The sequence below is a fragment of the Cnephaeus nilssonii genome (assembly GCF_951640355.1).
Source record: "Cnephaeus nilssonii genome assembly, chromosome: 19".
NCBI classification, from domain to species: domain Eukaryota; kingdom Metazoa; phylum Chordata; class Mammalia; order Chiroptera; family Vespertilionidae; genus Cnephaeus; species Cnephaeus nilssonii.
The window spans coordinates 18588279-18696023 of record NC_137090.1 but is presented as its reverse complement, the minus strand read 5'-3'; the positions used below and the strand labels follow the sequence as shown (position 1 = coordinate 18696023).

At 46.4% G+C, this 107745-nt stretch overlaps 1 protein-coding gene across 10 annotated transcripts; it reads right to left on the bottom strand.

Moving 5' to 3' along the window:
- Positions 1–33325: 33325 nt before the first annotated feature.
- PECAM1 (platelet and endothelial cell adhesion molecule 1) lies at positions 33326–102175 on the bottom strand. Of its 10 annotated transcripts, none has more exons than XM_079796870.1 (19): positions 102051–102175; positions 93578–93787; positions 83791–83944; positions 83679–83705; positions 76967–77260; positions 72642–72947; positions 68953–69228; positions 64141–64389; positions 62023–62298; positions 60284–60571; positions 59546–59653; positions 58122–58149; positions 57310–57383; positions 54543–54596; positions 53522–53584; positions 48788–48844; positions 47895–48009; positions 39038–39060; positions 33326–34386 (listed from the first exon to the last, which is right to left on the bottom strand). In XM_079796870.1, exons 3-17 carry the CDS (start codon positions 83852–83854, stop codon positions 47903–47905), a joined length of 2271 nt encoding a protein of 756 aa, XP_079652996.1. In that variant the 5' UTR covers positions 83855–83944; positions 93578–93787; positions 102051–102175; the 3' UTR covers positions 33326–34386; positions 39038–39060; positions 47895–47902. The 10 variants fall into 10 exon arrangements, with proteins under 10 accessions (XP_079652996.1, XP_079652997.1, XP_079652998.1 ...); XM_079796871.1 differs by having other exon boundaries at positions 93578–93784; positions 102051–102157; XM_079796872.1 differs by lacking the exon at positions 102051–102175 and adding an exon at positions 93904–94035 and having other exon boundaries at positions 93578–93784.
- Positions 102176–107745: the final 5570 nt, after the last annotated feature.

The window sequence follows — 107745 nt, the reverse complement described above, 5'->3', positions numbered from 1 at the left end:
TCAAGCTCTGCCCACCCTGCCAGCCACACTCCTCTCACCATCCTGGCGTTCCAAACACACATCTGGCCCCGAAGTCACTGACCTCAACTTCAAAGTCAACCCCTTCTACGAGGAATGAATGGCTCCACACAACAGCCCGTATTTTGCTGTGATATCTGATGGGTGCTGTGTTTGCCAGGGACAGTTCCGCACACATTGATCAGCCTTGTCAGGACATTGTGTGGGATCACCCTTTGCCAACTCTTGGCCTTCCAAAAGGAAGAGGAACTCTTGTCCCAGCAGGAGAGGGCTCCAGTTGTGGCTATCTGGAAATGTGCATCAAGCGCAGTTATCATTGGAGAAAGAGCCCAAAACTCTGCTCAGCTGCAAATTAAAATCTTACCTCAGGAGGAGCGGTGGGCATGGGCCCTGAGGCTGCACCACTGCAAGAGTCCTTGGAAGCTGGCAGTGTGCATCTCAGAGTGCCCACCCACCTGCTTGCCCCTGCCAAGCCCTACATGATTATGAATTCATAGACTATGAACCTCACCTCAAACTAGAGGCCAGTAGGATCCAACAGTGAACACTTAGAAAGAGCCCTTCTTTTTGAAGAGTGAGAAATTTGAATGCTTTGAACAATAAATGAACATAGAACATAATGATATGAATACTGCCTGCCTATTAAGAGGTTGCTATGCACCAGATGCTATGTCAAGGCCTTTGTACACATTAATTCATTGAAGCCTTAGAATAACCCTGTGTGGCAGATGTGAGTGTTATTTTCTCCACTTTACAGATGCAGAAACCGAAGCTTGGATAGTGATGTGTCCAAGATCACAGATTAGCTAACGAGCCAGCATGCATGACCCCAAGGACCAGGCTTCTCCTAACTGCTCTTCTCCAGGGCCATCCACAATGCCCTTTCTTGCTGTCAGAAAGAGGACGAAAACGTCAAAGGGCAAAAGAAGCAAATATCATTAATTTCCATCAAGAGACAGTGTAATATAGGAGCACTGCCTTGAAGTGTTAAGTTCCATTGCTATAACTTACTGTTTCACCTTGACCAAGTTATATAATTAAATCTCTTTGAGCCCAGATTGCTCATCTATAAAATGGGATGATAACAATTTTGCCTCCTTGGGCTGGCATGAAAACCAAATCAAATAAAGAAAATACATATGAATATATATGTGCTTTGAACTTACAAATGAAAAGAGTGACTTTAGAGCTTGGCCTCTGTGACTCATTATAGTGACCCATGGCAAAGGTTAGGGATTGTGATGCTGGATTCAGATATTGAGCAAGATTTCTTACTTTGTCCTCCAAATAGCTGCTCTATATTTACAGTATGTATAAAGCGAACTAAATTTTCCCACCTACAGTCGAGATAGATGTCATAGAAATTCAAGCCCAAATTATTACTCTGGCATTTGCCCCACCCTTTCCCCCAGCCATCACCCCAATCTCTCTCACAACCCAGGCTTCAGCTTAAGCCTACATAGGTTCTGGTATACTTGAATTATTCCCAATAATAATATTTCAAAATAATCCCTATTTTCTCATGAAACTCTAAACCAAAAATTGCTCTAAGATTTTTAATTCAATTTTAAAAATATATATTTTTATTGATTTCACAGAGAGATAGAAACATCAATGATGAGAGAGAATCATTGATCAGCTCCTTCCTGCATGCCCCACACTGGGGATTGAGCCCGCAACCCAGGCATATGCCCTGACCAGGGATCGAACCATGACCTGGTTCATAGGTCAATGCTCAGCCACTAAGACATGCCAGCCAGGCCTTAATTCAATTTTTTGACACTGCTTTGCACTTTTGGAGGGAGAAGTGGTTATAAAATGTGCAAAAACCAAAAAAAAAGTGGATCCGCCTATACATCTAAAAAAAATGTTAGGAATCCATTGTGCCACAAGGTGCACAATTAATGAACAGTCACTGAGAGATCAGTAAGCACCAGGCGCTGTGGTAAGCACTGGGGATAGAGATGAAGGTACATGTAAAAAAAAAAAAAAGTGTAAACATGGTGAACTTTTGGCATTAGATCTAGTAGAGAAAGACCAACAAGTTGATAGACCAGTATTAACTATACAGGCTTCCACAAAAGTAAGCCCAGGAGCTATGGGGCACAGAACAGGCACATATAGCCCCTGAAGAACCCCAATAATATTTTAGAAGTGGCCGGATGAAGGCTATTAAGAAGAAGAAACCAGAAAGGTGGTAAAAACCCAAGTAAGAGTGTTGTCACCAAAGGAGAAGAGATTGGAGAAGGAAGGACTGGTCAACAGCAACATATGCCTCAGAAGGGTCAAATTAAAAGAGGCCTGAACATTACACCTTGGGACTGGGAAATGAGAGGTTATTGGGGTCATGGACCAACGCAGTGTAGATAGGGCTGGAAATGCAGAGGCTCCCTAGAGCTGGGCTGAGGAGAGGAGCCATGATAAGAAAATAAAGAGCCTGGGTGGGAGAAAATAGGAGACAGGGTCCCCGGAGGCCCAGGGGGACAGGGGAGTTGCCAGGGGCAGGAAGAGGGTCTGCTCTTACTCCATGAAGAGGTGGATGCAGATAAGAATGGGTGTGGGTGCAGATTCATTCATAGGTCAAGGCCAGGAAGTTGAGGTAACTCTAGGAAGTTGAGGAAATAGAAGTTGGCTTCTATTTTTTAGCTCTAAAGTGAGAAGCAAAGTCATCTCTTGAGAGTGGGTGAGAGGTGATAACAGCAGCTTTGAGGGAAACTGAAGAACTGGAAAAGCCACTGAGAGAAAAGAAAGGGAGCTGCCAGATTGAGAGGGAGAATTCTGGGCAGCCCTGAGGGCCCCAGGACCACAGAGTTGGATAGATGGTTATCCAGGGCTCAGCCGCTGGGCCCAGGTGGGGAGAATCCAGACTCAGGATTCTTTAATCTTGCAAAAGTGATTTATGTACCCTGATATGCAACGGCTAGAAGTCAGTGGGAAGTGTCAACTCTGGACCAGGTTGTTAAACAGAATTGTAAATGGAGACGGTGGAATTGCTAGCCTTTGCCATTTCAGGTGGCTTCTGTACACAGCACCTGTGTGGTTCAGAAGACAACGATGCTCTATATTTGGGTGGAACTTTAGACAAAGAAAATGTTTGAATTTGTTTTGGCCAGAATTCCCCAGAAAGCAGACCTTTAGACAAAAGCTCACCTTCCGATATATTATGGGGGAGCGTGAGCCCAGGGAGCATATCTGAGGCTCGGGGCCAAAGCAAGGATGGGATGGGGGCCAAGGTGTGTGATAATGTGTTATTGGGGTGGTCATATTCAGGGCCACTTGATTCAGAGGGACTGAGCAGCCCTGTGCAAAACATCTCAGGACCCACATCTGTGATGGGGGAGAAGGGGGGAGACACCAATGGTTTCTGCCTCCATTGGTAAAAGGCTCGGCACAGGGGCCTGAGCCCTGCTTCTAGGATTCATTGGCCTGACACCCACTGTGTGTCGATGAGGTGCTCTGGGCGGGGGCTGAGAGGTGCCAGCTTCCAGCCCGAGGCAGACACTGTCAGAGTGTACCCGGAAGCTGGAAGGAGCAGTCACAGAGCTGGCCGCTACAGCAGTGGCTGGGAGGTCTCAAGTGCTACATAAGGGGTGTCTGATACAAAGTCCATTTTCAAAAAGAGGAACCTTACACTATCCTCCCAAAACTGCTATCTTAAATTAGGATGGAGGAATATAAGATTTTAAATATCTTTTTAAAATTATTATTGATTGATTTTTAGAGAGAGAGAGGAAGGGAGAGGGGAAGAGAGTGAGCAAGAGAGAGAGTAATATAAATTTGTTGTTCCCCTTACTTATGCATTCATTGGTTGATTCTTATATGTGCCCTGACCAGGGATCAAACCCACAAACTTGGCATATCAAGACTATGCTCTAACCCACTGAATTACCCGGCCAGGGCTCAAATGTGCCTTAATGTTATTACAATGTTCTTTTTAAGGAAGCAGCACTAGGTTAGGGGTCATTTGGACCTGGGTCATTGCTGAGCCATGTGATCTTGGAAATGATACTGAACCTCCTTGAGCCCCTGTTTCCTCATCAGTGTATTAGAGATCTTTACACCATATGTTATCGTAGAGTTTAAGTGTATGTATAAATGCTTCATACAGCATCTTTAATAATAGGTGCCCAATGAATGGAAGCTGTTGTTTTTCACTTCAGGGAAAAAACTATTGCCCACAGAGTAATAACAGTGGAGTGACATGCTTACACTTCAAACCAGAAGTGAAAGAAGTTATCACATGGCTGCAGAAAACCAAAAAAAGACTTCTAATACTTCAAATAACCTAACAGCTTTTATCTACACATCCTGGAGTTTCTGGGACAGCGTCCATTTCAAATATTCTCTCTTGTCCCAGTCCATACACCCATTTGAGAGGCAGTCACCTTGATCAGGGACCAGAAATCAGCATTATAAGCATATCCCATCAAGAAGGGGAAACTTCAGCCCTCTAGTTTCCTTTGCTCTGCCCACTCCTGGAGTGTGGGAAACACAGGTCTTCTTTCCCAGGAGGTTCTTCTTCCCAACCTCAGCTGGGGCGGGGCGGGGGGGGGGGGGGATGGCGGTGAAGGGGGACAGCTTCGCGTGCACAGGTGAGTGACTTTCAGAAGAACCAGAAACTTGAAGCACAGCAGAGGAGGAACCAAAATCTGCAGGTGGAGGGCTCCTCCCCCTCTACCCCTCTGCACCCCCAGCACCCCTCTCTCCTGCTTGGCCTGTATGATCCACCACAGAACCAAATGGTTTGGGTTGTTCTATTATGAAAGTGATAGAAGCTCAATTTAGAGTATTAAACACACACACAGAGAAACCTAGAGGAAGATAAGAACTCACTCATTTTCTTGCCACCTATTAACAACTGTCAACATTTTGTTTATATTTCCTTCTGTCTTTTAAAAAGGCATTAGTTTTACATGGCTATTGTACACGCTCTACAATTTTGTACTCCCTATTGAAAATTTAACATTGTGACATAATAAGCAGCAGTACTGTATAGGTTAAGGAAAAGAAGGACTTAGTTTAGGGTCAGGAGGGTCTGAGTATTCATCTGAGCTCTGCCACTTACTCACTATATGATTTGGGGCATATTATTTATCTTTTCTGAGTCTCAGGGTTTTCATCTGTGTGATGAAGACAACAGACACATCCATCCTCCGTCACTACTTCTCTCTGTGGCCCTCTATCCACAGTCTAGATACTGTACCTCTAGACCAGTGGTCGGCAAACAGGGGCTCGCGAGCCACATGCTGCTCTTTGGCCCCTTGAGTGTGGCTCCTCCACAAAATACCACGGCCTGGGCGAGTCTATTTTGAAGAAGTGGCGTTAGAAGAAGTTTAAGTTTAAAAAATTTGGCTCTCAAAAGAAATTTCAATCGTTGTACTGCTGATATTTGGCTCTGTTGACTAATGAGTTTGCCGACCACTGCTCTAGACTATAAGCTCTGTGATTCTAGACTATAGATTCTAGACTATAAGCTCTGTGAGCACAAAGTCCCTTCTGATTAGTCCTCTGCTAAATCCCTGGAAGCCCTGGTGGTTTAAAGATGGCCACAAAGTCCTGGCCATTCCTCTCATCCAGAGATAGAGTTTATTTCTCCACCCTTGGAATTTGGGGCTGGCCTTGCATGGTAGCCAGCCTCCAAGATGGCCCCAGTGTCCTCACTTCCTATTCCTTCATGCCCTGTCATAGTCTCCTTCACTGTGAATCAAGGCTAGTCTGTGTGAGAAAAGAGTGTGGTGGAAGTGACAAAGTCTGGCTTCTGGGGTCAGTGCACAAAGGGCGCTGAGGCTTCTGCATGGCTCTCTTGGATCATTCACTCTGGGGGAAGGCAGCCACCCTGTCATAAGGACATTTAAGCAGCCTGTGGAGAGGCCCACAGACAGAAAAACATGAGTCTTCTCGCCAAAGCAAGCACCAATCTGCCAACTATATGAGTAAGCCATCTGGGAAATGGATCCACCAGTCCCAATCAGGCCTCAGATGAGCACAGCTCTGGCTGACATTCTGACTGATTCTCATGAGATATCCCAGGACAGAAGCACCCAGCAAAACTGCTCCATAATTCCTGACTAATCCATAGAAATTGAGAGATAAATATTTATCATCGTTTTAAACCACTAAGTTTGGGGATTATTTGTTATGCAGCAGTAGGTAACTAATACACTCTATGACTGGCTTTGACCAATAAAATGCAACAGAAGTGGCATTCTGGGACTTCTGAGCCCAGACCTTTGGGGGACTGATTGTTTCTACTTCCTGGCTCTTGGAAATCAGTCACCAGGCTTTGAGAAGCCATTAGGTGAGAACCGAGGCATGCCAGGTGAAATGGCCAGCTAACAGTCAACACCAACTGCCAGCTCATGAGTGAGCATCTTGGAGGTTCCATATGACCACAGTCCCCAGCCCCAGTCATCACCCTATAGAGCAAAAGAACCACACAGCTGAGCTCAGTCAACCCACAGACGTGTAAACAATAGTAAAATAACTATTGCCTGGCTAGTGTGGCTCAGTGGTTGAGCATTGACCTATGAACTAGGAGTTCACAGTTTGATTCCCAGTCAGGGCATTTGCCCAGGTTGTGGGCTCAATCTACAGTGTGGGGTGTGCAGCAGGCAGCCAATCAATGATTCTCTCTCATCATTGATGTTTTCATCTCTCTCTCCTTCACTCTTCCTCTCTGAAGTCAATAAAAATGTATTTTAAAAAATAAAATAAAATAACTATTGTTCTAAGTCTCTGAGTTTGGGGCCGATGTGTTGTGCAGCAATATTTAACTAAAACACTGGCCAAACACCTGGCACATAGTTGGCTTTTTTAAAAAGTCAGGTGAATTAGTGGATGACCTCTGTTGGACTTCAGTTTCCTCTTCTATAAAACCACAGAGGTTGGGCCATTCCATACTTACATCCTGCGAGCCTCCATCTCTATTGTTTTATGGCTGCTTACCTGGATGCCTGCTACAGGGCCTCACTTGACTCTTGTAGGAAGACCATGCCTGCGGTAATCTCTGTTCCTCACCCCGTGCCAGTTCCTTCTTCTTTCTTTCTGTGGCATGCACACACTCCAGGCACCTGGTCCCCACGAAGCTCTGGTGATTTTGAACATGGGGCTGTGTAACTTGGTAAGAGGAGAGCAGCAGGGGCCCTCGGTCTCCTAGGCAGCACCTGCTCAGTTTAGCCAGAGGAAACTGGAAACAGTCCCACGGGTCCTTGGGACACACAGGCAAAGAGCAGAACAAACGCAGACTACATATTCCATCTACCTTCCTCGAGGCCAAGTCCCATAGTTGTCTTTTGGCTAGAAAATGGCTGGCCTCTTTCACAGTATCCAGGGCCCCGGCCAAGGTTCCTCAAGTAGAGACAGTCTCTGCCTCTGAGGGCTGATGCTCAGCCTCTGGTTTATAGGTTCCCTTGTCTGCCACAGAGGCGCCATGATTTTATTAGCGTGGCCATTGGGGTGGTAGATCTCTATCACTCCCATAAAAATGTTTTTTCAAAGGGCTGGAGAAGTCAAGTAGCTAGCCTGAGGTCACAAAGCAAACTCCCCTTCCTGGTGGGATTAGAATTGCTTCCCTCCTATTTTCCAATCACCCACCCACACCCTCCTACATCCACCCGTCACTCATGTTACTCTGAGAAACCACGGCGTGACCCATTAAGTAATTATTCAGAAGAGCTATTGGCCCTTCCTGACTATTAGTCATCCCCAAATCATTGTCATCGTTGCTGTAATTAGTGAGGTCTCTCATTAAGCTATGAAGATCTATCTGTCCCAGTCTTTAGAAAGTCGCCGAGTTTCTAGAAGCTGGAGGGGTGGGGGAACCATGATGTTCTTTATTTATGCAGCCAGAACATACGGATTGAAAACCTACTGTCTTCTAGGTGCTCTGCAAGGTGCTAGAGACAGAGCAGTGAGCAAAACCCAGGTCCCTCCTTGCGGTCTAGTGCGGCAGCCTTTCCTCCTCTGTGCAAGTTAGGGTGGTGAACATCGCATACCTGGGCTCAGCTCACGGTGTGGTTTTCATACATTTCAGAGCAGAGGAGAAAACACAGTGCCTCCCTTTATGCCCCTTTACCCAACTGCCTGTGGTCTCCCATGGATGCCTGACAATCATCTCACGTTCAAATTCTTCTAATAGAGCTCATGGTCTCTGCCCGCCCCCATCCTAGTCAGTGGCACCACTGCCCACCCATTTAGCAATGAGTTATTCTTGATTTCATCCTCTCCTGGTCACGTCTGATCCACGAGCAAGTCCTGGTTTGGGCGCATCCAAACTCTATCTCTGATCTGTCTGCTTCTCTCCATCTCCACAGCCACCCTTGGCTTTCATCTGAATGCTCTGCTTTTAATCTCACTCAGTGCTTCCACTTTAAATTGATCATCACAGACCTCAAATGAGCATTCAATCCTGGCCAACAAGCTTGTATTTCCTGAGCAAATTCACTTTCCCACTCTCTGAGACAGCTGATTGCCCTCTCTTCAGATACCCAACACCTCCCTGCCCCCTCAGCTGCTGACCTCATCTCATCCTTCCCTGGAAATACAGGCCCAGCCAGACAGAACTCCCCCATCTTCTGAGCACCAAGTCTTGCTGTGGCATTTGCATGCATGCCCTCTGTTTTCTGCCCTTGGGCCTATTAAAGGCCTAAATTCTCTGCCTTTCTAGGAATCGACAGCTGTAACTATCTCCTTTCTTTCTCCCACATAATTGATTTCTTCCCATCAACACACAAACATGCTCTAGTATCTCTCTTCTGCAAACCCCCTACCTCTGATCCAAGACTCCCCACTGCTGAACACTCTCTGCTATCTTTTCTCAAAATAACTTCTTCCCTTTCAGATTATCCTCTTTAATGTGCTCCAAAGTGGCTCCTGCCACCTTGTTTTTCTGCACGTGGGCCTCTCCACTGCTCCCCTGACCCAGCTCTTATCATGTCATTGATGACTTCCACTCTGCTGAATCCAGAGCTCACTTCTCTGTCTTACTTGACCCTGACTCAGTCTTTTTCAGAACATCTGTTGGCTGCCTCTCAATGCATCCAAACCTTGTTCCCTTCATCTTGTCTCTCAGATTCCCTCCAAGTCATAGCAAGCTCTGCCACCCGAATCACACGTTGCTGGTGGCCTGTTTCTTGTCCAGATGATTGGCCTTCAGTAGAGACCTCAATCTATTCATTGGTGCCAGGAAGTGTAAGAGTGGGGTGTCAGCGAGGGCAGGCACTGGGGTGTCTGCTATGACCACCAAACAATGTCCCCACGAGCCTTTTCCCTTCACCTTTAACACAGGGCTGGAAAAGGAAAACTTCACACGCTGATATGGGAGAATGATAGGATTGCTGGTGTTTCTTTTTCCCTCTCTCAGTTTCTACTAATGCCTTTCTAATGGTGTTTGGGCAACAGAGGAAATTTGGGTGCCAAAAAATAAAACGCCTGATAAGAAGAATTGGCCCTGGCCTGCAAGGATCTCGGCTGAGGGTGGGGTGCCAGGGAGGAGGTGCTCACAGTGGGCAGCAATCCATGGATGTGAAAGCTGGGGCCTGGTTGGCATCACTCAAGACTCCCATGCAGCTATGATTGTATTGTATCTTGGTGACCTTTCCAAGAGCTTGGCTATAGAACTCACGCATCTGCTGCAATTCTGGTTAATGTTTATGCTGACAGAGTGCCCAGGGAACGACTTGAAACCTCCTTGCTTATTCTTCCCTTTTATAGGTCAATCGCTATCCAATCCCAATCTTTTCCATCAATATCCACCCCGTTCTCAGACCTCTCCACCTTTACCAAACTCTCCAGTGAAGATGAAATGGAGCTTGTCACCCTGGTAAGTCATTCCCTTTGGCCCTGGGTTGTGATGCAGAGTGGCCTGGGTCCCTCTGGTCTTGTATATCTTTTTGTCACACTCCTCCAAAGAGTGATGCAAGTAATTACTAGCATCTCTGTCCTTGAGCTCCAGGAGAGCAGGGATTGGATCTCATCTCTTCCGTCTTCTGCAAGACCAGCCCATCCAAAGCCCACAGCTCTCCTCTTCCCCTTGGCCCTTATGGACACATGTTCTATCCAGCTAGAGTTTGGAGAAAAGCCCTGTCTGCCTCTAGTCTTGTCTATCATAAAGAAAGACAGAAAAAAAAAATCCCCACAGCTGAGTTGAGATACTTTCAGGCTAGGAGCTCCTGGAATGAGCCAGAGTGCTTGCTCTCACTCCACCGTGGTGGGACAGACATCATGTCTTTCTATGCCTCAGAAGCTTCAAACTGACAAGATTCACCAAAGGAACCGAGCAGCGCCATGAGAAAAAAAGAGTCTGAATCCTCAGGATGGAGTCTCCAAGGCCTGGGACAAAGCACAAAATCTGTTCCAGATGTGGTCGGAGGAGGACGGTGGCTCCAGTGACTTTATATCCAACATCCACTGAACGCAGTGTAAGCCCACAGTAGCAGTATTTGTGTAAGAGAGTGAACCCTGCCATAAGAGATCTTATTTCCTAAATCACGTGGAATATATAAGTAGAAACTCCTGTTTCTGTGGCCAAGCCAGGGATAAAAGAGAGGCAGGGTGTGCTAAGTTTTGCTTTCCCTTGACTCTTGAACACTGAAGAACCAAGACCTACGGGGCGGGGGGGTACCATGGGGTCTGCAGTCTTTTATCAGCCTCCTCTTCTGGGTTTGTCCCACTGGGGACCGGCTGCACAGATGCAGTGTGACAGGCTCAAGTCTGGCTGCTGACGCGGCAGCGTTGGCCAGGTGAGGCCTGTGTGTTCTGGGAAAAGAACGCAGGAGGGTGGCCAGAAGGTACCAGCCCACGGAGGACATATGGAGGGTGGGAAGAGGGAGGACGGAGGAGGGAAGAGGGAGGGGGGAAGGGGGAGTAAAACCACAGAGCGGTGTGCATAAAGTGACAAGAGGCGCTGTGACCTCTCCCAGGCGACAGCCGCCAATGCTCAATGCTCACCCGTCTCCATAAAACACAAAACATTTTGCTTTTAAACTTTACAGCGATAGGTAAGTTTCCTCACTCCCCAGTTCTGGACAGTTCCAGAAATTTAACCACGCCTGTACCAAACAATGACTGGGCAGTGTATGCATGAAATTGTCATCAGAGCATTGATTATAATTCAGAAGAGGATTCTAAGAAGTTTAAAGGAATGAGGATCACCTCTTTAAGACTCTTTCCAGTTCTGTAATCCTACTTAAAAAAAATTAAAGTTTTAGTAAAACAAAATCAACTCATATGTTATGGTTTTAGGGAGATCTTAATTCTTGTTTGATGGCAAGAGGGAGTTGAGCAAAAGTGTTCTAAAAATGACTGTTTTTTTCCTGCCTTTTTGTACTAATTAGGCAGAATAGGAATTATGGGGCTGGCCTCTCTTGTAGATTATATTTTCTATTTCTATATTTTATATTAGCTATTTTTTAAACATATACAAAAACAGAGAGAATAATCAACATATGTATACCCATAACCCAGCTTTATCAATGATCAATTCATGCCTAATTTTTTTTTTTTTACCAATCCCCTATTTCTCCTTCGACTGGATTATTTTAAATAATAATAATAAATACTATTTCACATGTAAATACTTCACTCTGAATCTCTAGGAAGGGCTCTTTAAAAAGATATAACCACAATACCATTAGCACACCTAGAAAATGAACAATAACTCCTTAATACCATAAAATATCCAGCCAGAGTTCATTTTCCTGAAAATTTTCTTTCATATCTGGTGCTGTGTATTTATCAAGAGCCTTAAAAATGCTTAGACTTGATATACTTTGCTTCTAGAAATATTTCCTGAATCCAGAAAAAGCTTTCCGCATAAAGACATTTTCTGCAGCTTATTTATAACCATGAAATTAGGCAACAAATTAAATGACACACGAGGTGAATGGTTAAGTACCTTATGGTAAAACCCAACAAAATAGCACTGTGATTAGGGAAAGGCAGTGACATTAGAGGACTCACTCCATCATTTCCTATTAAGACTTTTTGAAGCACTATTTTACTCACAGATAAAATATGAGTAATAATTGTATCCACCTAATGAGGTAGGCACTACCATTATGAGGACTGAGTAAAGATGCACTTAAAACACTCAGCAAAGTGCTTGTCTGGCTCCAAATGAGCCTCACTATATGGTCACCGTACAATGTGCAGCAATAAATACATTTATGAAGAACTTGTAGTAAAATAAAAAAATTATTATAATATCAAGTTTAAACATTATTAAACATTATACTGCCCTTGCTGGTTTGGCTCAGTGGATAGAGTGTCGGCCTGCGGACTGAAGGGTCCTGGGTTTGATTCCAGTCAAGGGCACAAGCCCAGGTTGCAAGCTCGATCCTCAGTGGGGGGCGTGCAGGAGGCAGCTGATCAATGATTCTCTCTCATCATTGATGTTTCTATCTCTCTCTCCTTTTCCCTTCCTCTCTGAAATCAATAAAAAAATATATTTAAAAAAAATTATACTGCCATATAACCACAATCATGTCAAAAAAAAAAGTGTCCAGATTTAATATATCAAAATAATAAATTATCATTGAGTGGTGGTCCTCCCCAAAAGCCTGCTTTTGTAAAAGCAAAGCTAGCTCATTGAAGAAAATTTGGAGAGTGTAGAAGAAGAAAAAAAAGTAAGATTTGATCAATTAAGAGGGCAATCTTACGATTTTCTTTTTCAAGTCAACAATGCCTATCCGCAGCAATTACTGGCCACCAAGCCCGTTATCGCCACCTTGTGGTCAAACTAAGTAACTACTCTTAGACAAAAATCCAGGGAAGAATGAAACTGCAAATATTCTATATATATATATAAAAGGCTAACATGCAAAGTGTCCCCTCGGGAATTCGACCATGAGACTGGGAGTTCGATCACTCACTGTGACATGTGCTGACCACCAGGGGGCGGTGCGGAACATGGCGGGTGATCAGAGGTGGTGGGCACTGAGGGAGCGAGGGAAGCAGGAGGTGGGAAGGCAGGGAGGCAGGGAACCTGATTGGCCCTGATTGCTGGCCAGGCCTAGGGACCCTACCTGTGCACGAATTTCATACACTGGGCCTCTAGTAGCTCCATAAATAACATAAATGTTATCCTGGGTCTTCTACCATGGGACCTCCAACTCAAGGTTCATCTCAGTCCATGGATGCTAGGGGGTATCCAGGGGACCTCATGTAATTGTCCATAGGAGAGAAACATGGTTCAAGGATTTCATATGAGTAGCCCATTATACATATACTAGAGGCCCGTTGCACAAAGATTCGTGCAATAGGCCTTCCTTCCCCTGGCTGCCGGCACCGGTTTTCCTCTGGCACCTGGGACACGGGCTGCAGCGGAGCCAAGCCTTCAGCCTTCAGTGGAGTCAAGCCTTCAGCCTTCAGCAGAGCCAAGCCTTCAGCTTTCAGGCTTGGCTTCGGCCACAGTGGAGCCTTCAGTCTTCAGTCTTCAGTCTTCGCTCGGGCGGAGCCTTCAGTCTTCGCTCTGTGCCTGTGTATGCAAATTAACCCACCATCTTTGTAGGGTTAATTTGCATACCCACTCCTGATTGGCTGGTGGGTGTCATTGAGGTATGGTCAATTTGCATCTTTCTCTTTTATTAGTGTAGATCCTGCATGAATCTAGCTCACCCATCTCAGAGCTAGTCTATGTTCAGCCTGAGGCTTTCTGGAAAGTTGTCTCCACTGTGTCCAACTTTCATAAAGGAGCCCAGCTGCCTCACTGTTTGCCACCAGTGCAGAGAAAACCCAACTGACATGCCCAACAGAAAACCACCTGATAGAGGGGTGCCCTGGGAGGAGCCTGCACTTGGGTTCCCCGTAACTCCACCCGCATCAGATCCTCCCAGGTCACCCCTGTTCTGCAAGGACTAAACCAGCTCCGCGAAGCTGCAGCTTCCTTTCCAGCAAAGTGGAGGGAGCAGACCCCAGGGTCCCAGAGACTGGCGCCTGGATCAGCTGCAGCAGAATCATTTGGGGATCTTCGACATGAAGAGTTTTGTTGCTTCTGCCCAAAGATGCTAATCAAGTTGTCAGGGTCCCTTCCGACCTGCCAGTCTCTGTCTTCTAACTGCAGTCTGGAAGACGTCCTCCTGAGTGTGGCTTTGTTTCAAGGACATCCAAAAGTGACTCAGATGACATCAAGTGGAAGAGCAGGGCTCTGGAGACAGGGTTCGTCTGGACTCTGCCCCTTAACCTGGCTCAGCTGACTTTCTTTATCTGTGATCTGAAGATGATAATGTTCATACCTACCCCCCAGAATTACTGTGCAGTGAAGGTGAAGTTATTTATCTTAATTATTTAATTATACTTATATTTACATATAATTATAGTCATTTGATAAATGCAAAGCCCAAAGGCCTTAAAATAGTGTCTAACACATAAAAGTTATTAGTAGTAGTGATTATTTTAACTGTTACTATTACTATTATATACAGATGGGTATCTTTAAATAACAATAATTTTTAAAAGATTCAATTCTTTTATATTTTAATCCTCACTTGAGGATATTTTCCCATTGATTTTTAGAGAGAGTGGAAGAGAGAGAGACAGAGAGAAATATCGATGTGAGAGAAACACATTGATTGCTGCATGAACCCCAACCAGGGCCTGGGCCGGGGAGGAGCCTGCCACCAAGGTACGTGCCATTGACTGGAATCGAACCCGGGACCCTTAGGTCTTTAGGCCGACGCTCTATCCACTGAGCCAAACCGGCTAGGACTAAAAGATATAATTCTTAAAGAAATCTTTAAAAAGTACCTATGGGGATAGTTAAAATATAGGGTTCAAACCATCTCCCTACTTACCCTTCCAAGGTGAATCCAGGTGGAACACCCAGGACAAGGATGAGGTGTACCATCTACAGAAGTGATGCTCCCTGCGAAGGATGCTCAAGGAGATGTAGGAACAGGCAAGGACAATTGTGGTTGATAAGGGTCCTGTCTCAAAGCCCTCTGGCCAGTACATGATGATCCTGAACAGGGTTTCCTGAAATGGGCGCTGATGCAGGGACCAATATTGGTCATTAAGGTCCGTGGACCACACCATTACTTTGACCCTATCCATGATGAGTCAGCTGACATGGGTGCCCAGTGCTGTGGCTCTTCTGTTTCTTCTTCTTCTTTTTTAATAGTTAAAAAAAAATTTTTTTTATTGATTTCAGAGAGGAAGGGAGAGGGAGAGAGATAGAAACATCAATGATGAGAATCATTGATCAGCTGCCTCCTGCACGCCCCCTACTGGGGATCGAATTCATAATCCAAGTACGTGTACTGACTGGGAATCGAACCGTGACCTTCTGGTTCATAGGTTGATGCTCAACCATTGAGCCACACCAGCTGGGCTGTTTCTTGACTGAAATCAATAAACTGTAAGTGAATTTCCTGGACTGAAGTCCTGTGAGGGTGGGGACTTAATCTCTTTCACCACTGTACTAATTATTAATCAACCCCCAAATTAATGACTGGCAAACAAAAGGTGCTAATAAGCATGTGTTGAATGAATGAAGAAAATTGGCCTTCTGAATTATTATGTATCCATCTCTTGACGGTTTGGTTAGTGAGCCTGAAAGAAGTCAGCTGATAAAGAAGCTTCCAGAAAGTTAAGGCCTGAACTAAAGCACGGCCTGGAAGATGCCCTGCTGATGAGTAAGGAAGACCCCTTCCCACCCTACACCTCGCTGCCTGGAGCACTGGAACTCCTGGGGGGACAGACAGTGCTGTGCTGGGGTGCTCAGAGGCAGCCAGCTGCCCCTGCCCCCGGCCCCTCCATCTCTGCTGGTGAGTGTAAGCACTTCTCTGGCACATCCAAGAGGGCGCACAGGTGGCCATGTGGACTCAAGGCCAGCAAGGCTCAGGCTGAAGAGTGGCTTCCACCAGAAGCTCCATCAGAGACATGGATGAATGGCGGCTAGGAACCGGGGTTCGACTCTCAAAAGGTCGCTTCCTCGCCCACATCGGGAGCACACGGCTGTTCTCAAAGGACAGGGCTCAGAACAGAGACTAAAGCTCGAGGGTCAACCCAATGACCTGAACCAGGCAGAACCACTGGCGGCGCCACAGAAGATGGAACGTGTAGGGATGTGCAGGTTGAGGTGCCATGGCCCCTGGCCATCTCGGAGTCAAGAGGGTTGGACCACAGGACCCTGGGGAAGCGGGAGAGCCATCTGGGCTGTCACTCAGGCAGGACCCACCACCAAAGGACGGTCTCCCGCCTCGGGAGGAAGCGTGCCGCAGTGGAAAGAGCACTGCCCTGGGAGTCCAAGTCAGGGCCCCGCCTGGTAGAGAGAACAAGGTGGGCCAGGACGCAATCAGTCACCTGGGGGAAATTTCCAGAGCGACGGGTCCATGGACGGACCTCTCCCCTGGCGGAAGGAAGGTTTTAAGAAGTCAACAAAAAGAGCCCAAATCTGCCCGGCTGGTGTGGCTCAGAGGCTGAGAGTCGACCTATGAACCAGGAGGTCACGATTTGATTTCGGTCAGGGCACATGCTCGGGTTGCAGGTTCAATCCCCAGTGTGGGTGTGCAGGAGGCAGCCGATCAATAATTCTCTCTCATCATTGATGTTTCTGTCTCTCTCCCCCTTCCTCTCTGAGATCAATATATATATATAAAAGAACCCGAATCTCTGGAATTTTTAGAAAGATTTTACTTCGGCCTTGCTGGGAACGATGGCCTGACGCCCTGAATGAGCTCCAACTCCGGAAAAGGGAGGGACGCTCATCTATAGGCAGAGGAGTGAGCGGAGAGTCCATCTGCTGCGTCAGGAGTTGCAGGGACGGTACATGCGTCTCAGTGATGAGCAGTTACACTGAACGGAAGGGACGTGCAGGGATGTGCAGGTTGAGGTGCCGGGGCCCCTGGCCTCAGGGAGTCTGGGGATAGGGTCTGGAAGGAATTAAATGGCTGTGACACTCCTTGAGGTGAATGTTCATCAGGATGCAGAAGGCACGGGCAGTGTTTTCTATCGTCGCTGATCGCCAGTATTGAACCTGTAGAAGACGGACCGGGTCACCCCCGTGGGGTGCACCTTAGGAGGGAATTTCGAGGAAGCTCTTGGTGACTGATGAAGTCAGAGAAGCGGGAGCATCTGTTCTTCCCCCCAAGGCCTTCCAGCAGGTCCTTTCTTCACAGCCCCAGGCCCTGGGCATGGCAGACCTGTGCCCAGGAGGGGGCCCCGGCCAGAGCTGTCCCCACTGGGCCTCCAGATCAGGCCCCGTCTTCCTCAAACCGTCTCCTCCAAACCCCAGGCACACATCTGCCGGGCCTGGCTGTCCCCAGTCGGATGCCCACCTGGGCCTTTGCCCGGAGCTGCCTCTGCCCAGAGAGACCCCTCACCCCCTCTCCATGTCACAGATGAAAGGGAGGTGATAAAAAGGTTCTAAAATTGGTTGGGTGTGATCCCATGCACTGAAGGGTTGCCGGTTCAATTCCTGTTCTGGTCACATGCCCGGGTTGCAGGCTCGGTCCCTGGTGGGGGCGTGCCGGAGGCAACTGATGGAGGATGTTTTGCTCTCACATTGATGTTTGTATCGCTCTCTCCCTCTCCTTTCCTCTCTCTCTAGAAATCAATCTTAAGAAATCTTAAAATTGACGGTGGTGGTGGTTGCAGAACTCCGAATATACTAAAAATCACTGAGTCGTATGCTTTAAAAGGATGAACTTTATGGTATGTGAATTATCTCTCAATCAAGTTGTTATTAAATATACATTATACCCATACATATATTTATGGCCATTACTCAGCCTGTGCCACCGAGGAGACGAAGATGGATGTTGCGCTGGCTAGCTTCCAAATTTAACATAGAATAATCCAAGATGAACTTGGCAGGGAAGAGGGGTGAGTATGTAAGCGGGCTATAAATAAGACCTTGGCTTTGAGCCGTCAGATGCAAGGTGCTGATTAGGCCCGGTTATCTGTGACCCTGCGAGGGGCCAGGCTTGATCTCCATCTACTTACTGAAGAACAAGTGTGCTGCTATCGAGCTAGGAAGGAAGAAAACTCCTCCCATGATGCTAGGAATCTATAATTAAAAGCAGAAATGACGCGTTCCAGGCGTTGGAGGCATTCATCATGTCTCTCTCCACAGGCATGCACAGAGGAGGCGGTTTGAAGAATTCTATGAATTATTTTAGAAAAGAAAAGGAGGGGCCCTCTCTGGTGTTGTGGGCACTGCGAGTGGAGAAGGGGGGCGGGGAGGGGATTCCTAGCCTGCTGGTGCACCGCTGGACACAGTTTGTGGGCTCACGCAGCATTAGGAATTTTCTCCATCAGCTGCCACAAGATACAAGTTCTAGGCAGGCAGAGCTCTTTTGTTTGTCTGTCCTGTTCATTGCTGCATACCTAAGGCCGGTGTGCAATAATTTTTTTTTCGGCATGCGTGGAATAAATGAACATTTGAATATTAGATTTGACTTCTGTGTCTGACCAAGACAGAGTAACAGGGACCAGCCTGAAACAACTTAAAACCCAGACAAAATACATGAAACGGCCCCATCGGCGTGGTTCATTGGTTGAGCATCAACCTATGAACCAGGAGGTCACAGTTCGATTCCCGGTCAGGGCACATGCCTGGGTTGCAGGCTCGATCCCCAGTGGGGGGCATGCAGGAGGTGGACAATCGATGATTCTCTCTCATCATTGATGTTTCCATCTCTCTCTCTCCCCCTCTCTGAAATCAATTTTTAAAATATTAAAAAATAAACACAAAATATATGAAACGGCTGTTGTCGAGACATTGGACATCAGGCAGAAAAGGACAGCGATCCCTGAGAGCTGAGAAACAAATGAGGTGAACCCTATACTTGCCCCAACTAACTGGAGAGTTTCCAGGCCGTGGTGTGGGCAGGAGGAATCCCGACGGAACCTGGAGAGGCTCCTTGAGTTGAGGAGAAAGAGCTGGGCAGCCAGAGGGCTCTGCTCGCGTCACCAGCTGAGTACGGAGGAGCACGAGCATGTGAGGAAGCCGCCGGGACCAGGAGCAGAGAGAACCAGCTTTGGAGCTCAGGCAGGACCAGAACTGGGTCGTGTCCTACTAGCCAGCGGGGGAAACGTTGTCATTCAGGGGGCCCTGGGGTTCTCCCGCCGTAGTGGGGGAAAACTAGCCCTAGACTAAACACTGCTCTGATCCTGCCTAACAACGTCTAATAGCAAGCCTTAAAAGGACAAAACTGTTCCCAACCAGCTTGACCCCATCGCAGAACAAAGTTCAAAAATATTTATCAGAATACAAAAATATCCAGCACCCAACAGGTGAAATTCACAGTGTCTAGGTAACATTCCGGAGAGAAACCACACAGTAACTGGAACTGGAAAAGTTTAATACGAAGAATTGTTAACGGAGAGGAAAAACCCAAAGATGAATTCAAACTTCATTGAACATTCTCCTCTCAATTACCATTTCCCCCGGGCCTTGAAGGAGAGCTAGCCGACAAGGAAGTGCATTGAGCGTCAACCTATGAACCTGGAGGTCACTGTTTGATTCCTGGTCAGGGCACATGCTCGGGTGTGGGCTCTATCCCCAGCATTCCTTAGTTTGTGGCCCCATCACTCCAGGGCCAGAATCTTCAAATCTCTCTGCTCTGTCATCACACCATCTTCTCCTCTGTGTGTCAAATCTCCCCCTGCCTCTGTCTTATAAAGAGACTTGTGATTGCATGTAGGGCCCACCCAGATGAGCCGGGATCATCTCCGAATCTCAAGATCCCTAATTTAATTACATCTTCAAAGAGACTTTTTCTATATAAGGTCACATTCACAGGTTCCAGAGATTAGGGTATGGATATCTTTTGGGGGCCATTTTCAGCACACCACTGGCAGCCATCCTGCTCCAAGTTTAATAACAGGAGCAACTAACCTTCACTGCATGCCTGCTGTGTGCCAGGCATGCCTGGGTTGCAGGCATTTGACTTGTAGCCTTCTCCAGAGACGCCTGGAAATGGGATAGTGACGTGTGTGCTTTGGAACCAGAAAGACCTGAACTGGAATCTCAGATCGACCACAATTAGCCGTGTGACCTCCAGGCAAATGACTTAGCCTCCCCACCGGTCTCCCTCACCTACAGAAGGATGCTGCCTTGAGCTATTTTCCTGGGAGGTCGGTCACGAGGATCAGATTTAAGCAAAACCTCTGGCCCGGTCCTCTGAGTGGCGGACTCATGCGCGCACACACATTCATGAGGGCGTGTGCTGCAGTCTCTCAGTGTGAAAACAGCTACGTGCCACTGGCGTCCATTCAAAAGGCAGCGTGGCCACTCCCGCACCCCCCACCCCCAGGGCTGCGGGACTGCAGACACTTCCTTTAAAGACAGCACACATGCAGGCACCGGCGTATACACACACACACACACACACACACACACACACAGCAATTTTCAGGCGAGAGCTGAGCAACTAATTTTCCCACATAAAATGTATTCTTCCTTCTCTTGTTATTATAGGCTGGGGCAAAGACATAATAAAAACACTCTGAGTCTGGCAAAGAAAAACAAGAACAACAACATGAAATTCGATTTGAAACTGGAAGTAATCATTGTGTCTATAATCCTAAAAAAAATTAATCAATCAAGGAGTAGCTTTTAGAGCTGGTCTTAAGTTAGGCAGAAGGATCTGAGTCATAGTTTTCCTCCCTCAAATGCCGCTCTACCTGTACTTCCGTAAGGGTTAAAAGTCCCACCGATCCCCAGAGCCACTGGTTCTAGACCCACGGGCGCCCTCTATATCCCCTCCTTACTTACCCCATCAAGTTACCCAGGCCTGCAACTTCTTTAAATCAACAACAGAAATAAACTGTGGGTGGGGGTTGCTGATGGTCGGTGTGTGATTAAAGAAATTTGGGGCATGCTCCCTCTGCTGCCCTGTCTTGGAGAATCCCTGGCATATTAGTATATTGAAGGGTTTGCTGCAACTTAAAAAAATAAAAGAACACTTTAACCTAGAGTTTTCTAAAGGCATTTTGCCATGGAACCCCTTTGCGCTGAACATCCATCACAGTCTGAAGGAGGGCTGGTGTTCCTCGGTACACAGTCTGGGAACCACTGGCCTTCCGGCTCCAGTTCAGGTCCTCAGCCTAGCGCACAGACCTCCAAGCGGGGCCTGCCTGCCTGCCTCTCCGGTTTCACCTCCTCTTGTGCCTTAGGTCAACCTCCTTGCTCCAGCCACACCGCCCTGCTCACATCTCCTCATGCATGGGAGGGTGTTCATGCCTCCAAGCCTTTGCCTAAGCCGTCTCCTCAGCCTGGAATGCTGTTCCCTGCTTCCCTCCTACAGATGCCTCAGGACTGGCTGAAATGTCTCCTGCTCCGGAAGGGGCTTCCCAAGGCTTCGAACTGGAGCTAATTGCTCCCTCAATTGCACCAGCCCTGCGCTTGGCACTTACCTGTAGAACAGCATGTCTCCCTATGCATACTGACAAATATTCATTTCACATGCTGTCTCCGGTTGTAGGCTGTGAATTTCTCAAAGGTAGGACTATGCTTCCTTTATTTCATAATAGGTATTTGCCAGCTGAACTTCCTCTTGTCTTCTAGTCTATTTTCTTAATATATTTTTCTCATTGTACAAGTAATTCATGCCCATTTTGTTATATATACATATATCTTCATATATATAAAGAAGAAATACCCATAATCCTAGAGGGATCAGGTGGATGAATCTCAAACTAATGTTAGCATAAGAATAACCTGAGTTTGCCAAAACCGGTTTGGCTCAGTGGATAGAGCGTCAGCCTGTGGACTGAAAGGTCCCAGGTTCGATTCCGGTCAAGGGCATGTACCTTGGTTGCGGGCACATCCCCAGTAGGGGGTGTGCAGGAGGCAGCTGAATTGTGTTAAAAAAAAAAAAAAAAGAATAACCTGCGTGAGCTTGTTAAAAAGAGAGGTGCTGCCCAGCCGGAATGGCTCAGTGGTTGAGCATCAACCTATGAACCAGGAGGTCCCTGTTCGATTCCCAGTCAGGACACATGCCTGGGTTGCAGGCTCGATCCCCAGTGAGCAGCCAATCAATGATTCTCTCTAATGATTGATGTTTCCATCTCTCTCTTCCTCTCCCTTCCTCTCTGAAATCAATAAAAATAGATTTTTTTTTAAAAAAAAAGAGAGGTGCTCACCTAAGTGTCTATTGGATAAAGAAGATGTGATATATACAATGGAATATTACCCAGCCATGAAAAGAATGAAATCTTACCATTTGTGACAGACCTAAGTGTATTATGCTAAGTGAAATAAATCAGACAAGAAAGACAAATACCTTCTGATTTCACTTATACTAATATGTGGAATCTAAAGAACAATATAAATGAACAAACAAAACAGAAACAGAGAACAGAATGATGGTTGCCAGAAGGAAGGGGGGGTTGGGGGAAGGGGCAAAAAAAGTGAAGTGATTTAAGAACTACAAATTCTTGTCCAAAGTGGCTGTAATTGTGGGGTGTGATGAGACAAGCACCCCGCTAAGCTGCTGGTGGGAGAGGGGAGAGGCAGACTCTTTCTGGAGAAGAAGGTCCCAAGGCCTTAAATAGCGGGCGGCCCTTTGGCTCAGTAGCTTCATCTCTAGGAAGCTGTCCTGGGCAGGCAATGGGCCCGTAGACAGAGCTGTATGCGCAGTGATGTTACAAAATAGTCATGGGGATGCAAAGTGCAGCATAGGAAATATAGTCAACACTATTGTAATAACTAAGTATGGTGCCAGGTGGGTCCCGTCTAACCACTGTGCTGTACACCTGAAACTAATATATGTCAATATTGTAATTGAAACATTAACAATATTTTTAATAGAAATGCTCAACCCGCAGCTTTGCCATCCAGCTTCTGCCCCAGTGCGTGTGTGCACGTGTTTAATAAACTTCCAGATCATTCTAAAACACATATGTCATTAACGGTCACTGTTCGGGTGATTTCCGACATTTCTTTTTTTTTTTTTTTTAATATATTTTATTGATTTTTACAGAGAGGAAGGGAGAGGGATAGAGAGTTAGAAACAGCGATGAGAGAGAAACATTGGTCAGCCGCCTCTTGCACACCCCCTACTGGGGATGTGCCCGCAACCAAGGTACATGCCCTTGACCGGAATCGAACCTGGGACCCTTCAGTCCACAGGCCAATGCTCTATCCACTGAGCAAAACCGGTCAGGGCGATTTCCGACATTTCTGTGCCATAAACAAGCCTATGGTAAACATCACTGCACATACAGCTCTGTCTACGGGCCCATTGCCTGCCCAGGACAGCTTCCTAGAGATGAAGCTACTGAGCCAAAGGGCCGCCCACTATTTAAGGCCTTGGGACCTTCTTCTTCAGAAAGAGTCTGCCTCTCCCCTCTCCCACCAGCAGCTTAGGGGGGTGCTTGTCTCATCACACCCCACAATTACAGCCACTTTCGACAAGAAAGAATACAAGAATAGTGGCTATTAAATGTGAAAGAAAAATTGCCTAGCTGGGTGATTTTTTAAGAGGAACATTTAGCGAGCTTTTGAAGCATAATTACTGTTTCAGCCCGCCGAACCACAGGCTCATTATTTTCTTTCGGCTCGTGGTTGGCAATTTTGTCAAAGCCCTGAGCACCCATCACTTCATCTGTTCCCTTGGGCTTATGCTACTTGTGTGTTTCCCTAGAAGAGTCTTTCTCCCTTCCTCCCTCCCTTCCTCCTTTGAGTTTCCTGCTTCCCAGAGGCTCAGCTAACTGGCAGGTCCCCTCTCCTGAGATGCACCAGCCCTGCAGGCAGGGGGTCGACAGCCTACCACCTAGCACAGTGGTCAGCAAACTCATTAGTCAACAGAGCCAAGTATCAACAGTACAACGATGGAAATTTCTTTTGAGAGCCAAATTTTTTAAACTTAAACTTCTTCTAACGCCACTTCTTAGAAGTGGTATTTTGTGGAAGAGCCACACTCAAGGGGCCAAAGAGCCGCATGTGGCTCGTGAGCCACAGTTTGCCGACCACGGACCTAGAATGTTGCCCAAAGCTCAATATTTCTTAGTTGTCATATTTCACGTTTTCTCCTTTTCTGCCTCCATCCAACTCTGGCAAGCAAGGGTGCCCCTGGCAGAATTTCTCAAAGTCTGGATCCTCCTGCACCTAAGGAAGAAGCCCCGTGGGCCAGCGGATTCGGGCCTTAGAATGGGAGAGGCCACAACTCCCTCCCCTGTGCCCACGGAGCGGAGGATCTGCCCGAGCTCCCATGTTGTACCAGGAGGAGAGAACAGTGCTGACCAAGTCCATGGACAACAGTCTTTACATGTTCAATGTTCATCCTCTGACTGGCTGTTCCCAAGCTAGAAATCTCTCCCAGAGAATGCTCACCCGCATGTATAGTGCTGTCTGCAAGGACTTTCCCTGCTGTTTGCAACTGGGGGGGAAAAGCCCATCAGTGGGCAGCTGGTTAAAGAAGCAATGGTCCTTCCATTTGAAAGAATACCAGGCAGTTGCACCAGGTAGTTTAAAATACTGAGTCAAAAGAGAAAAAGGAAAAAGACAGTGAGGCAGACTTGCATGGATGGCAGAAAAAATATCTACTATTACATGAAAACAGCCAACATTTAATGAGGATCTACTGCATGCCAGGCACCATGGAGAAAAAGGCAAAAGCATGTGAATCCCCCGCCCCAGTGAGATGGGCATGGCCAGGGTTTGTAACTAAACAGAAATAAAGCTGAAAGGAACTGTGTAGGTGTACTCAGCAGGGACTTGGTTTTGATGAGGGTTTTCTGATTTTACTCTCTAGGCTTCTATATTGTTTGAGTTTTCCCCACAATAAATATGCATTGTGTTTGTAATTAAAATAATACAAAATGAGCCCAGCCGGTGTAGTACAGTGGTTGAGCATCGACCTATGAGCCAGGAGGTTCGATTCCTGGTCAGGGCACATGCCAGGGTTGCGGGCTCAGTCCCCAATAAGGGGTGTGCAGGAGACAGCCAATCAATGATTCCCTCTCATCATTGATGTTTCTCTCTCTCTCTCTCTCTCTCTCTCTCTCTCTCTCTTTCTTAATTCCTCTCTGAAATCAACAAAAATATATTAAGAAAAGAAAAATAATACAAAATGAGGAAATGAAGTACAGGGGACATGCAGAAATGGAGTCCAGGATACAGCCAGGGCCAGAGAGCTGGGACACTATTGCTCTGGCTTCCCATCGGATCATAGGTGTGATCTTTAATTTCTCAAGGAAAATAAGGCAGAGAAACAAAACCTCTGTGGGGGAGGTTTGAAGGTTACCCCAGCTGTTACTGCCTGACGCACAGGCTTCAGGTCTCAAGTCTGGAATCCAATTCAGGATCAAGTGTGGCATTTACTTGTCCATCCTCTTTAGTTTCCTTTCATCTAGAGCAGTTCCCTCAGCCCATTTGTGTCTTTGCAGACATGTAGATACTTGAAAAGTCCAAGCCAATTGTGTTAAAACTGCAATTACTTGAAACATCATACTTGAATTCTACGTGGTATCCTCATCCTGTGTAAAATTTCTTATTCCACGAGGTGGCGCTCTCGGTAGGCCTTGGGCCTCAAAAGCCCTTGTGAAAGGGCAATGAAGGGCAAGCAAGCAAGGCTATTTGGTAAAGCTCAGCATATTGGAAATGCCTTCATATTTATAAAGGTGCTATTCTCTTGAGCGCGACTTCTCACATATGATTCATAATCACTTCGCTCTGTTTATGGGTTCTGGAGCATAGCGTCCTAAGATTCTGCCTTCTAACAAGAGGCCAGGTGACTGGGATGCTACTGGTCTGCAGACCACGCTTTGAGGAGCAGGTATAGAACAAGCACGAGAAAAAAGATATCTACGGGGTGCCCCCCAAAATGTAAATACACACTTGAGCTGATAGCTCATGTTTCTCTTCAGATTTAACCCATTGGAATTAATAATTATTCAAAGTGTGTATACATCTTTGGGGACACCCTGTATTTATAATTAGGCAACTTTTATTTTTATACCATAATGAGCAATGGTGCTTCTCCTATTGCTGTCTCCCACCACTCCCACCCTCACTGTCTCCCATCCCTCTCTCCCTCGATATCCCCCACCTCTCCCTCCCTCCGTCCCTTCACCCCAGCCCTTTGGCCTCCTTGCTCTCCATACTTTAGGGCTTTTGCTGTACTTGTTCCCTCTGCCTGGAAAGCTCTTTCCGCAGTAGCCTTCTGCTTGGCTGATGTCCTGGGCTCCCTCAAGCTGTTGCTCAAATCTCATTCTTTTTCTTCTTTTTCAATTGATTTCAGAGAGGAAAGGAGAGGGAGAGAGAGGTAGAAACATCAATGATGAGAGAGAATCATTGATTGGCTGCCTCCTGCACGTCCCCCACTGGGGATCGAGTCCGAAACCCAGGAATGTGCCCTTGACCAGAATTGAACCTGGGAGGTTTAGTCTGCAGGCCAACACTCTATCCACTGAGCCAAATCAGCTAGGGCTCAAATCTCACTTCTTAATGAGGCTCTCCCAGACCATCCCACTAAACACTGACACCTGCCCCCAGCCCTGCTTCCTGTTCCCTTTCAATCTCTTGATTTTTTTCCCCATAGCCTCACCACCTTCTCACATACCAAATAATCTACTTAATATGCTTTTCTCTGCTAGAATCCAAACTCCATAAGGGTAGAGATTTTTGTCTGGTGTTTTCCCGCCACCAATATATCCTAAACACCTATAACAATGTTTGGCACACAGTAGGTACACAAGAAAATATTCATGCATCTTAATGGAAACTTCAAGATAACGGAGGCCAATCCCCTCATTTGGTTGATGAAGAAATGAGCTCCAGGTCTTTCTTTGGGCAACACAAAGACTGGCTCAAGGTCATTTAGACTGTAGGGATATTCTTCTAAATGAACATGATCAAAAGTAAGACTTGTTTGTATGGGTTAATTTTTAAGCTACAATTTTAATTTTTACTATGTGCACTAGGCCTTTTCCGAAAAGGATCTGAAGTAGCCAACAAGATCAAAGGTCATGTGAAATGGAACAGTCAGGAATCAAAATGGAAGCGATACCATCTAAAGGAAGAGGGAGCCCACGTAACAGGCACTTGAGGGTAGTAAATTACTCCACTGGGGTGCAGAATTTGGCTCGGAATTCTTTGGCAGCTGAGTTAAACAGGAAGCACGTGGGATTGCAAAGTGTCTGCCGTCTGAGCACCCAGAGGCATTGGTGCAGGAGAACTCTGAGCAACACCCATTGGATCCCAAATTAGCCAATGTTTACAAAAAACCCAAAGACACGATTTGAAGAATGCAATGCTTTTAACGGCAAAGACTAAGCATATAGCATTAAAGCACACAGCTCTTGTGCCTCAGGTGAATTCTATTCTGATGTTCTACCTGGAAATAAAGATGAAAACGAGAGAATCTAGAATACCTAGTTCAACGTGTCCAGAAATATCTTTCACAAATATCTGAGGTCTCATATCTTTGATAAACATTGAACCACGGGCAGTTAATTCATGGATTAGATTGTCATGTTTAAGAAATATTTAATGAGCTTTTACTATAAATGTTTGTTTTCCTTCCCCCACAGGGCTCTCCTCAGCCCAGCTATCTCCCAGCTACATGAAGGGAAGCCACTTCTGTTTCTCCAAGTTGCATAAAGTAATTGCCAGGGTTTATCATGTGTCCAAAAGAGAGACACTGCGCATTGGTAACGCATTCTGGTCACCAGGGAATTGTCCTCCACCACTGAGCAGGCACAATTGCCGTTTTCTAGGAATGCTTTTTCAAAACCCAGGTGTTGTTTTTACAAAGCCTCTCACTATCCTCCGAGTGAATACTAGTCAATATATTTAAAAATGACAATAAATTTTTTCTTATACACCCCTTATCTTTTTTTTTTTAATTTAAAGAATTGCTCTTTTTTTTTTGGCGGGGGAGGCTGGTGTGCTTAAACTTTTTTTTCTTTTGTGGTAAAATACACATAAAATTTACCCTCTTAACCATTTCTTCATACTGTACAACCATTACCACCATCCATCTTGCAAAACTGAAACATTAAACAACAACCATTAAACGATAACCCAATTCTCCCCTTTCAGCCCCTGGCAACCACTCTTCTACTTTCTCTCTCCATGCTTGTTTGTTTTTAGTATGTTTATTGATTTTAGAGAGAGAGGGAGAGATAAAAATAAAATCGCTGAGAGACATCAATCTACTACCTCATGCATGCCCCCTACTGGGGATTGAGCCTTAACTGGGAATCGAACTGGTGACCTCCTGGTTCCTGGGTCATCGCTCAACTACTGAGCCAACCGGTCAGGCCCCTTCCTTGCTCATTTTTTAATCAAGTTGTTTGTTGTTGAGTTTTAGGGGTTCTCTCTATATTCTGGATATGAATCCCTTATCAGATATATGATTTGTAAATATATTTTATATACACTGAGTGGCCAGATGATTATGATCTCTGAACGCATATATATTGTATATATATTAGAGGCCCAGTGCATGAATTCGTGCATGGGTGGGGTCCGGCCAGCCTGGCCAGGGGGAGGGGACATGGGTGGTTGGCGGCCTGCCTGCTGGTTGAACTCCTGGTCAAGGGGACAATTTGCATATTAGCCTTTTATTATATAGGATATACACTGAGTGGCCACATTATTATGCGTTCAGAGATCATAATAATCTGGCCACTCAGTGTATTTCTCAAGGCATTTTTTTTTTTTGTCTGACCGTGTCTTCAACTGAGCCCCTCTGTGCTCTGCCCATCATGGATGCGTCACACCCACGGAATGTTCTTTCTCCAGAAGGAGCCCCGAGAACCCCAGAGCACTAATAACAAACTGTACCTCAGTGAATGGCCCTGCCCCAGGGGCCCGTGGCAGGGCCCTTCCTAAACAATCAAGACCTCAGATGGTAAATTTGCATACCAAGGGGTCTCCCGAAATGGTCATGGCCCAAAGCTTCATGGAAGAAAGAAAGGCCTCCCCATTCGCCCTCTTGTTCTTACTAGCCCTACCAGAGCAGCAGCCGGACCCTGAGCTTGGCTCGGCTCTGGGACACACACTTTTAACTAGTGGCTGGTGGCGTGACAGAGCTTCTACAGAGGGTTTTGGATGCCGGTTCAGGGTTGGTCCTCACTCTGAAGGCACTGAAATCCACTCCTTCCTTTCCCCAGGACCAGTTCCAGGTTCCTTCTAAGTCCCAACCATGGCGCTGCCCAAGGCACTGCTCCTGTCTCTACGTTCTCTTAACAAACTATCCTCCTGCTGCCAATTCTGGCCCCAACAACCCAAGCCCTGAGGAGGGCAGAGGTGGCTGCACCAGAAACTCATGGAATGGTTTCTGGCACTCGCCAGACCCCCCTGTGCCAAGAGGTTCCAGGAAAACGGGCACATCCCAGGATTGGAGGAAGTGGGGCAGCAACAGGGGACTTTTTCCTAATGAATTCAATCAACTCAGAACAATAATCCACCGATGGTCAACTATAGATAGAAAACAACGCTGCAGGCTTTTGGAGGCATTTTTTTTTTTTTCCTAAAGAGAGAGAAAAATAGAAAATATTCCATGCACTGGCTCTCCAAATAAACCACTGGGGATATAAAACTCATCCATAAACATAGGAAGTATAAGCTTCAGTTTTGTATTATGGCCCATTAACTGGGGGTGAGAGGCGAAAGGGAAAACGGAGGAGAAGAAAGAAGGGAAAAGAGGAAGCAGAGAAAGGATGAGAGATGAGAGGGAGGGAGAACTTTGAAGGACGATAGAGAACCGCAATATTTCCAGAAGAAGAGACACAAAACCCAAGAGAGCCAAGTACAGTGAGAGATTGAGGATTCTCGAAAGGTTGTCATTTAAAGGTAAATCGCTGTTGTCACACCTTCCCACTTACATGAGCATCTTAGGAACATGGCGAGTCAGAGCTGCAAGGGCCTGAGCTCACCTTGACCAGTTCACCCTGCACTGGGCTGAAGAGTGCTCCTCCCCAGCCCCCACCTAATGCATGACTACCTGAAACGGCGGCGGGCAATGTGAGCAGAGCAAGGACAATGGGCCAGGGATAGAAGGTCACCAGAGTGAAAAGCCCCAGGTGCCTAGCAAAGGACAACTTGTCGGTTGGGACCTCACCCCCTGGGTGACCTTTCCTCCCCTAGCCTATCACTGGGCGTGCAGTTTGGACCCCTGACCTTTCCTCCCTAGAGATAACATCTAGGCCTCAGTTGTATTTCCACTCGAGGCCCAGGAAAGCAGCTAAACCAGACAGGTGACACCCAGGCTGACCTCAGGACCAGCAGCATTGGTTAATGACCACCTGCCCTGGCACTGACCAATCCATCAGTGGAGACCCCGACCCTGAGAGTCCACCCCTGGAAAGTTGCTAAATATTATATTGAGATCTTCCCCCTGGGACCTCCCCGAAAATCTCCACCCCGATCGCCTATTTCTTTGGTATTCCAAAACAGTTGAATAGCTTATTTTGAGAGAGGACGGCTATTTTTTAACAATGAAATCACCATTTATTTCTTTATTCTGAGCAGTTTTTTTTCAAGGCATGCCAAGTCCTGCTGGGGATTTTGGACTTAAAACTGTTCGTGAAGCAGACCCCTTGACATGAAATGAGTTAGCCACTCTTCGGGGGTTTCAACTGACATAAAATCCTATGCCACATACATTAAGCTTTTCGTTATTTTGTCGTTCTTAACCCTTTGTTGGATCATGTCTCTGAAAAACTGATAACAGCTATGGACCGTTTTGCAGAAAATGGTGTGCTCTCACAACTTTTGGCACCTACTCTCAGGGGTTCACCATGCACTGCCCCTGCCCCACTCTGTGGGCCCAGCTGTGGAGACTTGTCCTCAAATAGCCAGGCAGGCAGAGTTCTTGCTGAGCAACTTGAGGGACCCTCTCCCGACTCTTAAAGACTGAGCCAAGCCAATGGGAGTCCGGCAGAAATCCCCAGGGGACGGTGGAGGCTTTATGGAAGGGACTGGTGGAATACGAGAGCTGGAAGGGACCCGGGGCTGATAGGCTGTCTCTCCGCTGTGCCTGGAGGCCACCATCCCCTCCCTTGCCCGAGGGCCTTAGCACTGTCCCCTTTTGTCAGCCTTGCTCCTCACCTCACCTTTTCCACCTGGTGCTCTACCTATCCCCAGGTCTTGGGTTGGACTCAACTTCCTCTTAGACACTTAGGAGCCCTGTGACCCCCTTTCCTTTGAATTTCTCCGTCACAGCATTTGTCCACTGTTGCAATTGGCTCTTGGCTAATCTGTATCTACTGTGTGGTTTGTCCCAGGAGAGAAGGCGCCCCCTGATTTTTATAATCTTCTTCCCAACAATGTGGAGAAAACCGAGCATGATGGATTGGGCAAAATGATTCCCCGGTACTTACTGTGACCAACGCCATCTCATGAAGCAAGCTGACCACCAGTTCACCCCTATCACCTGAAGGGAATCTTCCTGCATAAACAAGTGGGCCCATTAAGTTGTTTACTGCTTTGGATTTTAGTGTTTAACGAGCACGAGCTGAGCCACGGGGCTACAAGCCACCTGTGTTAGCTCGGACCACTTGGCTGTAGACAACAAGCCCCATCCCTTGTTGGGGGTGGAGATGAACTGTCTAGCTGCTGCCCAAGGCTTCTGTCTCTAAGTTCTCTTAATAAACTCGATGTACTCCCAGGGTTGTCAGCCTCTTTCTTCCGTCTCCAGGCCCCGGGAGATTTTCCCAACAAAGTTTCTTGAGTAAATAAATGAATAACTAACTGGCCGGTTTAATGCAGGGTTTCTCAACCTTGGCACTACTGGCGTGTTGCACTTGGTAATTTTTGCCGCCGGGGACTGTCCTGTGCAGTGCAGCATCCCTGGCTTTCCTGCCCACCAGATGCCAATAGCACCCCATTCAGGTGTGACAACTAAAAATCTCTCTGGACAAAGGGAGGCAAAATCACCGAGGTAGAAAAATCAGTTCCAATGAATGCATGTTGTTGACCTCGGAGCCCAATTGCCCATCTCGAGTCTCTGCCCGGGAGTGAGAGTTCAGTTAATCAGTTAACACCAATGGGGCGCTCAGTATAGGCTCATGAAATGGGTGGCTGAGCTCTTACCGCTCCTGGGAGGGGGGAGAAAATTCCACTATGCTTTTGCTATGGAGCGTTTCAAGCCTTTTAATGACTTGTTACAATGTGAGTACACAAGGGGGCGCTCCAAGTAACATGTTCAACCCCGGAGAAAGAAGGCCTTTCAAGGAGCTGGTGACTGGACACTCTTGTTCAGTGATGAGCTTGGACTAAGATGCTTTGTTATGCCGTCCGGGTGGGACAGCGAACCAGGGTCCTGGATTTAGAGAAATCCTTAGTCATTAAACCTACGATGAAAGATCCCTGCCTGTGTGGTTTCCTTGGAGACACAGTGAGGGTAAATAATTAAAAACCCACTTATGCTCCATAAATAAGTCATAAGCAGCAAGAAGAGAGTCTTCCCAGCTTCCACAGCAATGGCCCTGCTCTGGTAGCAGCAACGGACTGATGAATGGTCCGGGGGCTCTGGCCAGGTTGTTAGAAATCATCTAATCCGGGGGCTCTGGCCAGGTTGTTAGAAATCATCTAATCCTTTGCTTCTGACCGGAGTCCATGGCCCTGAAAACTGGGAAGTTGTATAACATTTTTGGGACATAACTTGGTGTGTGGTACAACTTTGTGCCTCTATAGCTCCCATCGTATTTTCAAAGGAGTCTAAACCCTGTCAATGTTACGAGCCATTCGTTTAATCTCATTTTAGAGATAAAGAATCTGAAGCTCTGAAGTTCAAGTTTCTGCAGCTGGAATCTAGCAGAGCCAGGACGCACTCAGATCTCCCTCTGCCTTCAGGCCCAGTGGGGTGGTGCTCTGACGGGAACCCGGCCTATGGGGTGGCAAGGTCTGAGGCCACCGAGGAACATGGATCCCAAGGCTTAGAGGGGTGGGAGGGTACTTTACCGGTAGAGTTGCCAGATAAAATATTGGATCCTAGTTAAATGCAAATTTCAGGTCAATGAATACTTTTATAGTATAAATATGTAGCAAACATTACATGGGACATATTTATACTCAAATATTCATTTATTTGAAATTCAAATTTAACCGGGCATCCTGGGTTTGGGGAGGTTTTGCTGGTTTTTGTTCAATCTGTCAACGCTGTCTGCCAGGACAGCCTCAGAGCCTTCAGTTGGGCAGCAAACACCGGAGCCCCAGCCAATGGATATCAATGACTCGGTGTTTGAGACTGGCTACCCCCAGCCCTGACTTCACTGGAGGCACAAGGCCCTTGGCCTCTGCTGATGGGACCTGCTTGGTTCTCTCTGTGACATCAGCAGGCCTGCGGAGTCTGTGAGCACCACAGATATCCTTTATGCATACGGCCTCTCAGAAGATGACATTTCACAGGTCTTTGAAGAATAAAGATCAAATTTATTGAATACAACACCCGCCAGAGTGCCTGCAGCTGTGTCACCGAGGCAGCTGGAGGGAGCGGTCTCGGTTTGGTGTGCTCGCTAGTGAAATTCCACTGGAGAGGGCTGCAGCCTCTCACTCGCCCACTCAAGACACCATCGGAAACATCGTAAGACCTTAGGAGACCATTTCTTTAGCAAGGAATAAATAAAAAAAATTAGTAAGAAAAATATGCATTTCATTCTTCTATTAAAAATAATATTTGCTGTAGGCAACCATCTTCCTGTTGCTCCGCCTTCAGCGTGGGAGAGGAAAAGAAATATAGAAAAACAGCTGAAGAACACCTGTGCTGTCCAGCTTCGTTTTCTGTCTTGTGCATTGCCTGGGATGAACCTTGTCTTCAAGTTGACATATCAATGGGGCTGCTTCCAAGCAGCGTTGTTTTCCCATTTGTGTCAGGCAAGGTTGCAGAGGGGACAGGGTGCAGCTGTCCGGTCAGTGCTATGCACTTCCAAGGAGCAAGGACTACCCAGAACTACAGGCCTTCGAAGGACCAAAGACAAAGAGAAAAAAAACTAGCCCCTAAGCCAGGCCATTTGCTAGAAGTGATCCACTACAAAAATAAAAATAAAAAATAAATCAAACCCAAAAACAAACCAGGTTCCTGTGTATGAAGGTACTTGGAAAAGTTCTTTATCTCTGTACAAGACAAAATATTCAAGTTTCAAAATATTCCAATGGCCTGCTGACTCTGAACCTCCTGCTGCTGCTCGCCACGCCCCAGGATGCTCCGACTTGGGGGGAGGTGGGCCGTGTGGGAAATTAGCCAGCCCCTCTGTATCTCTTCACGCCCAACATCAATGCAGCAAGATGGCTTAAGGACTGGCGGCTTGGCCTGAGGAATGGCTATGTTCAGTGGGAGCAGGGCAGGTTCAGAAATAAGTGCACAGAGCTCTTGGAATCGGGAATCGTCTGCTCTTCTTCGAATGTGGATGTCCTCCTGGGGATGAGTGTTGGCTCTTGCAGTCCTAAGTGCCATCAAGGGAGCCTTCCGTTCTCTGTAGTGACAAGACACAAGACGAGGTATGGTCACACCCTTCAGGACTGAAGACGGGCATGCCGAAATGCAGACAGCACTTCTCAAAAGAACTCCAAAGCAAGGCTGTCATCCACTGGCACCGCCCACACACATTTCCCCCTCGCTCCATGCCTGCCCTGCAGGGCCTACAGCCTCGACTGCCCATGTACATGTTGCACAGCAGACTACCAACCAACTCCCTCAAGCACCCACTGTGCACCCAGCACTACGTCCCATGGGTGCTACACTTACCCACAGAGGAAGACTAGTGAAGTCAAGAGAGACCTGTCTTCTTGCCCCGGCCGGCCCTGCCTCTAATATAATATGGGCCTTCTAGGTCTGTATTTTAATTTAAACAATGAAGGACTGAACTCTGATGATCAAACTTAAATCTTTTCAAATTATATGATTCTGCCTTAAAAAGGAGTGAAATTCTGATAGATTTCAAAATGGATCCACCTTGAAAATGCTACGCTAAGTGAACTAAGCCAGACACAAAATGAACAAATGTATGATTCCACCTATATGAGGTCTCCAGAATATTCAAATTTAGAAAGACAGAGTAGAACAGTGGTTGCCAGGGGCTGGGGGACAAGGGGGTGAGTGTTGTTAAAAGGGGTACAGAGTTTTGGTTTGGGATGATGAAAAAGTTCTGTGGGTGGATGGTGGTGATGATTGCACAGCAACGTGAATGTACTTAACGTCACTAAACTGTACACTTAATGGTGAACAAAAACAGATCCAGAGACAGAGAAGCATCGATCAGATGCTCAAACCTCAGAGGGAATGTAGGGAGGGTGGGGGTAAGGGGTAGAGGTCAACCAAAGGACTTGTATGCATGCATATAAGCATAACCAATGGACATAGACACCAGGGGGGTGAGGGCATGAACGGCAATGGGGGGATAAGGACACATATGTAATACCTTAATCAATAATAATAATAATAATAATAACAACAACAACAACAATAATAATTAATCTACTCTAAAAAAAATGGTTAAGATAGGCCAGGAAGCTCAGTTGGTTAGTGTGTTGTCCCAATACGCGAAGGTTGCAGGCTCGATCCCTGGTCAGGGCACATACTACAAGAATCAACTAATGAATGCATAAGTAAGTGGAACAACAAATCAATGTTTCTCTCTCTCTCTCCATTTTCTCTCTCTCGTTCTAAAATCAATCAATCAATAAAAATATTTAATGGTTAAAATGGTAAACTTTATGTTGTGTATAACAACAAAAAAAGGGATTCTATATGCCTTCTTGTAGTGTTCTCTAACTGCTTCATATGGTGTTTAGTCACCTGCCCACCCATCAGTGACTAGACCCACATCTTACCCAGGCAGTTCTCTATGCTGAGGATGCAATAACCTGATAGGCTCCCCCCCACCCCCACCCCCAGTTTTATATCCTGGAATTCTTGACAAACAACACAGCTGTGAACTAGAAGGTGGAAGAGGTCCTAACAAACGGTAGGAGTTCAGAGGTGGAGCAGGATGAAGGTCTGAGGGTCTTCAGCTGGAAGCCCAAGGCTCCGCCTTCTCCTCTGCCAGGAGAGACCCTGCGGGCAGGCCAAGCGAGCTGTGCCTTCGCCTCTGCCAGGAGAGACCCTGCGGGCAGGCCAAGAGAGCTGTGGCTTCTCCTCTGCCAGGAGAGACCCTGCGGGCAGGCCAAGAGAGCTGTGCTGGCCCCAGGGGGCTGGAGGCCCGCCAGCCTTGGCAGCTACCCCCGCCCCATTTCCTCCACCACCGGAGGGTGACCCTGGTGTCCAGCCTTTTTGCAGGGCCCAGACCAAGTCCCTCCCCAGTCACCTCTGCTCTCCTTCTCCGAGGGAAGCCAGCACGTAGGGAGCTGCTGTCGGACCAGCCCCACAGACAGGAAGGGCTGGGCCACAGTCAGCTGTGCCTGGGGATTTTGAAGTAAAGGTGAACACGCTCACATCTAAGGCCTGTGCTTAAATCAGAGGCCAGCCGCCAGCCACGCACAGACAGAGACGAAATCGCCCTGCTTTCTGGCCAAAGGTCATGTTGCTTCTAACACCCCGAGGGGACCTCTACTTCCTGCTTCTAGACTGTGCCCCTTATGAGCATTTCCAATAAACTAGGTCTGTGCTAGGTGCTCATTTAATTCTTGCAACAACCGGGGGAAGGAGCTTTAAAACTTACAACTTACAGATGAGGAAACCGAGGCCCTGAGAAATCTGCCCAAGTGACATGGCTGATAAGTGGCTAACAAGGAAAAAGTCCAGTTTTCATGGGGGGTCTCTGATCCTAAGTCTAAGCCTGGCTTTGGTTGAATCCTGTGACTTGGGTAAGCAAGTGCCTTGTCCTCTCTGTGACGGGGGCATCTCAAGGCCAGGTGAAGTGCCCACATCCACACCCAAACCGCCACAGCGTTTGATGAAAAGAACTTCAAAATAGATCATAAACTAGCCTTTAAATGATAGTTGGCATAGTACTTTGCACATGTTTCTCATTTAACCCTGAAGAAACTCCTAATAGGTAATTATTGTTTTTGTTGTTGTCATCTCCATTTTACAGATCAGGAAGCTTGAGGAAGACAGGATCACCCAAAAGATGTCTGGAGAACTGGATCTCACACTCCAGTCTCCTGATCCCAACTCCTGGGCAATGCCCACTGCAGCCTCGCTGCCCGCTGGCTCCCAGCAGGGAGGAAGTGAGTTGTAAATAGGAGTTGCCTTTCTTCAGTAAGAAGGCAAGGTTCTTTCCAAGATTCCGAGACCCACGCAGGCCCAGATTCCCCCTTTCGCTTAAGGACTGGGTGTTCTCTTCCACGTTATCTGTCTGCCTCCCTCCGCCACAAATACAATTTATAAACAAGGCAAAAATGGCAGAGGAAAATGAAGTCAGAGTGTGCCATTGAAGCAAGTCAAACAATACTAAATTGGTATTTGGCTGAGTGGCTATCTCATTGTTAAGATATTTCCTCCAATATGTTTTCAGAAGCACTGGCCATTAAACAACTGGGAATGATTGCCAGGTTTGATTTCAGGAAGGAAATCCCCTCCCATTTCCCTGCTGGGCAATTCAATTAATTTTCTCCTACCCCTCACCCACCAGCTGATTATTAGAGCAACTATACCTGCTTCTTTTATAAACAAAATGCTTTCACTTAAAGATTCAAAATTCCTTCCAATGGCTGGGAACCCCTGCTCTCCCACCAAAAGACTTGAGTATTTTGAAGAGCAGGACCAGCCCTGGGTGGGCTCTCGGGAGCATCCTAGGAGCAGATTTCTGGGCTCACAGGCCAGCTTCTGGGGAAAGGGAACGTTCTGTCTGTCCTGGACCTCCGAGCCTCTGTCCAGAGAGACCATTTGGATTGAAGATAAAGTAAATAAGTCGGTCCTGCAGGTCCAGCAGACCTGCCTTGGGTGGACACAGCCACGTTTACTGCAGCGTCTCCTTATCTGGCTCCCACGCTGCCCGTGGAACAACGGTCTCACCTTCCACTCTTCCGAGGCCATGATGGCTGGGACAGTGACATCACTTCTTGGAGGGAGTCTTGTGTCATGGGCTGGCTTGGGGAGGAGGGAGCCTGGACACTTACATTCCAGTCCTGGATCTGTATGAACTAGCTGGGTAACCCTGGGCAAGCTGTTTTGCCAATTTAGGTCTTGGTTTTCTCACCTATCAATTGGGCTCCCTGCCCTTCCGATGTAACAGTCTCTGATTTCAGCCTGGCTGGCTGGCTCACTAGTTGAGTGTCGACCTATGAACCAGGAGGTCACGGTCAGAGCACATGCCCGGGTTGTGGGTTCAATCCCCGGTGGGGGTCGTGCAGGAGGCAGCCGATCAACGATTTCCTCTCATCATTGATGTTTCTATCTCTCTCTGTCCCTCTCCCTTCCTCTCTGAATTCAATAAAATATATATTTAAAGTCTCTGATTTCAGAAGTCTGGGTGGGTTTAGGTTAGAAAAGGACTTTCATCCATTCCTTTTGTCTTTAAATTGATAGCTTTCCTCCACAATAAGGATGTCAGCGCTTCCTGTCTGTCAAAGGCACAATGACTTGTCTGTTTTATAAGAAGGAAGACTCAGGCAAAGAAAGGAAGCCAGGGGGCCCATTGGAAGGGCTATCAGCAGTCTTGCTGCAAGTTCTTCCCAGACCTTAAAGAAACAGTTTAGTGGGGCAAATTCTTCATCTCTGAAGATGCAAGCTGCCCTTTACTGCTGCACTGCAGCGTGGCTCATAAAAAGGCTGGGAGTAGGAAGACAGGGGAAGATGGGTCTTTGCAACATTTGAACTTGGACTTCTGCAAGCCTTCTTCCCAAGCCTGGACCCTGGACGAGCAGGAAATATGAACTTGGCTTGTTTGGAGCTAAGTGCCCTAGATTCCCAGTTCTCTGGGAGGGGATTTCCAAGGTCTCCCTTCATATGTGGGCTGAGATGTAATGATGGAAACAGTGAGAGAGAATATTTGACATCACAACTGGCGCAGCAAAGCTGGCTGGTCTAATGACCCAATCTCCATGGGCCCAGGGCTCCTGGTCTGAAACAGACGAGGCCAGTACATGGGTATAATCAGTGGGAATGCAGAATCTGGGTGAGTCTGGAAATATTTCACTGTTCAATGGACTATTTTAAAAAATGTATATAAAATGTGTACTTACAGAATATCTGTTTTCCATGAAATCTGTAAAACAAAGGGTAACAGGGAAGTGAGCAATGCAAAGAGAGCGTGTTTGGGTCCTCCCACCCCAGCATCTCAGGGGCTGATCCCAGAAGGGAAAGGGGGGGATGATGCAGAAGATGCCAAACCCACAAGCTTACTGGGTTCCCAGGTTTATGGCTCTTTTGCGCAGGCAGCTTCCCCTGGGCCCTGTGGCTCCATGTGACAAACATATAACGCCCCTGCCAGCTTATTTGACATTTAAATGACATATATATGTTTGTACTGATTTCAGAGAGAGGGAGAGAGAAAAACATCAACTGGCTGCCTCCTGCATGTCCCTCACTGGGGACTGAGCCTGCAACTCACGCATGTGCCCTGATTGGGAATCAAACCAGCAACCCCTCGGTGCATGGGACAACACTCAACCTCAACAACTGAGCCACACTGGCCAGAGCTCACTTGACATTTTAAACAGTTTTTAAAAACATTAGTACCACCAATTATTTTAGGAACAAAACTGAAAACCATAGAAAAGTAACAGATAAAAAGTATCCCCAGTTCGACTCTTCAAACCCTGTTGACACCTTTCATCTTTCCTGCTACCAGTAGGCTTCTTTCGGAGTTATAATAATACAGTACCTGCCATTTTATAGCCTATCTTTTTCACATAACATGATTTTGTAAACATTTTCTGGTACCTTCTTAAGCATTCTTGTTAGCAGCTGCATAATAATCATTTGATGGATGTTTATTTACTTATCCAGTCCCTTACTTTAATAATTTAGGTTCTTTCCAAGTTTTTGCTATTTTAAATAATGCTGCCATTATTTTCTTTGGGAATAAAGCTATTTTCATATGCCTTATTAGCCTGTCCATACCCGGGAGTGGAATCAACGGAGCAGAAAGTATAAACATTGCTGACACTCTTGGCATGTGTGGCCCAAGTGCTGGTCTGAAGGGCAGGACTGCCATATCCCTGACCCTGAAGAGACTCGATTCCACTGTCCAGAGACCACACTGTCCTCTTGCCAGAGTGCATGCTGGGACTAGCTGGCCCTGCCAGGCTTCAGTGATGAAAATGGCCCTGGCCAAATGTCAGGAAGAAGAGAGTAGGGGTAAGAAAAGCCCAATGAGACTGGCCAGTGTGCTCAGTGGTTGAGCATTGACCTATGAACCAGGAGGTCACGGTTCGATTCCCGGTCAGAGCACACACCCGGGTTGCGGCCTCGATCCCCGGTGTGGGGCGTGCAGGAGGCAGCTGATCAATGATTCTCATCATTGATATTTCTCTCTCCCTCACCTTTCCTCTCTCTAAAATCAATTTAAAAAATATATTAAAAGGAAAATCAATGAGAACTGGAGGCTGAATTGTCCCTGACTGCATTAGAGTTAGTTTTCACTACAAGGTAAGAAAGGGGTATGATTTGCCCCACTAATAGCAGAGTTTCTGAATGGTCAGTGACCCACATGTTGGGGCTGATTCCTAGAGACTGTGGACATAGACGTAAAGACGGAGAAGCCACAGGGACCTCTTGTTACCTGAGGTAGGCCCCGAGAGGAGATGTAGATTCGAATTGGGGGTGGCTGCCATTCTTGATGGCTATGGGGTGAAGGTGGGAAGGCCATAACCCCTCCCCAAGTCCCCAGTCTTACTGGTGGGAGCTCTCCAAGGGGCCTAGGCTTCTACCAGCCGCCCAAGCTCAAACCTGGTCCCTCCGGAGTCTGGGGCCGTCTCAGGGCCCACCTGTACAACCCTTCTGTTTCTTTCTCTAATTTAGAAATATCCTGTTTCCACACGTCCACTTCCCCCACGAGCCCTGTCTTATCACAGCTCCATTGTGTGTCCCCTCCAGAAGGAACAGGGCCAGAAAGTGCCTAAGGGGCCCCTTCTGTCCCAGCCGGGACAGAGGCAGGCGGCAATGGCCAAATGGATGAATCAGCCCGACCGACCGAGAAGCTGAGCCATTGTGTAAACTTCCACACATTGAGAGAGGCGGGCAGCACCCCACCCCCACCCCAAATCTGACCCGGGAGGACCCAAAGGACCCCATGCTTCCTGCTCCCCCAAAGCCCCAAAGGCTCTGGAATGAAAGGAACGAGGGGGAAAGCCTCAATCCGTGTTCCCTAAAGCAATCTGAATACAAAACACTAACATTTGAGTCTGCTGATATACACCAAGTTTCTGTACACAAGTTTTTGTCGTTTTCTTTGTGGTAATAGAGGAACCACAACAAAAATAGAATCTGGAGAGCAGTATTTTTTCCCCCCACAGAGTACATTTTTACCCTCTCGAAGTCCAAGCCTGGGCTACTCTGGGCCTTGCAGGGGGAGGGGGAGGGTAGGGGACTGGCCCTCATGCTCCTCTCGCCCTCCCAGAGGGGACATGCACGGAGGCCCTCTGTTCTATTTTCTGAATGACCAGCTACTCCTGGTTTACTGGGTTTCTCCCCCTTTAGAAACATCTGTAAGTCTGAATCCCAGGCAAAGGGAAGCAGAAGGTGGAGGCTGAGTGAGCAGATACTCAGGCGGGAAGGCGGGCTCTGTCTGACCCAAAAGGCTTAGGTTAGTGTCTGGAGCGGGACTGGGCATCTTTTCCCAGGGCCTGGAGTCGTCAGGTGGGATGTGCCCAAGACACCTCCCAAGGTGGGCACAGGGCACCTAGAGAGGAAAACCAGCTCTGCTGTTGGAAGATCGCGGGAGGTGAATGCCTCTAAGCCGGGGTTTCTTAACATTGGCACTCTCGGCATCCTGGTCTGGATAAGTCTTTGATTTGGGACTTGCCCTGTGCACTGGGAGGTGTCCTGTGCACTGGGAGGTGTCCAGCAGCATCCCTGGCCTCCACTCACTACATGCTGTAGCATCCCCCTCCCCGCAAGTTATGACAACCAAAAATGTCTCCAGACATGGCCAAATGTCGCCTACATTGAGAACCACTGCTGTAAGCGCTGGAAATCTCACTCAGGCTGGAGTTCTTTCACTGGGAAGAACTTGACCGTGCTGCTAATTGTAAGAAACCACTTTACCCTTCTGTTTCAAAATCCAGTGTAGACATGGGCTAATTGGTTTTGCTTTGGATGACCTGCGAGCCACTTTATAAAGAATTAGCTGAAGCCCAACAAAATGTGCCGAATCAGAGGTAAACTTTCCTGGTCAGAAATCACAGTTCACACAGTCGTGGCTCAGCCAGGCGGAGGGAGCTGCTGAGAGCCATGGACCGCCAGTTTACAGAGAGGCTCCCTACCCCGCCATCACTTCTCTAGGAGAACAAGGGGGAGGGAAAGAAAATTAAATCGTTCCTTGGCTTAGCCAGAACCAGACAGAGAAGGAGGAAGTCGATGACAGAGAAGTGGTGGGTGTGAGGTGGGGGTTGACTCCAGGTCACCCTGCAACCCAGAGCACCTGAGGTAGGAACAAGCCCCGGGAAGACACTGCCATCTAGCTCCAGAACTCAGGGGAGTAACCGATGATCCTGCACGAAGTCCTTGGCCACGGGATGGGAGTAGATCGGGTCTGCTTACGGGTTAAGAGAGAGGCACCACACTGTAACCTCGGCTACTTTCTTTAACCGCTCACCTCTTTGGACCACTACCTTACTACTTCAGCCTAACCATAAGCCATAACTAGAGCGGCTATTGCTGACTCAGATTTGCAAATAAGTGAAAAGGGAACAAGAACTTTGGGAAATCTCAAGTGCTAAGCTTGCAGATGTAGACCACGAGGCATTACCAGTATTTTCTCCATTTCCCTAAGAAACAGAAGATTACAGAGAGAGAAGCTCTCAATTTGGTTTCTTTCTGATGTAATTTTTCTAGTTCTGGGCACCCCTCTCCTTCCTTCCCTAACATGTAGCAACAAATCATCTTTTTTTTTCCCTTTAATTTAATTCTTTATTGTTTAAAGTATTACACATGTCTCCTTTTTCCCCCATTGACCTCCCCCAGTGGTTCCCACCCCCTTCACCACCTCCAGCACATGCCCTCACCCCCCTACTGTCTGTGTCCATGGGTTATACTTATATGCATGCATACAAGTCCTTTGGTTGATCTCTCACCACACCCCGCACCCTCCCGCCCCCCCTCCCCCCCCCGCACCTTCCCTCTGAGGTTGGATGGTCTGTTCGATGCTTCTATCACCTTACAATTGGAAAGGGGAGAAGATCAAAGACCAAGAGGTTTCCTTGCCGTAGACTAAGAGTAATTGCTGGGACAAGATGTCAGATTAACTATATGTCAACATATGGTAGGCTCTGAGTGGACAGAATAGCAGACCTGCATGGCCATGGCCATGACTCAGTGGGAGACATGGAGTTGGAAGAGATGTCCCCCTCCTCCCCATTTCGTTTATTTTATTATTACCGTACTTTTTAATCATTACCCAAGGACTTGTTTATTGGTTTTTAGAGAGAGAGAAAGAGAGAGGGAAGGAGGAAGGGAGGGAGGGAGGGAGGAAGGGAGGAAGAGAGAGGGAGGAGAGAGAGAGAGATCAGTTGCCTACCATCCATGCCCTGAGCAGGTATCAAACCCACGTGGATATGTGCCCTGACTGGAAATCAAACCTGCAAACTTTTTGGTGTAATGGGAGGACACTCCAACCAACCGAACCACCTGGCTGGGGTCCCCTCCTCCTAATTTTAAAGAACCCACATGCCCACCACAGCCCTTCCTTATCCACCTTAGGGCCACATACACTCCTGAGGGACACGGAGGTGTTTACAGTAATTCTACATGGGTCCGGGGCATTTTGTTGAGAATTAATGAGAAAACTACCACCGGGGGGGCGGGGGTGTGTGTGTGAGAAATGAGACCATTTAACCCAGGTCTCCATCTCCTATGTAGCATGTTCTCCATCAGGTTCACAGTACAGAGAACCATCCAAGCAGGACTCCGGCCAATGTGAATGCAGCAGAAACCCAGTAACTGGCCCCCTGAGATCCCTAACTTAATTCAGACTTGAAGGGGAAACTCAGGCTTAAAGGCAAATACCTATGTGGTCTTGGAGTCAAGGGTGGATAAAGGATTAGGACTGGCCCCAAGGGACCCAGGAAGTGACTCGTAGAAGTGACTGACGACCCCCTCCTCACCAACATGTTCAGGGGGATGGATGCTTCCAGACTGACTGAAGCATAGATCAATGACCATGACTGTCACTTCCAAATACCGGGACACTGAGACTCTCTGAATATTATCACTGAAAGGCAACTTAAGATCATGCTTTCAACCACCTCCTTTGACAGATGAAAAGGCAGAGCTTAGTCACATTCACAGAGACACAAAGTAGCCTGGTTGTTGTTGGGGCTGAGGAGAGAAGGGGGTGTTGTTTAGTGGGGATGAAGTTTCAGTTTGGGAAGACGAAAAACTTGTGGGGATGGATGGTGGTGATGGTTGTCCAATATTGTGAATGGATTTAATGCCCCTGAAATGTACACTTAAAAGTGATTAAAATGGCAATTGGGAGGTATACAGTACCACAATTAAAATAAATAAATAAGCCCAGCCGGTGTGGCTCAGTGGATTGAGTATCAATCATGCACCAAGAGGCCACCGGTTCAATTCTGGTCAGGGCACGTGCCCAGGTGTCGGGTTCCATCCCCAGTAGGGGGCGGGCAGGAGGCAACCGATCAATGATGTTCCCTCTCACATCGATGTTTCTATCTCTCCCTCTCTCTTTCCCTCTCTCTAAAAATCAATGAAAACATATTTCTAAGTAAATATATAAGTAAGTAAGTAAATAACTAAATAAAGCTGAGCTTAGAGACTAAAGCCAAGGTCACAAAGACCTGTGCCTCCCACAGCCTACGAAAACACTTCTCAGTTAGGACACTTCTCAGCCAGGTCCTACTCAGAGCCCTGCCCTGGGGCTACTCCTCGGAGGCAGGCCTGCCCTGTGCCCTGTCGCTTATCTAGAAGAGCAGTTTGCTTTTGTATCACTCAGGGGAAAACGGGGTTTAAGAGCCAGAACTACGCCCTGTGAGCCAGTTCCCGAAATAGCCAGTCCTGAAGTGCTGCCCGTTGGAAGACGCTGGGGAACTGAGAAATTAAGGTGGGGGAGAATAAAAAATTAAGAAGGAAAGGTCAGATAAGACTCAGCTCTGCCCTCAGCCTGCTCACGGACCTATCCAGAGACCAATTCCCCCACCAGGGTCTTTGTTTTATTGTGGTTCTCACACACACACACACACACACACACACACACACACACACTCGGTTATCTCTGCTGTCCACCCTGAGCCATCCCTCCAGGATCAATGAGGGTAAGAAAGACCCTACCCCTTCACACAAGAAGCAGAGCAGAGCTCAGAGTTGACACAATCAAGGGAACAGGGGTGGGGAACCTTTTTTCTGCCAAGGGCCATTTGGATATTTATAACATCATTCTCAGGCCATACAAAATTATCAAGTTAAAAATTAGCCTGCTATATTTGATCAAACAATTAATTAACTCACCCCTAAGGCCTTGGCAGGGCCAGACCAAATGATTTCTCGAGCTGGACGTTCCCCACCCCTGATCTAGAAGACGGTTCTAAAAGTGTGGTCCCTAGACCACCAGCAGCAGCAGCTGTGGGAATTGGTTGGAAATGCCAATTCTCAGCCCCACTCCACGCCTACTGAGTGGGAAATGCAGGAGGTGGTGCCAAGCCACCTGTGTTTAAACAAACCGGGAGACCCCCGTCCTACATCCGAGCCCACGCCCCGCATTTCACTGAGACCGAGGTCCAGAGAGGTTCCATGGCTCACTCAGAGTCACCCAGACCAGACCAGACCAGGCTGTTACCCTTAGCTCCTGAATTAGAGAGAGTGAAATCCTCTAATTAAGCTGTTGATAATGTGGAAACCAAACAAACAAACAAAAAAGCAGGAAAATGTAGAAGCTCATAGTCAATCGGTGGCAACACAGAGAGGATGTGTGAAGGCTCTGAGCCAGGCTCCCTGCCTTCGAGTCCCTGCTCGGCCACTGCTGGCCTTGGCACCAGGACGAGTTATTTAATGCCGGGCCCATTTCCTCATCGGTAGAGCAGGAGAAATACAGAGCCTCCATCGGCCCTATGGTGATTTTGAGAATTAAGTGAGCATCTGACAGTAAGAGGAAGAGAAAGAAAAGAGGAATCAACCAAGGCCTCTTGATGCAGCAGCCGAGCGGGAAACGCTCAGAAACAGGAAGTGCCTTGGCTTCCAGGACGGGAACCAAGCCCAACTGACCCCTGGTGGCCCAGATGGGAGCTCCCTGGCCTGGGAGTCGGGAGACGGCTTTGGTCTCACCCTGGCCACTGGGGTTCCAGTTCCTCTTGTGTTTTCCAGCTAAAACAGACTGAATGCTCCCTCTAGGGCAGAGATAATACACTGACTGCATGCGTGGGGTGGGTAATTAGCACCATCTCCCCTGATCCTGTCTCATCCCCCTTTCTCATTGAATTCCATCTCCATTTCACAGTTGAAGAAATTCAGCCTCAAAGATGTTAGGCATCTCGGTCAAAGGGTCAAAGTCACACAGCTGGTAAGAGGCAGGAGAGGTTGATGACTCCCAACAAAACAGGGCCCTTCACTGTCTTGAATCCCTCCCTACAGGGTTCCTGCGGTGCCTGCGGTCCATTCCATCCCAAGGCCAGAGGGAGCAGTCCCATTCCCACAGCCTGGCACTGAGGACTCCGGCATCTAGAACCAGCCTGGGGGCCCCGAGGGAACCCACTTGAGCAGCTGCCTCAAAGCAGATGCAGGAAACCAGAACACACCTCCCCGAGATACGCCACTTTGGCACAACAGTTATTTTGAGCTGGAAGCAGAGAATCAGCGGATGCACAAAGAAGCCAACTGGGAGCTTCTCTTATCGGGAGTAAAAGCAGAAACTTCTGAGACCTAAGAACTGCCATGAATCCCCTGTCCCAGGAAGTTTTATGGTCATGAAGACAAGGAAAAGTTGGTGCCGAGGTGGACATCCGCAAATAAGCCTGACACCCCAGGAGTGTCCCCCATATATTTACCTTCCCACAGCTCTCTACCCTGGGACCCCTTTTCCTCTGTTTCGTCACTTCTCTGTGAATTTATTATTCTTGGTTAACATGCTAAATGAGCCACAAATTTTAATCACTCCACCGAGTCACTTATCACTGCTTGTTTTCCTCTTGTTAATCTGTCTTTTTTCAGCAGGGCCCCTAACAACAGCCCTTGGGAATCCACACTGGGCGTGGCCTTCCGCAGCTGGAAGGGGCCTCCAGAGGTAGCCTTAGGTGACTGCAGACCCCAAGGCCTTATCCCTGCAGCCTGCCCGCCTGCCAGCTTCCCTTCCAAAGACAGCGCTGCTCAGGGATCAGGAGCGTGGAGCCTGGCTCTGGGCTGGACCAGTTCTCAGGGACTTGCTTGCTGTGTGACCTCGGGCAAGTATTTTAACCTCTCTGTGCCTCAGTATCCTCATCTGTAAAATGGGATCTACTGTGAGGATTGAAAGAGATCATGTAACATAGACCACTTGGCACAAAAGCTCAGTAAATGTGAGCTTTTGCAGAACCAAAACAACTACCATGAGGAAAGCAGAAGAGACATTTTTGCAGTTACTAAATAGGACCAACCTTGAACCCTAACTGACCTTTAGCTTTCTGTTACATGGACAAACAGAGAGAAGAACAGAGAAAGCCAGTTTATTTCCAAATTTACATTTTACTAGCTCTGAATATATTGAAAATGCAAAATCAGGTACTTAAGCCAAAAATTCCCCAGCAAATGGTTTTAAAAAATTATTTAGTGTTGAGTCCCACAAGGGGCTGAGTTTCTGCTCCAGGCATGAAATAACGTTAAAAAAAAAAATTACTTAAGGAGTGATTCCTATTTCAGAGAAAAAGTAGTCTCTTCAGGTAAGACAGTTACCTGTCTTCTCAAATGTTGTCAGCATCAGAAACATCTGGGAACATGTTAGAGTTCAGATTCTGGTGACTGTGATTCTGTGGGTCGGGCTGGGCCCGGGACCATGGCTGCTTCCGGCCTGTGGACCACACTTGCATTAGCCGGGCTTTACCGAGTCTTCCAGCCCTTTTTAAGAATTCCCTTCCAAAGAATTCATTTAAACAGAGGTCTGTTGTTCAAAGGAAGATGTCCCTCGAGCAACTGTCTCCCCCAGGATGCTTATGCCTTTTAGGTTGCAATTTATTTTCAGAACTTAAAAGTAATCTCTGTAGATTTCATTTCTGCAGAATGGAATGCAATAATTATACCAAAAAATGAGATGGTTGGGAGCATCCTGGTTCCATGCCTGCCAGGCACTGCACTCGGTCTGGGGGAAGCTCTTCACCAGCAAGCGGGGAGGTGGGAGTGGAAGGGGGTCTAGGCAGAGGCTAAGGGAATGGAGCAGATCCGACTCCCTCCCCCAAGGTCCGCATGCTCCCAGGAAGGCTGAAGCCACTGACCATCTTCAAAGCAAAGTGCCGACTCTGTCTAAGACCTTCTTGGGAGAGAGGGGGCTCTGCACTAGGTCCCCATGGGGAGCAGGTGAGGCTCTCTGCCTGGCACCCGCCCTGCTTCTCGGGGTCACAGGAGAGCTCTGCGGAGTGTCCTGTGAGCACACAATGTTGCCAGCACCCACTCCCGTCCAACTCGCCCAGCAGCTGGGCGCCTGTTTGCCTGGTGAGAGTCAACTCTATGTAAGAGGTGGCACCCCTTCTAGACCTCCTTTGCTCCCTCTTTTGCCTGCCCACTCCCAGGACCTCATGGATGATGCTGGGGGCAGTGCCCGCCAGGCTGGGGGGTCAGGGCCCCTCACTCACCGGGGTTAGCTTTCCGGATCTCACTGTACACTGTCTCCGTGCCTTTCCTTCCCCGACCTGGAAAGGGACCAGGCACAGGTCAATAGCTGCCTCTGAGAACCAGGGCGGCCCACTACTGAAGCAGGAAAATATCTGAGGCTCCCCAGGCAAGGCTGCACCCTGCTACCCCAGCCCACGAATGCCATCTTCAGGAGCGCCTGCAGACCCCCTCACCACTAAGTCCGGGCCACTTCCCAGCTTTCGAAGACCTGGTCTAACCAGTGTCACTCAGCTGCAAGTATGAGGTTAATAGGTCACCTTGGGAACCCTGGACCGGAGGGGCCTGCAGCCTCTGACTCGGGGGCGGGGGGGGGGGGGGGGCGCTCCTCCCTGTTTCCCTGCCACTGTGTCCCGTGTCCAGCTGCATTGTTCCCCAGGAGGCTTGGCTACAGCTTCCCAATCGCCTGAGGTCCAGGTTACAGCCTGAGTGTCATCTGTGCCTAAGGATTAGCTGGGACGGAGACCATTTACACATCTAGGCAGCTGGGCTGCTCAGTTTCACAGGCCCACACCTGGGCCTCACTGCAGCTGCTGTTTGCCTTTGTCTGGGGTGGGCCCTGGCTTTGGTGATTTTTTAAGCGCTGCCAGGGGGTCCCAATATGAGACTGGGTTGAGATCCTCTGGTCTGGGCTATTTTGAAACAGCAGGCAAGATGGGCCACCCCGGGTGTGGATTCCACCCAGAGGAGACGCAAGGGTTTGGGAGACCAAGAGCACCCGTTCGGCCATCTGTTTATGTAAATGCACTGCCTGTATATACACACATGTACACACACTCCTAGTGCATCTACACGCATTGTCCACACACACATAGTATGCACATACAGGCCTACACACCCGTGCGTACACTCACACACACACCCACAAACCCTCAGGAAACAGGATGGCACCCAGCTGCGTCCCTGGCTCCTCGCACCTGCACCAGCACCAGGAAGCCTCAGTGTAGAAAGGCATCTGATGCCATGTGGCCAGCACGCTCCCTCTGCACATTGGGCAACGGAGCCCCCGGCAGGGTGAGACCTTCCTGCTGCCACAGCCAGTGCCATGTAGATGTTTCCTTCCTCAGTGGCAGATGACCTGGGCATGCCCATGGGCTCTAACTGCACCAAGATACCCTCAACTCACCCTGTTCCAGGGACCACCCCCCCCTTGCCCCTGATCTTACACAAATTCCTCCACTACCTGCATGGCCCTTTCTCTTTGCTCTATTCCTCCTCATCCTCTCAGCCCCAGGACAAGCTTTGCTCCATACTGGGAGCACACACCCTCACACACCTATATACTCCCTCACACACTCACCCCGTCCTGTGCCCCCGGCAGTCACAGAGGCCCCGGTGCCTCACAGCACTCTGGGGACACTTGCCCACGACACGCTGACATTCTTTGTCCCCATGACTGCCTCCCCTGGTGGCCCCGGAGCTCCTCCAGGGCAGCGCCTGCGGTCCTGTGCACCTCCCAACCCCAGCACCTGCAGGGCTACCTGGAGGCACCTGGAAAGGTTTGATGTGACAGCGAAGGCACCACTCAACGTCCCTGTAAGTGTCCCTATCTCAGACCCAGGGCCTTCAGGAAGGTCTTGGCACAATCAGCCCAATCCCTGAGGTTTCTGGTTTTAGGATTAAAATCCCGGTCATTCATTACACACTGAATGGTGAGGGTTCTGTGGCAGGACCCAAATGCCAGAGACAGCCTGGGGGGTGGTTCAGATCCCCAGGGCTGAACTTGAGGCACTGGGGGTTGCCAGGGCCTTGAAGAAGGCGACTCCCCTGTGGCAGGGAACGGGAGCTGGAACTCAGTAGAGCGGCTGAGTTACCAGGCACCTCCCTAAGAGGACAGCAGAGAGGCCCACGCCACTCGCCCCCTGTGACACACAGATTTGGGGGTGTAAAGGGAAGCTCCAGGGGTCCACCTCATCCCTAGGGGACTCTCTGCTCAACGTCAGGCCTGGCCAGTCCCTCGCTCAGTGTGATCCTAACAGCTCCTGTGTGCCGGGCACCGCAGAAGAGGAAACGGTGAACTGGACCAGCTTTCAGGAGCCGCAGGCTACGGGGTGATGGATGTGCAAACAGCGCTGTAGGACCCTGCGTCCAGGCGCACCAGGTCGCTGCCAGCTCATCCTCTGACCCAGCCCCCCATGGAAGTGGAGGAGGGGCAGGGGGCCCTGGTGGCCAAGCCTGGGGTCCTGGACACCCTGTGAACTCCACTGCCCCGGGTGCATAGGGGTGGCCTCTCTGGTTACCTTGGGGACACTATCACCCTCTGAACCCTAAGTCACGCTCAACTCCCTTTCACCTCCTAATGGCTTGCCAGCCTGGGCAGCAGGGTGGCTGCCTCTTCTTGGTGCCCCGGTGGTTTCTCCTGTGCCCTCCTGGTTCTGCCCGGCTCAGTGGTGGGCGGGAGCTTGCAGCTCATCACTCCCCTCCCCTCGCTGCTGCCAGCAGCTGCCTGCTAATGACTAAACCAGCCAGCAGGCTGTTTGTCTCTGCTGTCAGAGAGATTTCCAGATGGGGCTTTATTTTGGCTTGTTTTTCTCTGTTAACAGAGAAAGAGATGGCTTCAACCTCCTGGGGTTTTCCCAGCAATTAGGCTCAGAGCAAACAGGCAGCAAACCGGGCTTTACCGAGTTCCTTCCTGCCCCTCCTCCACCCTCAAGGGACACTTGGTCAGCTGCCAGGCAGGGTTAGAAGTGCCCTCTTGTTGTAATCCTCCTGTCTTCTATAGCCCAAGTCCCCTGAAGAGGAAGTAAGCTGCTACCCACAGACCGAGCCCAGGATGCCCAGCGATGGAGGGGCTCAGGCTGGACCAGGGAAGGCTGCAGGGAGTCCCCGCACGGTCCCATCTGCCACAGCCCTCCCAGACTCAGTTCTGAGCACGAGACCCCTGTGCTGCCTCCTCTTGGGCACCTGGAATTTAACCCAACTGAACCAGTGGACACCACGGGCACATTCCTCCCAATCTCAGACATCACAGCCATCCATGAAGGAATTTTGTCTCCCCCATCCTGGCTGTGAAATTTTTCATCCAGTGTTGTGATCTGTCTGCAGAATATATCTGGCATCCATCCATTGCCAGCACTTTGGCTCCGCGCTCATCCCCTCTTGTCTACTGATAATATTCTTGTTCCCCGTCACATCCGCCCTCCACACCAGCCACAGGGGTTGCCTTTTAAAGAAGGAAGTTGGAACCTGCCACTTCCCTGCTTAAAGGCTTCCAAATCCGCTGAGACTAGAATGCAAAGAGGACCTTGGAGGCCCCGTCCCGTCTGCCCAGCTCCATCTGCCTCCTCTCTCTGCAGATCCTTAAGTGAGCCAAGCGCTGGGCCGCCTTCACGCTGCCCTTCTCATTTCCTGGGTCCTTCCTCCTCTGGGCGGGGCCCCCTTCTTTGTGCCCCTTCAGGCTGCAGCTTAAATGCCACCCCTCAAACAGACCTCCAGGGACCACACACGCTGGAATAGGCATCACCTTTCACGCCTTCTCATTGTACCCCTTCTCTTCCTTCTGAGCACCTGCCATAACCTGATAGGATTTATTCTTTGGTTCCTTGTTTTCTTGGCTCCCTCGGAGGCTCTACCTCTGTGGGAGGTACCTTTGCTGCTGGGGCATGATGGGCCCTTAATTTATTAACTCAGCAAGTGAATCATTTTACAATGAAATAAAGAGGAAGAGAACTTCAGGCCGGCCGTGGCCCCCACCCCGCCCAGGTCCAGTCTGGACTTAGAAGTGGGATGCGCAGGTGGGCCACACCAACTCTAGGGGCCATTCTCACTGCAGGCTATGGGAACGGTGGCCAGTTATGCAGCTCACAGCCTAAGGCTGTACGGGACGGTGTTACCTGGAAGGCTCTCTGCACACACCTGCTGACATGTACTGGGAACCTAAGTGAGGAAAGAAGGAAGGAACCCAAAACGCCTCCCAGATCCTGAGCAAGAGGTGAGGAGAGACGCCATCACCATGTGGCTCTGGCTAAACCTATGCAGGCCTGTCCTGGAAAACAGCCCCAGGCCTGCCTGGCTGAGTGGACACTGCCTGGCCTCAGCCTCGACAGCGAGGGGCAATAGCCCTGCGAGCTTCCCAGCCGCTGAGATGGATGTTCTAGTGTTTGCTGGGCACCGGCCCACTCCTGGCCAGTCTCCCCAGCACAGAACGGGAGCCAGGGACTTCCAGGCCAGCCTGCCCCTGAGGGAACCACACACATAAAACCAAAACCAGAGCCACTAATTTACACAGGAAGGGATTCTGTGCTTTCAAAAGCCTTTTCCCAAGTGTTCCTTTAAATAGCAAAGCACCCACTACCTTCAAACATGCATTTCATTTACACAGCTCTGTCTGCAAGCAACTTTTTTAAGGAGGATGCTGGGTTTGGGCCAGGGGGTGTACCTCTGGAAGAAAGCTCAAAGATCCAGGGGTGAGGCTGATCTCAAAAAGTCTCAGAAAACACATTTCTTAGGACTTAGTAAATTGCTCAATAAAACATATCCATTATTCGTAGTATGCTAAATAATAATTGATGAAATTTTACACCTCAAAGCCAGGGCGGGGTCATTGCTCCTGCCTTAGGCATGTTCAGCAGGTCTGTCTGCTGACTACCTCCCTTCTTGAGCGACTGAGGGCTACTAGTCCCTTGTCCCTGGGTCCCAGCCCACCTTACCCTAGGAGAGAGCAAAGTGTGGGGAATCACTCAAGTGATGGCGTTTACCTTCATGAGGCTCAAGGGAGTTCACTTCCACTTCTGTGTACTCCACGTCCAAGGTCAGAGGCTCTGCCCAAAGGAAACACAGCACCCTACGGTTAGACAGAATCCCCTTGGGGGCCTCGGGTGGCACTAGAGATTTCCATTCAAATGATTAAAGTATTCCGGATTTTGAGGGAAAGGCAGCATAGGTGTATCTCCATTCTAAGTGGGAGAGAAATCTCAGGCAGGGGAAGGCAGTGTTAATGGGACACTCCCTGGAACATGGAGGGGCCCTCCTGCCTGGGTCCCTGGTGTTTCTGCAGTGGGAGGGTTAGTAAAAGCTCAATAGCCCGGCCGGTGTGGCTCAATGGTTGAGCATTAACCTATAAACCAGGAGGTCACGGTTCCATTCCCAGTCAGGGCACATGCCTGGGTTGCGGGCTTCATCCCCCCTGTGGGGAGTGCAGGAGGCAGCTGATCAATGATTCTCTCTCATCATTGATGTTTCTATCTCTCTCACCTCTCTTTTCCTCTCTAAAATCAATAAAACTATATTAAAATTTTAAAAAGCTCAATAGATAACTACATGCCTTACCATCACCCTTTTTTACCAGCCCCTTAACACACTTCTCCCAGCTTCTCTGAGATAGAATTGACATATAACGTAAGTTGAAGGTGTCCAACCTGATGATTTGCAGTGATGCTATTAAAAAACAAATAAAATTTAAAAAAACACCTCCTGCTCTACTCTCCAAGAGAAAGGAGATTCTCCTACCTTATTCAGTAGTCCATTCTGATTTAGAAAGTTCTTTTTTGAGTCTAACCCAGTTCTCTCCTACCAGAATTTAGGTCACTTTCCCACTAATGACACTAGATGTGTCTTTGGAGAAAGTGTCCGTTTTACTTATCAGCCGCTGACGGTCATTAAAAGAGGTGGGGAAATACCCACCCACACGTATTAACAGTTTTAGTTCTTTTCCTAGGTGTCTTTTTTCACGTAAAGGTTTCTAATTTTTTTTAAAAACCCACTGCATTAAATAATTACCTTTCTTTTCTTTTACTGGGTTCATTTCATGGTTTCCAATATCTTCATTGTAACCTAGTTTGAAAAATAAGAATTAGGGTGGGTGGCAGTGGAAATTCTAGTTTTCTATACATAACTTTTTTTTCCCCTCCTCCCCCCCCTTCTCCCTCCCCCAGCACTGTCTCTGGGTTCTGGATCCCCTCCTGGTCTCCCTGTGGCCCCAGCCAATCCACTGTGTGGTCTCTCCCTAACACCCGTGGGATGGCTGCCATTCCATGGGAGGGACACTTCTGCTTGTGAATGGTTTAAGATTCCGAATTGTTCACTCTGAGCAAGTTCATGAGAAATGAAACTTAATTGCAGAAGGGACGGCTCTGTAACCACAACCAGGAAGGACACTAGGACGCTAACCTCCTCCAGCAGGAGAAGGGGACCCATGAGAAAAGGTTTAAAAGGCAGTGCCTCCAGGCCACCACCTCAGTAGGCAAACAAATGTTTGATCTTTTTAATCAGGTTGATCTTTATTTTTTTAATCGCTATTGTTGACCGTATTACATATGTCCCCTTTTTTCCCCATTGACTCCCCTCTAGCCCGCCCCTGCCAGGTTGTTCTTTATTAAAAACAATTCTTCAGAATGTTATAAATAAACAAGTGGCCTGGTGCACAAATTTGTGCACATTGAAAGGAAATTAATTAGAATATTTTAATATCGCTATTCGCCCTTTCTCTATAATAGAAGTGTCAACCAAATTCATGATCGACAATGACAGATGGAAACACACACGTGCGATTGGTGCCAGCAAGAGCTTTATATGTATTGTGAATGTGCGAGCCAACTTAGCCTTTTATATATATAGAATAAACTTGCTTAATTAGACCTGCTTTCTGATTTAGCTAAACTTTTTTCAGCCCAGTGAAGCACCCCAACTTCTCTTTCAGGTAATTATCAGAAACACAGCAGTAAATATCAACACAAAGCAGATTATTATTGTAGATCACACAGGGAGAACAAAGGGTAAAATATTTAACTGCAGCAGTGTTTGACTATATTCTGCACAGTGAGAAAACCTGAAGTGATTTTCAAGGTCCACCATTTCTTACTTCTTTTCAGTCCAGTCAAGTTTCTAAGCTTTCTAAATCTCTGTTTTCTGGCTAATGAAAAGAAAATAGGATTCCACCAAATCTCGTATTTACCTACTCCAGGACTTCTGTGAGGATCAAATGAGATGAGGCACGGGAAAACACTTCACAGACATTTGGTTAAAGTGTAAAATGTTTCCACCTGGCTTAAAGCAAGTCGTGTTCCTGGGCTGAAGAAACTGCAAGGAGGCTAGTCGCTAGGGAGAGGAAGCCGGGCATTGCTACATGACATCATTACCCGGACGGACACTTAGCATATTAGGCTTTTATATATATATATATATATATATATATATATATATATATATATATATGTATATATATATATATATATATATATATATATATATATATATAATTCCTGATGAACACAAGGCTTCTCATTATATATTTGAACTAATTGCTATTGTGATTACCAACATATATTTATAAACTGAAATAATCCATGGAGAGATAACCCAAGAATTGGACTGTTTCTTGCATTTTGGAAATTCTGGGGGAAATTCTGTTTTAATATGTCTATATCAACATTTCATTTAAAGTATCTCAGTATTTCTGTTTAGATAATACAATAGCCAGCAGAATCCACCTTCTACCACAAAAAGGTATTTTCTCTATAGCACTGGATTCCTTTTTGCCAAATAGTCACTAAAGTTTTCTGAATGTAGTTTCTTAAGTAATTTATTTGCTCTTTTCTCTTTACTGGAGCATTACTTTTGTTACTATAAATGTTTTATTTCACTTTTAAAAGGTTTATGATTTATTACTAAAAGAATTGCTGGATTCTTAAAATGTATCTCTCAAGTATGCCTTGTAAAAGGCATATCCTGAAATTTTCTTATTTACATATTTATTTTTATTCTCTTTACATTTTTTAAATTTGTTTTTTTCTTTCTTCCTTTCTTTTTCTGTTGTACTTTTCTTCTGAACTTTTTCTTATTTTGTGGGATACTGTTACTGACTTAAAAAGAACATGGGCATCCTACTCCCGAACCTGCTGAAAAAGAAAAAAAACTGCACCAAATCTGGCCCAGGACAAAACTTCCTGTGCGATGTAATTACAGTCCCCTCTTGATCGATTTTCTCTTGGACTTAAAGGGATTAAGAACTCCTCGGATTGGCTACCCACCCGACTGCGCTGATGCAAGCTTGCAATAAGGCTCATAACCAGGAAGCCCTATGTTGTTGCATTCTTTTTTAAAATTCCTCTACTAACAGAGAAATACTTCAATTAGTTTCCTGTTGTGTCAAGTGTGAGATGAAAATGTCTTGTGCTTGTAATAATTCCATCTGAGAAGATGTTTTATCAATGCCTCAAGTTGCTCTCTGGTCTCTCTTACAAGGGGAGGGTGATTACGCTCTGACAATGTCCAAAGTCTTTGACGATGAGCCAGGATGGGAATTCACAGCATTACCATTATTGTCCACCTTTCATTCCTGGGATGTTTAGAAGGTGGTGAAATTAGAGTAAAATGTTCTGCCTTTCTGTTCTGTTTTGCTTATCAGCTCACCATCCAATGGCTGATTAGGTTAAACTGTCCTGCCTGAGGGTGGGGCTTCCCTAGGAACTTATCCCCACCACCTGCTCCTGAGAGGGGGGAGCAAGTTGGGAAACCTCTTAGCAACTGCAGGAAACCGTGACTGTACCGTAAGGTCTGTTGGCTTCGGAACTGGATCCTGACATCTTCTCATTGTTGGAGGTCAGAAGCGGTGCTGCCGGCCTTAAAAGGAAATTTGAAAAGGAAAAGAATATACAACTTTTTTGGCTCTAATGTCAAACCAACAAAATAATCAAAGAAAGATCATGAGAAAACCAGGAAGAGATTTTCGAAGCGAGGCCAACTTTACTCTCTCGTTTGGAAAACTGACTTTTTCTTTCAGTCAGATTATTTAACAAGCACTTTTTGCTGTTAAGATGAGTGTCGGGGCCAATGGGTACAGTAACAACAGGAGTCCTTCCCTAAGTGAGCCCCAAACCCCTGAATCCCTCATTCTGTGCTAAAAAGCCATTGTTTGCTTGTTTTTGTTCTCTTTATAAAATTTTCTTCTTTGGTACCCATGCTTTTGGATTTTGAATCTCAAGAACAGTAAAAATAGTACAACTGCTTTTTATATATATATAGGCCAACTGTATTTTTTTGCAAAGTAGGTACATTTTAAAAATTCTATTTACTACCATTGTAATTTCATAAGGGAAAGGGGATTTCACACGTAATAGTGTAGGAAGGACGTGACCTCAGAATAAAGCTATTTCTTCACAGGAAAGGACAGTTGGCAATCTTTCACTGGGACACACACACACACACACACACACACACACTCACCCCTATACTACTCACACCCTTGTTATTCAGAGTTTCCCAAGAACCACTGAACGCTTCCTAATGACCAGACTCTCCCTACAGACAAGTCTGTCCGTGCCCACAGAGCAGCCGCCTCTTTCCCGGACACACACTGACCTGGACATCTCCACGGGCATCTGCTTGGCTTTAAAAGAGAAAGAGAAAAACCATAGTCAGTAAAAAGTGCCCATGTCTATAACAGATAGGAACCCTCATTTCAACCACACCTGACTTTCTTGAAGATTGGTTAACCATAAAAAGAGAACAGGAAGCCAAATATATTTCCACTTTTAAAAAAAGAAAAGAAAAAACAAACCAAAGCAGGCCTTCTCTCACATTTATTCTGAGCGATTTCACATCATTTCATCCAAAAATATGATTTTGTTGTGTTAGCCAGGAGCCGTTTTCTTTAGTGGAACAAGGTAGAGATGAAGACAATGATACCAGGAACCAGATTAGCCAGATAAAAAGGCAACTTTTTAAAAAATATATGTGGGTGTTTTTTCTAATTGATTTCAGAGAGAAGAAAAGAGGAGAGATAGAAACATCAATGATGAGAGAGAATCATTGAGTGGCTGCCTCCTGCACGCCCCCTACTGGGGATCGAGCCCGCAACCCAGGCATGTGCCCTGGCTGGGAATCGAACCTCAATCTCCTGGTTCCTGAGTCAATGCTCAACCACTGAGCCATACGGGCCAGGCAAAAGGCAACTTCTTGATTCAAGACAGTTCCAAAGAGTAAAGGCTACATTAATCCCTGTGCTTTGAATTCCAAGCTGGCCTGAGAACGAGTCTGTCCTCTAATTTTGTCTGTTCTGCGATGGCCCAGTCCCCTTAGAAGGGGTTTGTTCTGGAACCTGTCTTTTCAGAGGGATTTCCTGTTCTAGAAAAAAAAACAGGGCCCCTTATTATCTAATCTGCCCCCACCCTTCCCAAGCAGCAGCACCAAGCCTCCAACAAAAACCGCCTTATCCCACACAAATCTTGGCAGAATATACTGGCGCTGGGCCCTTTCCTTGAGTCCAGGCTAACTGTCTGTGATGCCAGAGTATCGACAGGTGGTCCAGGCTTCCCTTCCAGGTTCCATGTGTGGCTAACCTCAAGCACAGGGTAGAAATCACGGCACAACAGACAGATTAACTGGGGGGCATTCAGTGTATGTGGGGTGTCTCCATAACACTCACACCCCACTCTACCAACTGCAGGACTAAATGTGGCCAAACCCACAGAGATGGCTTCTTCTGACCATAGATGGGACTTTTCCCGAATTCATTTTTTCTGGGTTGCCCAACTAGGAAAGCAACCACGTTCCTTTATGCCTAGCGAAATCCAGGGGCAGTAAAAGCGCCACGCCCACCGAAGCCAAGATCTTTGGTTATCAAGGTGACACCCCAAGGAGATGTAACTGTGGTCAGTTACATCTCCTGAGCTCCCGCTGGGGCAGAGCACAGCCGCCCATAAAGCTACATGAAGCCCCTCACATCCATGGCGGTTTCCTGGCGAGGGCAACCTGTCAGAAGGCAATGAAGAAACTGTGCTCACCCTTGGCTTTCTTCCAAAAATAGTATCTGGCCCCAACTGCCAAGATGGCAATTATCACGGCGATGACAACCACTGCAATAACTCCTTTCTTCCAGGGGGCAAGAAAGACTGGAAATAAGAAAAATTAAATTAGTTTTTTTTCTTCTCTGCCAGCAAGAAACAATATTAGCCTTAAGCAACAAATAAGACTGATTTGTAGCTCCTGTAATCGCATCTTATACCAAGCATCTACCTCTGAGGGATTCTGTGTTCAGAGTTGGTGCAGAAATGGTTGTTCTTGCTACAGAGTCAGCTATCGTCTTAAAGAACTAGAGGACTAACGTAGACGCCTTTCTGGGTCTGTTTGGTCTTCCTCCTTCTCTAGGAAACCCCCCTCTCTATTCACATAGGTGGGCTCCTCTAACCATCTCTGTTCTGCATGACCCAATCCCCACGGCCATAGGTGGGCTCATGGGTAGATGTTTAACCCAAGGTGGGCCATTTGCTATCTCTCCACCAAGAATTTGGAATTACAACTGTGTGAAATACTTCCAATTTCTTGTAATACTTCCAATTCCTCTTTTATATTTAATTTGAGTTGGTTTCTGTCACTTACGACCAAAGACCTTGGAGGACATTGGTTTCGTTGCCTTCAGTAACAAGCACTAAACCCCACCCACTTCCTCTTACAAATGGTGAGTTCGCTGGCCTCACCCTTGGTGGCCACATTCCATCTCACTGTTGAGACCAGTGACTCACCTCTGACAGTCAATAAGTTGCTTTGGGGGATGTTTTTGGCAGCGTTGGCTCTGTTGGAGGCCGTGCAGTAATACTGTCCCCCCTGCTCCATGCCAGCCTGTGCCTTGTACCAAATGGCCTGGGTTTCATTCGAGGTGGTTACACGGAAGGGTCTGACATCCTCTTCTCTGTAAAACTTGTAGGTGATTGGACCAGATGCTTTGTTCACGAAGCATCGAAGCACAAGATCTGCCCCAGATTCCACTTGTTTATTATTCAGGATAGCGAGCTTGACCTCAACCACCGGAGCTGAAAAGCAGGAAAAGGATTAGCACTGAGAAAAGACAGGAGGTTGGGGATTGAGGGGTGAAGATCATGACACAGCTACTGCTCATGGCTAGCCTCCATCTACGCCGTGACTCAGACTTGGATTTTTGTCTCTCCTCTTAGCCCACATTCTTCAGTTCCTCCCCTAATTAGTCCAGCAGGGCAGCAACAGATGCCTCCTGTCCTCATGTGTTGATTAAACACAAGATGCTTCACTTACCACCTCAAGGATTACTGACCATTCAGCTTGACTATACCCATTACCTAATGTGTTCTGTGGAGGTCTATTCTGCATGAGTCTGTGCGTGTGCACCAGTGTGAGTATGTGTGTGTGTGAGTGTGTGGTTTCTTTGCTTACAAAGATACATGGCATTACCAGCTCTTAATAACAAGTAACTTAAAAACAAAGAATATGTCTTTTTTTTAATATGCCCTAAAGCATTAGTTGCTTCATGTATATGGATGTTAATTTGAAAAGTATGGCTATTCTTAGACTATATATTAATAGTAGCAGGAATCTCTATCCAACTCAAGATGTCCACATGGCACATGTAGATAAAAGTTATTAAACCAGAAGAAAGAGGAGGAAGAGAAGGGAGGCTTATATGCTTTTTACAACAGGATGCAGACTGTCTCAGAGATGCAGGCAATGGCACTCCTAAGGCCTCTGAGAGGCACAGATAGAGACTCAAGGAAAAATATCCACCCAGGACAATGGGTATAAGAGTCCCAGGCCATTGTTAGCATGTCCTGTGAGACTACAGCCTGCAGCTCTAATGCTGCGGGTTCTCACGTGACAGTTGCCTGACAAGGGTCAACCACAGAGAAGAATTCTGGTCAACAACTCTGAGATGGCTGGCAGTTCACCTAAAAAGGAGAAAATGCTAAGAGAGCCCCAAAGCACAACTTTAGAGCTTCCGGAAGTCAGGATACTTCACTCTTATGTTCACTTGAGAGGTTCTGAAAAGAGAGGGCACTGGCCACACCAAAAGCCCCCAGATATTTTCTGGCTCCATTGACCTGGGGCTTGTCCTGCTTGGCTACGTGTTATGTTTATGGACTTGGCATAACTACCACCCACTTCCCTTGTCTACACCATCCCTGGGTAATTCCAAACCTTTGAAAATGTGACCTAAAGCCCACACCCCACACAATAACTTTTTTTTTTAATCCTCACCTGAGGATATGTTTAGAGAGAAGAAGGGAGAGAGAGAGAGAGAGAGAGAGAGAGAGAGAGAGAGAGATGAAAGAGAAACATTGATTGGTTGCCTCCCATACACACCTTGATCACGGATTGGACCCGAAACCTAAGTACCGGTATGTACCCTGACTGGGAATCCAACCCGCTACTTTTTAGTGTATGGGATGACACTCCAACCAACTGAGTCACCTGGTCTGGGCCCCTGATTTCTTCTCATAGCACAGCAACTTACCTATCACCTTGACCACCAGAGGTTCACTGATCATTGCAGGGGAGGAATGGCAATTATCTGCCAGACACTGGTATTCGGTGTCTTCTGTGGGGTTGTCTTTGAATACTGCGGGCTCATTTGAGCCTACGGTGTAATTCTCCAAAATGTTACTTGCTTTTAAAAGTTGATAAGAAATAGGCGCGGTTCCATTTATGGATTGGCAATGGACTTCTATGGTCTGTCCTTTTATCACCTCAAACTTGGAGTCATAAAAAATCCTGGGCGTGGAGAGCATTTCTAGAATGACAGGGAGAGAAACAGTCTCAAGCAACACATCCCACCCAAGGGATTCTTTCTCCAAACTCTGGGCTTCACTCTCTCTGTCATTACTTTGATTTTAAATGCCTGCCTGCCTCATCTACCTATACAGGTCTCCTTTAACATCGTCAGGGAGTGTGTGTGTGTGTGTGTGTGTGTGTGTGTGTGTTGAGGAGATAGAGGGAAAGGGAATGAATGCTATAAATAGAAGATGATATAAATTCAAGAAAAACATTACACCCCTCTAAATACATGTTTATAGTTTCATACATGCACATCCATATGGGGTTGTTTTGTTGTTTTTTTGTATTGAGAAAGGATGCACACAGGAAAAGCATTCAAAACACAGAAACAAGAGCATTATGCTAAGTGAAATAAGCCAGTCAGAGAAGGATAAGTATCACATGATCTCACTCATTTGTGGAATATAATGAACAACGTAAACTGATGAACAAAAATAGATCCAGAGACATAGAAACATTGATCAGACCATCAAACCTCAGAGGGAAGGCAGGGAAGGGTGGGGGTCAGGGGGTAAGAGATCAACCAAAGGACTTGTATACATGCATATAAGCATAACCAATGGACACAGACAGTAGGGGAGTAAGGACATGTGCTGGGGGATGGGAGCTGTCGGGGAGAGGTAATGGGGGAAAAAATGAGACATATGTAATACTTTCAACAATAAAGAATTTAAATTAAAAACAAAACAAGAACACAAACAGAATATCTTTTCAAACAAATTCTCAGTGCCTCAGCCTCTCCTGATTGGAAATTGCATGCCTCCAAAACAAGAATCCTACTAGGTCATTACTTAGAAGTTAGCTTATTCATAAAGCTTCTATAAAGAAATGACCTCCTCCAAAGAACAACAAAAAGAACTAAAATGGAATGACCCACATTTGTGTCTTGCATTATTTCCTTTCGAGTTAGATGACCAGAGGATTGACAGTAGGCTGAAATCCTGGTTCAGTTCAGACTAAGATCTTAGTTGGAGAAACCATAGCCACAGGTTAAATCGAAAGACCATGACTAAATAATGACAGAGATAGTGCCAGCTTGACCAGAGTTCATTTAGAACCCCTCTACTCAAAGTGTGGCCCAGGGCCCAGCAGAGCCAGCATCCTCAAGGTGCTAGTAAGAGATGTGGAATCTGGCCCCATCCTGACCTACCTTGTAACCAGGTTTTGCACATTCATCAAGTCTAAGACACGCAGCTCTAGGTGGTCCCAGTACCTACATTCTGCCCACCAGAAGTCCTAGACCTTCTGGTCAGCCAGGATATGGATTAAAAACTGGAACTTCTAAGGGGGAGAGATCAACCAAAAGACTTGTATGCATGCATATAAACATAACCAATGGACAGAGACAGCAGGGGGGTGAGAGCATGTACAGGAGTGGGGTGGGGGGGCAATGGGGGGGTATGGACACATATGTAATACCTTAATCAATAAAAAACAAAACAAAACAAAAAACTGGAGCTTCGACCTTAAAGTTTGATGTTGACTAAGCAGTGTTCACTGCCTGACCTTATGGGTAGGTGCCTGCTCCAGCAGCCAGAATCCTGCCAATTCAGAGGCCACATCATCAGCCACCATAAAGTCATGAAAATGCTTTTTGCCAACAATATTTCCTTTGTATCGCCCCTCTCCTGTACTCTAAGCAGAAATACCACTTGCTTCTGTCCAGTTTCTCGATTTCACTCATCTCCCTTTCCCTCAAGTTCTTATCCTGCCTCAGTCTGATCTGCCTTCAGACCGGAGAGGGTGGCAACTTCCCTTTTTCCCACTCAGGACTCTGAGCCAGCAAGGACGTACTCACCACACACGGTTATCAGGACTTTGTTGCTTTTTTTGATCACCTTGCCCATGCTTGCGACACAGGTGTAGCTCCCAGTGTCCCATTTTGAGGCTATCTTGGTGAAATTTTGAGCCTGTGACACATTCACGTCTCCCTTCTGGATGGTGAAGTCGACTCCAAGTGCTCCTGGGATGGAGCACCACAGGTTCAGGCGGTCACCCTGGTCCAGATGTGTGGCGGAAGATTCCAGCTTGGGTTTGGGAAATAGCTCTGAAAAACCAGTGAGTGGGGATGGAGTGAGACGTTTCTGGGAACCACTCCCAAAACCCCTTCACAGAGAGTCCCTGGCCCAGCTGCTTTTGGCAGAACCAACTCCCAACTTCCTTCAAAAAGGTTTCCTTTGCCTCTCAAGGACCTGATAATTATGCAATTGAAGAACTGGCAGGTTTGCATCCCTTGTTAATCCAAATTATTTCATAGACATGGATTAGGAAAGTTTTACAACTTGCACATTTTATTCCATAGTATTTATTTCAAGCTATGTCTGTGCTGGGCACCTCGGTTGGTCTTAAGGAGACAATAGAGAGAAAGAAACAGTCCCTGGCTTCCAAGTGCTGACGTCTGGTGGGCGACTCAAACACGGTGTTTGCAGCAGAGCCCATAGAGGGGCCTCTGGACCTAGGCTTGGAGGAAGTCACCCAGGCAAAGAGGGAAAGGGGCATAGGCAGAGGGAGCAGCATCTGGAAGACCTGGCAGAAGGTTCAAGCATCTGAAGTTCAGTTGCCCTGGAACATAGTGGGAGTAGAAGAGGCCAAAGGAGGCCTATGGATCTTGAAGGACCTTGGAAACCACCCAAAGACAATGGATTGCATCCCCACAGCAGTGGGAAGCATGCAAAGTCTGGGTCAGGGGATGGGCATAGACGTGTGTGGTGGGGAGATCCCTGGGAGTAGAATGAATGGGTGATACCTCCTGAGGTCAAGCTGTGAGCTACACATCCTATGCCACTTTAAGGAGTTATTAGTACCCTCATTTAGATTGCATGGCAGCAGTAGTAAAGATGGAAGTTGACTTTTAAAAGGTTTTGCCTTATTTATTTATTTATTTATTTATTTTAAATATTGGTCCTTCTGCTTGCTAGCTTTTTTATTCAAGGCCAGTTTTGCCTTACTGAAATATTTCCTGAAATACATCAATATTTCATAGTTATAGTATATGCTTTTATTTTCAGCTACAGGGAAAGTACTAATTAACTACTTAACCAATGTGAAGACTTGGCTCCTTCATGTAAAGTTTGCATTGTAAACCAATGCATCCTGACTTCATGGTTATACCCTTGATGCAGAACGAAGGAGTCAGTAATTCTTTTTTCTTTTTTTTTTTCAAATCCTCACTCAAGGATATTTTTCCATTGATTTTTAGAGAGAGTGGAAGAGAGAGGAAAAGACAGAGAGAAATAGCGATGTGAGAGAAACACATGGATTGGTTGCCTCCTGCACAAGCTCTGACCAGGGCCTGGGCTGGGGAGGAGCCTATAACTGAGATATATGCTCTTGACTGGAGCTGAACTCAGGACCCTTCAGTCCACAGACTAACGGTCTATTCACTAAGCCAAACCGGCGAGGGTGAGGAGTCAGTAATTCTTGAGACTCTCTGCATATTGAGAAAGGGACTGAGTCCCAAAGTTCCCGTTAGGAAAGCTTCTTGGGCTTGAGTTTTGAGAATGCAACCAGGAATCAGGAAATCGAATTCTATCTTTGCCTATAAATTTGCCTGCTGTACAGGTTTGGGGGTACAAATCAACATTGTCATCATTGATGTTATCATCATTATTATGGAAGTGATTTCCATCTAGTCCACAGTGTCTTCCTAGTTTCCTGTACAGGGGATAAAATAAAACTTCAAGTAAGGTGGTGCCCCAATAATTAATCCATATTTTATTAAGGCACATGCCACCCTTCCTTCCAAATAGTTGGGGTTGACTCCTCACCCTAGCCAGCTTTCAGAGCTCTAGGTTAGGAGTGGGGAAAAGGAACCAAAGAAATTAACATCCTAAAGTGCAGGGGTCCTCAAACTACGGCCCACGGGCCACATGCGGCCCGCCGAGGACATTTATCCGGCCCGCCGGGTGTTTTTGCTGCCGCTGCCTGTCCTGCTTAGCAGCCGACTTAGCAGTGTGCATAGGAATTTGTTCATAGTTTTTTTTAAAACTATAGTCCGGCCCTCCAACGGTCTGAGGGACAGTGAACTGGCCCCCTGTTTAAAAAGTTTGAGGACCCCTGCTAAAGTGCCTTACAATCTCTTGGGCAGATTCCAAACAAATGTGAAAAAGTGACTTAGATTTTTAAAAATCCCAAAGCAATGACTTTACATTTAAAAATATGTAAACAAAAAGGTCAAAAATAGAAACCACATTGCTGAGGCGGGTACAAGGCGGTTTACAATTAGGAAGGAAATGTTAGGGAACAGTCTACTTATAAAGGAGATAATGGAAACAGACTGGCAGAGCCATGACGTGGACTAATAAGGATCAGTCTTTTATTCACTCATGAACGGATATTCATGGAGCTCCTAGAATGTGCCAGGTTCTAAGCACCAATGATTTAAGATGAATTGAGCCCACAGACCTGGTTGTTCAAGAGCTCACACCGGGTGGTGAAGACAGATGCTAAATCTTTGCAGTGACTGTTGACGTCAAGATATGAACAGAGGGCAATGGGACCAGAGGTGTGACTGTGGGACTCTGCCTGGGGGAGCCTGGGTTGAGATTTGGGGCTTAGTTCTTAAGGACAACAGAAGTTTTTCAGTGGCCAAAGAGAAAGGATAGGCTGAGTGTGGAGAGATGCTTGTAAGAGGGTGGGGTCAAGGTGAAGGATCATGGCCCTGCAGGAGTCGAAGCCCAGGAATAGTTATGCCAAATAAGGGCCATCTTAGGAGGGTTTCTTCTGCAGCTGGCTGAAGGATGAATTGGGACAGAGATGCTCAGGGAGAACCCTGGTGTGAGGCCAGTGTTAGGATGTGATTGTAGAGCTGAGAAAAACAGGACAACAGTGACAGACCTGTCAGCACTTGGTGACAGATTGGGTCAGAAAAGATAGACAGTGGGGGGTGGAAGAAACCTTTTTTCTATCCAAAGACAAATGACAAATCCAATGATTTTTATGTTCACAAAATCATTTTGCGCCTCCAATGTTACTATATAGAGCCATTTACAGTGAGGCTTGATAGTAGCAGGGACATGGTAAACCAGATGCATTAAGTGGGCTTGCTGACATTCCCAAAGGCTTGGTAGAATTTGAACATGGGGGTGTCTGCCTGCCAGTCCTGAGGTGGCTGGGTCAGCGCCACATGGAAAGGAGGGAGCTCAGGCTCACAGTGCACGCAGGCTGAGGGCATGAAAGGACAGACCGGGCATAACACTTGGCTTTCCGGTGCCACGGAGCCTGATTCACCAAATGACTTACATGCCCTGCATGACACAGACATCTGGATGTAAGTGATCAGCTACAATAGTAACTTATGGTCCAACGATGCCGTATGCTTTCCTAAAGTAGCCTGGCCCAAGGGAGAAGGCTGCTTCTCTAACTGGTGAAACAATCCATATGTTCACCACTTGGTCCCTGTTGCTCTCACAGCAATAGGCCAAGCCTTTACTGACTTCCTCATTGCATTGCATTGCATTGCGTTCTAAAGGTCTATTTATGTCTGTGAATTCTTCAAGGGCAAAGCCTGACGTTAGTCAGCTCTCTATCCCCAACAGGTTGCCCAGAAAAACAGAAGGTGCTCAATATATGTTGAATTGAATACTTTTCTCTAATGAAATAAGACATGTCGTATCCAGTGAAAAACATTGTGTGCCTCAAAATATTTGTCATCATCAACAATAAACTAAATTGCTAGCACACACTACAGACCAGCAGGACCCAGCACACATGCCAATCACCTAGTTGGGGTGTTGGCAGCTTACCTATGATACTGGGCGACTGTTGCTGCGACACTCAATGCTTAACACACAGGAGGCTTTCAGTAAATGAATGAACAAATGAAGAAATGAACACCTTCACTTGGGAGCAAAGAAGTGCTGACTCTCGAGAATAAAATAAATATCTGTTCATGACATCAGAAAGAGAAAGAAATGCTGACTCTGTTCTCTGAGACACTTTCATCCTATATTCACGTGTTCATGCAACAAATAAGTTTTGAATTCCTACTGTGTGCCAGGCACTGTATAAAATAGGGAATGTTCCTGCCCTAATCAGCTTACACTCTAGAGTCCACATCCATAAAACTGCAATCATGACACAGATCTCATAGCATTGTTATGACCATGAAATCAGAAAGTATGCAAGCCAGTCACACAGTGTTCAACAAAGAGGAACTGTTACCATTATTTGTGAGTTTGCTAATGCTTTCTCACGCCTGACCCTGTCGTAGGGCCTGTCTGGTACGCTAGCACAGTGCTTGGCACAGAGGAAAGATAAATGTGCTCTAATAATAGAAACACTAGCTAACATTCACTGGGTCCTAGCGGTGAGCTCTGTCATTACCCTCATCTCATAGAGTTGTGGCCAAGAGGCACTCAGTAAGTCACCCGAGGTCACAGAAGCGGTGAGTGGCAAGGTTGGGATCTGATGCCAGAATCTGCACCCTCAACCACCACAGCTAACTGCTTACTGGCTCTGCATTGACTTTTCCCCACGAGCACACCCCCGCCCGAGTACATTCATTCGGACAAGCAGGAGTAGAAATATCAGCGTCACTGGCCATCCCAGATTCCAGCACAGTTGCTTCTTGAGCCCGCAATAGGCTGACACCCTCCAGCAGCACCCCTACCTGTGATGTTGACCACGATGCTGCTGACCTTGGAGATCTGGCTGGTTTCCACTTTGCACGTGTAGTTGCCATTCTCCTTCATTGTGGCCATCACTGAGTAGGTGGCCTCATTGCCCTGCTTGCTGTGCCCCACAATGGTCTTGTCCCTCTGGATGATGATTTCTGGAAATGCCTGGGCCATGTGCGTCACCTGAATGGTGCACCTAATGTGCAGCTGGTCTCCTTCGATGATCACCCCCGCGGGGTTGACGTAGAACTGGGGATTGGAGAAGGATTCTACAAGGAGAGGACAAGCTGGTTGGACTCAGGTTCAAGCCTGGGTGAGGGAAAGGGGCACTTCCTCCTCTTCTCTGCTCTTTTTGTTGCCAACCACTATTTTTCCTTATTAATTAAAAACAAACTCAACCTGTCTTCTCAAACAACTTTGACTAGGCTGCTCTGAGGCTCCCTCCCTTCTCGCTCGTTCTTGCATCTTCAAACTTCTTCTTTTAAAAAAAAAATATATTTTATTGATTTTTTACAGAGAGGAAGGGAGAAGGATAGAGAGTTAGAAACATCGATCAGCTGCCTCCTGCACACCCCGCACTGGGGATGTGCCCGCAACCAAGGTACATGCCCCTGACCAGAATCGAACCTGGGACCCTTCAGTCCATAGGCTGACACTCTATCAACTGAGCCAAACTGGTCAGGGCTCAACCTTCTTAATTGCAATTCTCTAACTTTCTTGAACTTCCCAAAGGCTAAACCATCGTCTCTAAATCTAATCTGCAGAACCTTCTTCAAATGACCTCAGAAATAAAGAGTCATTAGGAACAGACTCTTCCCTCACCCAGCAAGGATTATCTAGGTTCCTCTCTCGCTGTTTCACACAACTCTGTGATTTCAACATAAACAGTCCATAGCTTTCAAAAATGACAATGGTGTAGACAGTGCTGTTTCATGAAAATAAATATTTAAATAATCAGATGCAAAAACAGTGTGTTCTACTTCTTTCTTTAAAATGTTGGTTGTAACTGACAATTGATTTCATGGCTCACAGTTTGAAAACACTGTCTTAATAAAATATGTGTCAGACACCAGGGTGCGGAATCTCCAGGAGACAGAAAGGGAAGCAGGGCTAGGCCTTCCTTCGCTCCTGCTAAAAAATAGCAGAGCATAGAGAGTATGTACAGATAGGATCGTTAAAAATGCCAAAAGTGGCCCTCGCTGGTTTTGCTCAGTGGATAGAGCGTCAGCCTGTGGGCTGAAGGGTCCCGGGTTTTATTCCAGTCAAGGGCACATGCCTGGGTTGCAGGCTTGAACTCCAGTAGGGGGCCTGTAGCTGGCAACCGATCAATGATTTTCTCTCATTATTGATGCTTCTATCCCTCTCATCTTCTCCCTTCCTCTCTAAAATCAATAAGAAATATTTTTTTTAAATGCCAAAAGTGAATGTAGAGTGGTTTAATATTTTCATATTCATTAGCTTTTTAACTATAAAGCCATTTAAATTCACAAAAGAAAGCTAACATTTAAAAAAAAAAGTCTTTTCCTGAGTAAAGGTTAGAAAAGGGAGAGCATCTTTCAGGACCCTCAGCAAGTGCCCCTTGGGGTAGCTCAACAATAACTGAAGGGTTTTTCCTTATGCTCAAATTAACTCCAGATGCACCAGAGGCCTAAACGCAGGGGGGTGGGGGGGAATAACACATTTAAACCACAGAAACAATAAGAGAAAACATCAATGCATTTTTTTTCTTTAATAATCTTGGAGTATGAAGGAACTTTAGGTGTGAATCACAAAACTGAGATATCATAAGGAAGAAAGATGGATACATTTGATTAACTAAACATTAAATGTTTTGCATTGAAAAAAATCATATAAAGAAGCTCAACTAAAAGAATTGTGGATTGACTGAAATGACAAGTGGATTGAGCAAAAAAGAGATTAAGACGATTAAGACTCAAACTAAGGCAGTAGAAGGACTCAGAACATGTGACATTCCTTAAATAAAAATTTATTAACTTTTTTAAAAATCATAAAATAAAAACAATGACAGCCCTGGCCAGTGTGACTCGGTTGGGCATCACCCTGTGCACCAGAGGGTTGCCAGTTCAATTCCTGGTCAGGGCACATGCCCAGGTTGTAGGCTACATTCCCAGTGGGGGTTGTGCAGGAGGCAGCTAATTGATATTTCTCTCTCTCTCCTTCTCCCTTCTTCTCTCTCTAAAATCAATAAAAACATATTATATATTTAAAAAGTAATGACAAACAGGGGGAAATATTTGCATGGTGCCAAAGAGCTAATTCCTTTAATTTATAAAGGGCTCAAATAAATCAACAAGAAACAGTAAAAATGGGCAAAGTGCATACACATAGGCAGTTTATGGGGGCAAATGTAATAGACCAATAAACATAAAGACTCTATTCAACCTCACTGGAGACCAAAGAAATACAAATCACAACAACGGTGATAGCTCAACCATTTGGAGGAGCACTTTGGCAATATCTATCAATATTGAAAATGCACAAAACATTTCAATCGACAATTTGACTACTAGGAGTCAACCCCATAAATAATAATAATAATAAAATACTTGCAAAAATACACAAGTTTTAAGTGCAAGTATGTCTGTTGCAAAATTGTTTTAATAGCAAAAACTAGGAAAATACCTAAATGTCCATCAATAGAAAAAGGTAATACATTATGGCACATCTCTCCAATAGGATTCCGAGCTGTACTAAAATGATGTAGATCTACCTTTCCTGATATGGACAAAAATCCATAACATATTAAGTTAAGTAAAAGTTATCAAATGCTTTGACAAGTCCTATTTTTCTGTAAAAACAAAGGAAAAACCTTTGTGTGTGCATGAACCTACAATCGGAATAAGTCTAGAGGACCACACAAGTGGTTTTCTTGGATAGTTGTACATCAATGTGAAAACGGAACATCTATCAACTGCCTCCTGCACACCCCCACCAGGGATCCAGCCTGAAACCCAGGCATGTGCCCCAACCAGGAACTGAACCAGCAACCTTTTGATGCGTGGACCGTTACCCAACCAACTGAGCCACATGGGCCAGGGCTGAGCTCTTTATACTTTATTAGAGGCCTGATGCATGAAATTCATGCAAGAGTAGGCCTTCCTTCCCCCGGCTGCCGGCACCGGCTTCCCGCTGGCACCTGAGACCCAGGCTTCCCTCGTAGCCCTGGATTTGTCCAGAAGGTCGTCCGGAAGAACGTCCAGTCTAATTAGCATTACACTTTTATTATTATAGATATCATACCGTATTTTCTGAAAATTTAACCCACATCATGAAGTCTAATCAGAAGAATATTATAGCCCTAACTGGTTTGGCCCCATGGATAGAGCGTCAGCCTTCGGACTGAAGGGTCCTAGGTTTGATTCTGGTCAAAGGCACATGCCCGGGTTGCAGGCTCAATCCCCAGTGGGGGTTGTGCAGGAGGCAGCCGATCGGTGATTCTCTCTCATCATTGGTATTTCTAGCTCTCACTTCCTCTCTAAAATCAATAAAAATATTTTTTTTAAGTTTGAAAACTATGAACCTAAAGTGATTACGAACAGTCTTGAGAATAGCAGCCCAGGCACAAGTCCCCAGCCCCTTTCCAATCCTGGGCTCTTTCTCCCCATACCAAACCAGCAAGCCAGAAAGAATAGAAAAAAAAAAAAAGGAGCAGAACTCTCACCCCTCACGGTGACATGATCGCTCTTGGTGGTCTCAGAGGTCTCCACGTGTCTCCCAGAAACGATGCTGGCTTGACAGAGGAAATAGATCACACGGTCCTGTTCCTCCACTGTGAAGTCCAGCGTCACAAAATTCTGGTGCTGAGAAGTTTTTTCTCTTTTTTGCTTGATAACTTTTGCCTCTAGTTCAAATTTTTCAACTGTGAAATGTACTGGGGCCTTTTCGTTGGGGACAGAACAATTGACGATCACGACCCCGCCCTCTATCGCCTCCTTCTTGTCCAGTGTCACTCTGGGACTGGACACTCCTTTGGGGAAAGAGAAAGCCCATTAGTATCAGTTTGATTGAATGGCACAAGTGAGTCAATGTGATTGACCCATCTAAGAGTTCTTTTCTTGGCTGGCCAGTGTGACTCGGGGTTGGGTATCAACCTATGAATCAGGAGGTCACGGTTTGATTCCCAATAAGGTACATGCCCGGGTTGTGGGCTCGATCCCCAGTGTGGGGTGTGCAGGAGGCAGCCGATCAATGATTCTCATCATTGATGTTTCTATCTCTCTCTCCTTCTCCCTTCCTCTCTGAAATCAATAAAAATATTTTTAAAAATTAATAATAAGAGTTCTCTTTTTTTTAAATTCCCAGAACACCCAGTGCTACCTACCAGGTAATTATTGAGCATGTATGTGTCCAGCACTACACCAGGTGCTTTGAAAAGTACAAAATATGCTGAAGATGTGGTTGGTGCTTTCAACATTTAGAATCCCATTGCGGAAACAAGTCTCCCCAAGAAAACAGTTAAAAACAAAACAGCCCAGCCAGTATTCATTAGTATTACTGTGGTTGTTGTTATATTCATAACCCCATGTAATTCTCATAATAAACCTCCAGGGTGAGCATGAAAGATAAAGCTATGCCCGTTTTACAGATGAAGAAGGTGAAGCTCAGGGAAGTTCAAGGCTCATCCAAAAGCTCATAGTTATCAAGCCCCCAGAGCTGAGATTAGACTCCAGGTCTATCTGACTCCAAAGCCAGAGGTTGGGGTATAGGAGGGGAGGGAAAGAGGAGTGTGCATGGCCTCCCAGTTAAAAAGCAAAGCTGAAAATAACTGAGCATCAGAGGGTGCTGCAGAGACAATGAGTGATGGAGAAGTCGGGAAAGGAGGAGGGTCTCTTTGCCTGGGGGTTCAGAGAAAATGCTAGAAAGGAACAGGGTCTGAGGGGAATCTTGAAGGAAGGGTGTTATTTGGGCAGATGTTGTGGGATGGGGGCTAAGAACAGGATTGCACATGGGCAACTGCTCGGGCTGAGGTGTGTGAGTGGAGGGTCTAGAACAGAGAAAGGGGTGGAGAGAAAGATACATTGAGTGGTGAACCAGGTCAGATTAGGGGGAGCTGGGAGAACCTGGCTGAGATTAGATGTCCTGTCCAGCCCCCATGGTCTTGTGGTCATGAACTTCATCTTGGAGTCCAACAGACTTGCTTGCATCCTAAACCTGACTCTTCCTGGATGTGCCACCTCACCCAGTCACTTATGACTCTTATGAATTTTGTTGTTGTTGTTTGTTAATCCTCACCCGAGAATATCTTTTTCATTAAATTTTAGAGAGAATAGAAGGGAGGGGGGGAAACAGAGAGAGAGAAACATCGACATGAGAAAGGCACATCGAATGGTTGCCTCCTGCACGGCCCCGACCAGTGCTGGGGATTGAACCTGCAACTCAGGTACCTACCCTTGACCAGAATCGAACCCATGACCCTTCAGCCGCCTATTGTCCATGGGCCAACACTCTAACCACTGAGCAAACTGGCTAGAGTGATCTTTTTTTTTGACCCACCAAGTTTGGAGATGGAGGGCTGTCTGCTTGGGAAGAAGACCTGGACTGTATTCATACCACTCCTGCTACCTGTGGTGCAGCTGTTATGAAAGTGTTCCCCTGCTTCACACCGAGCTCCCCAGGGGAAGGGACCATGTCTTACTCACTGCTGGATGCTCATGGGCCTGGCTCAGAGTAAAAACTCAATAAATGTTTAATGAATGGATCAACTGCCTTTAGTCCACCTCGAAGACCTAGCATAATAATCACGACTTAGAGTCAAATAGATCTTGGTTCTAACTCCAGCTTTGCCTTTGATGAAGTACGAAACTCAACCTCTCTGAGCCCCAGGGATCACTCCTGTAAACGGAGGAACTATGCTTCTCTCCCAGTGCTATTGCAGGAGTAAAATGAAATGTGTGTCAAGCACGTATAACCGTTTATCTCATGAGAGCCTAGTAAATGGTAGTTCTTATTACTGGAAGTAATGATAGTCTGAATGACTGTCCTGACCACAAAAGCACAAAAATGCAGAAATGAGTTATGGCAGCAGCTGTCAGCAAGCATGGGGCTGAATTTACTCTGTCCATTCAATCATCCAAGTTTTAAGAAAAAGTACCCTAACTTTCTAAAGCCTGCTGGCACATTTCTTTCCGACAGACATTTCCAAAACTCTTGATCGACCACTCTTTCCTCGTCACTAATGTAAATGCCCAGACATGTTGCTTCCTCCCCTGTCCTCAGTGGAGATGAAGAAGGGCTGGTTTGCATTTCTGTGGCTGTTGCCCCTGGTGACACAAAGAGATGCCCGACACCTATGGAGGAACTGGCCTGGAGGATGAGGCTGTCATGTTCTCCCATGTGAGTCTCAAAGGTAGACAAGAAAGTGGTCAGAGCCGGCTGGTGTTGCTCAGTGGTTGAGCGTCTACCTATGAACCAGGAGGTCATGGTTCGATTCCTGGCCAGGGCACATCAATTTTAAAAATTAAAAAAAAAAAAGGAAAAGAAAAGAAAGTGATCAGAGATTGCATACTTATGAAAGGAAAATGCCACCAGACCCTTAACCACTGGTTCTTCCTGCTTCCTGTTTGCTGTAAGGGTTATTTTTTTCTAAGGATGGCCTGACCCAGTACCTCATACATGATGGGCCATTCATTCATTCAACACTTGGTTACTGAGCACACTTCATTCACTATTCATTTAATCCTTAAAACAAAATAATCCTTCAAGGGTACGTGTTGTTAAGTAGTTATCTCTATTTTAGGGACAGGAAATGAAGATCCCAAGAGGTTGGGCATTCTGCTGGGATACTCCCCTCTTTCTCAGCCTCTGCTCTTTCACGCTGATACTACTTGTCCCTTGTCCCACTTCACCATCAAGCAAACTCTTACATGATCTTCTGGATCTGGACCCAATGTCCCTCCCTCCAGGAAGACATCTCAAAGTTCTCTAGGAAGAATTATTTCCTCCCGCCTTTGTGCTCCCCAGGCACTCAGATCTTATAGCTATCGGACTGTAATTATCTGTGTAAATGTCTTCCTTCCCCGCCAGACTGCAATTGCCTCTGGAGCTGGGGCCTGCCCGATGCACGTTCATGTCTTGCACTGTTTTTTTCCTGACTTGCAGCCTTGGGAATTGTTTCTTGAGGAAATTAATTAATTAATTAAACCCTATATCTCTGAACCCAAATTTCCCACAATGATTTCTCTCCTGTTTCTCCATCTACTCCTAGTTCCCCTTTTCATCTGTTTAATTTATTTCACAAGCATTTATTGATGGCCTACTATGAGCCAGATTCTTTGTTTGAGATACAAAAATAGACCAAATACCACCTCTTTTCTCGTGATCTCACAGTCCAGAAAAGCAGACACATGAGTGAGAAATAGTTGCAATATCGAGTAAAAGAGTAAATGCCATTTACTGGGCATTCATTATGTGCTAGTATTAGGCTAAGCCCTTTACCCACAGGTATCTTTTAATCCTCTCAAAATTCCCTGAGCTGGGTATTATTATTATCTTCATTTCACTGATGAGAATTTTAAAGTTTAGAGAGGTTCAGGGACTTGCCCAGATTGGAATCCAGGCAGACTGACTACAGAATCCAGTGTCAAACCTTGACTCAATGACCTTTATACAAACGCCATTGAATGTAGAGAGAGCATAAGAGCTGTGAGGACCCTGGGGGAGATCAATTTTGTCTGGAAACGTGTCAGAGAAAAAATCATTGAGCTGAGTCTTCAAGGAGAAATAGTAATTCATGAGGAGATGAAATGAAGAAGGGTATTCCTGGGAGAGGGAACAGCATGTGCAAAGGCAAGATGGTGAGAAATAGCCAGGCATGTTGGGACCATGTCTAATGCCTACATTTTCAGGTTGGGAAAATGCCAGGCAGATGCGTGAGAAAGGTGATGGGTGAGCAGGTAGGCCTAGCGTTGCTACGCATCCAAACACTGTTCTTGCTACTGCATGTGTCAGCTTCATCTGCTTGAGCTACGTTCATTTCCAAGGACTCACCTCTCACCGTCACTTCGTACTCCGATGTGGTTTTCACCTTGTTGTTCAGAATCACAGTGCACTTGTATATCCCTGCATTGTAGACCCGGGCTTGGGGGATGAAATAACTCTCAGTGCTCTTCATGGAGGAGACGTTGTGAAACTGCTCGTCATCCTTATAGAACAGCACCTGGTGCTGAGGCCTGACATGAGAAGTGGTGCTGATGTCCACGATGCACTGCAGGGTCAGATTCTCCCCGTTTTGTACCTCCTGCTTTGGCAGGATCACCATGTGGACACTGTTGATGGTAAAAGCTAAATAAGAAGGGAAGAAAGGAAGACTCCTGTTATCTGAGAAACAGCATTGTCCTGGTGACCTTTACCACACTGGGTTGTCATCATCCTACGCAGTATAGTGTCCAGGGGTCCCACATGCCTACAGCGGCCAAGTGGGTAATGACTCTGGGCAGTGGGCCAAGCATGAGACAGTTGGTACTAAGCTGCTCATATTCTACCAAGACAAGGTGGCAGTCTTCAGAGTGTGACAAGTAAAACTTGCCCCTGCTCTCGCTGGTTTGGCTCAGTGGATAGAATGTCGGCCTTCGGATTGAAAGGTCCCAGGTTCATTGGGACCATGTCTAATTCCTACATTTTCGGGTTAAGGAAATGCCAGGCAGATGAGTGAGAAAGGTGATGGGCACATTCTCCATTGTGGGCTGGACAATCCCCAGTAGGGGGTGTACAGGAGGCAGTTGATCAATGATTCTCATCATTGATGTTTCTATCTCTCTCTCCCTCTCCCTTCCTCTCTCTAAAATCAATACAAATATATTTTAAAAATAAAAATAAATAAAACACGTCCTTAAGATATATGTAGCACATGAGCTGCCACACTTTGGCCCCTAGAGGAAGCATAGGATTCAGGCAGACAAACATGCAAGTTCTGGTTCATCATTTCTTATGTGATCTTAGGTGATTAACCTCTCTATGCTCTGCTTCCCCATGAGGTAATAATATTTAGTAGGTTGTTGCAGGCTTATTGGAGACTTACTGAGTCTCCTGGATACTCTAATGCTCCTTATTTTTAGGCCAAGGAACAGCCACTGAGCTTAAAAGCAGATTCCTCAGTTTCAGACAAGCCTTTTGATCATTGTAACCTGACCAACATTTTATCTGCAATTTCCTGACAGACCTTGATTTAGAACCACCCAACTAAGCCACTCCTGGATTCCTTACCCTCAGAAACAGTGTGAGGCAATAAATTGTTGTCTTAAGCCACTATGTTTTGGGGTAATTTGTTAAGCAGCAATAGATAACAAATATACTACCCAAACAATTTTCAAAAATATTTACCTGATGATTAAAGATAATACAGAAAATGGGAACTATTAGCTCTTTGTGAATAAACTGCCCAGGAATAACCAAACTGTGTTACGGCCTATAACACTGGAGGTCTCACTATTCACACAACAGAGTGATTGTTCACAACCTGGGCTCCCTGGAAGTTCACCAGTGGGTGTTAGGAGGCCATGAACCACCTCCGTTTGTATGCAAGTGTGCAATTTTATAGAGAGCGGATCCACAGATCCCCTTACAAAACCCAAAAGGTTTAGAACTATTGTGATGGAAGGACAAGGTTGTGAAACAGCCTAAACAGGTCAGATCTGTCTGACCGGTGTGGCTGAGTGGTTGAGCATCAACCTATGAATCAGGAGGTCATGGTTCGATTCCCAGTCAGGGTATATGGACTGGGTTGTGGGCTTGATCCCCAATGGGGGTGAGCAGGAGGCAGCTGATCAATGATTCTCTCTTATCATTGAGGTTTCTATCTCTCTCCCTATCCCTCCCTCTCAGAAATCAATATATATTATTGATGTCAGATCTTTTCAATCTGGGGAGATGAAGGCTGATGAAGAAGAGTCCAAAGTAACAGAGTCACCATAGTACAGCGCCCACAGTGCCAAATCCTCAAACCCACAGCCAAGGGGCCTGTTTTCTTCTGCCTCCAACTACCAATCAGCTGATGCTCCCGAGAAGATGACACATTATGACTCAGCCAGCCACGTGTCCCTCAACCTGGAAATGACTCAGAAAGAAAGGGGGGAGGGGAGGGGGAGAGGGAGAATCCACACACCATTGTCTGGAAAATCACCCGGAGTCATGAAGCATGGAGTCCCTGCTGAACTTCAGTGCTCAGCATAGAGCATGCTGGTGCATCTGCTCATTTGAATTTGAAATATCTCCAAGTTCAGTTGGAGTCTCCTTCAATGAGACATTCACCGAGCACCTGCGCCAGGTGGTGGGCTTACAAGGTGAATACAAAATCATCCTGCTGTCATGGACCACGCCGGCTGGTGGAGACCCAGATAACTGGAATACAGTGATGCAAACACCAAGAGGAAGGCTGCCCAGGAGAGGCCAAGGAAAGTCTGAAGGAAGTGACTCCTGAACCAAGCCTTAACCTGGCCAAGAACAGGGGTGCTCAGGCAGAACAGCATGTACCAGGACACAGGGGCATGACAAATGAATGAATCTGGGCACAAACAGTTCCAGGAACCAGAGTATGGGGCCAGAGGGACCATGAGAGCCAGGTAGGAGGTGCCAGAATAGAAGGCCTTGCCTGCTGGGCTGACAAGCTGGGTCCTGTCCTGAGGGTGTTTAGGAGAAGGGTGACAGAATGACACTGGAGCTTTAGAAAGGTCACTGTGGGCTGGGCAGAGAGACCAGCTTGGACAGGGTTCAGGTGAAAGCTGAGGAGGCCTGAGAGAGGGCAGGTGCAGTGGGAATGAAGGGAAGGGATGGACTTGAGAAATACTGAGCGGACACAAAAGGACTTATTTCGGGGGCGGGAGGGGGGTTTCTGGAACTAGACAGTGGTAATGTTTGCATATTATGAATATACAAAATAACATTAATAAAAAAAATAAATTTTATGTTATATATATTTTATTTAAAACATGTTTAAAGACTTGTTTGATCGAATATGGGGGTTGAGACAAGAGTGGAAAATAAGGTCCTGGATTAGGTACCCAGGAGGATATAGGTGTCGCCGACTAACTTAGCTCAGAAAGAGATAAGGGTGAAGAAGAAAGTCAGGTGATGAGACTGGTTTGAGGGACCTGGGAGACGACTAGGAGGCGATGTCACCTGCTGGCCCCACATGATGCTCAAGGGACAGGCCAGAGCTCCGCTAGACCAGCGGGGTATGTGGAGGAGCAGAGGGGGTTGAGCAGCTCCAGAGAGGATAAGACCTGTGAGCCTGCAGAGACGAGGGGACAGAGGGAGTTCAAACCCTGGGAAAGTCCAAACATCCCCTGGGGTTTGTCAGGGATGTAAGAGAACGCCAGGGAAGAGGGTCCAGGAGGCCAAGGAAGGAGGCTTAGTGCAAAGGCAGCACAGGGCCCCAGAGCTGAGGGCTGGAGTGTTCACAGCTTCGGCATCAGAGGCTCCAGGAGAGGTTTCCAGAACAGGGAAGGCAGGGGGTGTGTGGGGGGGTGCACAGCCAGGTGCTGAGTGAGGGCTGACTGAGAGGCGAGGACGCACAGTGAGTATAAGCCAGCCTTCAGAGACAGGAACGGATAGATCGGGGACACGAGATAAATGGAGGGGGTGGGTTGTGTGTGATTTTTCTTTTTCCCCCAAAATAAGAACTACCAATCGCGTTTGTGGGGAAAGACCAAGAAAGGGGACGGGGAAAGATGCTAAAAGTGGGATGGCAATTGCATAAATTACAGATTGTGATCCTGGGGGGCGATGCAAGGCCTGGGCTCCAACCCCAGGGGGACAGGCTGGCCCTGGTCTGCACAGGGGGGCGGGGCAGACGTCTCTCTGAATCTGGAGGGGAGCCGGGAGGATGGGTGGGGACGCAGATAAGCCTGCAGCCAGGGCAGGGCGGGAAGTTGAGGGAGTTCCCTCCAGACAGCACTGTTTTCAAGGTGAAGACGGGATTGAGATCATCTCCTGAGACTGGCAGGCCGAGTGGGCTGAGGGCCTGAGATAAAGGAGTGGAAAAGGCCCAGGCTGACCCAGCACCGCAGCCACAGAGAGCCTGCGGCGTGGAGCAGGCTCCTGGTGTGGAGGGCAGTTACAGGCGAGAGCAGAGCAAGGAGGGTGGGCCAGGTGCGGGAGGTCACCAGGACACAAAGCCCTGGGTGCCCAGCAATGGACAGTTACAGGGTGGGACCTCACCCCCAGGGTGACCTTTCCTCCCCCAGTATCTCCACTGAGGTTTGGACCCCGGGCCTTTCCTCCCAGAGATAACCTCTAGGCCTCAGTTGTATTTCAGCTCCAGGCCCAGAAAAGCAGCCAAACCAGCCACCCCAGGGCTGACCGCAGGACCAGCTGCGTTAAATAATGACCCCCTGCCCTGGCAACGGCCCATCAATCAGTGGAGACCACAACCCTGAGAGGACACCCCTGGAAACTGCTGAATAGGCTATTGAGCTCTTCCCCTGGGACCTCCCCTGAAATCTCCACCCATAAAACCCGTAGGACAGAGGACCCACGGTCTCTCCCTCCCAGCAGCACACCTGTGCCTTTCCCTGTCCCGCTTCCTGCCCATCCTCCCCTCCCCACCCCATTACCCTCCTCAGTCCCAGGCTCCAGGGCCCTTCCTTTGCCTCTACAACTTGTTTCCTAAGCCCGTTTCTTCTACAAATTACTTCTTCTACCTTTGCGATTTTATAAATAGATTTTCTCTTAGAGTTGGAGTCTTGGCTCTGAATTCTTTCCTAGCCAGAACTCAAGTACCAAGGTTGCTGAACCCCGGTCCAGTCTGACCCCACAAGTCTAACACCTGGTACTGTTCCCGCCGCCTGCAACAATAGGCCATGCATGTCCAACGCCCTGACAGCATGGTCTTGGGTGGCCTGAGGAATGTGAGACCTGGACCCTAGCCTCCACTCTCACACCCAGTGCACAAGTACTTTCTGGCCTCCGGGCCTCAGTTTCCTCAAGTGTAAAACAAGGCGGAGGCGTGGGAAGAGATCAACCAATGAACTTGTATGTATATATGCATAACCTGTGGACACAGACAATAGGGTGGTGAGGGTATGGGGCGGGACAGGACAGGAGCAGGCTGGAAGAGGTTAATGGGGGGGGGGGGAAAGGAGGATCTATGTAATACTTTCAACATAGAAAGTATTTTTAACAATTGAGATTAAAAGAAAAAGAAAAAAGAAAAAAACAAAGAGGAGGCCTGAGGAAGCAGTGGGAGAGCCTCCTGCTCTGAGTCCTGCAGTTCCCAGGTTTTCCCTGAAGGTACAAAGACTTTTTCTCTATGAACCATGGGAAGGGGGTGATTTACTTCCATCTGAGGTGGGGAAGGAGCTGGGAGAGTCTAGAGGTCCTGGGAAACAGGATGTGCAAGAGACACAGAAGCCCGGAGACAGGAGTGTTGGCAGGGTGTGGTTGGTCAAAAGCTGGTGGGAGTGGGCTGGCTGGACAGAGAGGGTGGTGCAGGAGCGATTGTAAAGGTGGGGAGGACCCAGGACTGTGCGTAGTAAACCATCACTCATCACATGCTGGGCAGGCCAGTCACCTCCTTTTAGCTACTCTCACCCTCATGGGAGTCCATGGTTAATCCTCTTATCATCCCCGCTCTGAGAAAAGGGCTCACAGAGGCAAAGTAAGACTGGCCATAAAGAGTTGAGGCAGGCCTATGGCTCCAGACAGGTGCGGCGGGTTTTGGAAAGTGGAGATTCTAGTGCCGGTGCCCTGCCAACTGGCTCTCCCTCCATCAGGCAAGTCGGTCATTTCTCTGAGATGCAGAGACACCATCAGTTAATTGGGGTGATGAGGATGGTAATGGATGTCCTGCCTCCTTGGGTTGCCATAGGGATCAAATGCCTGCAATAGCACATGGGCAGTTGACCTGGAGACCTGCAGATGGGCTTTGCTAGTAGCCACACCAGCCCTCTTTGTCCTGGAGCCTCTGCTCTGAGCCCTGGCTCATCAAACCAGCATCATCCAAGTACATCATCTCCAGAGGCTGTACAATTGTCTACAACCCAGTCACCCCCATTCTTTGCTGATTGAAGTGACCACTGACAAGGGATCCTGCTCCGTGGGCTCCACTAAGCCCCCAGCCCCAGCCCAGCCCCCTCTTTCATAGGGTCCCAGATGAAGCAAAACCATACCCACTTATCCTGTTTCAAAATTAGCTCCAAAGTGGATGATCAAACAGACTTCAAGGATAAGCCCCCTCCCTGTGCACAACCACACAGTATTGCAGTTATAATGGCAGCCTCGTGGATGTATGAGAAATGAAACCCAATATGCTTTAGGTCATTTGGGAGAAAACAATTGTAACAACAATTTAAACTCTGTTCTGCCTTCCTGAATCTAACAAACTGATTACATTTCACTTGGGAATAAAACCATTTGGAAGGGGGTAGAATATGCAAATGAGAAATTTATGGTAGAACAACAAAAAACAAATTATGCAATCACTCACTTTTTAAAAATCACCTCCCCAAACCTAACATGCAGCAGTTAACTAGGATCTAGCAAATGTATGCTACTTCTAGAATAGGTTGATTAGAACTTGGCTTAGAACAATAGTTTTTTTCTTTTCTTTCTAAAACCTTCTAAAAAATGTCAGAAAGCAATAAACTTCAGCTCTCAATTGGACTATCTTTTCTCAATTGTTACAGGTATTAACCCAAGCAATTCGACTTGAGTGCTAAGAATCTCGAAAGACACAATGAACCTAGGTAGAAACTTTACAACTTACAGTTCTCTTGACCCTCGAGGCTCGAACCTGGAAAAGACAGAAGAAAAACGTTGACTTCATTTGCTTCAATTCTCACGAAGTGCAAGTGATGTGGAAAGAGAATAAAACTCACAGAGCAGAAGTACCAGCAGGACTCCCAGCCACATCTTGCCTTCTTTAGTCAACCCCAGCTGCATCCAGAAAGCAAGACTGCGGGCAGTCACTGCTGCCTTCGGGCCATGCCCCGGGGGCAGAAGACACTTCCCCTGCAGCGCAGAGGAGCCGGCCTGTGAAAAGCAGAAAGATCACTCTGGTGGCTTCTCCCAGCGCAGCCAGAGGAGATGGGCTGCGATGCTGGTCAGGTAATGGCGGCCATTGCTGGAAACCGGGAACAATGCCTGGGCTGGCCTGATATCTCCTCAGGAAATGACTGGTCTTCCTGAGGGGCCACTGAACACAGCTGCTTTGTTTAGTTTTTAAGGGGGGAAAAAGGCGCAAGTGGTCATTTCGCCTCAGATTTCCTGACCCTCCTGGTTAGGCTGGGTAGGGAGCCCCTTCTCATGGCAGGGGAAGAGGGTTCCTCTCTCTCTCTCTCTCCATCTTCCAGCCGCAGGGCCTCTCTCCTCAGGCACACAGCAAGACCCCTCTGCTTCCCTTTGCCCCCCAAAGGGGCTCTTTCCACACAGCGTAAGTGTGCACCTCCTGCCTTTCCGGGCAAGGCCGTGGGACAGGGCTGACTTTTCCAGAACATTGCAGGTTCATCGGGGAAACCTCCTAATGGCTCCCACTGCCCTCCAGAGAAAGCCAATTTACCATCCTCCGCCTTCCAGCCCTGGCTTCTCTCTCCAGCCTGGTGTCCGTGGACAAAAAGGAGTTTAGGGAAAGTAACCTCCCAGGGTGATCTAATCATAAATTCCTATCTGAGTTGGACAGCTCAAGCTCAGACACGTAACTTTTTGGTTTTAATCGATTTTCGAGAAAGTGGAAGGAGGAAGGGGTGGGATATCGATTTGTTCCACTTACTCATGCATTCATTGGTTCCTTCTTGTATGTGCCCTGACCAAGGATTAAACCCACAGCCTTGGCGTATCGGGACGTCACTCTAACCAACTGAACTACCCAGCCAGGGCCTATAACTTTTTAGTAAAAGATCCGTCTTTGCCTTAAGCAGACCCTGTGCGTCGTTTTTGTGCATCTAACACACCTTTGAACATCTAGGTAACCACCCTCAAGAGAGCACATAGGTCCTTTGGCAGGGGAGGTGGGGTAGAGAACAACCAAAGGACTTGTATGCATGCATATTAGCATAACCAGTGGACACAGACACCGGGGGCGGGGGGGGGGGGGGGCTTGCCTGGGGTGGGAATGGCTGGGGGTGAGAGGGGTCAATTGGGGGCGGGGGGGAGGAAGGAGACATATGTAAAACTTTAGACAATAAATAAAAAAGAAAGCACATAATCTTAACTATCCTGTAACCTTGTTTTCTCTCACCTTCATGAAATCTTCCTTATATTCCCTCCTTAATTTCTAATGCATAACAGAAACTGCAAAACTATCATTATCCAGCGCATTTGAGATCTTGCTTCCTGGCAATTGTCCTCAGTTTGGGCTCAGATAAACACCTATAAAAATGCTCCACAGATTTGAACTTTTTCCTCTTTTTTTATGAGTTTATTTGCACCAAATTGACGGCATATGCCGGGGAACAAGATCTCAAATGCTCCTGGACATTTCTTTTTTTTTTTTTTATTGATTTCAGAGAGGAAGGGAGAGAGAGAGAGAGAGAAACATCAATGATGAAAGAGAATCATTGACTGGCCGCCTCCTGCACGCCCCACACAGGGGATTGAGGCCCAACCCAGGCATGACAGGGAATTGAACCATGACCTCCTGGTTCATAGATCGACACTCAACCACTGAGCCATGCCAGCCAGTGGACATTTCTTAAGAAATGCTCTTGGACATTTTTTAAATCGACATCTCTCACCCACTGCCTTCCTTGACCCTGCGTTCTTGCTGTTAGAATTTTCCAGTTCCCAGAACACACCATGTGTCTGTGCCTTTGCCAATGCTGTTCCCCTACTTAGAGTATTCTCCCCCCTCCTTTTTTTCTGGCTGACTCCTACCCATTCATAAGTCAGCATGCCATGTTGTTTCTGAAATGCTACCCTCTCCTACTGCCACATGGTAACGCTAAGTCAGACTTGAACTGAGATTATGGAAACCAAAGATTTCTCTGCTTCAGGGGCAGTACCAAGACGTGATGGCTTCCAGCTCAAGAACAATTCTTTTCTCTGACCTGCGATTCAGTAAGTTTTGATAAGAGCTGTTGAGGAGCAATGCGAGCATAAAGGAGTTTTCCTATTGCTTTTTGTTGTTTTGTGTTCTCCAATCCCCACTATAAACCATCTTCTTTGGCAATCTACTGGAAAGTATTCCCGCCCACATACCAAATTTTCACTTGTCAGGAAAAAAGGATACACCATGAGTAAGAAAATAAATGTTGACTTCAAAGGTAACTCTCACATACTGTAGAGTAAGCAACTTTTGCTTCTCAAGCAATAAGGACAAATGTCCCTTCCCTTACCCCTAAGTTTAAAAGTAAACTTCTAAAAATTAGTCATTGTTTCAGATTCAATGCTAATACTTTTAGAACACCAGGAGGGGGGAGAAGGCTTTATTTCAAAAATAAATGTCAGTGTTTTAAAACAAAAGCAGAAAAACTACATCCTACAACTTACATCATGCACCAGAACAAATTCCAAATGGACCAACCATCTGAAGGTACAAAGGAAACCATAAAAGTTCTAGAAGAAAACATGAAAGAATTCCTCAAAATCTTGGAATGGTCAAGGCTGGTTTAACTATGACTTAAAATCCAGAAGCCATAGAAGAAAAGACTGTTAAATTATACTCCATGAAAAGTCTGCTTTGTAAAAAAAAAAAAAAAAAAAAATTTAGTTGAGAAAAACTGGAAAATATATTTGCAACTCACATCCTAAACAAAGAGTGAATCTTCCTAATATGTATAAAGCTCTCAGAAATAAAAAAATATATATATTTTTAAAAAGAGATAAAAGAAGAAAAAGATCAACAATACAATAGAGTCCTAACTGGTTTGGCTCAGTGGATAGAGCGTCGGCCTGTGGACTGAAGGGTTCCAGGTTCGATTCCGGTCAAGGGCATGTACCTTGGTTGTGGGCACATACCCAGTAGAGGGAGTGCAGGAGGCAGCTGATTGATGTTTCTCTCTCATCAATGTTTCTAACTCTCTATCCCTCTCCCTTCCTCTCTGTGAAAAATCAATAAAATATATTTTTTAAGAAAATACAATAGAAATATGGGCAAAGGATATGAACAGATAGATAACAATAAAAGTATCTGAAATTCAGAAATAGGTAAAAAGGGTCACAGTGTGTTCTTTCAGTGCCGGGCATAAGGCTCTCCTAGGGCTTACCTGCCCCTCAAAGGGTATGTAAACCTTTGTTTGACTTGCTGTTTACTAAAGATGAAGATATTTTACAATCCGTAAAGGTAAACATTAATTTTTGGAACGTCTATAGCAATACAAATAATTCCTGTTATCTGTGGTGGGGGGACAGGTGGTGAGAACTGGGCAGTTGGCACCCTTTCATTGTAAATCTTTCCTACTTTTTAGTTTTAAATTATGAAACTACTACTTTTTTAAATTATCTTTTTAAATTGTAATAAGAAGTTGAACGTTTTAACATCTTTATTGAGGTATCATTAATATACAGTACACTGCACATATTTATTATTTTTTAATATATTTTTATTGATTTCAGAGAGGAAGGGAGAGGGAGAGAGATAGAAACATCAATGATGAGAGAGAATCATTGGTTGGCTGCCTCCTGCATGATCCTTACTGGGGGTCGAGCCCAAAACCTGGGCATGTGCCTTTGACCAGAATTGAACCTGGTACCCTTCAGTCTGCAGGCTGATGCTCTATCCCCTGAGCCAAACAAGCTAGGGCTAAACTGCACATATTTAAAAGGTACAATTAGAAGTGTTGACATAAGTATATCCCACGACACAACAGCCATAATTAAGCAAGTGTACATATGGTCAAGGAGGAGAATAATCCCCGCCCCACCGTTCTTCAGTTCTTATGGCTGGACTAATAATAAAATAATAAAATTGCCAGAAAACCAGGTAAACAGGGGGAAACCCAATGTAATGCTTGTGCCCAGGAGAATCACAATATGACGCTCAGATCATAAAATAAAGCTCAAAGAAATGACTGAATTAGGTAGCTTCTTATACTTTTCAGACAAAACAAAACAATATATTTCTGAGAAATAAGACAAAGAAAGTTAGCACTCATTAGAAAGGAATCTGAGCAAGTTTCAGCTTGGGTAATAAATTAGTAAAGGCCTTATAAGGCTCATTTATACAAGCTTTTCACTCTGGATTTTATAACTACATCTTCTGGTAAGGTTTATTTCCTTCATTTTTTTAAAAAAACATGTTTTTATTGATTTCAGAGAGGAAGGGAAAAAGAGAGAAACATCAATGATTAGAGAGAACCATTGATCGGCTGCCTCCTGCACGCCCCACATTGGGGATTGAGTCTACAACCCCCCGGCATGTGCCTTGACTAGGAATCGAACCCTGACCTCCTGGTTCATAGGTCAATGCTCAACCACTGAGCCACCGAGTCTGGGCTGTTTTGTTTTCTTAGTATCGTGTTTTTAGAGTTCTTAATACATTCTGGAAACAAGTCCTTTATCAACTATGTGATTTGCAAATATTTTCTCCCAGTTAGTGGCATGTCTTTATAGCCTTTTAATGGTGTCTTTTGATAAGCAGAAGTTTTTAACTTTTAACAAACAAAATCAAGTTTATCAATGTTTCCTTTCATGGATCAACTTTTTGGTGTCACATAGGTCACAAAGATTTCCCTCATGTTTTTTATTTAGATCTATTCTCCATTTTGGGTTAACTTTTGTGTATGATGCAAGGTATTGATCAAAGTTCTTTCATTCATTCATTCATTCATTCATTCATTCATTCATTCATTTTTTGCACCACGAATGTCCAATTCTTCCATTTGTTGAATGGCACTATCTGTTACAAAGACTGTCTTTTCTCCAGTGAATTCTCTTTGCACCTTTGTTGAAAATCAGTATATAAGTGGGTTTAATTTTGGAGTCTTATTCTGTTTCATTGACTTATTTATCTTTATGTAGTACCACACTGTTTTGATTTCTGTAGCTTTATATCTTGGAATCAGATAGTCTTTTTTTTAACATATTTTTATTGATTTCAGAGAGGAAGGGAGAGGGAGAGAAAGATAGAAACATCAATGATGAGAGAGAATCATCAATCGACTGCTTCCTGCACGCCCCCAACTGGGGATCGAGCCCTGCAACCCGGGCATGTGCCCTTGACAGGAATCAAACCCCGGGACCCTTCAGTCCGCAGGCCAACGCTCTATCCACTGAGCCAAACCAGCTAGGGCTAAGTCAGATAGTCTTAATGCTCAAAACTTTTCCTTCCTTTTCAAAGTTATTTGGGCTTTTCTAGGGTCTTTGCCCTTCTATCTGATTTTTTTAAATCAGCTTCTAAATTTCTACTCAATAAAAAGCCTTCTGAGATTTTGATTGGAATTGCATTAAATTTATATAAATCAATTTGTGGAGGACTGACATCTTAACAATACTGAGTATTCTGGCCCTCGCTGGTCTGGCTCAGTGGATAGAGCATTGGCCTGTGGACTGAAGAGTCCTGGGTTCAATTCCAGTCAAGGGCACATGCCTGGGTTGTGGGCTCAATCATCAGCAGAGGATATGCAAGAGGCAGCCAATCAATTATTCTCTCTCATCATTGATGTTTCTATCTTTTCTCCCTCTCCTTCCTCTCTGAAATCAATAAAAATATATTTTTAAAAAATACTGAGTATTCTCACCTATGAATGTGGCATATCTCTTCATTTAAGTCTACTTTCTCTCACTAATGTTTTCTAATTTTCAGTGTGCTTTTCATTATAAACCTTGGTGTCCTTGTTAGTTTTTAAATCATGTGAATGTATTATCTATTAATCAAATTAAGAAATTGAGTTTTAAAATACAATCTGTGCCTCAGAGGGTTGGAAATCATTTAAAATGCCTATTGAACCACCCCTCCCAGCCCAGACAGTACCACAGGGTCACGTGCTGAGGCCCCAAGAGCCAAAACCAGGGGCTGGTCCGGCAGAGGACTTGTGGATCCTCACAGGAGACCCTCCCCTCACCACACTCCATGGGTCTGTCTGCCTCCCACTTACTCTCTTTCCTTGAGAATCACTCCCCTTCCCGTTCTTATAGAAATTTCTTCCTTCTCTCAGGCCTGGGCTATGACATAAGAACTAAAGCATATTTTCTTCATCATTGATTTTATTCATTGAAAAGACAATCATGTGCCCTAGCCGGTTTGGTTCAGTGGATAGAGCATTGGCCTGTGGACTGAAGGATCCCGGATTCGATTCCGGTCAAGGGCACATGCCTGGGTTGCAGGCTCGATCCCCAGTAGGGGGTGTGCAGGAGGCAGCCGATCAATGATTCTCTCTCATCATTGATGTTTCTATCTCTCTCCCTCTCCCTTCCTCTCTAAAATCAATAAAAATATATTTTTTAAAAGACGATCTTGCTCCATAGTCTTTATTTGTAAAGTATGACTGTCTTACTGAAAATTAAAAATGTTTAAATGAAATGATTCCTATTTCACCTTTTTAAAAAGTGTAAACTCAGTGGCCTTTTATATGTGCATGACCTTTACATGTCTTCCCCCTCCTTCCCCCTTCCTTAGTGAATTCCTTGATCAGGAAAAAAGGTTCCCCACAACTATTTTAGTTCTTTGGTAACTAATCAAATCACTGACTTATACATCGCCAGGGTGGTGGTCCCAGGTGTGCTCACCAGGCATGAACAACTCGCCCAACACCCTATTTCCCCAGAGCGCTGCCCCCTTCTCCCCTTTTGGCCAAAGGGACTTGAAGGAAGACAGAATGGTTTGTACATGCTGTGCTTCTGCCTTCAAATACCAGGAACGTCACGCAAACCCCAGTCACATCAGTCCTTGCCGCATGAAAAAGCTGCCTGCTAGAATAAACCTCAGGAAGTGTTTTTTCTGAGAAGCTGGGGTGGGGTCAGGGAGGAAGGGAGGGGAGGCAGGCAGCGAGCGGTCTTGCCAGGCAGCTACAGGCACCACACACAGCTGACCTCCCATCTATCTCAGGACCAAGGTGATAGGAAATAAGATGTCAGCCATTTCCCCCAGCCTGTAGCCGCCCATCTGGTGAATTAACACGCAGATCAGAAGCCGGGGTTCCAGACCCTTCTCTGCAGTTTAATAACTTCAGTGTCTTGAGGTGCACTTTCCTCGCCTATAAATGGGAATAATATGCTCATTCTACCTATTTTACTCTTGTTATGAAGATCAAAGGAGAGCTGTCATTTGAAAGACATTTAATCTACAGGGTACAATGGGAATATAAAAACAATGAAAATAAGAGTATTAATAGCAATAGTCGTGGGTCTCATCTGAACTGCTGCTCTGGAAACTCTGCTGTCTTACTGAGCTCCAGTGGAGGGCCTCTAAGCCCCCAGTTCAGTGCCCGCCTGGGTGCTGCCCTCTAGCTTTCCTCCTCAGTTTAAAGTGGATAAAGAGATCGACCTCCAGCCTGGCTGGCTTGGCTCAGTAGTTTGGCATCTACCTATAAACCAGGAGGTCACGGTTCAATTCCTGGTCCAGGATGTGGGCTCGATCCCTAGTGTGGGCGTGCAGGAGGCAGGCAATCATTAGTTCTATTTCAATGGTTCTCTCTCTCATTGATGTTTCTCTCTCTCTCTCCCTCTCCCTTCCTCTCTGAAATCAATAAAAACGTATTTAATTAAAATAAAAAAGATTGACCTCCAGGGCAGAGCCTTTATCCATTCTCTTGACAATTGATTCTATCCTCGGATTTCTCCCTCTCAGCTTTGAATCCACAGATTTTATCAGATCACCAGAATCCTCATCCAAGTCATTAATAAAAATATTCAATAGAGAAATAACAATCAAGACATATGGCTCTCTACCAGAGACTTGCCCCAAGCTGACCTCAATCAAAATTCTTTTGATAGAAACGTTCAGCAAGCTACAAATCCGCTTATTCTACTATCATTCTCTCCACCCCCTCCATGAAGATATGAGGATGCCTCATGAGGATAAAACCCAGAAGTACTGGCAAACCACACATCCATTAGATAGTGGCTACTCTTGATACTGTCATAGCAGCAGTAATGATAATAATAATGACAACAATCAAAATCAATAGAATAATTTTTGGTCCTTGCTCTCCCTTTCCTGACCTTTCTATCCAAGATGAATAAACTTTACTAAAATAAGAGGAAACCTCAATTGGTTTATCATAAATTCTTGGAGAAATTACCCTGCCAGAAAAAACTTCTGGGGAAGTTGGGGGGGGGGTGAGAGGGGTATACAGAATGGTTGTGGTTTAACTAAAAATCAACAAAATGAATTTTAGATACAAAAAGTGACTTAGGTTTAAAATACAGGCAGTTTCCAGCTTATCCTCAGGTTTCAATTCATAGTTTATTTATTTTTCTTTTCTTGTGTTTTTTTATTAATGAGGTGTATTATCTTTTTTAAAAAATGTATTTTTTATTGATTTCAGAGAGGAAGGGAAAGGGAGAGAGAAACATCAGTGATCAGAGAGAATCATTGATCAGCTGCCTCCTGCATGCCCCCTTACTAGGGATTGAGCCTGCAACCCAGGCATGTGCCCTGACTGGGAATTGAACCATGACCTACTGATTCATAGGTCGACACTCAACCACTGAGCCACACTGGCCAGGCCAGAGTTTGTTTTTAAACAGGTTGTTGAGCAAATGTTAAGTGTACTGAACAACAATCTAGGAAACACTGATGAATTTCTCTGGTCAGCCCCCCTCAAACTATTTACCTGCAATGAAGTTGAAATTGACTGTGAGCAATGTGCAATCTAATGAACAAACTGAACTAACAAGCAAAACAGAGACAGACTCATAGATGGAGAGCAGGCTGACAGCTTAGAGTGGGGTGGGGGGCTGTTAGGGGAATAAAGGGATTGAGAAAAAAAGAGAGAAAGAACTCATGGACATGAACAACAGTGTGGTGATTGTGGGGGGTACGGGGTGGGTAGAGGTGAAGGAGGGTATAGGGGAGATAAATGGTAATGGAAAAAATAAAGAGGGGGAAAGGGTAAAGGGGACAAATATATGGTGATGGAAGATGATTTGACTTTGGGTGGTAAGAACACAATGCAATATACAGATCATGTATCATAGAAATGTACACTTGAAACCTATATGACCCTATTAACCAATCTCACTCCAATACATTTAATTTTTAAAAGTCCCCCCAAAAGACATTTACTGTGAGCAGCCTGAGCCCCAAGTCTCTTCAATGTCTGAGTTCTGAACCCCTTTATTCCCAGAGGCAGGTGGGACTTGGCAGCTGCCCGTGTGCCAGGATCACATTAAGTTCAATGTCTATAACTTAAAATCATGTTTAATAGAGCCTCGTCCCTTTTTTCATGGGATTTACCAACAGGTACAGTGTCCCCATCCCTCACATCACCCATCAGTGCCTGAAGACTCCCACCTCTATGAGTACCCAAGCCTCACCTGTTGGCCCAGAAGCTAGCAGCCATTTATCCAACTGGTTTTCTTAAGCCTCAAGCTTTGGGCTTTAGGTATCCATCCTTCCCTGAATATTTTAATATTAGGGAAGAGCAGCAGAAAACACAGAAAGTAAGAGACAGAATGTTGGCTGACAGCTGCTGTTCCCATCATCCCTCTAGGGTTTGCCCACTTCCGCACGTAGGCTCTGGAATTTACAAGAGAATAATGCCTTAAAATACTTAAAACACAACTCACCGGATTGGTTCTCAGCCTAGTGAGTGATTAGTTCTGTCCATGTCCAACTGGCTTTCGCGGGGCCAGCAGAAGTGTGTGACCTTTCTTATCATGATGAGCTGTCACCTCGGTTTGAAAAGGAAATCTGGCCGGAGATGCTGAGGAGGAAGCAGGGGCTGGGGCCGCGAGGGCACGTTCTTCTCTGCTCTCAGCCGATGCCTCTGTTTTCTGCTTTGAAAGGAAACAATGGCTCTTACCTAAGAGGCTTCTCCTTCCAGCTTTTTGGACCAAGCCAGTAGGTGCTATTCCTGGGCTCCGGGGGATGAAGGTGTGTGGAGCAAACTTGCCTCTTCTACTATCCAGCCGGAAGCCCAGAAAATGTCCTGAGCTGAAGAAAACAGGGATGGGGGTAGGGAATTCCAAAGCCATAGATCACAGGGGCCTCCATACTCATCCTCTACAAAAGTCCAACAGGAAAAAAACAAAACAGAAAAACGGCCAAGAGGTTATTTATTAGGTATGTGAAAACTTTATGTGTGTCCAAGCATTCCCTACAATCTTTTCCTAGTGAGTCATGGCTCACAGTGCGCAGAACTTCAGTAAAGTCTTCGTCGAAAACAATTATGGAGAGGGCCCAGGCCTCTGTGGCTGGAGTTTACAGAAAGGCAGAGACTGGGGAGTGTGGGCCAGGCCTGACAAGGGCTGCCTGTGAGGGTTGTGCCCAGGAGGGATCAGGCCAGGAACTCAAGACTAGATGAGGCCTGGGGTATGAAGCAGGGGGGCCAGGAGAAGGGGTCCTCAGCGGGATGGGGGCCTAGCTGCCAGTAGCTGGTGCTGACCACAGCAGAACTCTTACAGGTTTGGTAGAGGACACTTGCAGCTACCAGGCCGGGAAGCAGAGATGACCAGAAACCAGCAAGGATTTTCTAACAATATGTCAGGACAAGTTAACTAGCTTTCAACTGTTGTCAGGGTTACTAGGTTGTTAAAACAGTCAAATACTGCAGATACAGGGTTTCTGGATTTCAGAAAGACATATACCCAGGCCTGTCCTGGGGTCTTCACGGAGGAGTGTGTGGCACCTGTCATTTCTGGGACAATTATAGCAAAAGAGTTCTTTTTAAAAATATATATTTTAATTGATTTCAGAGAGGAAGGGAGAGAGGAAGAGAGATAGAAACATCAATGATGAGAGAGAATCATAGATTGGCTGCCTCCTACACGACCCACACTGGGATCGAGCCCCCAACCTGGTCATGTGCTCTGACTGGGAATCGAACCATGACCTCCTGGTTCATAGGTCAACGCTCAACCACTGAGCCACACCAACCGGGCCCAAAAGAGTTTTGATCAGGGTTCCTTCAAAGGAGCTCTCTAGCAGAGTGCCACATGATTCTGTCTTCTTCCCTCTCTTGGTTGACACTTTTAGCTGAAAACACAATGATTGAATCACTAATGATACAGCACTGAGAGGGGTAGGGAAAAGGCCAAATGACAGAATCGCAGTCAAAAGGAAGCAATGGGCCAAATGGTGATATATATATATATATATATATACATATATATATATATATATATTGAGTGGCCAGATTATTATGATCTCTGAATGCATAATAATCTGGCCACTCAGTGTATATCCTATATAATAAAAAGCTAATATGCAAATTGTCCCCTCGACCAGGAGTTCGACCAGCAGGCAGGCCAGCCAACCGCCCATGTCCTCTCCCCCTGGCCAGGCTGGCTGGACCCCACCCATACACGAATTCATTCATGCACCCGGCCTCTAATACACACACACACACACACACACACACACACACACACACACACACTCTGAGTGGCCTGATTATTATGCATTCAGAGATCATAATAATCTGGCCACCCAGTGTGTGTGTGATTTTCATATATATGAAAATCAAGTTCCTAATCTTAGTTCCTCAACACTGACCTACAGATACAGGATGAGGGAGATGCCACTTAACAGTAGAATGCGTGGGAAACTGGTGAGTTTGAAAGGGTGTGGCCCCATCAAAGTTGGCAGCATCAAAGGAAGTAAAGAGTTCAGAAGAGGGGAGTAGACAGTGCCACTGCATTTTGTCATACATGTTTGATTCTGGGGGCAGAGAGGGTGTGACACCCCAAGGCAGGTGGACCAGAGATGAAAATGCTGAAGCAGGGACCTTCAAACCATATCCTAAGAGGAGCATTTGAAGGAAGTGGGAATGTTAAGATTTGGGGGCAATGTGATAATTATCTTTAAATAATTACATTGTATTTTTAAAAAATATGTTTTTATTTATTTCACAGAGAGGAAGGGAGAGGGAGAGAGAGATAGAAACATCAATGAAAGAGAAACATCAATCAGCTGCCTCCTGCACGCCCCCTACTGGGGATAGAGCCCACAGGCATGTGTCTTGACCAGGAGAAATCAAACCAGCACCTCATGGTTCATAGGACGATGCTCAACCAACTGAGCCACAGTTGTTTTTATGTGAAAGAGGAATTAGACATTTTTTCTACTTTTGGGGAGAAATGACAGGGAGGTATACAGGGTATCCCAAAAATGTATACACACTTTAACAGCGGATAGCTCAATTTTGAAAATGAAATGTATTTTAATAAATACCGCCTTTATAATTATTCAAAGTGTGTGTATACGTTTTTGGGGAGACACCCTATATTTTAGTTAGAACTTTGCAACACAGCAGGTGAGGCAAAGTTCTGAGAAGGTTTTTAAAGGCTGCCGAGGGAGAGGGAGCTGTTTCCAGAAACATCTGTGGCGTCTCCTTTGAGCCAATGTTGGCAAGAGGCAAGTGGACATGCCAGTTCCTGAGGATGCCGGCAGCCACACAGGCCACTCCTTCTCTCTCTGGGGGAAACCTGTGGCCACCGAACCTCTCTTCACCTTATTGCTGAAGCTGCCAAGGAGGCAAATCTTAGTCAAAACCAAAGCCATGAGTCAGAGAAGTGTTCCTGGGGATGAAGTGATTGCCAGGGTTGAAGACAAAAGAAAAGGAAAAGGGACAGTTGTCGTCAGTCATTGCAGAGGTGGTTAGTGGCGCCTGTTGCTGGTGGGCTGGGATCACGGTTCTGGCTTGATGCTGAGAAGGGCCGTGACCTTGTTTGTGGAGCTCATGAAGGACCAACCAGACGGCATTTCCCTTCGTGGAAACCTGAGCACGTCCACTGACCAACCGAACAGCAAGTGTGACAGGGACCAAAAAAACGAGAAGGAGAACAAAATGCGGCCCAAGTGCTCACAGTCTTCATCCCCGGGGACTCAAGGGCAGGAGAATGACACACGCCACGGATGGGACACAGAACTGAGGAAGGAAGGAGCCCATCTGGGCCTGAGGGTGACAGAGTGAGACGTACTGGCTGACGTTGGGAGGGACAGCGGGAACTTGATGTTCTCTGGGAAGTGTGTTACAATTCTTCCCTTGCAGGCCCCCTCAAGTAGCCCCCTTCAGACCACTTTCCTCAGAAGGCTGTGTTATTCTCAGTGGGGTTGCTGCTGAAATGTATGGAGCATTCAGTGTTTCCCATGTGGATGGAGCATTCGGTGTTTTCCAGTGTCTCGTTGGATCCTAGGAACCACATGTATCCTCATTGTACAGCAGAGAAACAAGACCCTCAGAGAGGTTAGTACACTTGCCCAAGGCCCCACAGCTAGTTTCAGAGGTCAAGTGCATTGCAGCCCTGGCTGCCTGATTCTAGCGCGGAGCCCTTAAGTTTTTGCACAGTGTCTCTAGAAGAAAAACGTTTTGAATGCCCCACAATAGGAAAATCTTTGGCTCAGAACAACGACTGATGGGGTCAAAATCTGAAAAAGTTGAAGTACACAGAATATGAAGTATTTATTCACCAAGGTTATTCTAGGACGTGATCCTTCAATTTGTTCTATACAACTGTCTTAATGTTTCCTGTTTCTTTACAGCTTCATTACCTGATTAAACACAATTAGAGTCACTAGATACATCCAAATATGAAAGGCAGCCAACCTGGGGCATGAGAATATGCACAGGAAGCGGTGCTTCTAGCAGAACTGAGATCTGTGTGAGTTAGGACCAAGCCAGGAATCTGTATAAACATTTCTAATATTGAGGATGTGAGAACACATACAGGTCTCCAAATGAGTCCCTCACAAACCTCAAGGATCTGCTTTAATTAGAAATGTTTTTAAAAATGGACCAGTTCCCCAAATAGATTTTTTTTTAAAAATGTTATGTTCACACAAAGATCTGGATCTGAATGTTGACACGGCTTTATTTGCCCTTCCAGCTTTCTTGGAAAACTGGAAGCAGCCCAGATGTCCTCCAATGGCTGAATGGTTTAGCACACCGCGGTTCATCCATGCCATGGAATATTCCATGTTATGGAATATTCCATGCTATTCCATAAAAAGGAAGGAGCACGAGATGCATGTAACATCTTGGGTGAAACTCCAGGGGAATATTCTTGCTGAGCAAAAAAGCTAACGCCCCAAATATGATTCTATTTATAACACATTTTTGAAATAACAACATTTTAGACATGGAGGACAGATTAGCAGTTTCCAGAGGTTGGGGGGGAGGACAGGGAAGGAAGTGGGTATGGCTATAAAAGGACAAAGGAGGGCCCTGGCCAGGTAGCTCAGCTGGTTAGAGCATCATCCTGATACACCAAGGTTGCGGGTTTGATACCTGGTCAGGACAGGTATCTGATCCAGGCACTGGCCTCTAAGGAATGTCCTGAGTGCTGGGCCAAACCCAGCAGCCTCAGCTCTCTCCTGCCTCCCGCTGAGAACACCTAAAACTCCTGGAATGCGGAAGTGACTGATAATGATTCAAATGTGCCGTGCACCTCAAATACCAATCTCCCCTCCACAAGAGCCAACCAATGAATTCATAACTAAGTGGAACAACAAATCAATGTTTCTCTCTCTCTCTCTCTCTCTCTCTCTCTCAAATCAGTAACTTAAAAGAAAAATATTTTAAAAATAAAAGCCCCTGCCCTAGCCAGCTTGGTTCAGTGGATAGAGCATCGGCCTACAGACTGAAGGGTCCTGGGTTCGACTCCCAACAAGGGCACATGCCCGGGTTGTAGGCTCCATCCCCAGTAGGGGGCGTGCAGGAGGCAGCCTATCAATGATTCTCTCTCATCATTGATGCTTCTATCACTCTCTCTCTCTCTCCCTTCCTCTCTGAAATCAATAAAAATATTTTTTAAAAAATAATAATAAAATAAAAGCCCCTGTGGTGCTGGAATTTTGTCTTGACTGGTGGAGGACACATGAACCTGTCAGGTGACAAGGCGATATAGAACTACATACAGACACAATGAGAACAAGTAACACTGGGTTGTAGCAACGTCAATATCCTGGTTGCAATACCATATTGTAGTTTCACAAAACACTACCATTGGGAGTAACTGGACACGTGTACTAGGGATCTCTCTGCATTACTTACTACAAATGCATGAATCTACTATTATCGCAATCAAAACCTCTATTTTTAGAAAATGGACTGGACAGTTTCTGGTCCCTGAAGGATTCAAGCTCTGGCCAGATGCTCCCTGACTCAGGTGTTGGGGGATTAACGCAGTAGGTAGCCCCAACAGTGTTCAATCCTCCAGCTCTCCTGAGGTCTCATGGGGAATGAGACCCTTCAGGTGGTGAGGAGAAAGCTGAGCATCGCACGAAAGCCCTCCCTTTCTGCTGGTCCCATAAGTGCACAGAATCAGGAGAACTGGAATGTCCTCCCCAAAGAGGCTCATCCTCTCAGACCAAGAGGAAGAGGTGAGCTGGGCTGCTCTGAAGGTATCTGGCTGGACCACCTCTGTCACCACAGGCTTTTCCCTAAGGCCGGGGCTCCCCACGGGTGCAGGGGCTCGGGCCACTCCTCTAACAAAAATAAAACATAAATTTTCACATTGCAAGCCTAAAACCCCAGGGTGACAAGGAGCAAACATGCTCCATATAAAGGGCGATTCTAGATGGAAAGTGAAGAGGAACATTTTGAGACCTAAGGAAGACACAGGGAAGAACTTGGATGTTCAAGGAGGTGAAGGGGGATTTTTGAACATTATTCTAGAGACACCCTGAAATGGCCAGTTCCTAATAATTTCATGATCAGCTGCACCCGAAAAGTATCCTTTAACGAACCTCTGGAGCAGTGAGATGGGTCAATGTGAGGTGTCCTTGGTCCCCTTCTGCCCCTGTAGGGTGACGCCAAGAGAGCCATCCTTTAGATCAACTTACAGAGAAGGTCCCTGAGGAGGGCAGCCAGTGAGGGGCCTGGGAGCTTCCTTCACTGTCTCTGGGATCCCCCACTCACCACTTGCCCTGTGTGCTTACCTCCTGGACCCCCTACAGGCCCTGGGTGCTCGGATGCAGGCACTGGCCTCTAAGGAATGTCCTGAGTGCAGCCAAACCCAGCCACCTCAGCCCTCCTGCCTCCAGCGGAGAACACCTGAACTCCTGTGAGTGCGGAAGTGACTGATGATGCAGGAGTGCATTGTGCCCGAACACCAATCTCCCCTCCGCTGGCATCTCAACTCCGCCTGCAGCTCCCCTCTCCTGTATCCACAGGTGCCCTCCATCTGTAAGCCCGACCCTCCAAGAAGGGATTTCTCTTGGGGTCTCCACAGGCAGGTAGGCACACGCAGAGGAAGGGGGCTCTGCCCTGCCTGGAATCGCATCTGCCCTGCCTGCGTGGAAGGCTTTGGCCACACAAAGCTAACACAGTATTACCTGCGCCTGCCTAGAAAGCCATTTTAAACATGTGGCGTGGAGAGCCGAGGGAAGGGGAAGAGCAGGGGGGCCCCAGTTCAGCCATTGTTCGCACACCAGCATTGTTCTCAGGCCTCCCGCTTACCCTGAAGGCCCCCAGGACCCCTGGGGAATCAAATGAGATTGTTTTTCCCAAGCTCGGGCTCTTCAGGTGTGAGCTGCAGTTCTAGGACGGCGACAGTAGTGACTGTGGCATTTCTGCAACAGGAAAGAGGAAGGAACTTCTGATCTGTGCAGCAAAGGCATCAACAATGACAATGTGCGCCCCCAACCAGCCAGCCGCAGAGGGAAGGGAGCTGGGTTTCCATGGTGATCAATCCGCAGGAAGCTGGCGACACAGCAGAGCGTCAGCAAGAGGACTTTTCCCTCTGCTGCAAACACATTCCTCACCCCAGAGCTGGTTAGGCGCCTGGCACCTCTCCAGGCTGACCCTCCAGAACCACAGGTAGAGGAAGAACGAGGAGGCCTCTCCCAGATGGAAATCAACACTGAAAATCCCTGGCCACTGAGAGCGAGAGGAAAGGGGTTTACTCTTAAAGGTATGCCTGGGCGACTCAGTGGGCCCAGCACTGTGTCATACTTGGGTGGCCATCTGCTGACTTTAAAGCTCTTATACAGTGTATGCCACCTACACTATTCCATTTCACTAACTTACATTGTGCCCCACACCATACTGGGTTCCATTATGAGCCCCACAGCATGGGTATTATTAGCCCTTTCATGGCAGAAGAACTGACCAGGTGAGGGAGTGTTTGGCCAGAAACAACCCATCAAGTTGAGATGGTTGCCACAAGCCACTTCTGAAGGTCTTCAGGGCTCTCATCTGAGACTCTCTCTTGCCAAAATCAGACTTTTTTCCTAAGGAAAATTCCAGGATATTTTTTTAATGCTCTGAAATGTTATTTGTCCCGAGCCTCATTGGTCACTCTTCATCGTGCCATGTTCTCATGCCTCTTGCCTTTTCATATGCTGTTCCCTCTGCTTGGAATGCTGGTCCCTGACTCTTTGACCAGTTAACTCCTGAGGGAGATGCCTGGCCCCTCCTTCCCAGTGGCTCAGACACCTTGCTTTCTGGGCCTCCACAGAACTTACCACACCATATGGTGAGCACAGGGTAGTGGTAAGAAAAGGCTCCTCTAGGCCCAGCCGAGCTGTGTGCCCTTGAGGAACTGGCTTAGCCTCTCTGGGCCTCCACTTTTTCATAGGCAAGATGGGGAGAGTGATAGTATCTGCCTTATAGCATTTGTGAAGATTAGATGTTAACACACATAAAGCACTTAGAAAACTCTAGCACATGGTTGGTGGTCAGTAAACATCAGCTGCTAATGAGTTAATGTTCCTAAAGCTGGGGCCATCTTCCTCAGACGGAGATGCTTCAGCCCTCCGTGAGTGTTCAGCAATATGAACACTGAATGAACACGTCCAATGAACTCTGAATGCGTGGACGGCTGTTTTCAAGCTACCATGTATGCAACAGACACAGGGCTAGGCACCTTGACACTTCACTAAATATTTCAAGACTGAACCCAGGTAGCTAAGGACCAGCATTTTGCCAGTGGAGCACGCAGCAGCGTCCTTGAATGGGCCCTTCTGACCTCCTGAGAGCCCCTCCCAACCTGCCTTGCCCTGGCTGGACCTGGAAAGGGTCCCCACCCTCACTGCTAGGCCACAGCTGGGTTACTCATGTGGTCTGTAAACACCAAGAGATCCAAATATCCCACATACCTGCGAAACGAATGCCACTCCGATGGCAGAAGGCAAACCACACGACCTTAAGCAGCCCGTCTCCTCTGTGGTTTCACTTGAAGAAGTGAAACCAAACTCTTCATGTAAATACCTTGATTTTAAACTAAATTGTAGCCTGGCCAGCATGACTCAGTGGTTGAGCATCAACCTATAAACCATAAGGTCACAGTTCAATTCCCGGTCTAGGCACATGCCCAGATTGCAGGCTCGATCCCCAGTGTGGGGCATGCAGGAGGCAGCCTATCAATGATTCTCATCACTGATGTTTTTTTCTCTCTCTCTCTCCCTCTCCCTTCCTCTCTGAAATCAATACAAAATATATTTTAAAAAAATAAATAAATAAACTATATTTTAAACAAATATAGTTTGTTTATTTATAAACAAAGTATATTTTTAAAAATAAATAAATAAACTGTATAACAGCCAAATCTCTCCCCTTAAAAATACAGCCTTCCTCAACTGTATAGAGACAAAATGCAGACCCGTGGTTGCCTGGGATGTGAGGAATCAGGGATCCACTGCAAATGGGCAAAAGGGAATTTGGGGGTGATGGACATGTTCTAAAACTAGCTTGTGGTGATCATATTTATTTATAAAATGTCGAGTTCTCAAAATTAGCAAATAAAAACAGGACATTCCGTTAAATTTGAATTTCAGATAAGCCACAAATAATATTTTTAGTGGATGTATGTCCTAGATATTGCATAGGACATACTTATACTAAAAAAGTATGTGTTGTTTATCTGAAATTCAAATTTAACTGGCAATCCTAACTAAAAGTCATTACAGTGTACACTTAGAATGGGTATATTTTATGGGTCTGTAAATTATACTTTAGTGTTAAATTTAGCACAGTGCCTACAATAGTTTTGTTGATTAGGAAAAGCTGTGCCCTCTCACTCACTCCCCATTCTCACCCCTGGCAAAATGCAACTATAAACGACCACCCCACCAGCCCAGGAACCCAAAGAAGTCAACAGTGTAGGAAATTGAAACAGTCGCCATAGCTTTGTTTTCCTGGGGCTTGGAGCCTGCAGAGGGAAAGATCCCAAGGTCAGAAACACAGAGCCTGTAATTGCTGGGTGCTCCAAGCCCTATAATCACCTCTACCCCACCCCCTCATTAATTGCTGCCCGGAAATTCAACTCTCATCAGCTTGACGGCCAGCTACCGACTGCCCAGCCTGGACTGCCCAGCACAGGCTGGGCAGGGGGCTACACAAATGAGTATGTCGCTGCCCTGCTCTCAAGTACTATCTTAAGAATTGCAAGCCCAGCCAAAACCGGTTTGGCTCAGTGGATAGAGCGTCGGCCTGTGGACTGAAAGGTCCCAGGTTCGATTCTGGTCCAGGGCATGTACCTTGATTGTGGGCACATCCCCAGTGGGGGGTGTGCAGGAGGCAGCTGATAGATGTTTCTCTCTCATTGATGTTTCTAACTCTCTATCCTTCTCCCTTCCTCTCTGTAAAAAATCAATAAAAAATATATATATTTAAGCCAAAACCGGTTTGGCTCACTGGATAGAGCATCAGCCTGCGGACTGATGGGTCCCAGGTTTGATTCCGGTCAAGGGCACGTACCTTGGTTGCGGGCACATCCCCAGTGGGGGGGGGTGCAGGAGGCAGCTGATCGATGTTTCTAGCTCTCTATCCCTCTCCCTTCCTCTCTGTGAAAAATCAATAAAATATATTATATATATATATACATATATATATACATATAAATATATATATATATTTATTTTTTTTTAAAGAATTGCAAGCCCAGTTCACAGCCACCCGCCAACATACACACTAGTTGCATTAAAAACAGAGAGACGGTACGCTTCTCTCTGCTATGGAAGAGAAAGTTTTTCACCTTCTCCAAGAAAATGAACTTTCCTATACTGTATCTGTGGGGTTCGCCCAGAATTGCACTGTGCAATCAAGAAGAGAATGTCAGTTACTTTATTAGAATTAGCATAGTTAATGCTCGTCCATAGTAAATATAGTTGCCTCTGAACAACACGGGTTTGAACTGCAAGGGCCCATGTATACTCGTATCTTTTTCCAATGTCCCTTCGTATCCCTGGGTTTCGCATCCACAGATTCAACCAACTTCCGAACAAAAACAGTATTTTCACATTCCCCAATGGCAGATTCCTAACTGTGGATGGAAAATACTGTTTTCAATCCTCAACTGGTTGAATCCCTGAGTGCAAAGTGCCAACTGTATAGTCAAAAGTTATACATGGATTTCCTACCATGCAGGGGTCAGTTCCCCTAATTCCTGAGTTGTTCACAGGTAAACTGTACATACAAAGCCAAATTCTGACCAACCGTCAAAATTGATAATCTGTTCTTCTTCTTTTTTTTAATCCTCACCTGAGGATATTTTTCCATTGATTTTTCAGAGAGAGTGGAAGGGAGAGGGAGAGACAGAGAGAGAGAGAAATATCAATATGAGAGAGACACATCAATTGTTGCCTCCCACATGCACCCCCCCGACCAGGGTCGGGAGCCTGCAACCGAGGTACGTGCCCTTGACTGGAATCAAACTGGGGACCCTTCAGTCCGAGGGCTGACGCTCTATCCACTGAGCCAAACCGGCTAGGGCAACAGTATTATTATTATTATTATTATTATTATTATTATTTTAATCTAATGACTAAATTCCTTCAATAAGCACTTCAATTCACTTATCCCCATTGACTTGAAATAGGGTATTTCTGAAGGGAGCTCTTACTTTTTTTTTTTTTTTTTTCAAATGACTTAAAAGAAAAGCAAGCAAAAATAAAGTCTTTACAGGCAGAAAAAATGGGCTGGTGGGTTCCTTCCCAGGCCCATTTGAAACTACAGAAATTTGACAATGGCGCCATCTAATGGAAGATTAGAAAGTTAAACAAACAAACAAACAAAAAATACCACATTTTTTCTTTCAAATTTGTTTTAGGAACAGCAGCTTCTCCTAAACACCTTTTTATCAGCTTTGGATGTCCCCATTATTTACATCACCTTGGAATTATCATTTATAGCAGGAATATACCATCGATGTAAAAAAAAGTATATGAAAATAGTATAAAAATATTGAAAACTTCCCCATTTATTTCTCTAGACATATATACATATACATTAATGAACAAATACATAAACATCTCTATATATTTATATGTGTGTATACATATACTTTATAAATAAATGGGCTGTGTGTTATATATTTTCAGCAGCATGCTTTTGTTTGCCTATCATGAATATATTTCCATTTAAATACAGAGAACTACCGAGAAACCAAGATGGGCGCATAGGTAAACACCTATACTGCTGCCTCGCACAACAATTTCAAAACTGAAACTGGAAGACAGAGCGGACATCGTCCAGAACCACCGGAAAGCTGGCTGAGTGGAAATTCTACAACTAGAAGGAAAGAGAAAAGGACACAGACTCAGAGGAGCTGTGGAGGTGCGGAGACCCGTGCGTGCGGAAAGGGCGGGCAGCAAGCGTGCAGCTAGCTTTCTCGTTCGGGAGGGAAACAAAACCTCCTGACTGCACTGAAATACAGCCCTAGCTCTAGCCCTAGCCCTAGCCCCAGCCCCAGCCCCAGCCCCAGCCCCTCCCCCTCCCCTTCCTCCTCCCCATCCAGACTCATTCGGGGAGAAACTGGACTGTCTGGCAGCGGGCGAAACTCGAGAGCAGCCTTCTCTCAGAGGTGCGTGCAGCCATTGCCGCGGGACACTGAGACATAGGGACCTCTTAGGGCGGGGCTGACGGGAAACCAAGGCTGTCTGCTCCACCCTGAGACTCCGCCCCACCCAAGCAGAGCACAGAAGCTCTCCCAGCGGAGACACTGCAGACACCTAGCACACAAAGCCACTCCATCAACTCAGGGAAGCAGCTAAAATGCGGAGACAAAGAGGCAGGCCATAAATGAAGGAAATGGACGAAAGCAAAAGACTGGCTATAGAGTTCAAAACCACGGTTATAAGGTTTTTCAAGAATTTCCTAGAAAAGGCCAATAAATTTAACGAGACCCTCAAGGATATGAAAAAGGACCAACTAGAAATTAAGCATACACTGACTGAAATAAAAAATATTATACAGAGACCTAAAAGCAGACTAGAGGATCGTAAGAATCAAGTCAAAGATTTGGAATACAAAGAAGCAAAAAACACTCCTCCAGAAAAGCAAAAAGAAAAAAGAATCCAAAAATTTGAAGATAGTGTAAGAAGCCTCTGGGACAACTTCAAGCATACCAACATCAGAATTATGGGGGTGCCAGAAGAAGAGAGAAAGCAAAACCTATTTGAAGAAATAGTGACAGAAAACTTCCCCCACCTGGTGAAAGAAATAGACTTACAATTCCAAGAAGCGCACAGAACCCCAAACAAAAGGAATCCAAGGAGGACCACACCAAGACACATCATAAGTAAAATGCCAAGAGCAAAAGACAAAGAGAGAATATTAAAAGCAGCAAGAAAAAAACAGTTAGTTACCTACAAGGGAGCACCCATACGATTGTCAGCTGATTTCTCAACAGAAACTATGCAGGCCAGATGGGAGTGGCAAGAAATATTCAAAGTGATGAATAGCAAGAAACTACAACCAAGATTACTCTACCCAGCAAAGCTATCATTCAGAATTGAAAGTCAGATAAAGAGCTTCACAGATAAGGAAAAGCTAAAGGAGTTCATCACCACCAAACCAGAATTATATGAAATGCTGAAAGGTATTCTTTAAGAAGAGGAAGAAGAAGAAAAAGATAAAGATAAAAATTATGAACAACAAATATGTATCTATCAACAAGTGAATCTAAAAACCAAGGGAATAAAAAAATCTGATGAACAGTATTAACTGGTGAATATAATAGAATCAGGGGCATAGAAAGGGAGTGGACTGACAATTCTCAGGGGAAAAGGGAGTGGGGGGGTGTGGGAAGAGACTGGACAAAAAGCGTATACCTATGGATGAGGACAGTGGGGTGGGGTAAGGGCAGAGGGTGGGATAGGAACCTGGTGGAGGGGAGCTATGGGGGGAAAAAGAGGAACAATTGTAATAATCTGAACAATAAAGATTTATTAAATTAAAAATAAATAAATAAATACAGAGAACTACCTTGTTTATTTGTTTTTTTATTCTTTAAAAATATTTTTTTTCTATTGATTTCAGAGAGGAAGAGATAGAAACATTAATGATGAGAGAGAATCATTGATTGCTGCCTCCTGCACAACCCACACTGGGGATCGAGCCTGCAACCCAGGCATGTGCCTTGATCAGGAATTGAACCGTGACCCCCTGGTTCATAGTTTGATGTTCAACCACTGAGCTACGCCAGCTGGGCTTCCTCATTTTTTGTTTTAAATGGCTTCAAAATATCTCATCATGTGTGGAATTTCTTTTCAGGTTAATAAAATTGTTCTAAAACTAGATTGTGTTGATGGTTACTAAAAAACACTAAACTATAATACTTTAAATTTTATGGCATGTGAATTATATCTCAAAAAAAGCTGTTTATCAAAAAGCGCAGATGTCAAAAAATGTCCCATTGTAAGGTCTCCCATAATTTAAATTACTAGTTCCCAACTGATGGGCACTTTGCAGTTTTTCATGATTATAAGCAAAACTGGATGGATGCCCTATGCCTATCTTTGCACCCCTGTCAAGGGAAGATTCTAGGTCTACACAATCCAACTCTGGATATGA

Bases quoted from the DNA above. Each gene is read 5' to 3' on its own strand.
- PECAM1 (XM_079796870.1), bottom strand. From the start codon at position 83,854: ATGCAGCTGGGGTTGACTAAAGAAGGCAAGATGTGGCTGGGAGTCCTG. The intron at 72,948-76,966 runs GTGAGTCCTTGG...CTTTCCCCAAAG, and splicing joins GTACGAAGTGACGGTGAGAG to GAGTGTCCAGTCCCAGAGTG. The intron at 69,229-72,641 runs GTGAGAGTTCTG...CTCTCCTTGTAG, and splicing joins CGATCATGTCACCGTGAGGG to AATCCTTCTCCAATCCCCAG.